At 41.7% G+C, this 114,464-nt stretch overlaps 9 protein-coding genes across 16 annotated transcripts; 5 read left to right on the plus strand and 4 right to left on the minus strand.

Moving 5' to 3' along the window:
- The first annotated feature begins 788 nt into the window (after positions 1 to 788).
- Positions 789 to 17,440, plus strand: tbc1d31 (TBC1 domain family, member 31). Of its 3 annotated transcripts, XR_013790176.1 has the most exons (24): positions 789 to 1,165; positions 1,732 to 1,872; positions 3,923 to 4,038; positions 5,023 to 5,201; positions 6,010 to 6,158; positions 6,493 to 6,652; positions 7,025 to 7,225; positions 8,206 to 8,367; positions 8,747 to 8,826; positions 9,246 to 9,392; positions 9,474 to 9,607; positions 9,992 to 10,125; positions 10,663 to 10,842; positions 11,244 to 11,476; positions 12,240 to 12,312; positions 13,104 to 13,183; positions 13,288 to 13,423; positions 13,683 to 13,775; positions 14,056 to 14,184; positions 14,542 to 14,736; positions 15,565 to 15,634; positions 15,789 to 15,974; positions 16,628 to 17,290; positions 17,324 to 17,440. XR_013790176.1 is itself a non-coding variant. In XM_079503090.1 (23 exons), the coding sequence occupies exons 1-23, from the start codon at positions 1,095 to 1,097 to the stop codon at positions 16,765 to 16,767; spliced, it is 3,189 nt and encodes a 1,062-aa protein (XP_079359216.1). In that variant the 5' UTR covers positions 789 to 1,094; the 3' UTR covers positions 16,768 to 17,440. The 3 variants fall into 3 exon arrangements, 2 of the variants coding, with proteins under 2 accessions (XP_079359216.1, XP_079359217.1); XM_079503090.1 differs by having other exon boundaries at positions 16,628 to 17,440; XM_079503091.1 differs by having other exon boundaries at positions 8,206 to 8,362; positions 8,745 to 8,826; positions 16,628 to 17,440.
- A 1,218-nt stretch (positions 17,441 to 18,658) lies between these two features.
- Positions 18,659 to 24,232, plus strand: cUnh8orf76 (chromosome Un C8orf76 homolog). 2 transcript variants are annotated; one of them, XM_079502670.1, is made up of 8 exons: positions 18,659 to 18,808; positions 19,246 to 19,347; positions 20,427 to 20,570; positions 20,816 to 20,866; positions 21,375 to 21,519; positions 21,786 to 21,939; positions 22,413 to 22,545; positions 22,760 to 24,232. In XM_079502670.1, exons 1-8 carry the CDS (start codon positions 18,701 to 18,703, stop codon positions 22,952 to 22,954), a joined length of 1,032 nt encoding a protein of 343 aa, XP_079358796.1. In that variant the 5' UTR covers positions 18,659 to 18,700; the 3' UTR covers positions 22,955 to 24,232. The 2 variants fall into 2 exon arrangements, with proteins under 2 accessions (XP_079358796.1, XP_079358797.1); XM_079502671.1 differs by having other exon boundaries at positions 19,246 to 19,315.
- Positions 24,233 to 40,991: 16,759 nt separating this feature from the next.
- On the minus strand, positions 40,992 to 50,457 carry zhx1 (zinc fingers and homeoboxes 1). The gene is made up of 8 exons (XM_079502721.1): positions 49,995 to 50,457; positions 47,877 to 48,194; positions 46,610 to 47,079; positions 45,175 to 45,384; positions 44,752 to 44,967; positions 44,348 to 44,512; positions 42,860 to 44,089; positions 40,992 to 42,513 (listed from the first exon to the last, which is right to left on the minus strand). The coding sequence occupies exons 2-8, from the start codon at positions 48,079 to 48,081 to the stop codon at positions 42,217 to 42,219; spliced, it is 2,793 nt and encodes a 930-aa protein (XP_079358847.1). The 5' UTR covers positions 48,082 to 48,194; positions 49,995 to 50,457; the 3' UTR covers positions 40,992 to 42,216.
- A 1,984-nt stretch (positions 50,458 to 52,441) lies between these two features.
- Positions 52,442 to 78,997, minus strand: atad2 (ATPase family AAA domain containing 2). Of its 3 annotated transcripts, none has more exons than XM_079503264.1 (30): positions 78,586 to 78,997; positions 77,896 to 78,053; positions 77,095 to 77,150; positions 75,348 to 75,546; positions 73,953 to 74,040; positions 73,572 to 73,659; positions 71,688 to 71,924; positions 70,740 to 70,860; positions 70,079 to 70,093; positions 69,305 to 69,415; positions 65,956 to 66,064; positions 65,692 to 65,807; positions 65,030 to 65,204; positions 64,764 to 64,852; positions 63,441 to 63,600; positions 62,573 to 62,663; positions 62,012 to 62,189; positions 61,683 to 61,822; positions 61,465 to 61,591; positions 61,057 to 61,240; positions 60,521 to 60,706; positions 59,702 to 59,837; positions 58,261 to 58,457; positions 57,734 to 57,893; positions 57,445 to 57,567; positions 56,906 to 57,073; positions 55,845 to 56,480; positions 54,174 to 54,307; positions 53,862 to 53,990; positions 52,442 to 53,764 (listed from the first exon to the last, which is right to left on the minus strand). In XM_079503264.1, exons 1-30 carry the CDS (start codon positions 78,781 to 78,783, stop codon positions 53,732 to 53,734), a joined length of 4,542 nt encoding a protein of 1,513 aa, XP_079359390.1. In that variant the 5' UTR covers positions 78,784 to 78,997; the 3' UTR covers positions 52,442 to 53,731. The 3 variants fall into 3 exon arrangements, with proteins under 3 accessions (XP_079359390.1, XP_079359389.1, XP_079359391.1); XM_079503263.1 differs by having other exon boundaries at positions 61,057 to 61,243; positions 78,586 to 78,995; XM_079503265.1 differs by lacking the exon at positions 70,079 to 70,093 and having other exon boundaries at positions 61,057 to 61,243; positions 78,586 to 78,995.
- A 396-nt stretch (positions 78,998 to 79,393) lies between these two features.
- On the minus strand, positions 79,394 to 85,780 carry LOC306924693 (proteasome subunit alpha type-2). Its single transcript, XM_079503295.1, has 8 exons — positions 85,578 to 85,780; positions 84,768 to 84,844; positions 81,864 to 81,996; positions 81,569 to 81,691; positions 81,219 to 81,300; positions 80,772 to 80,845; positions 80,496 to 80,553; positions 79,394 to 80,352 (listed from the first exon to the last, which is right to left on the minus strand). Exons 1-8 carry the CDS (start codon positions 85,616 to 85,618, stop codon positions 80,236 to 80,238), a joined length of 705 nt encoding a protein of 234 aa, XP_079359421.1. The 5' UTR covers positions 85,619 to 85,780; the 3' UTR covers positions 79,394 to 80,235.
- Positions 85,781 to 85,875: 95 nt separating this feature from the next.
- On the plus strand, positions 85,876 to 88,586 carry mrpl32 (mitochondrial ribosomal protein L32). Its single transcript, XM_079503296.1, has 3 exons — positions 85,876 to 86,089; positions 86,251 to 86,459; positions 87,850 to 88,586. Exons 1-3 carry the CDS (start codon positions 85,975 to 85,977, stop codon positions 88,096 to 88,098), a joined length of 573 nt encoding a protein of 190 aa, XP_079359422.1. The 5' UTR covers positions 85,876 to 85,974; the 3' UTR covers positions 88,099 to 88,586.
- Positions 88,587 to 92,450: 3,864 nt separating this feature from the next.
- LOC306924755 (telethonin) lies at positions 92,451 to 94,463 on the plus strand. Of its 2 annotated transcripts, XM_079503388.1 has the most exons (3): positions 92,451 to 92,890; positions 93,218 to 93,640; positions 93,757 to 94,463. In XM_079503388.1, exons 1-2 carry the CDS (start codon positions 92,757 to 92,759, stop codon positions 93,621 to 93,623), a joined length of 540 nt encoding a protein of 179 aa, XP_079359514.1. In that variant the 5' UTR covers positions 92,451 to 92,756; the 3' UTR covers positions 93,624 to 93,640; positions 93,757 to 94,463. The 2 variants fall into 2 exon arrangements, with proteins under 2 accessions (XP_079359514.1, XP_079359513.1); XM_079503387.1 differs by having other exon boundaries at positions 93,218 to 93,760.
- A 206-nt stretch (positions 94,464 to 94,669) lies between these two features.
- Positions 94,670 to 100,334, minus strand: ccdc127a (coiled-coil domain containing 127a). 2 transcript variants are annotated; one of them, XM_079502967.1, is made up of 4 exons: positions 100,190 to 100,334; positions 98,227 to 98,342; positions 97,421 to 97,665; positions 94,670 to 96,211 (listed from the first exon to the last, which is right to left on the minus strand). In XM_079502967.1, exons 2-4 carry the CDS (start codon positions 98,330 to 98,332, stop codon positions 95,882 to 95,884), a joined length of 681 nt encoding a protein of 226 aa, XP_079359093.1. In that variant the 5' UTR covers positions 98,333 to 98,342; positions 100,190 to 100,334; the 3' UTR covers positions 94,670 to 95,881. The 2 variants fall into 2 exon arrangements, with proteins under 2 accessions (XP_079359093.1, XP_079359092.1); XM_079502966.1 differs by having other exon boundaries at positions 100,109 to 100,295.
- A 92-nt stretch (positions 100,335 to 100,426) lies between these two features.
- LOC306924456 (succinate dehydrogenase [ubiquinone] flavoprotein subunit, mitochondrial) lies at positions 100,427 to 110,030 on the plus strand. Its single transcript, XM_079502965.1, has 15 exons — positions 100,427 to 100,551; positions 101,206 to 101,286; positions 101,670 to 101,831; positions 102,906 to 103,049; positions 103,147 to 103,311; positions 104,224 to 104,372; positions 104,467 to 104,591; positions 105,847 to 106,015; positions 106,411 to 106,606; positions 106,809 to 106,980; positions 107,227 to 107,345; positions 107,465 to 107,576; positions 107,694 to 107,824; positions 108,218 to 108,331; positions 109,053 to 110,030. Exons 1-15 carry the CDS (start codon positions 100,486 to 100,488, stop codon positions 109,137 to 109,139), a joined length of 1,992 nt encoding a protein of 663 aa, XP_079359091.1. The 5' UTR covers positions 100,427 to 100,485; the 3' UTR covers positions 109,140 to 110,030.
- Positions 110,031 to 114,464: the final 4,434 nt, after the last annotated feature.

The raw sequence follows: 114,464 nt of genomic DNA on the forward strand, positions 1-114,464 counted from the left end.
GAGACATACAAATGTACACTTCTATATAGCCAAAAAACAGGAAATCATCATCATAAAGGAGGTAAAAAGGGAAAAGAAAACATATACAGTGAGGGGAAAAAGGGGTGGGTGGGGGATTCAGATTTTACGGGGGGCAGTTTCGAATTGGTGCACTTTGAGAGCGGTTTTGAAGGAGTCAAGGGATTTCCATGTCTTAATGACAATGATGTTGGTAGGGCGTTCCACATTTTGGTGGCATAGGAGCGAAATTAATTTAGTCCCTTGTTTGTGCCAAATCTGAGTTGCACATGGTTTGTTGAGCTCCCTCTGGTGTTGTGGGTGTGGACTTCGTTTTAAGGAAGGTACATGCGGGTATATTGGTGGTATATCGAATCTTGTGGACCAGTCACCAGACCCATTGCAAGATTTGGATTGGATGGATCCATCCATCAATCCATTAAATAAATCAAAATTGTGTGAGTTTGGCATTCTTGTTAAATACGACTGTCACCGTGGTCTTTTATTTTGACAAACTAAAGTGAAATCGACTGTGGTTTGTGTTCGACAACTTGACAGCATTTCTAGATTTCTGCTTTGCTTACTTCCTGTAAAATTTGCACCACGTATTAATTATTTTATTATATTATATTTCAAATTATTGTCATGAGCATTTGGACATATAACAATAATAGCATTCAGTGATGCAACATGTCATTAAACTAATTTAGTCTAACTGGAATTAACACTGAATCATGTATTATGGACTACAGCTCCCACAATGCACACTTCTGTTTACATGCGTGCATGACATCTAATTTAGGCGACACGTATCTGTCGTGAAAACAATTATTACAAAACAATTCTCCCGAGTCCCGACGATTACACCAAGGGGAGGTGTAATCGTAGTCAAATTACATTGTATAGGCGATAAAACGGTGTTTAGCTCATGTTATCAGTGAATTCGTGGAGAAATTTAAATGTAATGTTCTTTCAAATTTCGCGCTGATCAACCCGCCGCACGATAGGCTGTGTTTATGGCTATGGCTAATGAAGACTAGCTAAGTGTTCATCCTAACCTCTCTTTCTGTGACCTGTAGCTCATTTCTAATTTAAACATGCAAGTGACAGACATAGGAAACAAAGAGGAGGGGAAAATATGGCACCGAAAGCCAGCACCAGGCAATGGGTGAGGTTTAAATAACCACTTGTTGATTTGATTAAGTGTTCATTTATTCTTGCTATTTTTTGATACCTTATCGTCCCATGGGGAAAATATTATTCACCCATGCTGATGGCTGCTCAGATGGTTACGATAATGCTCAGATGTGAGCAGTTCAGGGTTAAGTGTCTTGCTCAGGAACACTAAGACAACACATAGTTTGGGGGAACTGTAGCCCCATATGTGCCCTCTCTACGCTCATTCTGTAGCTCGGAGCTACAGAATGAGCGTAGGGAGAGGGCACATATGGGGCTAGGGGAACTGGTGACCTTGTCCTGGTGACGAGACAGCCGCTCTATCCACCGTCAGGGTGAAAATGAGGGACCCACTGATCTAGAAACAAACATAGCTGCTGTTAAAATAAAATCCTTGGACATGTTGGGGAAATGTGTCAAATGTTGCCCATGTTGTGCAACAGTGCAGTTTCAGAGTTTGCCAAAAGGATGAATTAGCTAGGGTTATTGTTGTCGTAGATAGAAGAAAATAGCAGTGGTGAAGTGCTGTTTATGTAAAACATGTTATTTGCCTCTCAGAATCTTAGTGACAGTGATGCGCAGTGCGCAACAAGCCAAGACTGTGCGTTTCCTCCATGTGGCCTTTGACACCACCGGAGATTGCTTCCTGGCTGGAGATCATCATGGCAACATCTATGTCTTTGACATCAGCAGAAACAGGTTAGCTCTATTCCACTGCCTGCCACAGAGAACCAAATCACCATTCAACTGCATTCCCTTTATTGCTCATGGTTGCTGCCAGCATCCAATTCAAAACACTGGTGATGACCTACAGGACAATCAAGGGCTTGGCACCCTTTTTTAGAATCTTTTTTCCTTTTTTGCAGATGTATTTTGGTTACTTGTTCACATAGTGATATTCGGTATACATTAGAAATTCCAGATGTAGAAATGGCACTAGAGGTAATAAAGGTTTAATAAAACCTTTATTACCATTATTGATAAGCATGCCCCGTGGAAGTAAAAGATGGCTCTTCACCCTGGTTTACACCAGAGTGGTCTTCTCTTCTCAAACAGAAGAACAGAACCTGGTTGCTAGCCAGAAAATCTAGAGATCCATCACATTGGGCCTCATTCAGACAAATTAGAATTAATGCACTTCTGCAGTGGAAAGTGCTAAGTCAAATTATTATTTGGATCTGGTCACTAGCTCATACTCTGACCCATCAAAGTTCTGGAAGGCTGTGAACTCTGACAAAAGCAAAGCAACTACAACATTACCAACACAAGTAAAATATAATGATTTCTTATTAACTGAACAATAGGAGACCCACCAAGCCTTTAACAAGCATTTTGTAAATACAGGCAACTTATTTGACACCAACTATTCCCCCTATTGATGGAAATCATCAGGTGCAGGCAGAAAGACATGATTTTAACTTTCACTTTCAACCCTTGTCCTGTAATGATGTTCTTGACACCAGGAAATCGACTGGAGAGGACGGACTCGATCCTATTTTTCTTAAACTTGCTGCACCCTTAATATTTGAACAAATAACGCATATATTTAATCTCTCTCTATTATCAGGCACATTCCCCATCTCCTGGAAAACAGCACATGTAACCCCCCTGCATAAAGGAGGAGATAGAGGCGATTTAAATTACTACAGACCGATCTCTAAGCTATCCTGTTTAGCTAAAGTTATGGAATCCCTGGTAAACAACCAGGTTAAAATATTTCTCTCAGAACACTCTGTCCTAAACCCGCATCAATCCGGCTTTAGAGAGAAACACAGCACTATCTCAGCCACCACCTTAGTTGTAAATGACTTAGCATCAGCCCTAGATCCAGGATGCTCTTATTCGTCTCAGATTGATGTTGAACATCAGCAAAACTCATTCATGTTGTTCTCCAGAGCCAAAAATATCTCCTATAATGACATTCGCATAACTTCTATGAATGGAGTTGATATCGAAAGAGTCGCAGAGTATACATATTTTGGTATTTGGATTGATGAGAGACTTACTTTTAAACATCATGTAGAGGTCCTTGCTGGTAAATGGCGACAGAAAATTGGCTTTTTGTATAGTAATAAAGCCAGTTTTCCTGTCATTAGCAGAAAGAGGGTAGTTGAGGCAGTGTTCCTGTCTGTCTTGGATTATGGGGACATAATCTATAGACATGCAGCAGCATTCACTCTTAAATCCCTAGACTCTGTTTATCACTCATCGATTCGATGTAATCCACATGTATATGTACATGTATTTTCTTTACCTGATCTTGTGATGTTTTTTTTCTACAGTATGTGATTGTATTACTCGACGACACTGCAAATTAGTTTGATTACTCAGTTTAATTTCGAGAATAAATAAAACTTGAATGAATGAATACACGACAACGTACGTAGATAAATATATACTGTTACAAATGCTGTTGTTTAAACTGATGTTGGTTTGGTGTTTACCTGGTATCCTAGTTACCCTGGCGGCTGGCCTGAATAAAAGCGTATGGTATTGTAAATGCCTAAATTGTAAATTAACTATTGTATAATAATATTTATAATAGTCTGTCCACCGATGGTTGAATGTCAGTCACACTAGTTATTGTCCATTCACTGCCAATGCTACACCTAGTGCTGTGTAAGTGTATTCCAGTCTGGTAGAATTTCTATTCATCTGATTCTGATTGCATTTCATGGAATGTACTGTTCTGATCACTTTCAGTGTCTGTGAAGTTAGATTTTTTTTATCTTACTTTGACCTGTGACAGGTTCCGATTGGTGCAGAAAACAGGTCTGGCCTGTACTGCCCTGGCATTCAACCTCCGTAGGACCACAGAGTTCCTGGTGGCACTGGCTGACTACTCCATAAAATGTTTTGACAAAGGTATGGTAATATGGTACTAGTTATTTCTACATGAACAATCAGCCACTCTCTTTCAAAATTACATTACATCAGTACTTGTATACTTTAATGGTGGCATGCAGTCACCAAGGGATGTGCTGTGGACTAGTGGGGCTATGTCGCGTGCATGTGCTCGCAAGTGATCACCGATTGAAATTGCCTCTTAAATGTAGACCTAATATTAACCCACAGTTTATCAAATGTTATTCTATTTACTTGCATAATGGGCAAACGTTAGTGTTGTCATAATTATGCATTTACCTTGCAAATGTCATCTGTAATTTAATTAGTTCATCATGAATCCATCAGCCACTGTTATGCAACTCGTTTGACGTCTTCAGACAGAACATCTGACTCACACCTACAGTAGGCTAGGCCAGAGGTTCCCAATCACTGGTACGTGTACCTGTGCACTGCTGGTACGCGAGAAGGGAATCCCAAGTTTTCCCGACTGTGAATCTATAACCGTGCGTCACCAGGATCAATGATATGGTCAATGACAATGATATAACATTATGTTGTGATATAATAATATAGCAGCAGGCTACTTGAGGCCAGTCAACTGTCTTCTGTGTTTTGGTATGATGATGCGTGACCGCAACGCACCCGAACTGTCAGCCAGTCCGTGGTAATAGAAAGGTTGGGAGCCAAGAAACATTCTCGGGGGCGAATTTGATATATTTTGCTATATTAACTCATTTCTGTTGGAGACGCCCTAGAAAAAAGTCCTTTTGCACATCTACTAAAATGGACAGGTGAGTAGGAGTAATGAACTTGATTTTTTTAAAATTCAGATACAATGTTTCCGAAGGGGATGCCTTTCAAGCCCCTCAAGGACACCTGGGGGTCCCCGGACCCCACATTGAGAACCACTGCCTTAATTTCCTAATTTCTACTCCAGTCCTGAGCTCCTGGATCGTCTGTGGTTTTTTGACTCTTTATTCTGTTCTACTCTTTTATTACCAGATACAAAACAGCTGGTCAGCTGGATGCGGGGTCATGAGGGAGCAGTTTCTTCCATCTCCGTCCACAGTTCAGGCCGCTACGCCATCACCACCTCCTCAGACACTGCCCAGCTATGGGACCTGGACACCTTCGAGAGGAAGAGAAAGCTCAACATCAAACAGTCTGTTGGCATACAGAGAGTAAGGGAGCACACACAATATGGACCGCTTAGGCACTATATATATATATATATAGGAATCAATTAACCACTTAAAGCTGCTATAAGCAATAATATGTCATTTTAATGACCTTTTTTAATTAATTTATTTTTGGTATTCAGACAGCCAGCAATGGGTAAAATGCTCCCACAAAATGTAGTCTCTGTGACACATCTAGGGGCCGCAATCTGCATTCAAAGATCTTCCTATAAGCTTTGTCATTGGTCGATTTGCCTGTCTACTTCCTGATTGGTTAGTCATTTCGACTTTTTTTTTAACCAATGTCAAAGCTTCTAGGAAAATCTTTGAATGCAGATTGTGCCCCCTAGATGTGTCACATAGACTACATTCTTTTGGGAGTGTTTTACTCAATACTGGCTGTCTGAATACCAAATAATAAAAAAAATTCATTCAAACTTTGAGAAATATTGCTAAGTAAAGTAAGTGTCATGGTATGTCGCATAACGGTGTTGTGCAAAAACAGTGGGGGAAAATACAACTTGGTGCACTACTTTCACTATTAATGTAATGTTTTATAACTTTTAATCTATATTAGCATGGCCAAAATAGCTATAGATTATTGGTTTATTATTTTATTAAGTTATTGATTACCTGTTATTTCTTAGGATGGATTACATTGATTAGTTGTTGCACCACTACATCTTTGGGTCCCTTTCTGTTTGCTGCACTAATGTTGCATTCTCAGAGGTGTATCGTGCCTCAACAACATCATGGAATGTTTCCTGTTATTGATGTTGTCATGATTGTAATACAGTTGTTTGTGTTGTAGGTATTTTTCCTGCCTCTGAGTAACACCATCCTCAGCTGTTTCAGTGATGACTCCATCTTTGCGTGGGAAAGTGAGACGCTGTCCTGCAAATACCAACTACCAGTCCCAGAAGGGCCGCGGATCTGCTACAAGGCCTTCGCTGTCACACGGTGGGTTTTCTATGGCAGTATCAATTAGGGCTGGGCAGTATATTGATATATTGTCATTGTGAATCATGATATGAAATATCGTCTTGATATGGCATAGGTTTAGTATTTTCCTGGTTTTGATCACTTAAACCCTATTTTATACTTTTAAAAGCTTTTTTTGCAAAATTGTGAAAATAGCCAAACCCACATTTCAAATAAGGTATGGCATGTGGTTCACCACAAGGGACTTTTGAGAAACAATGAATGACTGAATCATTGAACATAAATGTGACATCCGTTCGTATTGATATTCTTGTTAGTATGCAGTAAACAGTGAGTGTCTTTGTGTTGACAGTGATGGTAAGACGCTTGCAGCAGGAGGACGCTCCAACCTATTTCACCTGTGGTGTCTGGACAACAAACAGCTGATCAGAGTGGTTCAAATGCCTGTCAAGGTCAGAACCATCCGACAGCTGCAGTTCCTGCCTGACAGCTTTGATGCAGGAGCCAGCCAGGTACCCAGAGAGCCTCTTCTCTTCTCCTCTTCTCTCTTCTCAAAGTCAATGCACAGTGTATCTGTGTGTAGACAAGCAGTGCTTCACTGCTTGTCTGTGTTTTTGTAATTTGTTCTAATCAGTCGTGGAGGAAGAACTCAAATGTTTTACTTAATACCACAATTGTTGTGAAGTATGAAAGAGGCCTTAATTATTGATTAATTGATGTTTTTTAATAATACCCTAAATCTGCAAAGTTATAATTGTTAAAAAGTTAAAAAGAGTTAAAAAGTTCCCCAGAGTTGTACTTTGTACAGTAAAGAAAAGGACAAGGTACCTGGCTTCGTTCCACCACTGGTTCTTATGTGTATTATACTATTTCTGTCTTATCAGACACTTGGCGTATTGAGTCAAGACGGTGTAATGCGCTTCATCAACATCCACACCTGCAAGCTACTCTTCCACATTGGATCCCATGACGATGCCATCACCACAGCAACAGTCAGTCCTAATGGACGTCATGTTGTGGCCATTATGGATAATGGCAGTATCAATGTTTACAGTGTCCAGAGTCTGACCCAGAAGATTAACAGGGTAAGAGTGTGTGTGGATAATATCTGTCTCTATTATCTTAAAACCACGTTAATGTATCTTATTCTCTACTTCATAATTTTGTACTCCATTGTAGATCTAAAAATTCACAACGTGTTGCATCTCAATGCATTGGGACTTTGGGAGCTTGTAGATCTACATTTTGGCCTGTGACACAAACGTACGACAAAGTATAGATCAGGCTTTTATTAGGTTTAATCAGCCACTTAGGGAGATCCTGCCTCCCAGGTCTCCTCTAGGCAAGACCTACGCTGTAGAGGCTATCATTTGTTTGGGCGGAAGTTGTGGGATTTTAGCGCAAGTATCGCCCAAGGAAATGACGTTGATGCTTTACAAATCAGTTTACATTCTCCGCGAATGAAACAAGTGTTGTGATTGGTCGGGAAAATATCGTATCCGGGGGAAATACATCTGACGGATGTTCCGGAGGATACATCCGCCGATAGCTTCTCTGCCTTACGTTGTGACCAGGCTTTTCTTTTCGCAGATAAGTAAGCCTGGGGCCGAGGCTAGACTCTAATAGGGGATTCACACTATGGTCCCGGATGCGCTCTCGGGATCACTTGGCAGATGTTGTGGTAGTGTGAATGCTGCGTACCGTTCCCGGGAGCGGATCACCCAACCGTTCCAGGGACCACATGGAGGTAGTCTCGGGACCGATTAAGTGTACTCGGATATGGATCGATGCAATGTGAAAGCATTGAATACAGTTGAATGAAGTGTACTCTGGTACGGAAGAATCAAGGCCAATGTGAATCATGGCCAGCGGGGACCAAGCAACCGTATTCGGGAACAGTTTGAATTAAACGGACTCAGTGTGAATCCCCTATTAGCCTCCTCACCAGCTTGCTCCTTTGTTTTCAATGTACCACCATGAACCAAATGGAACTATGCGGTGGATACAGTATGTCAATGGACTGCTCTGTTCAAACCTCAGTGTGTCCCTCTCTGCTCCCCCCCAGCCCCCTCCTCCCCAGGTGGCAGTAGTGTCAGGTGGTGAGGTTGATGGTGGCTCTTCTAACCTAAAAGTAAAGGTTGGGTCAGAGGTCATTCAGAGACCAGCCAAGACCTCTGGAAGGCGGACTCAGAGCAATGTCTTTGGCTCCATGACAGATGACAAAGAGGTAGGACTGGCACATGTATGATGTGAATGCAGGACAGGGATAGTAATGTTTCTTTATCTTTATGGCTTCATGCACACATGCTAAAGTTTACTCACACGAACAGCAAGGTCCTCAGACCGCTGGTGTCAAAGCATGTGACATTAAACTCATAAAGGTTGGCAAACCTCTTGATATACGTCATAGGTTACAAACACTTTATTTTGGCAGAAGTGACATTATAATTCAAATGTATACTGTGTTTCCCAACATGTTTTATACACACATAACAAGAAGTGACATGTCTTGTGTTTTGGAAAGGGAACGTTTAACAGTCTTAAACTTTACTTACATTTTTGTTTTGCTCTCCCCTTGGGGTTTGTTTGTTTGTCTGTCTGAATAGAATGAGCTTCCAGCTGGTCTGAATAAGAAGAGACTGGTGGGTTTACTCAAGGCCTTTGGAGAATACCCTGCTAAATACAGGTAAAAACAGGCAAGGCTTTTAGAATAATTTGTATTTCCTGTGTACTGTTTGGTCCTTGATTATGAACACAACACGTACTTTTCTTTTTTCATTTCAGGTTTTATAATTAAAGATAATTAGTCAAATAAGTAGTGGGAGCTAGCTGCGTGTTGTGATTATTAATTCATGTTCCTGCCTTTAATTTAGAAACGGAAAATATGCAAGGGTATGTTATTATCAACTACACATGTTTGGCATCACAATTTGGGAATTAATATGCTGAATATCTGTTGGAAAATTTGGTCATTGGTCATTTGGAAGTTTTTTTCATTACATAAAGGCTTTACGTACACATTTGTTAGCACATTAGCAATCTTGATTTTTAGTATTTTTATTGCGTGTCTATTCTTATGTTTTTCTAACTATGCGTGTCTTCCAGGATGTTTGTATGGCGCACATTGTTGCGTCTCCCAGAGAATCATGCAGCCTACAGCAGTCTAACCGATAAAGGTCTTCATTTAGCCTACCTTAGCCTACATGAGAAATACCCTATCAAGAGCTACAAGCTACAGAGGGGTTTGCAAAGGTACATCACTAATTCAAATCATATCATTCAAATATTCAGCAGCAGCAGACATGATTCATTTCTATCCCCTCTTCTCTACAGGGTGTTGTCTTCATTAGCCCACTGGGCGGCCATCTTTGGAGAAACGGAGTACCTTCCCCTGGTGGCATTTCCCTTCGTCAAGCTGTTTGAGAACAACCCACTGATCTGCTTCGAGGTGGTGGCTACTGTTATAGGTACAGCTTTGTTGGTTACTATAGGGTTGGGTGTTTTGTTTCAGAAGCGATTGTTTTCACCACAGATTATTTGAAGTCTCCTGTGATTCAGTTTTCTGGAACCCAATTTAAGTATTGCACAGCATCCACCAGATATTGTGCTTGAGGTTATATGAACAACCAAATAAAATGTATAATGTATGGTTTAATGCGTGCGTGCGTGCGTGCGTGCGTCATATATAATTGATAAATACACTACTTTAGTTGCAATAATTAGTACATTAATGCAACTTAAGTTTAACAATGTGTTTAAGCTGAAATAGCACAAATTAATTGTGTTCTGAAACAAATAAGTAAATACAATAACATCAACTATTTTATTTTGTTCATGAATCTTTTCTGCAGTGAACTGGTGCCAGCATTGGTTTGAGTACTTCCCCAACCCTCCACTGAACATCTTAAGCATGGTAGAGAACGTGACAGCTCATCACGATAAGGAGCTGCTCCAACACCTGGTGGATTGTGGAATTACTTCACAGGTAACAGCATTACAATACAAATCACCTGAAAGGCGAGGGCGTGAGAGGAGCCATTCTATCATTGGACAATACCATTGCCACGGGCACCGCTCTGTGACTGACCATGCCCTCTGGGGATCTATTCCCCCTAAGGGAGCCTAACTTCACAGTGAAGTATCCTAAGCCATTAATTAAGACGCAAGGCAGATTCTACAAATGCCTTTTCTCAAACCTTTTCAAGATTTTTCAAAATTGTTCACAAATAGCAGATGTACACGACTACACGTATATCTGCTATTTTTTAATATACAATGCTAGTAAAATCTAAAATGACACAGATGTTTTCCTGGTTTGAAAGGGTTAACAGGATATCAGTCTGTATTCTACATGTTGTGGTACTCTGTTGAAAGGACATGTCTTTAGACCTGCAAATGAAATTCCATGTTTGGATTTTCTTTCCCCCAGAAAATGTTTACACTGTATTTTGGTGGTACTCTTGAGCCAGGTGGAGTAGTTGAAATACAATGTGATACCAGTCAGTGTGTGTCTCTGTTCCAGCTTTACGTGTGGCCCCTCCTGGAGACGTTGTTCTCTGAGGTGCTGACACGTGAGGAGTGGCTCCGCCTCTTTGACAATGTATTCTCCAACCACCCGTCCTTCTTGCTCATCGTCTGTGTGGCCTACATCACGTGCTGCCGCGCGCCGCTGCTTCTCTGCTCTCAGAAGCAGGACTTTGAGGTAGAGTAGATGGTTCTTGCTGTCCGGAATAGGTTCTTTATCTTTACCTTGTTGTCTCTGCTCTTCTCCTCTCTTCATATTTTTATTCTGTTTTCAGTAGTGAAATTCAATAAAACTACCGTATAGACCACGTCAAGTGATGGTATACAGATGGTATTCCAGAATTCAAATTCAAGTGAGATCAATGAAAATGAATCATCATCTTCTCCTCAAATCACTTAGTTTTCTAGGGTACAGGATACAGGCTGTTATTCATAAAACTTAGCAGGTGCAGCCATAGTGACCATGAGAAAGAAAACAAATTAAAACCGTATACACCACAAACACATATATCGCTGCTACTTGTTTTCTCTTAAGTTAAACTATCAGTCTGTCTCTACTTGTTTCTTCCTCGTCCTCAGTATTTCTTTCACCATCGTAACAACCTCGACGTGGGAGCAATGATCAAAGAGGCCTATCGTCTGATGAGCAGCACACCAGCAGACATCCACCCCAGGGCCATGTTGTCTGACTTCACACCTCTGACCAAGGGCCAGTACCCCGTCTTCAACCACTACCCAGAGTCCATAGTAGAATACCAGAGTAGGGAGAGGGAGAAGATACGACAGCAGGAGATGGAGTACCTCAAAGAGAGGTGAGCATCTATATACTGTATATATATATAGCTCCCTGGCCTATAGAAGACTTTGGTAATATACATAATTCTATGATATAATCCTGTTTATAATGGTGCAACATAAAGTCAGTGACTTTATTTGCAAAGTAGAGGATTTTGCACCATGGCACCTTGGCTTAAATGATAACAATACCTTTACTCTTGTACGGTATTTTGCGGGCGGTATCATTCATATTTACTGGCAGTGGCAGTACAATACAGGCAGTATCATAGAAAGTGTTTGGATCTGAACAGACAGGGTACAGAAATACGTCAAGATTGCTTTGTTGTGGGGGGGCACGGTGGCACAGTCTGTACTGCTGTCGCCTCACAGCTAGAAGGTCCTGGTCTCTAAACTACCTCCCCCTGGCCAGCCGAGGCACCTGATGGAGGGGAAAGGAACTGGTCGGAATAACGTGTTCTTTCCATGCTTTACATCCGCTTGGACTCCTCATGTATAGAAGGAAGCATGAGGTCAGTCCGCCCCCCCCCCAGGTTAGCAGAGGAAGTGTAGCACCCAGGATTACATTCGATAATTGACATGGGTGAAAAATGGGTTGCAAAATCGTGGGATAAAAATTAGGTTAAAAAAAAAAAGATTGCTCTCTTGTCTTTGTCTCCTCAAGCAAGTGTGCTGAAAGAGAGAATTTCGGTCACTGTCCAGGTGAATGCTGTTAGAACTTCTTTTACCTGTCTGTGTGATCTCTTCAGTATTTGTTCTGCTGTGTTTTCCTGTTATCAGACAGACACTATCAGATCTGCGTACAGATTTTGTGCGCCGCAAAGCTGAAGAGGAGGCTTATTATGCGCAACAGGTAAACTCAAAACCAACATCTTGCACTTGTAAATATGTATCTTTTTATAAAGAGAGAACATTGTTGTGTCACTTTTGTGAGCATGCTGATCTCTCATTTGCAGCCATACAATTCACCATTCACAGCACTGATCTGTTCACAAGACTAAATTAGTCTAAAGACCATGGGTTCATCAAGATCAAAATGATAACTTGCAATCTGCATATTAGACGAAATCTTAACAATCTGATTATTATGCGATAACTTCTGTGCAAAGTTGACATTTGTGGTTGTGCTAGTGGAAAGGACTTGGAGTCACCTTCTGTAATGGATGGTTCATCCTCTGGGAAGCATGAATGCATTTAGAAAGTTTCATGGCAATATGGCTATTAGATTTTGCAATATGTTGTGTGCAAGTTAACATTCTGACTCTCATGATTGGGACCAAAGCGGTGGTTGAACAGACCAACCAAAAACGAATAGAATACGCACATCACTTAGTAGAGGTGCTGGGTTCGAAAGTGACATCAGAAAAAGAAGAAAGAACCCGCACACTCATCTGCTCCAACATGTTACTTTATTGACAGCGTTTCGAGCCAAGGAGGTCAAGGAGTTTGACCAGATGAAGAGCCTTGGCTCGAAACGTCATCAATAAAGTAACATGTTGGAACAGATTAGTGTGCGGGTTCTTTTTCAGAACAGACCAACCAACATACAGTACTAACAGTAGCCATCATCCAGAAATGATGTTTGATTCACCTTTTTTGAATTGAATGGATATGACTTGGACTGAGTGTAACTGTTTTGAGCAGGAGCTACTACAACAGGCAGAGGATCAACGTCGACACATCCTGTCACAAGAGGAGGAAAAACTAACACAACAGAGGACTAAGTAAACACATACACAACATAACGTTTTTTACTTCAAAAAGTTTGTGAATTGTTGCATGTCATTATCGTGTTTTTCCCTAATGAGGCAAATCTGTCCTCGTCCAGGCTGACAGCCATGAAGAGGGAGATGAAGGTGAAGGAGTTACAGCTGCTGGATGCCTCTAGAAGACGCTTCCTCAAACATCAGCAAGACCTCAGAGCCTCCCAGATAGAAAGATTAGAGCAGGAGATTAGCAGGAAGGTACGTAGGGTTCCCAGTAACCATGTCATGAGCTTTGTGTCATAATATATAGCATGAAACACGCTTTATAGATTAATGAACCATGTGCTACGGTTCATTTTGTCAATGTTCTTGCCTAGTTGAAGATGTGAAAGGTTCTTAGCATTTAACATCTTATGACCCAATCTTTCCATTTCATGTTCTGTTTCTGCTGTTCTTGTAATTGGATTATTGTGATGTTATAACATTCATAACATAGTCTGGTCATGCCTTGCTATAGATTGATCTCCGTGAGCATGAAACGGCAGCAGCAGTTGAGGATGTGGAAATAAGACAGATGGAAATGGAGGCTCAAAGGAAACAGTTGGAACAGGTGCAATTCACCTCCTCACATTAGATATGGGCTTTTGTGTGTGTAAATGTGTACATTTACTAGGGCTTTAAGCAACTAGTCGACTAGTAAACTAGGCAACTAGTCAACTAGTAAAAATCACTAGAAGTGAAAGCCCTAACATTTACATAAACATTTATGTGGCAGTCACCTGTTGTGTGTGATGACATTGGGCCAGCATGCTACGCAGCATTGGCTAATTTAGTTGACAGCAGAATTATCTGGTTGTGAACTTTACATCTCTGCTTCTGTTTCCTTTTAGGAACTGTTGAAGGAGCAGGAGCGTGTTGGCCAAGAGGTTCAGCAGGAGGTGGAGATGAGAATGAGGAAGGCAGACAAAGAGGAGGAGAGCTACAGAGAACTCGTTGTCAATGCAGATGCAAACCTCAGGGTTTGTGTTACAAATTACAATCTCACACACGCACGCATGCAAGTCTACAACCGATTACACAAAACCAGGACTGACTGAAGCACATCCACACCAATGGTTCTGGCTCACAGTACTTGGGAATCCCTGCACTAACAGGAGATTCAAATAATGACTGAATAGAACTCGAGAAAACACTGCACTGGGTTGGTATCAAAAGAGGTGTATTACACTCAAACTAGAGGTCTGAGTGTTTTACACACACATGGTGAATTCCCAGTATCAATATCAGCACAATACAATGACAAATAATTAGCTAATTATGCATGTATTATGTATGATTGTCTTCTATTCATGCCATGAGCACATGTTTTCACATAGGCCCTGGAGGAGTCAATGGCCGAGGCTTGCCAGTTGGGCATAGAGTCAGACTGGGAGAGAGAGGTGGCACAGTGCCTTGAGAGGGTCGATGCAGAACAGGAGAGGAAAACACACAGGCTGGCAGGGCTGCACAGAGAAACCCTGGAACAGCAAGACAGGCTGGTGAACACACTGAGAGAAATGGAGGGGAGGAAGGTAAGAGTGTGTGCGTGCGTGATGCACATACATTTCATCCGGTGGCTAGTAAAAATGCTGAGCGGGCCGAGCGGCATTGACAAAGTTTAGATTTTTTCTACTTTAAGGCGTGACAAAGTGGCAGTCAACCAGAACATAAAGCATGTTGTGGTCTGAACTAGACGTGAGTGTTTCAGACAATTTGTACACACCCATTTAACGAAAAATGGCAGTGGTAGAAATAACTACCGCTGCTGGTGTGAATTTGGCCTTAAAGTAGAAAGTCACTGTTTTTAATACGAACATTGACTGACCTTTACATCAACATTTAAATTGACTAGTAAAAAATCACACCTGTGTGAAGTGAGGGGCGCTCTTATCATCATACATAATCTCATTCCGGCCAATCAGAATTTGCGTCCTCACCTTCGTCTTCAATGTTTGTGTTACGCAATGTTTGTGTTTACATTTACACAAACACTCAAAATTGTCCATTCATTGTCGATGGCATTTAATGTTTATGTTGGGACAAAGTTTGTGTTTACACACACACCAAAAGCTGGACAGGGCTATTGCCCGTCAAAAAGTTGAGCAATAGATGACATTAGTAGTGCATTGCATTATATTATAATTAAAAAATTTGACACCAATGCATGCGTCTGTGTGGACACGAGTACAAGCTTTGAGGATTGCAAGGCTTGTGTCATCTCAATATAGTGTACAAATACTCAACACAGACAGGGGAAATGGTCATGTCATCTGTTCATCACAGCCTGATGGTGATCAAATGATTCAAATATCTGTGTGTTCTTTCAAAACCTTTACTGTGCCTCTACCTGTGTGCTTCAGTGGGATGAGGTCATGAGTGCCAGAGCCCAGTTACAAGAGCCACACCCATCATTGTCTTCAGCAGACACAGGTAATTACACACACGCACACACATGTGCGTTGGCTGCTTATTAGCTGTGTTTCAACTGGTTCAGTTGAAACAGACCCCCAGATACTGTACTTCAGGCCACCTCTGGCTGTGCTTTGATCGCAACAGTCGTCCCTAACTCCCTATTTCCTACTAGGTCATAGACAGATGAGGATAAGATCACCATGTTCTACCAGAGGTCTGCTCCATAAACAAAGCGCCATCCCTGCTGCTGCTGCTACTACTGATGGTAATGTTGTCACCATCGACAATCCAAGGCAGGAAGGAACCAACATGGTGTGTCTCAACAACCACTCACCTTCAGAGAGCACCTCCACCAACTGTGAGCACATTCTCTGTTTTATTCAATCAATACTACAGTCCATTTTCATGCATGTAAAGGCCGGGGAGTCAGGGACTGAGATTATGGTTTCGCCCATCTGTGTTTCTGTCTGTGAGTGTGCATCTTGAAAACCACCCGATGTAACTGCCGGTAGGCCAAGGAAGACACTCCCAGAATATTTTCACTATATTCAACGACAACTTTTTTTAATATTTTTCTGAATGCATTGCATATTAGACCCACTGTTATTCCAGGCTGAAGTATGCATGTCATTGCTATGGAGTAGAGCTAGCCAATTTAGCGCAGCTAAGCTATCCAAAACAGTGCAGCTATCAGAAACAGAGATCACTGTTGCTTGCGATCTCTATGTAATGTTTCTCTGGGTTTTTCTGGGTCGCTGTGTGTGAAACATATCGAATGGCACAAACTCTGAAGTAGAGCCTGTATGCTGGATGGATAGCTGCGCTAGATTGACTAGCTCTACTCCGTAGATCAGCTGTTTCTGGGGAAGAGATTTGATGCAGAGTCCGGAGTCCAGGGTTTAAGTAGTTATGTATCGTGACAACATGCCTATAGGCCACCCAGCCTGCCAGAGATCTGGGCTCTGCATAGAGACCTTTCTCGTTGAGCATGTTTTATGACTTGTCTTTCAGTTTCACTGGACAGAGGCCGGGCCCAGTTGGACAGCAAAGAGAGAGAACTGATGAGGGACGTCAGAGAGCTGAGACAGAAGCTAGCAGCCAGGGCCAGAGAAGGCAGCTCCTTTGCTTCACAGTCCCCTGTCTCCCAGTGAATGCCACAGGTGTCCTAATTGTCCCACCAGTCACCCAGCTCCAGCTCAACCCCTGTCTTCTCTGACTTAAATGGTGAACAACATTTCTACCAAGACTAGAGGCCAGGAACGAAGCAGACCTGCTCACCATGTTCCAACAATATAAAAACTACCATCAAGAGTACAACAGTCTCAGTGCACCCTGTCTTAAGTTCTCATACTAAATTACCAGTTTGGTTCACTAATGCACCATATGGACAGAGCAGAGACCAGGATACACTGTAGTAGCTGTTGGTAATATGCCTGACAAACATAACCAGACTATATAGACATGCGTCCATGCAGGTTTGTGGCATAGACATGTTGACACAATCCTGCTCCATGGGCATGTGATTCTAATATGCCAACCGTTTTTTCACACCACAGCAATGTTGTGACAATCTGCCTTATCTCTTTATCAGGGGCAAAGAGAAACAAAAGACCATGCTACGTCATTATATATTACACATACAGCAATACCAATAATGTGCATTACTCATGGCCTGTATGTACTCAGAGACTCACTCATAAGGAATAGTTCCATTCACGTTTTATTTTTACTTTTTTTTAGCTGCTGTGTGGATTTGTATTTTACGTTTTATATGATTTGACTTATTTAAAAAATATATTTTAATAAAAGAAAATTTCAACAAAATATCCTGCTGTTCAGAATTCATTGTGCAGTCTCAGATGCACATACTACATACCTGTCAATCTCAGACGGTCCGATAAAAGGAGATTTGTTCGGACAAAGTGTAACAATCACATTTTATTTTAGGCTATTATTGTCTGTAGATTCGGGAGGTGGGGAGGGGCTCCACATTTCCCTGTGTAGGCATCTTTGTGACTGGCTTTTGGCAGACGGGAGGGGTGTGAGGCGCAGTCAATCCAGGCCGCCCAAACTCGACAGTGACGTTACAGCAGGCGCCATGGCTGCCTACTTCAATCAACTCTGTGGTTCTAAATAACATTTTCATGCCAAGGACCCCCAAATTGACTTGTCTTTTATTCATGCTAATGTGAATTTATTAAGCTGATCACAATAGCTTGGGATAGACTGATAAAGGGGAAAGTGAGGAACAGTAAAAAATAAATGGGGAAAGATTGTTCTTTTTATTTTCACGCCGTCGCCTACCATTGCTTTTTTTTCTTTTTTTTTTTAAAAGTCTTGCTAAAGTGTCACTGGCTCTCATTTTTGACAATGTTTAGATATTACCTTTATTATTTAATTAACTATGCAACTGCATATTGTCCAGCCAAAGAAACAACAGGGGACTATTATTAATATGCTTGGCAAATGAACACCCTACTTTGACGTACAAGAGTGTCACTTGAAAGTAGCAAAAATATGTGATGTGAGTTTGTAGATCTGCTATTGTCAATATACCAGTAAGACGCCTGAGGGCGAGAAGACCTAAAGGGCGAGGTCGCGTGCACTCATCCACAGCGTGACAGCAAAATGCGGGGCGAGTGCTGGCGCTTTAGCATGGGGGGTCAGATCAACGGCAGCGGGGACAGTATCTACTCTGCACTAATAACTTTGGGGCGGGCCCGTCTAGAGTTTAAATGGACAGGTATCGGTCAAAAAGGAGACATCGAAAAGAAAGATGGATGTAATGGGGAAGGATCAACATATGGAATGTCAGAACAGGTCAGCTCCATATATGGAGATCTAAGGGTTTGAGGTCAGATGTAAAGTTGCTGGCCAATATTGATGACATCTTTTTCTTGTTTTTTTTTTCTCCAGAGTTTTAGACTATCATTAATTTTTCTTTTTCTTTTTTTCCCTTTTTTACGCACCATTAGTGTATTGTATTAATGATTTATTTCGTCAACGAGCGTCCTGACGTAGTTCGCCTTGCGTACACAGCGACGCAAAACGTGTGGACAGTGGCTCCGCCCCCCTCGTGTCAAAATGGAGATATTTGGAAGTGGGTTTGATGATTCTATGTTTGGGGAGACAAGAGACAAAGTTTCCACCACCACACTACTGAATTACAATGCGAAATTCTGTGAACCAGAGGTAGGAATTCGTGGCATTTGATTTGACCAAAAAAAGCGATAGAGATGGTCCAGAGCGTTAGGGACCAGAGCTAGTTATAGGATAGCCCCTCTTGGAACCCTCGTAAAAGGTTTCTGACATTTGGATGTTTACCTTTTAACATCCAAATGTCAGAAACCTTTTACGAGGGTTCCGAGAGGGGCTAGTTATAGGATAACTTGAGTAAACATGATAGCTCTAGTGAGTCTAGTCTAAAGGCATTAGAGCTTTGGACCAGAGCTAACAGTAGTAGTAAAAGGGGCCAAGAAGCGAAAATCGGAATTGATTTGTCTTTTTGCATTGCTGGTTGTTTCCATTTCTAGCTATAAATGGCAACTGTGATTCATTGAAAACGACTTGAAGTTGAAACCCAACTCAAGTGGTAAACTATGCAATGAAGTTTGCTCTTTCTTTCCCAGTGGTTTTGTGATGCCTCTGCTCTTGACACAGACGATTCTTTGGAGAAGCAGAAAATCTTCAAATTCCGAGGTGATTTGGCCTTCAGACAGGGGTGCTATCAGGTATTTGGAAAAACATATTAATTCAAGTCTTTAAAATGTGAAGTTGCAGTGTCAATTATAAAGAGAGCAATTTTGCTAATGCTTAGTTTACCAAATTGATACCTTTTTATTCTTTATTCGGATCCCCATTAGCTTCCACAAAGTGTCTTTATGATGAATTCCTGTACTGTTCTTTGTCTATATAGAAGTGTCTATTTGTACGTCTCTAAATGTTTTGATGAATTGAACATGGTGGACCCTGTTGTAAACAAGTGTAATGCTTAATTGGGTCGTCCACTCACAGTTAACAGCCTTTGTATTGAGTTTGTGCTTGAAATGTACTGTAATTCTGCAAACTGTTAAGAACATTTTCAATCAATCAAAAGTCGCTCTTGCGGGGAGGAAACTTCAGTGAACCCTCGCTATGAGGCTGGCCAAGCCAGGCTACATACCTGCTTCCACCTCATTATGTTATGGTACCTTGTAAGCATTAACCCTTCAAGAACTACCCAGCTAATAGGCTAGGCTAGGCTAGGCTAGGCTATGTTTAATCTGTGTTGTGTAGCACAACTCTGCCATCAGCCTAAAAATAAATGCCTGGCAACCAAATAGAGATTCCAGTCTAACACATTGTGAAATATTTGTTCATAAAATAATAGGAGTGCCTCTAAAGTCACATTTTAAAGTAGAACACTAAATATGTACACAAAATGCATAGTTAACATCTTACTTAATCATAGGTAGAAGAAACAAAGAACAGTTAAAGTAACGTATCCTTTACAGTCTATTTACAACCAACCTGTGATGTTCCAAAATGTCTGGATGTTCACTGTAGCCCTCTGAGATGGACCCTGACCACCCCACCATTATGCTCTTATGACATCCAAATCCATAATCCCCAGTCCTCTGGGCAAGCCCCCAGAACGGCTGGCCATACCATCCTACAAGTACGTTCATTGCACTCACCTGGTGTCCTGGTGGTAATAATCAGGGACTAGTGTTAGAACTTGTAGGATAGAACACCAGGGGTCCCAACTAAGGACCTGAGTTGACAACCTCTGCACTAGAACTCCCAGTTTCTCAACCAGCATGTGTTTCAGAAATCTCTGGATGCATATAGCGGCTGTCTGGAATGGCTTCCTGACAATAACCTGACCATCAGAAGAGACATTCTAGAGGGAATGGCCAGGTGCTACACCCACCTAGGACACAAAGACAAAGCCCTGGAGATGACTGACTTACTGGTACCACACCATAATACATCACTGACTGTAGTTATTATACAGTTCCACTTCCTTTTACTGTACATGAAGGCATTCTGTGTGAGTTGTTTTACAGAACTGTAATCAATATTATGACTTGAGTTGCTACATGAAAGTAGGACACGGTAGTTGAATCAATGCATCTGCATGTCACCTACATGAGCCAGAATGTTAACTACAAACTGTATGTAAAATCAAATGCCGATTTGTTTATCTCCTGCCTCCAGAGCAAAGATGCCTCTAACACATGTCATCTGACCTGCCTACTGCTGCTTAAGGTGGGTGTGCGTGTGTGGGAAGTGGGAACATGCAGAGGGTGGGGCTAGGGGGGCTTGAGCCCCTGCCCTTTTGCCTCAAAGTTAAAAAAAAACAACAATCCACATAATGGCATGTGTGTGTGTGTGGGGGGGGGGGGATGTGTGGCCAACAAGGGCTTATGTGGGGGCCAATAAGTGCCATTGGCCCTTCAAGATGAACATTTGACAAGTTATGATAATTCCACTATCATAATTAATTATACTTTTAATGTGCTGGCTGCCATCAGTTTTTGTTTTAGACTAATGAGAACGTATTGCTTATTTTACTGTCCAATGACATGAAATTGCACAAGGGATGGACCCCACAAAAAGACCACCCCCAAAAATCGGCATGCGCTACGCGCGCTCACACATGTGCCCTTTTCTGGGGTTTGAGCCCCTGCCCCCTCAGTGCTCTCTGCACAGCTGTGTGTGTGTGTGTGTGTGTGCGTGCATAAAAATACATAGTTGTTTTCTTTATCTCTAAAAGGTCAGCATCCACCAGCACTTTGGGGCATTAGGATCCAAGATATCGTCTCTGCAGGATCTGTGCAGTCTGCTACATTTCAACCCGTGGTACTGGTATGACCTGGGACTGACCTGCCTGGACCTGCTGGAGGCTGACAAACTACAGGGTACATTTTGTATACTCGTATGATATACTATGATTACTATCTCATATAGAGCGTCGCAGTCCCGCCCCCTTTCAGAACGACATAGGCGTTTCAAAAAGTATTTTGGAATTATTTTCTGGTGCCCTCGTTGTTCTGAAAGGGGGCGGGACTGCGACGCTCTATAGTATGGTGGGGAGCTCAAGCAGTTCTAGGTTTTTTTTTAGCCAAAGTGTGTACGGGGCCTCACCGTGATAACGTTTTGTTTGTGCTGTTGTCTTTGACAACAGCACCAGGATTTTGCTCCCTGCAGTGTGACTCCACAGGACTGCAGCCTGGTAGACGTAGAGAAGCGGAAAAGGATGCGGACCTGGAAGACAGCAGCGAGGAAGAGGAGTCAGACAGAGTCTGGCTCAAGGCCTGCATGTGTTTAATCAGAACAAGGTATATTACTATAGAAGACAGACAGTCAAGACCCCCAGTCATTCAGCCTGCTCTGGTTTTCCGTTCTGTGTTCATGTTATCATCTGTCTGGAGGCTTGAGAGTCGTTCTCTAACGCTCCATACCCTTTGTATTTGTCTTCCTCCATGAAGTAGATTTCATTAGAGAAATTAATTTGAGAAATAATCACCCTCATTTGTTTTTTATAGAGAAAGCAGGTGGATTCAGATATTTTTTATTTTTATTTTTTTTTCATAATTTGCATCCTCCCAGAACTCAATTGCTATTTAAAACTTTAAATAGTATAATTTAAGGCAATCATCACAGGTTCCAAGTGCAGAATGGGCTAAACTGTTGTGTGTGTGATGCATCAGTTATGGAAAAACTACATGAATTTTTACTACATGAAGGCAAAATGTAGAGCCGTATTTATTCAATGTTTATCTTCCTCTCTCTTGTCCTCTGTTCTTTGCAGACTCTTGTTGAGAATCCTAAGGCAGCAGCAGTCCTCCTTTGTGCTACAGCGCAGCGAGATCACCTTCCAGAGGACAGAGGAACTGTTGCAGCAACTAAATCCAAAAGAGGGCACAAGGCAGACACTCGCTGAGGTCAGACTTCATGTCCATGATCTTCCCAAAATTTGGTAAAATTCTACCCCCCACCCCTATGCATTTAATGCATAGAGGTGGGGGGTAGAATTTTGCTTATGCCATGTAGTTGCAAAGATTATGGCTTGAGTTTTATAGCAGAATTAATTAGGTTTTTACGTGTGTGTGTATTTATTTTTAAATTCGTATAAATTTTTCTTTCGTTGATTATTAGGTTATGTCAGAGGACCTGATCCCGGAGAAGATGAGAGAAGAAAACCAGGATGGTGAAAGTCTAGCAGGTCTATGTATGCAGAGCTTCAAAGATCGCTGGTGGAACAAGATCCTATTAACTGGCGTACTGCAAACCGATGGACCTAGTCATTATAGAAAGATACAGACAAACACTCAACAAAATGTAACTGACTGAAATGATTGATCACCCTTTTGAAGACTCTACTTCCACTATTTACATAGACTATTTACATGCACTGTCAGCTCACATACTAGAAGCATGGGGCACGTTTGGAACGCTGGAACTATGCGTTTGGAACTACACTGAGAATCTGCTCAGTTTTCAGAGCACTCTGGCAGTGATGTCACTGAGTTCAATTGATTTACGAACGGCCAATCAAAACAACATGCCTTGTCTGTGGAGAATGTAGTGGTTCTCAAACCTTTTCATGTCATGGACCTCCAAATTGTAATGTATTTTGCAACGGACACCCATTTGAAAATGTTTTGTCCCAGGGACCCCCAGAAAAGAAGATTTGTGTCAAAATGTTCCAAACTTTTTGGAGATCTTTAAAAAATATGTACAAGCTCGATGCCATGCTGTGATCATCTGCTATTTTTGGATAGCCAGTGCATAAAGTGTTTAAAATGATTGATACTGTATTAACACATTTTGCTGGGGAACCCCTGACAGAACCCACTGAGGATCACTAATGTATTGTTGCTTTGCTTTTTATTTTGAGCCCCTGTGCCTGCTGTCTGTATTTTCCCTCAATGTATTGTTGCTTTGCTTTTTATTTACAGCAGATGCTGCCCACAACGGTGTGATTTCCATGTACAGGTCATGAGTTTGTTTATCAGTCCATTCAAAAGTCAGTAGCATATTAACCAGCAATCCAAAACCAGCAAGTAAACCGAGTATGCCGGCAGTAGACTTGGCTCGTCTCGCTTGTCTCATTTAGCAATGACTTCCTCCTCCATTGTTGTTTTCACTGGTGTTCCAAGTCAAACACACTGGACAACCCGGCATCTGACTAGGGTCGGCCAGTACGCACACTGAGTGTTCTGACTTCATGTCTATTCAAACAGTACACTGTGAGCGCTTTGTGCATATTTCCGACTGCACCCATTGGATAAAACGTGCTGAAAAAGGCTTTCACTGATGAAATCTTGGTACAGTTTGAAAAAACACATTATTGAAAGCATTTGCTTCCTTAAATATTGCACCGTCTTCATTGAAAGAACAAGTGACAGACGCTAGATCTAGATGTACACACACAGTTCATTTGGACACTGGATCAAGATGGCAAATGGCTTACCTGGAAATGTAGCCTATTTATGGATGTCTATAATTTACCTTGCACAATTGTATTGTGCTACTTGCTATGTTTCCATTCTATGAACACTTGGCAATTTTCTCCAGCCACATTTCTTCAAATCAAATTGTTTTCCAATAAATGTAAGCCTTGATTTTTATTTTACGTTTTCTTTTCACAGCAGTTGAATCAAAATTAAGCCCAGGTTTTCAGGACATGGCCATGGCAAGGGCTCTTCAATTATAATGTAAAATCTGTCCTTTTATACGGTTCAGAGACTTGACAAAATCAAGAATGAAGAACTGAAAGATGGGAACCAGTAGAGAAGCAGATCCTGAGACAAGTGGGGATTGATGGGCCACACTTTGAGGAAACCAGCAACCAACACTACATGGAAGGCCCTGACTTGGAATCCCCAGAGGAAGCAGAAGAGAGGTTGGCCTAAGAACACCTGGAGACGGACGAGACGGAACTAGCTGGGGAGAGGCATAAAGAACAGTCCATAGCTGTGTTTTTTAACACTGATAGTGCTGTCAAACAAGTATATAAAGCTATCTCTGAAATCTGCAAGTTGAATCTGCAACACAGTTTTAAACTAGAAAAAGTGCCCTTCTGGGCACAGGTCTCCACCAGGAGGATAGGAGTGTGTGTGTGATGCTTGGCAAAATGTTTAGGAGCAATATAAACGTGCGTGTGTGTGTGTGTGACGCGGCTTGGCCTGTTGTAGCGCCACCATGAGGCTGATTTGAAAACTGTCAAGTGGCATTTCTTCCAAAGCCTAGTGGGAATATGCATGCACAGTTTCACCACAATCGGACGCTGCGTTTAGTAGTTGTGGCGATTTGTACAAAACAGGTACAAGGCGGGCTACTCCTGAAAAGTTTAGAAGCCAATTATAGCCAATGAGGGTGGATTATGAGAAATCAAACAAACCCGTCTTGATCACATGACTATGGAGAGCATGTGTACCGATTTGCGTGAAATTTGGATAAAATCTGAAGGAGTAATATTAGAAAATGTGTTTAACATATGTCGGCCTCCTGGTGGCGCTATAAAGAGCAGATGTGAAAAATTCCAGGCAAAGGTTTTTCCTTGGCTTCTAGGGAGTTGGCATACAAAGTTATCCACAGATCCGTGCAGTTAGAGGTAAAAACACTTTTTGGCCAGGTATAGCGCCACCATGAGGCTGAGTTGAAAATGTTCATGTGGCATTTCTTCCTCGGCCTAGTGGGAATGTGCGTGCACAATTTCACGGATATCACACAATGTGTTCATGATTTGCAGCATTTTGTTTGAAACTGAGCACTCCTGTGAACTTTGGAAGCCAATCTTAGCCAATCAGGATGGAGTCTGAGAAATCTGAAACACCGTTTCGTTGAATGGCTCTAGAGAGACTGTGTACCAATTTGCGTGATGTTTGGACCAAATCTGTAGGTGTACTGTCCAAAAACTTGTTTTGCACAAAGCGGCCTCCTGGTGGTGCTATAACAGGCCGTTCTGGAAATTTTGGGGCAGAGGTTCATGTTGGCATCCAGGGAGTGTGTGTGCAAAATGTGGCATCGACCGGGTTAACGGTGCCGGAGATTAGCTGTTCACAGACGGATGGACGGACGGACACACACACACACACGGACACACGGTCGGACGGACGGAGTGCAAAACATACTCTCTCCCCATGCCTTCGGCCTGGTGGAGACAATGACTAGAATAAGCTACTTCAGACAATTTAATTGCTAAATGATTCACATTGTTCTATCCATTGGCAAATCATCAACGTGTATGATATTACATTTTAGACCTAGGTACATTTTGCTTTGTTTAACATGATGTGTCGAAATTTTACTTTGACAAAAACAGTTTTTTGTGTAAAATAAGGTTTTCTACTTTCCCCATGTGCTTCCCAACTTCACAGCCAGGTGTAAATGATGGATGCTTACTAGATTTAAGCTCCCCTACAGTACCAGTGCATTCTGGTATTGTGAATCAATGCACCAACTTCAGTGTTTACTGACTGACCTAGCTGACCTATAATCACAATATATAATAGCACAGTGAGTCCCCCAGGGGTCAGATTTCGTGTTTTGTTTTTTAATATAGCATCAACATCAGCTGTAGACACTATAAACCCTATACACATCGGCTATTTGAAACTATCCGATCTACGAGCTTGTTGATCAAATCAGCAAATCAGACCTTTAAACTCAGTCAAATACATTTCAAATCATATGAAATAAAATATTGGGTCTTTAGTAGGGTCAAGGAGTAAACAGTGATGAAGAAGAACAGCAGAGGAAAAAACACAAAAGTCAGTTGGCAGTGAAAATCAGAACAGCGACAGAATGTTCCATTTGTACACCCTCAGAGTTAAATTAACCTTGATTTTACAATATAAATTGGGGGTCCCAGAGATAGAAATGCCATTAAATGGGGGTCCGTGGATGGACCGTGGACTAATTAATGAGAAACTAGCCCTAACCGTAACCTCACAAAAACAAGTAATCCGTGTTTGTTGGAAAAACATCAGAGGGGTTTGAAGTAAGGCCCATTTTAACCATCAATGGCTTCCTTTCTGAAAAATAACGTCATTGTAAAAAGATTCACGCGTTGCTAGTATTTACAATGAGAAGCGGATGGGATCTGGTGCCTAGTACTAGTACCCGGATGTAACGTAGTAGGTAGGACTACAAACGACTACAACAAACTCGAGGGAAAAACTCAAACTCGCGGGGAAAACTCGTGGGCGGAGCCTCACACCGGAAGGAAGTGACCCCCCCTCAAATACGACGCAGACGCAGTGATGCGGGTTTGATGATCACAGTTTGTTGAAAGTGCCACGTCACGTCACCCATCGTGCTCTTCGTCTGCAGGTAAATAATTTGTTACTTTAATATTTAACGCTGTTTTTGTTGTTGTTACTTGTTATGTTGTTTATATATACTATGTATCTACACCAATGTTCAACCGTGTTCCTGTAGTGGATTCGTTAGTGTCGTCGCTTTGTAAACACGAGGGTCCGAGTTCTAGTCCCGGTCGAGGCATTAGTCTTTTTCCTTTTTACCAACACTCTTTGGATTTGGTGGGAATCGAACCCGGGTACCCATGTTAACAAAGCAAAGTCTGTAACCACTCGGCTACTGTAATATATATATACAAACAAATGACCAGAAGTAGCAGTCTTCTACTTTCTCCAATTCTGTAGTTTTTTGGAGATTAAGTAATGCAGATGCTTAACGACAATTAAACTATTGAGAGTGTAAAGATCTACTATTGGGGTCCATTTGGTTACCTAAATTAAATTGCTCTGTATTGTGACAGTAATCATTGCTATAGTGTGTGTTCAGTAACAGTGTTAAATAGCTCTATAGTGTGACAGTAATCATTGCTATAGTGTTTGTTCAGTAACAGAGGTCTCCCGGTCTCTCCAGCTTTTTGTTGAACAGAAAAGGCATTTTCTGAAACTGGAATTTTATCCAATCAGGAACGCAGTCAGGATACAGATTAAACAAGTGGAATTGTAATGTAACAGACACAATTAGAACTGGAACATTAGGCTCATAAATAGCTACTTTCTCCTGATTGGCTGAACATTTGTCACCTACCTGAAATGTCTTTTTTTAAACCCTTTTCTATTTATTAAAGAGCTGGAGAGACATGAATATTCCTGTTACTGAACACACTCTATAGCAATGATTACTGTCACAATATAGAGCTATTTAACACTGTTACTGAACACACTCTATAGCAATGATTACTGTCACAATATAGAGCTATTTAACACTGTTACTGAACACACTCTATAGCAATCATTACTGCACAATATAGAGCTATTTAACACTGTTACTGAACACACTCTATAGCAATCATTACTGCACAATATAGAGCTATTTAACACTGTTACTGAACACACTCTATAGCAATGATTACTGTCACAATATAGAGCTATTTAACACTGTTACTGAACACACTCTATAGCAATGATTACTGTCACAATATAGAACTATTTAACACTGTTACTGAACACACTCTATAGCAATCATTACTGCACAATATAGAACTATTTAACACTATTACTGAACACACTCTATAGCAATCATTACTGCACAATATAGAACTATTTAACACTGTTACTGAACACACACTATAGCAATTATTACTGTCACAATAACTTTGTAATGCTACTGATGTTTGTGTGCAACATTTGAGCAGACAGGCCTTTTTTATGTCAATCAATCAAGTCACCTTAATTCAAGTGATAGATTATATACAGGGGCATGCCATGTGGTCTACCTGCACAGCCTTTGTGATCTACTGGTAGATCACGATGTACCTTTTTGGGCACCCCTGCAATACAGGATTCCTGTCCAGAATTGTTTTATTAAATATAGAGGGTTTAAGTCGTTCTGAATTTATGTGCGTTTCTTTTTCTGTCTTTCTTTCTTAGGACGGAGATCAAGGTAGACACCGTTGGAAGGCTTTAGCCAGCCAGCCCCGCCAGTCAGCCAGTGTAGAAAGTCAGGCTGCCAAGCCAGCGCACTTCAGCCATTGCAGCCAAGGGTTAGGGTTAGTCAGCTCAGCCAGGCCTCTCTCGAGGCCTGGCTCTCTGTCTGCCTGGCCCGGTCTGCCCCGCCCTGCCTTGCAGCAACAGAACCAGCCGGCCTGGCAAGCCATCCAGCTCAGAATGCGAGCTCAGCAAGCCAGCGCAGCGAAAATCTTTACAAGCCCAGACTCAGGATGTCCAGCAGACAGCCAGGGTCTCCTACCTGACAGCCAACAGTCAGCCAGACCAGACCCGCATTTGCAGCAAGCCAGGCTCTCAGCCCTAACAGTGCAGTGCCTTTGATTAGTCATCCAAGCCAAAGGGTAGGGTTTGACTGCCCAGGCCTGTAGTGCCCTTGATTAGTCATCCAAGCCAAAGGGTAGGGTTTGACTGCCCGGGCCCAGTGCAGTGCCCTTGATTAGTCATCCAAGCCAAAGGGTAGGGTTTGACTGCCCGGGCCGCCTGCCAACTGCCAATGCTTTCCTGCGACCCTTCCTGCTTGCCAAGGTCTGCCACAAACTTTCTGTCCTGTCCTGGCCTGAAACTGGTTATTTCTGAGTCTGGGCTTGTAAAGATTTTCGCTGCACTGGCTTGCTGAGCTCGCATTCTGAGCTGGCTGGCTTGCCAGGCCGGCTGGTTCTGTTGCTGCAGGGCGGGGCAGACCGGGCCAGGCAGACAGAGCCAGGCCTCGAGAGAGGCCTGCCTGCCTGCCTGCCTGCCTGCCTGCCTGCAACTTGAATGAGGTGTGTAAACATTTATTTCACGGGTGTGGGTGTTGACCGTGGCTTTTGTGTTCTCCAGGTGTTTTTTGAAGGAGAGTGTCCTGTCCAGTGTAACTCCAAGTTTCATGGGGTGGGTATGGTTGGAGAGTTTGTGACCATCCCAAGTGACGCTCAGTTCTTTTTTCACGTCTCGGTTCCTCAGGTGGAAGCTGCATAGTTGGGTTGTTGATGGGTTGGGTTTCAGGTGCTTGTATTGTAGTAGCTTGACATTTCTTGGAGGGCACTTTCAAGGACAGATGCAATCTTCTGGAAGTCTGCTTGTTGGGTGGTAATGCAGAGGTCGTCGGCGTAGATGAAACGCTGGCATTCTGTGGGTAGTGGCTGGTCGTTTGTGTAGATATTGAAAAGGAGGGGGGCGAGCACGCTACCTTGTGGGAGGCCGTTCTTTTGGGCTTTCCATTTACTCCTCTGGTCATTTAACTGGACATAGAAGCGCCTGTTGTTGAGGAGGCTTTTCCTGACCATTGTGCTGTGTTGGACAGTGTCGTAGGCAGCAGAGAGATCTCTGAATGCTGCTCCAGTTATTTGTTTTCCCTCAAACCCATCCTCAATGTGTTGGGTGAGGTTGAGCTCTGTCCAGCACAGGAGCGGCCGGGACGGAAACCAGCTTGGTCTTTAGTCAGCTTGGTGTCTATGAGTGGCATGAGGCGTTGGAGTAGCAGCCTCTCATAGAGCTTGTAGGTGATGCAGAGGAGGGAAATGGGTCGGTAGCTCTTTGGGGATAATGGGTCTTTGCCAGGTTTGGGGATTGCAACCACTTTGGCCTTTCTCCAGACAGAAGGGATGGTTTTCTGTGCCATGCATGTGTTCAGCATCCCCACAAGCCAGGTCTTTGCGTTAGGTCCCAGGTGCTGTATCATTTCTGCCAGTAAGTCATCAATCCCTGCTGCTTTTCCAGGTTTCAACTTTCCCATTGCAGTTTCGAGTTCTTCTAAGTCGAAGGGTTTGGTTTGAGGGCTGGCTGATTGTGGTTGGTCTGATACCACTGTGCGATGGTATTCTCCTGTGGGATGGAGGCGGTGTTGGTTACGACTGTTGGCCACCAGTTGTGATGCAACAGAGGTTTGCTGTGACCGTTGTGAATTATGGGTGGTGTGGTCTTCGCCAAGACGGCGGATTGTGGCCCATACCTTCCTGCTGTTATTTGTCATGTTGGTGTTCTCTATATCTGTTCGTCCTGGGCATGACGTTAAACTGTTCCGCTCGAGAGGACCGGCGACCCTCGAATGTAAACAGCCACGAAAGGAAACTATGTGTGTGTGTTAGGTGTTCATTATCATTTCATTCCAGACTTTCCTTCGTTCATCCCCAACTTCACTGTCTATCTCCTGTGTTCTCCATTCATCTTGAGCGATACACAGTCGTCTGATGTGTGGGGGGAGGTGCCGGCTAGCGCATAAAGGCACGGGACAGGTGTTGTCTTGACGCATCCTGTGATGATGCGACAGGTGTCATTTAGGGCTGTGTCGACCAATTTGGTGTGACGTGATCGGCTCCAGCTTGAGCAGGCATACTCTGCTGTAGAGAAAGACAGGGCCATGACAGTTGCACGGATTGTTTGTGGGTCTGCGCCCCACTTGGAGTTCACTAGTTTTCGCAGGATGTTATTGCGGGTGTTGACCGTGGCTTTTGTGTTCTCGAGGTGTTTTTTGAAGGAGAGTGTCCTGTCCAGTGTAACTCCAAGATACATGGGGTGGGTATGGTTGCAGAGTTTGTGACCATCCCAAGTGACGCTCAGTTCTTTTTTCGCGTCACGGTTCCTCAGGTGGAAGCTGCATAGTTGGGTTTGTGTGTGTCTTTCTTTTTCTGTCTTTCTTTCTTAGGACGCAGATCAAGGTAGACGCCGTTGGAAGGCTCAACACAAGCCGAGGCCCCTAGAGATCCATCCCAAAGCTTCCCTCAGGGAGCCCAGCTAGCCAGAAAGCCCGCCCAGTCAGCCAACGCAGCCAGCCAGCCCCGCCAGTCAGCCAGTGTAGAAATTCAGGATGCCAAGCCAGCGCACATCAGCCCTTGCAGCCAGCCATTGCAGCCAGCCTTGCTCAGTCAGCTCAGCCAGGCCTCTCTCGCGGCCTGGCTCTCTGTCAGCCTGGCCCGGTCTGCCCCGCCTTGCCTTGCAGCAACAGAACCAGCCGGCCTGGCAAGCCAACCAGCTCAGAATGCGAGCCCAGCAAGCCAGCGCAGCAAAAAAATTTACAAGCCCAGACTCGGGTGCCCAGACAGCCTGTGCAGCCAACAGCCAGCCAGCCCAGACCAGCATTTGCAGCAAGCCAGGATCCAACCCTTGCAGCGCAGCCTTAGGCCGGATAGTCCCCCTGCCTGCACTTTGTTGCTTAACTGTGCCTTGCCTGCTTGCCTCGGTCTGCCACAAACTGTCTGTCCTGGCCTGCCTGTCTGAAACTGGCTCGCCTGACTGCATGCTTGCCTGCCTGCGTTCTCTGGGCTCGCATTCTGAGCTGGCTGGCTTGCTAGGCCGACTGGTTCTGTTGCTGCAAGGCAAGGCGGGGCAGAACGGGCCAGGCAGACATGGGTCGGCGGTTCGAATCCCGGCTCCTCCTGTCTACATGTCGAAGTGTCCTTGGGCAAGACACTGAACCCCAAATTGCTCCCGATGTGCTGGTTGGTACCTTGCATGGCTTCCGCTGCAATCGGTGTATGAATGTGTGTGTGAATGGGTGAATGTAATGCACAATCTATGTAAAGCGCCTTGGATAAAGGCGCTATATAAATGCACCATTTACCATTTACCATTTTAGAGAGATCTCTGAATGCTGCTCCAGTTATTTGTTTTCCCTCCCTTTGCCAGGTTTGGGGATTGCAACCACTTTGGCCTTTCTCCAGACAGAAGGGATGGTTTTCTGTGCCATGCATGTGTTCAGCATCCCCACAAGCCAGGTCTTTGCGTTAGGTCCCAGGATCTGTATCATTTCTGCCAGTATGTCATCAATCCAACACTGTTTTTTGTTAATCATCGAATGAAATGTGGGAGGTCGGCAAGAGAAAGTTTAAAAAATCATAGCAAAACTTGAAAAAGTGCCACTCGGGGCTATTATAGGCCAATGTGAAAAGGGTGCCATTTCTTCTTACGCCTTGGATGGCAATTGGATGATTTGAGGCATTTTCTTCCAAAAATGTGTTTTGCAAAAATCCACCTGTTGGTGGCGCTATAACAGGCCAATGTGAAAAGGGTGGGATATATTCCTCAGCCTTGTAGGAAAGACTGTGAAAGATTTCACGTAAATTGCACGCTGCGTTCATGATTTGAGGCTTTTTGTTCAAAATGGGCAAATCCTGCAAACTTTAAAAGCCAATGTTAGCCAATTAGGATAGAATAAGAAATATGGGACAGATCTGTCTTGAACACATGAATATAGAGATGGTGTGTAGCGATTTGCGGGATTTTGACACAATCTGGAGGAGTAATATCAAAAAAATGGTTTTTCAAAAGTCGGCCTCCTGGTGGCGCTATAACAGGCCGTTCTGGAAAATTGGGGGCAGAGGTTCATCGTTGGCATCCAGGGAGTGTGTGTGCAAAATTTGGCATCGACCGGGTTAATGGTGCCGGAGATTAGCTGTTAACAAACTGACGGACACACTCACACACAGACGGAGTGCAAAACATACTCTCCCCCCATGCCTTTGGCCTGGTGGAGACAATAATTCAAAAATGTTTTTCTTCTTTATATACCGTTATTAATTATTGCCTACAATGTAAATTGTGAAATTACTTTACCGTTGAAATGTAATTTTTTACATTTCAACGGTAAAGTAATTGACCTGTACAACAAAACAAAAACTAAGGCACTGGTGTGGTACTTCTGGTTTACCGGAATGGGGTTCAACTCCCTGCAGTGCTCTGCTCAATTTGTTGTATTTACATAGATAGCCCCCATGGTTCTTTAATGTGTTTGTACTCCCTACACTTATGTTACCAAGTCTATTTATGTATTACTTATGTTCACTAGAACTAGACCCATTGATGATATGCACACGGCTGCCATCTTGCCAGCAAGGTGCTACCTAGGTGCAACTTCCCATAGACAGCCCATTCATCCAAACAGAAGTCCTATTTAATTCACCAACATGTACGAAAAGCTTGAATTATCATCTTACTATCTGCAAAGTGTTTGTTTCATAAAAATCCACTGATACTGGTGAAGGTCATTTACTAGTCTCATGAAGGTCATCTATTCTGGTCAAGGTAATTTATACTGGTCAAGGTAATTTATACTGGTCAAGGTAATTTATACTGGTGAAGGTCATTTATACTGGTCATGGTCATTTATACTGGTGAAGGTCATGTACGAGTCTTATGAAGGTCATTTCTACTGGTCAAGGTCATTTCTACTGGTCAATGTCATTTACTAGTCTTATGAAGGTCATTTATACTGGTCAAGGTCATTTATACTGGTCACGGTCATTTTTACTTGTCATGGTCATTTATACTGGTCAAGGTCATTTACTAGTCTTATGAAGGTCATTAGTGTCGGAGGGCATACTAGTATGTCATTTTTTACGATTTCGGAGGATTTGAAAAAAGGTGAAAATCACGGAAAAGCGAAAGGCTATAGTCCATGGTGTCGGAGGGCATACTCTAGGGGGCCATTTTTCACGATTTCGGAGGATTTGAAAAAAGGTGAAAATCACAGAAAAGCGACAGGCTATAGTCCATGGTGTCGGAGGGCATACTATAGTATGTCGTTTTTTACGATTTCGGAGGATTTGAAAAAAAGGTGAAAATCGTGGAAAAGCAAAAGGTTATAGTCCATGGTCACGGACCACATACTGGTCAAGGTCATTTATACTGGTCAAGGTCATTTAGGGCATACTATAGTATGTTGTTTTTCACGATTTCGGAGGATTTGAAAAAAGGTGAAAATCAGGGAAAAGCGAAAGGCTATAGTCCATGGTGTCGGAGGGCACTATCAAGTGGCATTTCTTCCAAAGCCTAGTGGGAATATGCATGCACAGTTTCACCACAATCGGACGCTGCGTTTAGTAGTTGTGGCGATTTGTACAAAACAGGTACAAGGCGGGCTACTCCTGAAAAGTTTAGAAGCCAATTGTAGCCAATGAGGGTGGATTATGAGAAATCAAACAAACCCGTCTTGATCACATGACTATGGAGAGCATGTGTACCGATTTGCGTGAAATTTTTATAAAATCTGAAGGAGTAATATTAGAAAATGTGTTTAACATATGTCGGCCTCCTGGTGGCGCTATAAAGAGCAGATGTGAAAAACTTGTTTTGCACAAAGCGGCCTCCTGGTGGTGCTATAACAGGCCGTTCTGGAAACGGTGCCGTAGATTAGCTGTTCACAGACGGAAGGACGGATGGACAGACGGACACACACACACACACACACGGACACACGGACGGAAGGACGGACGGACGGACGGACGGACGGACGGACGGACGGACGGACGGACGGACGGACGGACGGACGGACGGACGGACGGAGTGCAAAACATACTCTCTCCCCATGCCTTCGGCCTGGTGGAGACAACAATATAGAACATGGGGTCCCAGCTTTATCTGTCAGCTAAGGGGTCCTTGGCCTGAAAATTGTAGTGTCATGGTCAGTCAGTTTAACTGCTCATTATTCACTGAATACATTACAACATGCAACATTCATAAACACAAAAACATCTTTTCATCAAAATTTATTGAATTTTGTCCTCAAACAAGTATAAAATATATATGTATTTTTCTAAATCAAGCCACAGCCTCAACATCAGTTGGGATTTAAATGAATAGCATTGCACAAATTGTTTGCCTCTGTTCCACATCTAAAGCTAACAAAAATTACAGGGGCCTAGATAAAGTTAAGAACTCTTAAGCAATCCTTTGAGTGATTACAGGCTTGTTTTAGAATTTACAGTAGTCACTCTCTTATCTTTGATAAGATTTTGGATACAGGCATTGGGTGGTATATTTTTAAAGGTGTGAAAGTCAGTTCCAAAGACACAGAATAGGCCAAATCCTACTTATGTTACCAACCAAAATATCTCCTCTGGTTAGTAAGGCTCTCACTTTTTTGTCGGTTTCATACCATGAACCCTTCTGCCAATTTAAGGGACTAGACTGGATAGGGTGCATGGTGTGTGTATAATAGTCAATTGTTTATTTCCCAGGAAACCTGAGGTCAAGATTGAATCTGGAGAATTCTCATTGAAAACTGCTTTGTCTCAGATTAGGCAATATGTGATCATATGAATAAATGTATAGCACTGACATTGCTTTTGAAGCAATGCTGTGCTTCTATATTAAACAGTAATCATTCCATGGGGCGTCTGTGCTCAATATGAAGATGTTTTGGTTATGTATCCAATATCCATAGCAATAAGTGTCATGGGTTCACCCAGACAAAGTAGGGAGCTTACAACACCTGTAAACTTTGATATATGGTTGAGATACTGAAGAATATAAATTCATTGTTTTGCAGTATCCAGGGAACCAACTTTAACTGTCACTATAACTGGAAATGAAATTTGAGCTGTGTTAAATTAAGATTAAAATCAGAGAAGAACATTTTGAAGTTTGTAGGCTAGTGAAAGGTCTGTAAAAAAAATAGAAATAGAAAACAGAAGAATAAAACCTTAATAAGGACTGGTCTCCTAAGCACTGAGCAAATAAATGTCAATGGGTAGGGGATTACAAAACCCCATATGTCAAAAAGTAGTAGAGTCGAAGTTCCCATCACAAATCCATAAATGTTTAGGGGATAAACAAAATTCAAGTACTGATAAGGCTTGATATGTGCCAGAGAAACCAGTCCTTATTAAAGAGTTAAGTTTGAAACACTGCGTTATTATCAGTAACATTCAACAGCTACAAACAGGGATTGTTATCCTAGATACAGAAAACAAGTGAGGACTAGTGAGAAATAGCGGAAGTATAGCAAAGGATACAGAATTACAGATATGAAGTGTGCATGATAAGACAGCAGATAACTACTCAGTTCACAAGTATAACTGGGATATATGATGGATGTGGGATAGAATCAGAACTCACAAGCACTAGGACATCAGCAGACCAAGTAAAATATACAGAACAGAGGAACGCTTCAATTTATGCCATACAGGTTTAACTATATAATTACAGCTAATGGGGTTAAAATGAAACTGAGACCAATGGTTTCCTTTACAACCAATATGCTTTTTCTGCATATCTTTGGATACAATCAATATAGAATATTTTGACTAGTCTGATTGTGGTAATTTGTGTCTCAGTATTTCTAGTTTCCTGATAATAAACCATAATTTACACTGTGTTAAGTGTTTATCTGCATCATAAGTCTGCAAATAAGGGAGATGCAATTTAAAGGGTTACAGGGTTTGAAGACACTGAACGTCCTTTCAATAAAGGACATGATTCTTCAGTAATTTAACATGTACCTGTATTTATCAAGCACTGCTCGTTTGTTCATGTGTTCCTGTATCCAAATACAGGAACACCAAAAAAGGAGTGAAAGTTCACCCCACTCTCTACATACATAGTTCAACTTTTCACATGTTCTGACTCCATGCTGCATTGCACAGGCAGAAGGCAACCAAAGTAGCAAAAAGCCCCATTGGGCTACAATGACTAATGATATCTAAAATTCTAAATCTGACTGAATCTATTTCAAAAACACTATTCTATTGTATATATTGTATCTATCATCTGAACCAGCAATCCATTGGTATCTTGACAAGGGGGTTGCAGTGACATGATTTTCATAAATAGAAACATATAAAACCATTTAAAACAGACTGTTTAGTAATACATGAGTGAATATTGTAAAATACATTGGGCTGGATACTAGGGAAGAGATTAAACCTGTCTTTAACATAGCACCTACAGGACATGGAATTAACACATTTATTACCGGCCTAATGGTCTGGACATGAATTTAACCTTCAGCAGTTTATAACTTCCATCATCCATCTATCTATCTATCTATCTGTCTATCTATCTATCTATCGGAATAGTTGCAATTTGTGGCCAGAGCATCAAGTGAAATCAAAATATCCCTGGAATGAAATGACCCTCCTGAAGCAGAATCTTTACAGTGTAATGTCTATAAGATCACATCTATGGGTTACAGAGTATTATTATTATTTAAACAAATGTATCCATATTATAGTGTAAAATGTACATTTTAGTCCCCACCACCACCTCCAAATTACATGAATCTTATAAAGAGAAAGGTGGTGTTGTTTTTCACTAAGACTAGGCCTCCCCTGTGCCTAGTAAACCAGCCCAAATACGTACGCAGTATGTACAAAATGAGCAGTTGATCATTTCTGTTATTGCATGCAGTACTGGACTAGAAGAATACCATAACATTTTGAATTTGTATAGCCTTTTATCTTAAGGTTTTTCATGACCAGGCAGTTGTCACAATGTGGTGTTCTCAACATCTGTTTCTCAGTTACAAAAACAGCTATTTAGCTTCCTCATTTAAACCATGGTTTCAACAATTGCAATTGTTACTTTGCTGCAACTCGCTGGTTAGCTTGAGGGTAAAGTCAGTCATTGGATTGTATTTACTCTACAATGTGACAAGTGCATAGATGAAAAATGATAACAGTACAATACATTCCAGGTATCTCTTTCAAGACGCAGAAGTCTCAGATGCCAACTTCAGAGATTAGGCATATTTTGTCATTAGCAGAAGCAGTTTGGTCATGCATCAAAACCTAATTACATTTTCAACACATGCCTTCGATGAAGATACTTCCTAACATTGAATGATGTCCAAAACATTCAGGATCTTCCCCTTCTTGTCCATTTGGTGAAATTTTACCCAAACAAGCAAAACAGCCATGTAGGCACAGAGGTTTATCTTTTCAAAGCTTCATTTCTGTCTGTCTGTGAAAAATTGTAGATGAGATGAGACAACTTTTGAACTGTACAGTTTGAGAATGGAACAGTATTTGGTGATTATCCCTTCCACAATAAGGTCAGGGAAAGCTGTGCTGTTTCTTCAGGCATCATTTTGAACATTTCCTTCCATACAGCAGATGCTGCCCAAAACGGTGTGATTTCCATGTACAGGTCATGAGTTTGTTTATCAGTCCATTCAAAAGTCAGTAGCACTATGTCTTTCTGTCTCTGTACCCAGTGCTTATGGTAGGACAGAGAGAACACAACATTGCTTATACTGTACAGAATGTCTCTGGAAGTGCACATCAAGAATCTTGGCATAAATATTACAATAGTGGAGTAGGGGAGAAATAAAGTGAGTGGAAGAGAAATAGACAGAGAAAGACAGTACTTTACAAGTTAGAAAATCTAAAAGCTGAACAGAACAAATTAATTAACATGCAGCATCTTGGGACATAAATTAGAATAACAAATTAAACCATATCATTCTATTTCCCTAAACATTACATAAAGAATACCTCTGTATCCAAACATAACAAAATGCCCTGTAACTAAAACACAAAGCACAGTTTCAAAACAAGCAACATTTTAAACTGAAAGTTACATTGTGCAAGTTATTGAAAAGAAAGTGGAGGGTGATTGCTCTAGACTAGAGGGGTCTTTTATAAATATCTTAAACAATACAGCATATATTAATATAAAAGCAGGGCAACTGGTAAGATTCCTCAAGTTGAGGAGATTAAAAAAAGGCAAAACACTGGTTTAGTTCATAATCATACAAAATGGGTTTGGTCTCTCAGAGCCATTTCATGGTATAATAAGAGATTAAGGTGCCTCATCAGTTTATTCCACTATATGCACAAGTGGACAAAGTGCACTGTTATTTTAATTTAGGTGCTTCACTCTTTTATTTCAACTGCAGAACTGAGTCAAAAAACAAGTTGAAATGCTACAAATGCTGTTTCTCAAAATCTGGGTCCACGTCACCACATAAGTTCTATGTTCTACAGAGCCTTGGTCTGAGATCAATCTGAAGTCTCTTATCCCACAGAGAGGTGTGTAAGAGGCTCAATGGAGTTGTTGTGGCCTTTATAAGTGCTCTCCCCATACTGTATGACTGTAATGTCAGTACAGTAGCTTGTCATGTCGTCTACCCCATACAGGTAGATGATATACTTAGATAGTCATCACACAAAACTGTCCTTTGCCTTGCCTTATACATTTTCATGTTGCTTTTATAAAGGGCATGAGTATTATATGTATGCAACAGGTAGGTGGATACACATCACAACCTGAATTGGAGTCTCAGAGAAGCATGCTCTATGCACCCTAAACTCACTTTGCAATCAGCAAGAAAGTAAGTAGTTCAGGTCTCAGTCTGAAATCATCCAAGAACCCCTGGGCCTAAGTCATTTGGGCCGTACTGGTTGAAGTGGTAGCACTTTTATCAGAGTGGCTCCAGTAGTGTGCCCATCCCCCAAACACTGCAATTCCCATCCTTTTTATGAGCCAGTCCTGACAGACTTTAACCATTTAAACCCTACATACTTCATTGACTGGGGTCCCCCAAAGGTCTGGACTTGTAACTTGACCCCTCCTTTCTTCCCTCTACACCAAAGCTCTTTGCTGAATATAGCAGATATACAAGCTCTCAACAGGATGCATTGTGAATATATCAGATATACAAGCTCTCAACAGGATGCATTGTGAACTTGTGTATATGCCCATTATGATAAACTATATGGTAAAGGCATGGATTGGTTTGGTGAAATGGTGGTGGAGGTCCATTCACTATCAAATAATTCTCATGCCAAAGTGATGAATTGTGGATCAACAAAGGCCAAATGCCAAATGCCATTTCAGAGACATTTTGAGGAAAACACCATTCTTGAGTATTTCTATAATCACTTGACTCAGGTCTGCCTCACAGTGGCCATTATAAAGTTCATAAAAATTACCTATAGTATGTGGTATACTTTGTCATTCCTCAAAGTGTAGATTAGTACAACACATTCACTAGTTTAACTTTGGCACCGCATTGGTCTCCATCATCTGAATCCACTCTTTAAAAAGTTGTGTTAATATTAGCACAGAGTATTCCAAAACTTCACATGACATGACATAATACAGTGCATCTTAAGGATATTTTGCATAAATAGCCAGAATATCTGAATGTAAAATAAACAATAATATCACTGTTCTCTTGCAGAGATATAAAGTAGCCAAAGATAGAAACATACCAAACATATTAAAGGACCACTTCACCACTTTTCAACATCTCTTCATATAACTGGTCCTCACTAATGTTCATGATAAAACACCACCAGTTTCCCTACTCAGTCTGTGTCTCATAGGAGGGCTTTGGGCAGTTCGGACACCCGTCCACCAGTGACATCATCATTAGGCAGAATTATTTTAAACAAGATTTGTTTTAAAATACATTTAGATTTGTATTATCGTGAGAACGATGGCTTCAACTTTTGCATTGCAACTTTTCAGGAAAAGAAAGCCTGCCGTTTCTATTAGCTTGGATTCACCATCGATGATGTCACTGGTGGACGGGTTTCTGAACTGCCCACAGCCTTCCTATGAGACACAGACTGAGTAGGAAAAAATGGTGGTATTTTATCATGAACATTAGTTAGGACCAATTATAGGAAGAGAAGTTGAAAAGTGGTGAAGTGGTCCTTTAACAATTAAGCTATAAGAAACGGGAGGTTGATATATTCTGCATTATTTAAGAACATCCTTTTAAAGAGTGCATTCTTTCTTGGCATTCGTTCTCAAGATAAGTTGTCTCATTGTTAGGCCTGTATCTCTGAGAAATATGAAAATGTTGAATGACTGATCTCATGTAAATATGCTGTATAATGGTTAAAGTATCAACATTATCAATTATAGTCATTTCAGCCAACTGCTCTTGGTAGGCTGATATTATTCTCAGCATTGATTAAGGTATAGCCATTGTAGTGCACAACCAAAGTTACACACATGTAACTAAATGTGTGACTGACAACAACACTTAAAAAGAATGTCAAACCACTCCACAAATAGATGTTGAAAAGGGCTAGGTGTGCACTGTGCATATTCCGTTTTATGTAGTTGTTTGCTGTGGGGACGTCATGAAATTGTCACCTCCTGGTTTTATATAAGCACAAAACATACCACATATGCTTTCAGTCTACGCATGCTGTTTGCCTGCAACAACGGTTAAACCTTCACAAAGTCAAAATGTGGGCTACAAACAACACTGATATAGGCCTTTTTCTAAACTAGGACATGACAAATACTTCTACCCAGAACTACACTTGTTACAGGAAAGATCAGCATCACCGAGGATCGTTTTGCCTTGTTAGTAGCCCTTACTAGCAGGCAGTATGTCCACATTTAACAAGGGACAGGGTGAAAATTGCAGGTTTCCTTTAGAGTGTCCATAAAAAGATTCCATTGTCCATTAAATCCATGGTGCCACTCCACGTGCAATTTATTTCTGTTTGACTAATTCAGCTACCAGCCAATGAAAGCCTTTGGTTATTCTCATAGGAGGGAACTATCCACCCTCAGACATATGTTTGTATTAATAAGGCTCCGATGATGAAAAATAGTGTGATCCGAGTAGCTTACTCTTTTGTTATTTGGTGTGCCATCAATGGTTTGCAAGTAAATATAACTTATATCTTTACAGTGATTCTGCTCTCACCTTTTGTGCCTCATTTTACAGTCAACAGTACAATATTGGGACAGTGACAGGTTTTTCTGTTGTACTTTTCAACATGATTTACCATGGAGGACAATGTGAGACCATTATCATGACACGACGAATACAAAGCATTCATAGCACACAGTAAATAAAAGATGAACGTCAGCCTATACTGTCTCAATATTTACATGACTGACTTTTTTTGAACATTGGTAACATTCTGTAATCTTTCAGACCACAGATTCCTACCACCACTAATCTTCAGAACCTGACAGGGACTTCCTAACACTGCGAGATGGTTCCCAGACCTCACTTTCATCGGACTCGTCGCCCTCCTCATCCTCCTCCTCTTCCTCCTCTTCCTCCTCATCCTCCTCTCCCACTGGTGTGGCTCTCGGATCCTCAGTGGCCATCGCTGTCTCGCCCTGTGCCCCCTCTTCCTCCTCCTCGCCTCCTTCCTCTCCTCCATCACTCCTCCCTACAGTCGGCTCTTGGAAGGGATCTGCCCCCACGTCCAACCGTCTCTGGACTTCAGCGAACCACTCCCTAACCTGGCATCCAGAGAGAGATTACATGTTGGACATAGGGCTGCAACTATCCATTCATTTCTTAGCGATTATTCTATCGATAACTTTTTTGATTAATCAAATAAATGAAATCATTTATACTTTGTCACACAAAGGTGTCATGCAAAAATAGTTTATTTTTTATTTTTATATAAACGTATTGCCTATAACAGCATGTCCAAAATAGTAGTTGAGTATTATTATTATTATTATTATTATTATTATTATGAAATGATTGATCAGTGATTATTTTTTGTATTCGGTTAAATTGATTAGTTGTATTAGTTGGACATCAATAGTATTAAATTAATTCCATTCACAACTCCATCACCTGCTCATAGCTCATGTTGCTCTTGGCGACAAGCTCGTCCAGGTCCTGCTCGTTGAGGAAGCGGTGCTTCAGGTAGTATTCTTTTAGGATGTCCCGCCCACTCTTGAATTTTATCGCCCTAGGGGGCCTGTCGCCATCCGTACTGAAGGAGGCAGACCTTTTTGGCTGCTTTCTGGTTCGGGAGCGCCCCCAGCCACGGTTCCTGGCGCGTCTCTTTCGGTTGTTGCCCGGGCTTCCTGTCTTGCTGCTTCCTGCTCCTCCTCCGCCATTTAATCCCTCTACACTGCCACTCTGGTACTGGAAGAACCACTTGAGATTGCCGTTCTTCCAGGAGTAGCGCGAGTCCCCGAACCAGTTGACGATGTAGGACCTGGGGAGGCCGCTCTCTGCCGACAGCTGCTCGTACTCCTCCGCTGTGGGCCACTGTGTCCTCACAAAGGCACTCTTCAGGGCGTGGAGCTGCTCAGGAGTCTTCTTACTCTTATCTCTGATGTCTTTGCCGCCACTGCTGGCCACAAGCCGCTGCTTTCCGCGTCCGCCGGGAGGTGTCTGGCTCCCCTTTCGAGATGACAAGGAGGACGACGACGATGAAGGGGAGGTCACACCGCCTCCTGCTCGGCCTCCTTCACCTCCCTTTCCGCCATCCACCTCCATGTGTCCTCTCTCTGGTGATTCGGAGGACGACAGGGCGGTGGGCGGTGGTGCCTTCCGTCTCTCTGTGAACCAAGCATCAATCTCCCTCCTTGTAAGTTTAGTCTCTGCCCTCAGACGGGTCAGCTCTTCATCTGACGGAGTGCTGCCCTTCTCAAAGCTCTCCTCCAGTACCACCAGCTGCTCCGGGGTCTTCTCCTTGAACTTCTGCAGGGTGAAGTCAGGGAAAGGGCTCCATGTTTTGGGCCGCGTCTCCTTCTCCTTCACAGGGGGTGTGCGGGGGGGAGGGGGAGACACCGGGGTCTCGTCGCTCGAGTCGATGACAATGGTGGTGCTGCTGCGAACTGGTCCGTCGTGGAAGACAATGACGTTGCTGTTCTTAGAGTTCCGCTGGTTGTACCTGGTGTCGCTAAACCACTTCTTGATCTCTCCCTTGGTCAGGTTGGTGAGCTTCATTATCCGTGCAATCTCGGCATCACTGGCGAAGTGATTCTTCAGGTAGCTAGTTTTGAGCTCAGCCAGTTGCTCTTTAGACTTTTTAGGTCGCAGGCTGAATGTGTCATTGAGGGCTGAGTTTTCCTGGGAGGGGTAAAATGGAGTGTCGAGGTTGGACAATTTGAAGGATTTTGTTTTTCTCCACACAATTTGCAAGCAGAATAGCTTAGCTAACAAAACTAGGACTGAAGTCAAATAGTTGGAGATGGGAGCTGAAATACAAGTATATACAGTTTTTGCTTGGATAGCCAAATATTATTGTACAATAATAACACAGTAACAAGCCAACCCATGATAAAATAATTGCAATATCTGTAACTTTAATATGATATATTTGTATACCTGTGGAGAAAGGGAGGGTGGTTGGACAGTGGTGGCCCGTTTCAACTCACTGTTCCCTGGGCTCGGCTGGCAGTATACTCCCTTGGAGCTCTGGGATTGGCTTGGTAGCCCAGCCACAGTCAGTGTGATGGGGCTGGTTACTGGAAGGTGGCCACCTGGACCCAACTACAGTGAGACACAGAAAACAAATGAGGATTAATAGATACAGATTTAGGAGAAACAATTAAGGATAGGTACCAAGAAAAGGTTGTTAGTCTATTTCTGGTGGGTCCCCAAACTAATGAAAATGAGTCTGTAAAGAAAGGGAGTCTACTGGCGTGCCTCAGACAAAATAAACAAACAAACAAACAAACATTAAAAGCTCTGATAGTAGCATACAGACCACATATTCTTGCTTCATCTACCTGTGTGAACACCAGCCCATGCTGGCCCACTATCTGGCAGGTCTGGAGGATGGACTGGAGGCCATTGGCAGCCGCTGACAGGTGGTGAGCTGGTATGACAGTGATGGTCTGGGGCACTGTGTGCACAGTGCCATTAAACTGCTTCCTCCTGGCCTCCTCCACCTCCTCTGGTGTCCAGCTGACACCGTGCTTCAACCGCTGAGCCGAGAACCACACCTGTAACACAGATGAAGATGAAGTGGATTTAAAGTGTCTTTTAAGGTAATACAGAACAATAGAAAAATGGAAGTGCAGTGGAAGTCTGTAGCAGTGTAACTTTTGCTATGAGCCTTAAAAAGCATGTGTTCTAAATCCCACTAAAGTAATGCAATTATGGACATATACAGTGTATATGGTCCCAGTTTCATCTACTGTATTAAATACCTTGATCTGTTCCTCTGTGAATTGGGTCTGTGCACCTAAGCTGGCGATCTCAGCCATGGAAGGATATGGAAACTTCTTGTAGGTGTTTCCCAGCAGAGGGTTTGTGTCCATAGCCGCGCTGTATGATGGTATACTACTGATGGGTATGAGGAGCTGTGGCTGCACCGCTGCTGCAGCTGCACTCTGCTGGGCCTGGAGAGCTGACAGCACCTAGAAGAGAGGCCAGGCAGGAGGTCAAGATTACTAGGTAACTTTACCAACGGAACTGAATGTAAAAGCAAATAATAATGGGAAATAAAATGTTAAAACATATCGTCACTGTCGGATGGAAACCGGACACAAGGAAGGAGCAGACAAAACTGGAACACTATCAAATTGTACTCACTCTCCTGATTGGCTAAATTTGGCAATCCATCTGATTTTTTCCCTATTTATTAAAGAGCAGGAGACACTCTATAGCAACGGTTACCATGTCTTACAATAAACTTTTTGTTTTACCCTACCTGGATTTAATTAAAAGGAAGGGGGTGGGGGGCAGGGAATACATAAATGCATTCAAGATTAACCAGCCAGATCAAGATAGAAGTCAAGAGTACAATTCAATTCAACACAGCTCGTCTTTAAGGTCATTAGCCTCCACTTCCCAACATCCTGTTAAGTTATCTGTTGATGCCCAGCAAGGAAAATTCAATTTAATTTTAAAGTAATTTAATAAGCTCTCCACAATACATGTTCAAAAGCAAGAGCATTCCATTCTTCAGATATGGAATTTCGACTCTCCCTCCTCACAATGTCTGCTGAGGGTATATTGACCTCTGTATTTTCTAAACTTAGTCAAAAGTGGTGCGTGTCGATGACGTCATATTAAGTCAGCCGCAGTGATCACCACATTTGGGCACGGTTTCAGCCTGATCTGACATCCATTATGAAACTAAAGTTAAATATTTCAGAAAATATAAAACACATGCTAAGTAAACTGTACTAAGTAATAGACATACTGGCAGTGTGAAATTTGTCACTTATCAGAGGCAAATAGAAAAAAATCTGCACAAGCACACATATTGTGTATAGGTTCACACTTACTTATACATAGAAACATAGGCCTACATTCGATTTTGTTTTGCCAAAATTGCATCTCTGATACACAAGCTAAATGTACATTTGATTGGACCTAGTAGCAACCCCAGGAAGTGCCAGGAAGTGGAGGACATAATTGAGACAGTATTCTGCACCTTGAAAAGGTACCTTGACATTGGTGTGATGACCATCTGATAACTCTGAGTCTATTGATGTGGTGTGTTGTTCTTGCTTACTGTAAATTGCTCTGGATTAAGTGAGATGAGAATTAATTAATTGTGAACATATAGATCAACATTTCTTTTCCCTCTGACATCCCATCATGCATGATTGAGTGTGTCTTGTATAAACGTCCTACCTGTGCCAGACCAGCTGGCAGAATAGTAGGATTAAAAAAAGACGACTTCTTGTGATGCTCTGAGGGGGGAAGGTTGATCAGTAAACCAGCTCCTCCTAACTTCATGGAGTCCTGGAGCAGCATCTCCATGGGGGTCATGGGAGCTTCGATGGGCCCCAGGGGAGCTTCAATGGGCTCCTGCTCTCCTCCCTCCTCCCCTTCTCCGCCTCCTATGAAGGCCTCAAGCCCTTCGTCTGCAGACTTCATGGACACAGCTATCCTCTTGGGTTCCGGCTTGCTCTTCATCCTCATGATGGGGGTCTTGCTTAGTGATATGGCAGCAGCGTCTTGCTCTCCCTCCTCTGGTGCGTTGCAGTGCTGCTCCAGGGCTGGCTGGTCACTGCTCGTCTCCTCCAGCAGGCTGGCAGTGCCATGTTTCAATGTGGTACGAAGGACACGAGTGTCCTCTGCAGTTGGTAGGCTGGGCTCATCTAAAACAACAAAGATTTTTTTATTTCATTGTATGCATATTTCCCATCCAGTCCTTGCACATGGTAATACATATTGTACGACCTATAACTGATTCACTCATATAGTTTATTTTAACCCTCTAACACTAAACGTAACTTTTGTCAAACACGGGTATATTTTACCCAATGTAATATATTCCATAAAGAAATATTTCTCATCAAAATATATTGAAGTACAGCAATACATGGCAACTTGAGGTACTCTTCTTTAATATTTCATCATGACTTTTCACAAAAAAGACTAAAAATAGCCCTATCATAGGGGGGCAAAATCTGTGAAAAATGTGGGTATAATTTTAAAGATATTCCAAAAAGAAATAATGGAGCTGGGAACTTCTCCTTTGGTCCACCCATTCCTGGGACATGTGAGAATGGTCCAGTGGAAGAAAAACATTTGAAGGAAAAAAATAATAACAAAAAATAATAATAATAATAATAATAATAATAATAAGGGTAATAATAATAATAAAATAAAAAGCCCATTGTGGGTTTTCTCAATCATCATAAAAATAGAGTAATAGAGAAATTCACCCAAACACCTGCCTGTAGATAAAAATAGGGATGTGGGAATGGAAACAAACCTCTTTAGTGTTCTAGGGTTAAAACATATATTTATATATACTGTATCTGCAGCACCCTATACCCCGAAGACAGAGCTAATCTATAATCCAGATAGAATATTCAGTAATAAAATGGATTAGCATTGCGATTTTCATTTGTAGGCAGGTATTATGATGAAAATGAGACTTGACTATCACCTGTGTCTGGTGGAGTAGGGACAACAACCACCGCCTGACCAATCTCCTCCGCAGTCAAGACCTCTTCTGCTAATTCCTTCCTCTTTTCCTCCTCTTCCTCCATCCCATCCTCCCCTGTTCCCTCCATACCATCTTCCATGTCATGCTCCACCACATCAGATGGCAGTACCATGCATGGCGTGGTTGACTTGCGGCGGCTCGACATCCTAATAAACTCCAGATACTTGGATAAATGTTTGACTTGATGTAGAAATCTACAACAGAACTGCTGCCAAGGCTCACGAGTCTGGGGCGGGTTTGGGTTCACATGCTCATGTCCTTCATTGGTGTATTTGTAGATAGAGAAACAGAGGAAGACAAATTAAGTCAGGAAAAAGTTACGTAAAGATGTATAATACTGTATGTACTGTATGTTCGATTAACCGTCAGTCCATGTAAGCCAATGTGGTAAATCAGGTAAAGGGGTATTCCACAAACGGGTAGGCATGTATTCCCAACTTGCCACTTGCGTGGTGCACTGGCGCCCGTAGGTCAAGTAGTAGGCCTAGTAGTAAAAATCACACCCGTGTGAACTGAGTGGTGTAAGGTATTATATAGCCTGATCAGCTGTGGTCTGACGTAATGTCTGACGTAATGAAATCACACCCGTGTGAACTGAGTGACCATAGCAACCATGCTCATTTTTTTGGTACGAAGTACGAACAAACACGTGGACACGTGGACACGTAAACTAACAAAGCCAGTTGTTGGAGTGGTTTACACCACTCAAAAATAACACCCCGTGTGAAGTGACATCATCATACATAATCTCATTCTGGCCAATTACAATTTGCGTCCTCACTTTTGTCTTCAATGTTTGTGTTTGCACAAACAATCAAAACTGGCCGTTCATTGTCAATGGCATTCAATGTATGTGTTAGGACAATGTTTGTGTTTACACAAACCCTCAAAGCTGGACATAGGAGGGGCTAGCGCCCCTCAATACCATCAAATCTCTGTTCGCAAAACCTCCCCCCTGGCTACAGCTTGTTCTCCACGGCTAGGCGCCACAGTTACCTCCAGATTAGGGATGCTAGGGTTAAAGTGGTTCATGTTAAAACAAACACACTCTGTCAAATGTAGATCGGCTGGCAGCGCTAAAAAGAGAAAACGTGTCTTGAAGGTGCTGTATAAGGTTCTTACTCCTATGTTATAAACATCTATTATAAACATCTGTGCATGTCAAATCTGTAATGTGACCAGTGGCGTTGTCCTTAGCAGTGTTCCACACACAGGCTGCCTCTGATCCCAGACAGGCAGTGCATGTAAAAGATGTAAAGTGACCTGTGCCAGTGTGCTTGACATGTTGCATAAAACATGTTGCAATAAAACATGTTGGGAGAGTTTAATGAATCTCCAACTCCATTAGGCATTATCGATGATCAGAGAAACATGACCCACAGATCAAATAACTTGGCTTCACTCATAGTCTATTTACTTTTCAAACACAAACATTAAGTATAGCCTATTATTTTATTTTTTCTCATAATGCATTAATATTAACACTGTAATATATATGCACAATTGCACATATGCAGTATTGCAATACATACATTTGGATTTTACATGACACTGTAAACCCAGGTTTGTAAACCCTAAATTGTTAGAAATTAATATTCATACACACCAAAAATAATTGACTATTTCACAAAGTTCTTTGACATGGGCTATTGCACATTGACATTCAACAGAAAAATATATTAGGGCCATTGCAGTCAAATTAGATTGGATTAGACCGCTGCAATCACTTTGCAATCAACTTTTCATTAAAACAATTCATAAATGTCTTAGTCTTAACAATATAGTGTTATAAATGAGTATTGGGGTTATAAATTATTTAATATATTAAGTGGATTCAGTAAACTCAACTGTTGTGCCAGTATAGGAGACCATTGATCTGCATTAAATCAAATTTGAGATGTGATCCAATTCATTCCAACTGGCAACTGTGCATAATAATAATAGAACATACAAAGAAAGACAGCTAGCTGTTCTAGCATGTAGCCTGCATGTGAGGTGGGCTAAACTAGCCAGTTAGCAGGGCCAGTCATTACTGATCATGTCTACTGGTAAACTTACTGTAACTACTGTACTGCACAGTGTTGCTATCAGTCTGAGACGATGAGCAGCGTCGCGGGTCTGCGCAGTAGAAACGACAGCTTTTGTCTGCAGATCACGGTCTGTCACTCTGGGCAGATCTCCGGGCAGATCGCTCAATCCCAAACCGACCTGGACTGCAGTGTTTCGGGCTTTCGGCTTGCAGGTCTCCCAAAATCCGCGCAGGGAGGCAGACAGTCGGACCGACGAGACTCGAGTCTACCGCTTGTCTGCAGATGCTGAAAACATTAGACATATCTCTCTCCTTTTGCAACAGTTATTTTCCCCAAGACCTCGCCTTTGTAAAGTTATTCGAACCGTGAAACAGCCACCACGGTCACATCGCGGCCCCGCAGACACCGTGATGGTTTGTTGACCTAATTTTCAGATATTTTTTAATGGCAGAATTTTTTTTTAATGATCAAACGGCGTCATCATTCAATGTGATACGCCCTGACGTCATTCCTCGGCGACTAAAATGCCCAAACTTAATGATATTGCTCACTATATTTACATTAGTTTCTCCATCAGGTGTACATTCATGATTCGTGTCATGATCTAATGAGAAGGCTTTAATTATCCGGTGTAAATCGCGCCATGAATGAACATGGTGGTTTCTGGTTTGTGATACTGGCTGGCTGCCACAACGTCCTTACATGACCTGTCAATTCAGGCTGCGTTCAGTAGACAGGCAGTAACCTATGCATCAGCCGCTAGAGGCCAACATCATACTACAAACTCTTTTAGAGCGTAGGTTTTTCTTCTATTTAGCAAGAGCAGTCGAGCAGAGATATTTATACAGGTCCATCTCAATGAATTAGATAGAATATTGTGTAAAAGTTAATTTTCTTCCGTAATATAATTCAAAAAGTGAAACTTTCATATATTCTCAATTCATTGGGCATACAGTGAAGTATATAAAACCTTTTTTTGTTTTAAAAGTAGGCCTACAGCTCATGAAAATCAAAAAGTCCCATCTCAATGAATTAGAATATTTTACGAGACCACTAAAAATATATTTTTAAACGAGGAATGGACCAACTGAAAAGTATATATTAATGCATGCAGTCAATACTTAGACTGTGCTACCTTTTTTTTTAACTAATTATTTCATCAATGGGGTGTGGCATGGAGGTGATCAGCCTGTGGCACTGTTGAGGTGTTACTTATGGAAGCCCAGGTTTGCTTTGATAACAGCCGTAAATGAATTTGTATTGTTCAGTCTTATGTCTCACACCTTCCTCTTGACAATACAACCTAGATTCTCTGTGGGGTTCAGGTCAGGCCAGTTGGCTGGTCAGTTAAGCACAATCATCAAGATTAAAACAAAAAAAGGTTTTAAATACTTCACTTTATGCACAATGAATTGAGAATGTATGAAAGTTTCACTTTTTTAATTATATTGCGGAAGAAAATTAACTTTTATACAATATTCTAATTCATTGAGATGGACCTGTATGTGTGTGTGTATATATATATAATACACACATTTTATTCCCAGTTTATTTTTTTAATAGAAATGTATTATATACTTACATATACTTTGCTTATACTTGTAGTTAGGTAATAAAGGTTGCAGAGTAGCCCCAATTACCTTCTTAAAAACAATACAATTAAGCTGTCCAGTTACATCAAAGTATTACATGTTTTATATATTGTCAATTATGTATGCTAGGTTGATGAATTGATTGAATTGAATACATAGGACCACAATGGAAACAATTAGTCCCCAATCACATATTGCTATATTATTTTTGCTTGTCTTACTGTATCACTTGCAGTTTACATTATTTGACAAATAAAGTATTCAATCTAATTAAAGCAAAGCATCTGAGAATGACTCAATATCAAGATGAGTTTTACAAGATGCCTTACCATTACCAATGGACCCTTTCATAGGATTTTCAAAAGGATTTCCTGCACCCCCCCAAAAGAAAAGCCTGCCTCCAACTTGGATGCTGCTACTGCACCCTGCTGGGCAGCACAGGGCTGGGTACAGGGTTGGATGCTGCTACTGAACCCTGCTGGGCAGCACAGGGCTGGGTACAGGGTTGGATGCTGCTACTGAACCCTGCTGGGCAGCACAGGGCTGGGTACAGGGTTGGATGCTGCTACTGCACCCTGTTGGGCAGCACAGGGCTGGGTACAGGGTTGGATGCTGCTACTGAACCCTGCTGGGCAGCACAGGGCTGGGTACAGGGTTGGCTGCTGCTACTGCACCCTGCTGGGCAGCACAGGGCTGGATGCTGCTACTGCACCCTGCTGGGCAGCACAGGGCTGGGTACAGGGTTGGATGCTGCTACTGCACCCTGCTGGGCAGCACAGGGCTGGGTACAGGGTTGGATGCTGCTACTGCACCCTGCTGGGCAGCACAGGGCTGGGTACAGGGCATTTGAGCATTTATTGGCTCAAAACAATAACAGGTCACGAAATGGGAAATCATTTTTATTTAAATAATAGCGAACATGTATACAAATGACTAATAACCACAAAAAAAACAGTGGAGGAAGGGATTCCAAACAGGCCCCAAAATAAAGTATGAAGTTTGAAGCTCCTCAAATGCAGTAAAAATATGTATTACTATTGAGGAAAACTGGCAGAAAGACTCGCTTGCCACATAACTATGCTCATTTTAACCTCACTTTCAGCACAGAGCACTTTATGAGCATTAAAAAATAAAAATAAATTCAATTTTAAGTCTGTCTATGGAGTCTTTTTGGAGTCAGTTTATGCAGGGAGCAAGTATTTTTCTGGCGTTTTTCCATTACGTTTTTGAGATCAAGGCAGTAAGGCACCTGCAGTCAACCCGGAAACAAAAGACAAAGGGTGCAACAGTTTGCCCTGTACTTTAGAACTATTGAGGTTATGCACAGAGTTTAAGCAGCATACTGTGCTGTTTTCATCAAGACAGCCTACTGTGTGTAGGCCGTCGAGTGGCAAATCTGCCTGAGGAATAACACATGTTGCTTGTGCTGTTTCACACCTACACACAGTAGGCCGTCATGATGAAAACAGCCCAAGCAACATGCGTTATTCCTCAGGCAGATTTGCTACTCATCTCGAATGTTCCACCACAAGGCTTTCCACCACCGTTACACTGGCTTATTAGCGCTATCAAAGCACACTCCTATTACTGTATTGGGATTATTTATTTATTTTTAAAACAAAAAGGTTTAACCATGACACAATACAGAATATTTAAGCATTTTAAGCTTCGACTGCGAGTTTACAGGTCCTTCTTCCGCTGCTTCCTGGTTAGTTGCTGGCCTCTAAGATCTCTCGCCTTGATGTTTGACGCTGCCCTGTTGGAAAGCTACTGTATATCCTTTTAACATGAACAAACATGTACATTGAGTTTACCCACTAAGCACTAACCTTATACAGTATTATGAGTATTATGACCCCCCATCAACTCAGCTCCAGTTATACCGTCGAGGACATGATGTGTTCCTGGATTTTAAAATTACAATTGAACTCTGTGGACTACCTCAATAACACCAATATTTTGCTGCCTCAATAACACAATTTGCTGCATTCAAAGAGCTTCCTATACCATTATTTTCTTCTCTTGTTTTAGTTTTCTTTTACAAAGAACTAATTTAAATACACAAATAGTACAATCTGTATATTTCTATGAAAATATAACTGATAGTTTATTTTTACTCCATTGACATGTTGGCAAGTAACCCTTAAAACTGGTCACGCTGTTCCTAAACTCTTCAGGAGAAGTCTTCAATCTCTTGCTCCATCTCCTGTTAAAAATAAATTAAGAGAATAAGTTCAGGTAAAAACATAATGATTCAGGTTAATTCTACCAAATACCTTCTCATTTCACCACCCATTCCTGACCTGTAATAGTGCGGTCTTGTTGTAGTCTCGTCTGTGTCTATATATGCTCTGACAGAGCAGTGCATACAGTTTCTCCAACTGATAGACCTCATAGCCTTCAGTCTTAGTCACCGATTTCTCCAACAGTTCCTGTAAATGAGAGAACAAATTTTTAGCCTGCAAAATAACCATCTGTCCAACAGGCTTCAGAGAAGAATTGAATCAGATGAGTATGTTTGACTGTGCCCGTCTTTGCCAAGATGATCAGGTTACAAGTATCCTAGCTTAGCATGGGCTTACACACACACACACACACACACACATGTCCCATACCTTTAGTTTGTCTCTGTCTAGTACCAGTGGGGGAGTTTTTTGGTCCAGAATCTGTAGAGCTTGGTCCACATCGATCATTTGCTGCTGTAGCACAGCATTTTTCAGAGCGGTCATTCGCGGCCTCACGCCGTGCTCTGAAATAGGATACAAAAGCGCATTATAATATACGTATATATATCATGATTATATACCATCAAAGGACACTCCTTTAAGATCCATTTAGCAAGAAGATCTCATATTGAAAACAGTCATTACTTAATTTATTGCCTGGAATGTCAAGGCTTTTTGACAGCTAGGGCTGTCAAAATTGGCCAACAATAATATGTTTGAATATTCCTTATAGGAGCATTCAGTGATTTGGGAAAAAAAACCCAGTCCGCCCCGGTAACAAGATCTGCACATGCACACCCTCTACAGTGGGGGGGGACACGCAGCGTGTATATCTATTCTACGTCCGAGCATAGACATGGTAACGCCCCGCCTGCCTCCGATTGGCCTACCGACACTGCCGGCCTTACCAGACTTTCCTTCGAGGTGCTATATGCTGGATAGTCTGCCAAGAGGTTACTCCGTGGTGGGAAATAAATAAATAATACAAGTACGATATAATACAAGAACAAGAACGACAGTAACTTTTAAGTTTTGTAGATATATTGTTTACGCCGTTTATTTTACATGTGTACAGTGTAAACTTGAAACATTATTGTACAGTAAAAAGGTCTCTTTTCCCTTGATCTTTATATTTTTTGTATAATAGTATTAGTTCACTATAATTAGATTAATACACGATAAACCAACACTAGTAACACTTTAATTTAGAACACACCCAAATCAAACCATACAAATAAGTGTTCAATCAATCAAAGCAAACAGCATAAACAATATTAGTTTACCTCTTCTACAAAAATAAAAGTTACAAGTTACTGTCGTGCGTGTCAAGCTGTCACTCTCTTGTACTTGTATTATTTCCATTTTCCCACCTCGGACAGAGGACAGTCTGGTGAGACCTGTGGGTGAGACCAGCGGTATTCTGTAGTGTCGGTAGGCCAATCAGAGGCAGGCGGGGCGTGACCATGTCTATGCTTGGACGTAGAATAGATATACGCACGCGCAACAGGCCAATAGCACACACACCAAGGCGCGCCTCCGCTCTATCATGATTGGAGGAAGGCCCCTCTCTATCCTGATTGGATTAAGGATGGGCCCTCTAGCCAAAAACGAAACCTAAGCTTTTTTTGACCACGGGGGTGAACTGGGGACAGGTAGGAACTCCTTATATGGTCAGCACACTCTATAGTAGGGAGGATTATTACAACAAAAAGAAAAGTGATATTTGAATTAAGTGAAATCACTGATGATACCTTTAAAAGCACACATGATTATAAATTATTTTTAATATAAAATATAGAATTCAGACATATCTTTTCTTTCTGCAACTTTCTTGGTTGTTGCTAAGAAATTCACTCGTCAGACCCAATGAATGACTCATACATACTCTTATTCTGAGTTTGATAAGCTTATGTAACATTGGTTTATACTGGATAGGATATACTGCACACTTTTTTGTTACACCACAATTAAATGTATCAACCAGGAATCAACAGACAATAAATCACTACTTTTACTTTTTGAACATATGCATTTACTGCTTTCATCTTGTGTGACACTAACCTGCCCCGGTGTCCTCATCCATTTGTTCAGCTTCATGGGGGTCTGTGTTGCAGGTCTGTCCAGACTCCTTGCTCTTAGCCCGAGGTAAATCGCTGCGCTCAGCTCCGTCCACCTCCATAACCTCCTCCTGACTGTTCTGCTCCGACACTTCGACACTGGTTTCAGTGCCTCTGCAACTCCCAGAACATTCTCCGTAATCTTGTGCCCCTCCTTCTGCTGGGGGCTTGCCGTTTAGGTTTGACTCCTCTGGTGGGTTTGAGCTGTAGTCTGCCTGTTCTGTAGCGGTATTCACCTGGTCATCCTTTTTGGATCTGGTGTCGTCGTTCTGTTCAATGACCTCCTCACCAACTTGCCTCATCTCCTTTCCTGCAGGTTCTTCCTTGTTGCCCTGTTCTTCCTGAACACTTCCACAAACGTCCTGAGCTGTGTCAAGTCCTGACTGCTCCTCATCTCCTCCAGTCCCCTCCTCAGTGTCTACTCCTCCCTTCCCACCCTCCTCCTCATATTCAGTCTCCTCCTCTTTGTCGTCAGACTCGACTAAGTGCGATTCGTCTTTGGAGGCGTGAGGAGACTTTTTCTTGCAGCTGCCGGTGAAGCCGGTGGCCCAGCGACTCTTCCGTCTCCTCTTCTTCTGGCCTGGATGAAAAAAGAGGAAAGGAAAAGATAGGAAATAGGTTTCATGGGACCCTTTCCAAATCGCGATTTGATATGGTCTGTGAATTTCAGACTGTGCCTAGAAGGAGCATTGTTGTCAGCTACCAACAGTCAATGACATGTACAATGCCAGGGCGAAGGAGAGAGCTGTTATGGTGACCCAATATACCTAAACACATTTAGTCAGGAAAGAGGCAAGAAAATACAAAACCCAAGACCTCAATTAAGCACTTTTAACCTGTTTCACCTGTCCCCCCCCACAAAACATTTCAAGAATAGCAACCTCACAACACGTTGCATCGCACTGCATTGTGATGTTATAGATTGTGTATTTTCACTGCGCAAGAGTTGTACAACAAAGTAAATTTAGGCTTAAGTGGTTAAATAGGACATAATATAATACAAACCTGAATGTTTGGGTGTATGCACAGCAGGCGCAGCAGGTAGAGCTGTAGTAGTGGCTCCAGTGGACTCTTTTGCTGGGGCAACATTGCTGGTTTTACCCTCAGCCGTGGGTTTTGGTTGCTTGGGAAGCACATGGTAGAAGGAAGGAGCATAGCGCAAGGTGGAGCAACCTGACAAAGACAGACAGACAGACAAACTTAACCGTGTGAACTCACAACTGTAGGTGTGAGTTTCTTTGCCTGCCTGAAGATACCTTGTATACTCAGAAATTGCAATACTGATGCAGGGACCACTTTGTCTTATATTGGACAGAATCACATTTAAATTTGTAATTTTTGTAAAGATGTAATTAGAAGGAGAATCATGTAGACAACCTTTTATTATAAATAATGGTATCAAGGGAAGGGAGCAGAGCTTATGTTGAATATAGTGTTTGCAAACAGTCGTCCTCAACAGTATAGACACAAGTTGAATTTCACCACTGTCTCCATACATGATTTTCTTTAGTTACACACGTTTTGTTTAAAAGACACAAACATACCTCTTTTGCTGCGTGACTCCTTAATTTCTACACAGATCTTCTCAAAATCTTCATCCAGTTCATCTCTGATGATAGCGTGGACTGTGTCCTTTAAAGCACACGCCCTGTGGCGGATCTGACGATCTAGAGAGAACACAAACACACAGGGATAAGGTTACCTTGTGTTAAAACACATGGTTATTTTATGTCCAATATTTATCTCACCATCCAGAAATGAACTAAAACAACACCTGACCTATAAGTTCTAACTGTTGGTGATCAGATTGTGTGTGTGTGTGTGTGCGCGCACCTGAGGGGTCTCTGTCAGGGTTGTACTCCAGGGCATTCTGCCAGATTAGATCAACATCATAGCGGAACTCCATAGCCATCCCATACTGATGGAGGTCTATCTTGGCCATAACAGTTGACAGGTCCATAGGCTGCTTAATCACCTCAGCATAGTCTGGGACCTAAAGTAAGACAGATATAAGCCTGGTCACTTAATAAAATAAAACGTTTTTCAGATGGACAAAATCAAATATCAATAATTATAAGAGAATATCGATATAGTGGCGATAACTATTGGTTCTTAGACTTTTTACCCTAAATATCTATGAATTGAGAATCTTTTAAATAATCAGCAGCAATGTCTACTCTATATAATAACTAAGTGGGTATGGGCAAATAATACCAGGTACATGTAGAAAATTACATTACTCTACTTAAGACACTTATACCATATCACGATAATATGTTATCCCAGTCTTATATCACAATATTGATAAAATATCAATATATCGCCCAGCCCTACAGCGAAGACTTTGAACAGAATGCTACCTCTTCCAGATCTACAGGTTTCGTAAAGGCCTTGAAGCGCTTGTCCTGGGACAGGCGGTTGGTAACGTCACGCAGAAAGAGGCGGAGCTCCCTGAGAGTGTCTTCCTCCTGCTCTTCCAGTCGCTGTACCTCCGTCTCCGTCAGTTGGCGAGGAGGCGCTGGTGGGGCCACAGGGAGCACCTCTAATGCCTGAATCACTAGGGTAGGAGAAGAGTATAGTTAACAATAGAGCCGTTCATTGTGCATTCGTGAAAAATAAATCTGCTTGTAAATCGGTACATGTGTTCAGTAGTTAGAGCCCATTGAAAATGAAATGGTGGTCGAGGCTGTAACATTTTGTAATCAGAGACTGCTATTACAGTCTATCATCACAGTCTATCACCACAAGATGGCCCCTTTCCCTATTGTAATGCATTGTCATGTTTCGCCTTTTGCCCATGTGGGCTTCTGTAGCCATTGTCTACTTTAGAATCAAGACTGTCCCTCTGTGCCTGCACATAAACACACTAAAGTCTGATATGCTTGTGATTCTCAGTGATTTACACATTACATAAGTATCATACACGGTGTCAGAAACAAGTCAAGAACAAATCTAAAATGAATGCATGCATAAACAATGAACAACACTTTATTACCGAGAAGGGCAAGGTCGCGCTGAAACAACAGGTCTGGGAATGCCCATATATGGACCTTTTTTTAAGGCCAGGCCTTAATTTTCGGGTATGTTGAGAACATAGTTTTTGCCGGCTGACAGGCGCGGCTGCGCTAATAACTTTGGGGCGGGCCCGTCTAGAGTTTGAATGGACAGGTATCAGTCAAAAGGGAGACATCGAAGAGGAAGGATGGGTGGGGAAGGACCAACATATGGAATGGTTTGAAGTCGATGTAGAGTTGCTGGCCGGCTCCATATATGCAGATCTAGGTGATGATCCAGTCTTATCCATGTATGGCTGTCCAGGGTTTGATGAGGTAAGTGTTGTGATCTTCATATATGGAGACGGCCATATATGGAGCGTGTCACGAGGCGTGACGGACTGGCGGCCATATATGGAGGTGTGACGGACGGACGGACGGGACTGACTGACAAGTTTTGCAGGTTTTCATAGTAATCTGCGACCTACTGTCGCAACAAGAGCATGGCAGCAGAAAGACTACATTTTATGACTAGCCACGGCCAACCTGGCACTACACATCGTTGTAGGACGTGTCGCATTACTTATTTGAGGCCAGTCTCCGGCTGTTATTTGACACTGCCAGTCTCTCTACTGCTTCCGTAAACAATAATCACGGGCACCCAAAGCACATGTCACGTGACACGGTCTGGCCGACGAGACAGTCAAGATTTCATAATACCGTATTAAACCATAAAACCGCACAACACTACTACAAGAAACATTCATCCATCCACACCAATTTCACATAGTAGTAGTTTAATTCTAACCAGCTTTCTTCTTGGAGACGGGGGCCTTGGCAGCCTGGTTTAGGATCAGGTCTTCAAAAAAGTTCCTCCTCTCTCTGCTGGTAGGAACCTGGACATGAAACACCTCCCCGTACTCCACACGGAACAGCTCCTGCACCTGGGGACAGCAAGTGATATTTGTTTGGTTAAAACAAAAAGGATTTTGTTACAAAGGTTTAAAGCTCTATATTCGGATAGTAATCATTTTGAAGGTGGCGCTCAGTTTTATTTTAATATAGCAGAAAAACATTCCTTTTCCTTCTCATGGATGTTGACTTTTATATACACAATGTTGTCTGTAGTACATTTTATGCCCAGTGTCCACCATGACAGGAGGTGGGGCCCATGAACTACAGTTAATGTAGCAGCCCCTTGGCCAGTGACGCCCACTGTAACGGACCCAGGCTGCTAAGCACCACGACTGCAACTGGTCAGTCCAGACCGCTGCAATTTCTTGCAACTGGTTGCAAGTTGCAACTAGTGTGTGTGTGTGTGTGTGTGTGTGTGTGTGTGTGTGTGTGTGTGTGAGAGAGAGTGAATGAATGATTTTATTTTCCTGTCTGGCTGCCTTTCACAGTCCATCCTTTACGGGATTATTCAGACAATTTACAATACATTATATTTTCTGTTCCAACACGCAGACACCAAAATAGTAAACAAAAATAAACAAATATCACATACTGTAAATCTGATCAAGAGTACATTCAAGTAGTCCATTTGTCAAGCTAGAGACTAAAGTGGAGGAGTGTGTGTGTGTGTGTGTGTGTGTGTGTGTGTGTGTGTGTGTGTGCGCGCACGTACCTCTACACTGAGTTGGTCATAAGGCAGGTTACAGGTAGCCAGGAGTAGTATGGGGGAGAAGGATGGGATTGAGTTGAGCAAGCTGAGAAAGGTGGCTCTCAGTGTAGAACCCACCGTCTCCCACCACTGTCCAACATGAGGTATATATAGGATACTGGGAGAGGTACGCCTGGCTTCAACAAACACCTATGATGGGACACATGACCAAGATTTTGTATGAGGCTGTTACATTTTTTTTTTTATATCCCAGAAAAACAGCATATTACTTTTCCTTCTCATGGATCGTCTTTTTTTTTTTACACAATGTTGTCTGTAGAACATTTTATCCCCAGTGTCCACCATGGCAGGAGGTGGGGCCCATGAACTACAGTTAATGTAGCAGCCCCTTGGCCAGTGACGCCCACTGTAACGGACACACTGAATTTGACAGGCTGCTAAGCACCACTTTTCAGCACCCCAGCCAGTGTATTCTGGCCCTATATAGGGATAGTTAATAGATTGTTTCGCCTTATGTTATACAGAGAACAGTCTTTTACCTGAGCACAAGTCTCCTCTGGTGCAGTGGCGCTGGCTCCAAACAGCACAGCCATGTCCAGAGTGTAAACAGTGAATTTCTCCAGGGTGTGCAACAGAGCAGGGGCCAGGTGGGAGCTCTGCCCAGAGCCTGGTCTGCCCTCCAATAGCAAGCGGGGACGGTAGGAGGTGGGCTGACTCAACACACTTCTGAAGGAGGGAGTACATACAGAGAGTGAGACAGGTTTAGGAGGAGTAAGTAGGAACCTGCTGGTCAGGACAGTACCGGGGCAAAGGTAAATGAAGGGATGGAGAGGGGAAAGAACTGAGGTGAAAGATCAAGATGGAGATCTTGAAGACAGACAGAAACTGCCCAAACTATAAAAATGTTTGGTTAATATATCCTTTTATATGAAGCCATATGAACCAACCTGTTGAAATTGAAGAGTCCTCCTGAACCAGCCGCTTTGGGCAGAGAAGTGAGGCCATTGGTGCAAACCACTGAATCGTCATCGTCACTGAACATCAGATCATCTTCAAATACACCACGAGGCAAATCTGGAAGCACATACACAACTTTCAACACCTGCACCAAACTAAGTATAACTCAAGCTAAAGTGACATAGGGAAAGGAATAGAATGACCCTACCTGGGTCCCTCTTAGACTTCTTTAACCCCTGCTCAGCATGTGGGAACAGTCTGGTCACTGTGTCTAGAAGGTTCTGCAGAGCTGTGCTGAGCAGAGGACGAATGGCAGGTATGAGGGCCTTGGCTGGTGACACCACAGCTCTACGAATCAAAAGAAACAATATTATGTTAATTAGGATTACTTACAGAATCCTTTGCTATGAACACACCTGCAGCAGGGGTTCAGGACCTACTTGGACATTAGACGGAATTTAAAAAAACAACTCCCACAATGAAAGAAGTGAGAGGCAAAAATAGTCAGATAAACTCATTCATAGTTGTTGGTCATACCTCTGGGCTGCAGGCACCATCTTGGCCATAGCACACATGAAGTCTCTGCTGCCGATGGCAATGGAGCTGACGTCGAGCACTAATTTCTCTGAGGTGGAATAGATCTGGGGGTATCGACGTCGCAGGGCACACAGAGCAGCCTCGGAACACACTGCCTTGATGTCAGCACCGCAATAACCTTACAAGAGAGGATTGACACAGGCTACTGTTACCAGGTACACACACACACACACACACACACACACACACACACACACACACACACACACACACACACACACACACACACACACACACACACACACACACACACACACACACACACACACACACACACACACACACACACACACACACACACACACACACACACACACACACACACACACACACACACACACACACACACACACACACACACACACACACACACACACACACACACACACACACACACACACACACACACACACACACACACACACACACACACACGAGTATAAGAAGTGTCTTTAACATGAAATATTGTTTGTATGCGTCTTCGGGTGCAGCTGTGCCTACCAACACACTTGTCTGCCAATTCCTCTAAGAAAGCATCAGAGGGTTGAGGAGTCCACTGTCTCGTGTGGATTATCAGAATGTCCTTCCTTGCCTAAAAAGACAGTGTTTCCATTGGTTAAATAATGTAATAATATTTAATGAATTGCATTTTTATAGCACTTTTCCAAGTTCTCAAAGCGCTTTACAATGGTTCATTGCGAACAGTCGACGCCAGCGTCCTCACTTCACACACCAATGGTGGCAAGCTCACATCGACCAACTCATTGGAGGCAATGTAGGGTTCAGTGTCTTGCCCAAGGACACTTTGACAGGAGGAGACAGGATTCGAACCGCCGACCCAGGGATCATTGGACAACCTGCTCTACCTCCTGAGCCACAGCCGCCCACAATGTATTATCATAGTCATGATATTAGCTACTTGAATCTTGAGCTGATCATTAATGTCAACGAAATGTACAATGTTGCTGTCACTTCTCTAAGCTACTAAAAGGTGCTGAATATAAATACTATGCAATACTGCCCTTCATGAGACACCTCTGCTTTGCAAAGGAATTCAGCTGATCATAGCTGCCTGAAATATGTCATCCTGGCTGAACTTTGCTATACACTATAATAGTGTCAAACAACATTTGCTTGGAATTAGGAATGTTACGCCAATAGTTTAATCCTTTATACATACTCCCAGAGTAAAATACATTCACAAATCACACCTGGGAGCTTTCCAGTACAACTATAGTAATATGTCCATAGTTATACTGTTGGCCACTGAGCAGCTTCACTGGAGCAGTTTTGGGGCTAGGTTTGATAAGATTAACAACAATCATTTAATGTAATTCCTTAAATTTGCATTCCTAGCTTGGAATCTGACCTCTCTGTCAGGCAGGCCAAAGAGGAACTCTCTGTCAAAGCGCCCTGGTCGTCGAAGAGCTGGATCGATGGAATCGAGTCGGTTAGTGGCTCCTATCACCACAACCTCTCCTCTACTGTCTAGACCATCCATAAGAGCCAGGAGAGTGGATACGATAGAGCTAAATAGACAAACAGAGAATAACATTCATGAATACAATCAGCACATTCTCATCTTGACAGCAGCAATCATGTTACACCGAGAGACAGATTAATGTCATCTGGTCAGATTTCAAAGTTAGTTAATTAAGTCCAATGGATATGAACAAAGCCTGGACGGGGCTTTCTAAGATTATTATTTTTGGCATCCAACCACAATATTAGCCCTTAATAATGGACTCTCTGGTATATACCCTCACCAAGTTTACCCGCAGCATAGTCAACTATTTCCATCATCAAGGAACATGGATTTTATCGTCACAAACGTCTACAGAGGCAGCCCAAATACAAATATTTATAACTTTAACTCTTAATGGCACAACATCAACTGCCCCCGACACCCTGAAGAAAACCAATCACACCTGTGTGAAGTGAGGGGCACTCTTATGATATATCATCTCATTCCGGCCAAACACAATGTGCGTCCTCACTTTTCCGTCTTCACTTTTCTACCCTTACCTTTAACTTCTTCAATATCTACATTGCTCAGCCAATCGCTATGGGGTAGGCATGTAACGATTCACTCAACTCACGATACGATTCGTATCACGATATGAGGTTCACGATACGATTTTTCACGATACTAAAAAATATATTATATATTATATAAATATATAGAAAAATTACCGTTTATATAATTTATCTTCCCCCCTGAGATTTTTTATTTAACTACATTGCAAAAAAGTAGCATTACTTTTGACAGTGCAGAAACATAATTGCCTTCCTTGATGAGTATCAACGACCATCATCACCTGGGCACAGTCACACACAGCTCCCCTCTACAGTGCTCTACTACTGAAAGTGACCATCATTTCTCTCCAAAAGCACTTGAATATGATGGAATATGACTAAAGCTCACTTTTTTTTTTTGAAAATTGATTTTTTTAATTTCAATTAATCGATTCATATCTTCGGGATTAATATCGATATATATCGATATACGATAATCGTTACATGCCTACTATGGGGTGATTAGCCAATCACAAGCCAATGTCTGTGTTCACACAAACCCGGAAAGCTGGGCATAGGAGGGGCTAGCGCCCTCAAAAATGGTTCGAACATTTGTTTGAAAACGCCACAGAACGTCCAAATCCTAATAAATGTCTTTGGGGCCAGCCCTGCTCACCTGTGTATCTGGTCCTGTCGACTGGACCTGACTGGAGCCAAACCATCAATCTCATCAAAGAAGATAATGGATGGACGCATCTGGTATGCCTGAGAGGAATTAAACACAAATTAAGCCAAATCAAATGTCTTATTGCTTATATGTTCTAAATGGCAACCTAAAATAAGGCAGTAGGAAGTAGTGGGTATTAAGCAGAAAAGAAAAACATGAATGTGTCAGGGGTCTCCATTGTTAGCATGGTGTACGTTTCAGGAATGTTGATTTACCTGGTCAAACAATAGGCGCAACTGTCTCTCCGACTCCCCAACCCATTTACTGAGGCAGTCAGCTCCTTTCCGCATGAAGAAAGACACCTTCCTCTGTCCCTGGCTGCACTCATTAGCCAGGGCTCTGGCCACCAGGGTCTTCCCTGTCCCCGGAGGACCGTAGAATAGACAGCCCCTGGAGGCGAGGACAAATTGGACTTATCTTAGTTAGATAATCATATAATAGCTACTGTATTATGCAGCCCACAAACTAGATGGCTGGCTTCAGGACTGAAGAACAAGACAACATAGAGGTGTGCGTGCATAGTTGAACTTGAGCCACATGTTTGTTGGCCTTTTCCAACACCCTCTCTGGTGAACTAGTACAGTGACATGCTTATTGCTTATACAGACACCCATTACAATAGTTTCAGACATTCTTTGCATGGCTCAACTAATACATGGAGAAGAAGATAGTAGATGAGACAGAAGGTAAATGTAGAACTCTTGATAAAACAGATCCTTGTGAAAGAGGGTGATAGAGGACAGACCCATATGGAATCATGACATACAAACAGACCCATACACACACCAGAATTACTTTGTGTGTTTGCATAATGATCAACATTATGCACTTGTTCTTTCAAACACCCACTTGATGCACACAAGTTATTTTCATTTACCTGGGTGGTTGTATCCTGAACCTCTCAAAGACTTCCGGGTAGAGGAGAGGAAAGACCACCATCTCCTTCAATGCTGAGATGTGTCTGCTCAGACCGCCGATGCTGTCAAAACACACCTAAAACCACAAATACACCATCACTTCTACTCACAGCCTCAACATGGCCATTTATCCCTGGTCCAATGCATCCATCGATCAGTAACATGTCTATCATGTTATGGGTTCCATGATTAGCTCAATTCTCCGATATGTTAATGGTACCTACCGTCTTGTCTATCTGCATGGGGTCAACATCAGCAAGGCTGGCTCCTATTTTCATCCTGTCCTTGTGGATGCCAAGTAGGTCCTCTTTCACCAGATTCATAGGTAGACATCTGGGGGAAACATCAATCCAAGTTATAAGGATTTTAAAGGCAAACTGGATTTTTGATACAGCTTTTGTCCCCACACGTCTCAAGATTTGCCATTGACAGTGAACGGGGAATTCAGGTCAAATGTCCACTAAATCTTTTCCCCTCACGTCTCAAGATTTGAACAATGAACATTGTCAATGGCAAATTAGGTCAAAATTCTGCTAAATATGACGTAAATTAAACATCAAAACATTAAACGCCATTGAATGGAAAATGTATGTCCTATGTAAACGAGAAAATCAGTTAACCAATCACAGGCAACAGGCATTCTGATTGGCCAGTATGAGATGATGCATGATGATAAGAGTGCCCCTCCTTCACACGGGTGTGACTTATTTTTGTAACTGACAAGATATTCAGAATAGAGCTCATTTTGGACTAATCACTAGTTGCTAACTGGCATAGCATGTATGGGAATAGTCAAGGTGGTGGTGTAAATCTGCTGTGAATCCTGTGGTGCAGGTCATTTCTTTCATTTAATTTGTGCTGGCTAATGCAGTCAAATGTAGCCCAACTTTAATCCAAGGCAAAATACTACTCAATTAGGACTTGTTGTCCGAGTTAGGACCCACCGCAGTGGTGTCTGGTGAGACCTTAACCGGGATGTCGAAATCTCGAATCTGGGTTTTAACACTCCCAACGCGGATCGCGTATCAATACGTTATCAATTAATCAAACGTCGGGTGCGGATCACGTATCAATACGTTTCAATCACTTTTTTATAGCATACTTTCATTCATCTTTTTACCCACCCGGACAATGAAGAACCATCGCCCTATCATTGTTGCTTAGTCCCGCTCACGTGATCAGAAAAAAAACCAAAAAACCCCCCCCCCCCTCCCATCCTGAAAACAGGAGGGCGGGCCGCTTTACGTGTAGAAGCCACTATGCCAGTCTAAAATGGACGCGCCCATGGAATGATCCAGTCGGTGTATGAAAAGAATCAAATTTAACCTAACCTCGCCTCACCAGGCTTTCCTCCAGCTATTGGCTTTCACACAACACTATACTACTCGATTCCCCCCTCCCCTCCTGTTTCTCCTGCAGGAGGAGCCTGCGAGATGGGGGCTCTGTCCTGGCTGGCTCTGTCTCTCGGAAAAAAACAACCGATCGGCATTGCATTGCGTCTGCAACACACATGGACAGATGCATGTTTCCTTCTTCATACTGTAGCGACCAAACGATCCCCGAGCCTACAATACTACGAACTAACCACAGTATCGACGGGCCGCCACGACAAGACAGTGTGCCGTTGGTGGATCACGTATCGCCATGCAGAACCGTCATAATCGGAGATCGCTCGGACGTGTGATTGTAACGCTTTTTTATTCATTATAATTGTAGTGATAAGACCGCAATGAACGCATCGGGGACGTAATCGACCCGGGTGTAATGTATAACGAACTTTTCCGCGTCCTAAACCGTGGTGTTGTGATCCGTTGTCGTTGACATCACAGCCGGGGGAATCTTTTTTTTTCCTCCATCGCCTCCAACCTGCATGCCCAGGCATGTTCTCTTGTTAGTAAATATACTTCACTAGCTTGAAAAACAAAATCAGCTGATGATGACAACGCGTCTCACCGTTATACTATAGTTCTGAACCGAACGGTGAAATGGGACTTTTTATAGCCGTACGGATCAAGACTTTTGCTGCCCAATGTGCCCATGACCCCCCCCCCCCCCAATGTTACTGCGATCAAAACAATGAAAGCAGTGAGATAGATTAGGCGAGGCGGCAATCATCATCAAAAAGAAAGCATAGTTATGAAGGTTTATAGTCAGACATTGACAGGCAGATATAACAATAAACACAATAAATATGCTATACATCCTATACATCGAATGAAAGCCCTGAATGTGTACTTTTACGAGGAAAAGAGTAAACATTGATCCCATGTACAGTTTGTCATAAATTGGATACTGGGTAGATGCACATTGCGCCCACCAGATATAACTGCAGAGAAGACATGGACCTGAACTCAATATTCACAAAATAAGGCCTATAGCGACATATAAATACTATATACCGTATGAAACAGAAGACTCTCTGCTTTCATAAGAAAAAAACTTCTACTGTAGTAATAATAAAAATCACACCCATGTGAAGTGAGTGGTGCAATATGGGACAGAGTTGCACCGCTCACTTCACAGGGGTGTGATATTTATTATTACTACAGTAGAAGTTTTTTTCTTATGAAAGCAGAGAGTCTTCTGTTTCATACGGTATATAGTATTTATATGTCGCTATAGGCCTTATTTTGTGAATATTGAGGAGTTCACGTCCATGTCTTCTCTGAAGTTATCTGGTGGGCACAAGCTGCATTCAATAACCAATTACTGTCTAACTGTAGATGGGATCAATGTTTACTGTTTTCCTCGTAAAAGTACACATTCAGGGCTTTCATTCGGTGTATAGGATGTATAGGATATTTATTGGGTTCAATTTTATATCTGCCTGTCAATGTCTCTGACTTTAAACCATCCATAACTCTGCTCGCTGTTCAAGATAACCACTTCCAGGCAAATGCAGGTGTTGCAAAAAGGTCAATATCTCCAGAATGGAACATGGTAAAATCAAAATGTATTTTTTTAATTGAAGTGGACAAGTTCAGCTTTCTTTTGATGTAGGCGTGTGATTCTCGCTATAAGAGAACATTTTACTGTGGGCCCCCGAACAAGGCCTTTGTGCAATGTTAAATGGCAGCAACATCCAAATAGGCCTGTTGAGATCTTCCAGCAATCAAAGTGTTAAGGTCAAATACCTGTCTCGTACGGAAATCGATGGAGTCTCTTGCGAGGAGCATAGCAAATGCTGCTTGCCTACATCTCCCTCAAGGGCAACAACCACTCTTTATATACTGTAGGGTCAGCTGAATGCCCGTCATGATGATGACGCCATTCGGCTGAATGCGCGTCAGGATGACGATGCCAGTCGTCCATATATGGATTTCTACATTGACCTGATGTCAGCACTAGATGTCTTTTGTCGTCTCCAACTCTCCATATATGGAACCCTCGTGAGAGCCTTTGTTACAGCAGCCTACTAACTATTTCAGATGCATATTAATAATACTTTACACATTTGGATACAAATATACCAAGCAGAATAAAGAGCTTAATCTCCAAGCCACCAAACCTTGACACCTGCTTGTGTGTGTGTGTGTGTGTGTGTGTGTGTGTTAGTTATAGAACAGTCCTAACCTGTTGACAGGTCTACTCCTGTTTTTACTCCTCCGTCTCTGGAACTTCTCATCGTCTGAGGATGATGAGGAAGAGGAAGTGGAGTCACTGCTGTGGATGGCATGCCTCCTTCTGAAAGCATAAAACACAGAAAATATAATGCCATAATTTCTGAAAAGCATTCTGTTGGCTCATCTGTCTATATCAACAAATCTTGTATAAAATTAAATAAAACAGGTGAACTGACTAAAAGAGGGCAAGAACAAAACAAGTACCAATACATTTAAATCTAGACTCGTACCCCTACAGAATTGTATTCACAGTACACTATGCAGAGGGAATCAGTCATCACCATCAGAGGAGTGATCCCCCCCCCAAAAAAAAAGAAAAACACAGACATCACGAATGAGATCTCTGCAAAATGGCAACTATGACCTGATCGCATCTCCCACTGTAGGTGTCGGTGATGTGATACCAATCAAACACACTTAAGTATAATAATAATAAATACAAATTAAAAAGGCACCCCAGTTCTCCAGGCATTATTACTTAGGAGGAAAATTTCAAAACATATGCAGAAAAATGTATTACTAGAAGGTAGTTTACTGCACTCATCTAGAGCATAATGTGGATTTTACATTAGGAGAAATGCATGACTCACAGTTGTAACATAAAATGCCATAACTGTACGCCACTGCAAGTAGTGTGAGACTGAGTAGACAGACAGCACCCAAACGAGGTACACAGTGATCCCAATAGAGCAACTTAAAACAGCAGTAGGGACTGTGGTCTTACCTATCGGAGCTACTCCTGAGGATGCAGGGAGAGGAAGAGAATCAGAAAAAAGACAGAATAAAGAAATGTAGGAATGGACATGCAATGATGTCTAGCAGTAGACATACAGCCTATGATTTATTGTATGGGGGGGGGGGGGGGGGGGGCTGTGGTTCACTAGATGGTTAGTTATATTAATAAATGTCTGAACTTGAGATGGACTACTTATGTTGATTTCTGTGTACTGTGTTCGTTATTTGTTGTTGTTTTTGGGTCTGTTAATTCCTTTATTGACAGGACAGTAGACTGACATGAAATGGGAAGAGTAGGGGAGTGACACACAGCAAAGGACGTCGGGATCGGGATTCAGACCCGCGACACAGTGTCATGCTGGCATTGCAGCCTAGGGTGCCCGGACCGCTATGCTAGCTGCCCAGGCCTGTTCCAGTCAATTTGTAGCATATCGGTTTGTTAAATTTTCATAAACAGTGAAGTTTTCCTTTGCATACAGATACAATTTTCATAAACAGTGAAGTTTTCCTTTGCATACAGATTTCATTTTGATATAAACACCTTTTTTAACCAAAGAATGAACCATTTAATATTGTAGTGCTTCGTTGTGGTACAGGCTGGGTAGGCTACTAGGCATTGTTGATGACATAGGGTGGGTTATGATACTAACCGGCTGCTTCTCCTTCTGTTGTAGGGGCTCCTAGGGGCAGTGGAGCTGAAACTAAATCTCCGTCTGGTTGGGGACGGGTGGCCCTTGAGGTACATGCGGCTCTTCCTCGGTTCTCTGGGCTCTGAGAGGGGAGACATACATTAACGACCCTTTGCAACCAATATGAACCACGGACGGTTCAAACGACATCAAATCTAAGCAGTACAAGGGATGGTTTAAACATCAAATCAAAGCCATACAAGGGATTCAGGTTTTTTTTACACTTAATAAAATAAAACCTTTAAAACGATTTGGAAAAGATTTTAATGTGATTCTCTATTCCCCAAGTAGGATAGAGAAGGAATAGTTAAATTGAGAGCTTCTATAAAACAGGACATTCAACTTAGCTTGTGCTGAGGCCGAGGCATATGGCTCGTAGTGCCTTATGCCTTATCCCTAATCTTCTTATGCATTTTTGAGAGGCGCCTCCTATATCCAGCTTTTAGTGTATGTTCACAAACTTTGTCCTACACAAATTCATTGGCAATTCCCATTGATAATGAATGGAGAATTTTACGTCAGTGTCTGAGCAAAAGATGATGTACGATGCTAAGAGCGCCCCTCACTTCACACGGGTGTGATTTTTAACACTAGCATTTACTATTAAAAAATGTTTTTCAAAATCGTAAATAAATGCTTACAAAGTTTAGGCATAAGGGGCAAGATATGGCCCTCAATGTAAAATGTAAAAATGACAACTTGTTCTAACAATGGGGTCCAAACGCCTTTCCGACCAGTCATTGGTCCGACATGCGGAAAACGACCGGATTAATGTTGGCGAACATGCGCTGCTCCGTGCTTGCGGTTATGGTTAGCTTAGGGTTTGAGGTAGGTTGTCGTTGTCGGACCAATGACTGGTCGGAACTTAGTACTACAGGAAACCAAAGAGGCAGAACCAGACAGTCATACCTTCCTGAGGGGCCTGGTAGCGCACCACAGCCTTCCTCTGTCTGAAGTCATAGCGTTTCTGGTGGTCTTCTTCTTCATCCTCTCCATCTTCGTCTTCTTCATCATCATCATCTTCTTCATCTTCTTCCTCCTCCTCCTCCTCCTCCTCCTCCCCCTCCACTTCCTGCTCCCCCCCCTCCTCCTTCTGCTTATGTTCTCCTTCCTCCTGGACCTTATCTTCAACATGTTCATCCCCACCTTTTGGGAGAAAAAAAACATCCAATACCAAAATAAGGAGTGATGCCAGTACAAGTTAAGAATTTGCAAAATGGTGCTATTGACTGAACATCACTCTCCAACAACAAATACTTTTAGATTGATGCTCGTGGATTACGTTTCATGAAAAGTAGTATATTAATTATTCTGTTTGCCTAGGCACATCTGAGCAAACAATTTATTACCAAGGGTAAATAAACTAGTATGATAAAAATGCTATCTCATGATTCTCATCAAATATTTGCAAAAAGTAAAGATTGGACCAAGTAGCAATGGCATACGAATGGTCAAACCAAACATTACATGCCATTCGTGTACATATACAGTAAAGGCCATGGGGCCACCATAAACAGTAGGTTTATTCTCAGGGGAGCATGCATGAATGCACTCGGCAAGTTACAAGCTTATATGATCTTGTATGAAAACTACAGTGATTTTTTTGGCCCAAGGGTAGAGCTAGAGCGCTAGGCTATGGTCTCACAAAAAGCAGTTGAGGCCATCCTCCTGGAAGCTAAATGTACTCAGCAAGTTTTATTGCAATGCACTTGTTACATTTTGAGATGTGTTTGTTATATGCAAATGAGAATTATTGGTGCAATAGTGGCATTATAATTAGATGAAAGGCCATTAGGTCACCAAAAGTGCCATCCACTGAGGAGCATGAAGATGCTTAGCAAAGTTCAGTCAGACAACTCACGAATAGATTTAACTAATATTTATTGTAGAATGAGAATACAGTGTGCATATGATATTTGACTTGGTGTTCAGCTCTGCTGCATTTTCTCCCTGCTCTGCACAATCAAACACCATTATTAAACATTAAGAGCAGGGAGATAGATATACAATAACCCCCCCCCCATGGGGAACATAATAACAGAGTCATCCGGTGATGCTGGGGTGGTTTGTGACCAAAGTGATGGACGGCCGGCTGGATGGACTAACCAAACGCCATAGCCATCCTAAAGCCCAAACCACACAAACGGGTCAAGACGCAATGCGATGTGGTCCTGTTGCACATCGGCACATGGTGGCACATGTCAACCCAAGTGATTCAATGGTTGCTTGCAACGACATGCATCTATTCTACTCGCAACTGTTTGGTTGCAAGGAGTTGCATGGCGACCCATTGGTGTAGTTTGGGCTTTAGAGCCCCCACTGGAGGGGACAAACATGAGACTGAAAGGAAGCATCTTATATGCTTCTCTCTCCCTAATCCATTCCATTAGTGAACATTATGCTAAACTGGCTGATGATATTCTAATGAGTCCATCAGATATTAACTAATCAATAGCAACCGGTTCCGACCATGAGTTTTGCCTCCAAACAACATGAGTATTTCAATTAACTTTCTATGGATCATTCATTGACACAGCGGCCATTTGACCCTACCCTGTTTCCACTGTGTGACTATGATCAGCTGGAGTTATTCCACTGTGTGACTATGATCAGCTGGAGTTATTCCACTGTGTGACTATGATCAGCTGGAGTTATTCCACTGTGTGACTATGATCAGCTGGAGTTATTCCACTGTGTGACTATGATCCGCTGGAGTTATTCCACTGTGTGACTATGAACAGCTGGAGTTATTCCACTGTGTGACTATGATCAGCTGGAGTTATTCAATCTCACCTTTGTTCTCCTTCTCCTGGGTGGTCTCTTCACTCTCCTCATCGGTCGTCGCTGATCTAAGCCTCCTGCCTCTGGTGTACATCCCCAACTTCAGGAAGAACATTATTGGTCGTTTTACTGCATTGATGTGATTATTCCTATGAATACACTATACATACTGTACAACAGCAACAGCATGAAAACAGGCCCTGGAATAGAATGAACTGACTAATGTAACTTGATAGCACAACTGGGAAATTAATACTGATCTGTAGCAACACGTATCTATAAGTTGGGATCAAACTGATTGATAGAGCCTGTAGTGTACTGTACCTCCATATAATAAACGTTTCTATGAGGTTGAAGAATTTTATGAACCACAGACAACTGATTTGATCTTACTTCCTCTTTAGTGTCCCTGTCTCTGCTCCTCAGTCTGCGTCTCATCTTCTGCATGTCATCCATCTTCTGGAGAACAGCCTCAGCCGTGCTGAGAGAGAGGCAGAGAACCAGATTGATAAACCATCATCCATATGTTTGGAATGTCTGCGATACAGACGGGAGCCGTAACACAGGAGGATAATAGCATTCCACATTTGTGTCAGTGACCCCTCCTCTCGGATAAAGATTTAAAGTTGGGGTCAATGCAATACAATACTATTTATTACTATAGCCTATGAAATGTACAGTATCTGGTACAATAAAGGTGAACTATCTTAAAGGACAAGTTCACCACTTTTCAACCCATCTTCATATAATTAGCCCTTCGCCAAGTCTCTCCAATAGGCACGTTAGCAGCGAAGAGACAGGTCAAGCTGTCTCTCTCACCAATTGAGATGCATGTTAAATAACGGGATTTCTCCATATAAATAATGGAGCAAAACCAGTAGCAGTAGGCTTAGGCTATGCACTGGGCAAATGTGCATGACATTATTTAAATGAACTAGAAATACGAGGAAATGACAGTGGGAGAAATCAATTTAACGACCGCCCGACAGGAGTTTATGTTGCACAGTAAGACTACGGAATTATTGCCATCATAAATTATTGCCATCATCTGAGTTAGTCATGTAACTTTCCCGACATTAAGCCGTGTAAATGTTCAACAACACAGCCATGCAAAACAACATTGACAGCTATGAGGTGGCAAAAGCTTGACCTGCATAGCAACAGTTGCTAAACTATTTGGATTGGCATTGGACAATCACTTTTTGGGGTGGGATTTAATCTAATGTTCATTATAAAATACCACACATTTCTTTCTACTAAGTATGTGTCTCATAGGAGGGCTGTGGGCAGTTCAGAAACCTGTCTTCCAGTGACATCATCAATGGGGAATCCAAGCTAATAGAAACGGCAGGCTTTCTATTACTGAAAAGTTGAAATGCAATAATGGAAGCCATCGATCGTTCTCATGAAAATAAAAATCTAAATATATATTTTTTTAAATCTTGTTTTAAAAGAAATCTGCCTAACGATGATGGAAGATGGGTTTCTGAACTGCCCACAGCCCTGACTATGAGACATAGACATGTTGAAAAGTGGTGAAGTGTTCCTTTAAGACAATTGGACATATTCACTGCATCAAAAACACCAACACTGAAATGACTAAAACAGTGAGAGTATATCCAATATCACATTATATTTCACATTAGACATGTCATATTTAATTTCTTGACCTTTAAAAACACTTCTTCTTGCTTGTGAGGTGATGCTTGTCATTGTATGAAAGATTTCATTTAAAAGACTCAAAATGAACAAAACTGAGCAAAGTGGAATCATCTTTACTGGACTTACTTGGTAATGAGTCTGTCATACAGAACTGACTGGTTGCGGCGGCCGCGGGAGTTCACATTATATCTAGTGTTTCTGGAGCTACGTCGCACTGAGTGGTCATCTTCTTCTTCTTCCTCTTCATCCACTTCCATCGCTCTGCTTTTCATACTGAGTCGACTCCTCTTGTGAGTGGATGTGCCTTCCACTGCATCCAATACATCTGTGAAGTAAAATATTTGTTATGGTACCTTTATTTAACACTCCAAGCTGCAAAAACGGAGGTCTCCGTCCTATTAAATAATCCCGCTCCGTGCCCAGGACGGAGATTAATCAAAAGTTCCGTCTTTAATCATATCATAACGGAGTGCACCAGTCTACCGGCTGGTAGTGTCGATTGAGCAACATTTGATGTAATTCCCGTTTGGGACGTCATCCAAAGTGGTCCCCATTTATTTTAGTGGATGGGAGGAAAAATCTTAAAAACTCTTGATCTAAATCAATGCTTCCAAATTCCAATTCTAACCAAAGATTGTTTTTGACAGCCCATTGCGGTCCCGTCGCTTGTCGCGTTAGAAGTAATCATACTTCCCGTTGTTGTTGATCCCCTCGGGGGTGTTTTGGCTACATCTAGCTACTTCCAAAATGGAGTGGAGCAACCTTGAAATAGGCTCTCAAGCTGCAAATCGCTGGGCGCTGGACTTTTCTATTACTGTAGCCTAGTTATTTACAGCTCAACAAAAAAAATCTATACTATACCAGGTATTAATTAGCTCGAACCAGCTAGTAGCGGTTAGGACCCGCTACAGTGGTGTTCGATACGAACTTAACCGGGATGTAGAAACCTCTACTTCAATGCTCTACAAGTTTTTTAGCCATTAGCCAGATATTCTGTCTCATCTAGACGACTCGTGCCAAAGGTAATAGAAGCTATTCAGGGTATCTGGGTAGTAAAGACAGACACCTTGGTTCGTATGTGTTGACATGTTCTTGATCTTGTGTCTTGCTTGAGTGCTGTAGATTCTGAGGATTTGGGATGGTTGGAGATACCGCGTGCGTTGCTTGGTATCTGGGTTGTAGAAGCTGGGAGCCGCCTTTTATGCTATGCGAATCTAGTGTCACGAGGATGTCACCACTGTGTATAATCCATTTTTGGGGTTTCTACACTAATCCGATGTCAGCGCTGGATATCGCCGCCGTCTCCATATATGGGCTATAGGTTATCCCCATAATGGAGCTCTAAGTAAAAGCCTTCGCAACACCAGGGCTGGGGAAATGCTTTGGCCATGTCTCTCGTAACCCCCGCCCCCTCCCCAATACAAATTGAGTTAATTGACCGCTACAATAACCTTAATAAAAGAGAAAATACATCATAAATAAATACTGAAACAAGATATAATCATTAAGGAAAGTTTATGCATGTACTATGTGTTCTATGAAAACTCTTATTTATTTAGGGTTTTAAATAATCTGGGGACCCCCCAAAATAATTTGGCGATCCCTTATTGGCCTGTGAAGTACACCGGCGACATACACACATACCCAGCCGATCGCAAATAGGGTTTCATGGTCTCTTATTTCGCGATACATTATGACGTTACAACGTCATGTTTCAATATCGCTGCAGTGCACAATAAATGGTGACACCCGGAATCCTACTAGTTTAGGGTATACTCTTGCCGACAAGAACTGATTTGCAAGTTAACAGCGCGTAGCAGAGTATAAATCTAACCACTCCTTGAGAAAAGAAAAGAGCCCATCATCTATCTACCTGCTTGCTGCTTGCCACGGGATGCTTTCCCCTCTCCCTGCAGCCTGGGGGATTTCCTGTAGAAAAACAAAGATGAAACTTTAATGTGAGTTTGTTATGATGTAGTTAGTTAAGCCTCAATTATTTGAGATAATTACAATTATGTCATAACGTTGAAAAATGTCAAACAAAATAGTGGAAATAGAACATCTACAGTGGCTATTTACACTATTTTCAATATAGTAAATAAAAGTATTATTAGTATCCCTGTGCTCGCATGAAATGCAGACCAGCCTTGTCTGTAGTGAAAATAAAAATAATGTTTTCGCTACTCACCAATGTAACGGTGGCTTGTGTTATTAGAAAGCCTACTTTCCTTAGTGGACGCACTCTGAGCCCCCACCACACTTATAAAATGCACGAAAAGGATTTTCTTTTATCAGAAGAAAAATACGTTTAGTTACTCCACTGCAGCTTCTACCGATGTTGCCAAGAGAAAACCCCATAGACAAGAAAAACCTACCTGAGAAGGACAGTTGGGAAACAAAAGTGCACCCATATTTTAATACATTTGTACCCTCTGTATTAAAATAACACTGAGGATTTCACAGTGTACCGATTGGGATCCCAGAGATGAAAATCATATAAAATATAAATGGCAGTCTGTGACTTAAAGAATATAAAACTGGGGGCACGTGAAAGGTTGACAATGACTGATGTGGTGCATGTGTGCATGTAGCAACATTTTGCCATTTTTGTAGGGTCTACTCTAGTCTACTGTAATGTTACAGCATGGGAAAAGCAACAACAGGCCATTGTTACCTAGTGCAACATCCTTCAGGCTCATCTTCAGTCTTGGGGGAGCTGGTCGTGCCATTCATGTCAGAGAAGGAGACCTCCAGCCGCACTCTCCGCACTCTGTTCCTCAAAGAATGACGAACACCACTGTCGTCGTCCTCCTTCATATCAGCACCATGGTCCTGAAGCAGACCGTGTGTAACAAATGAATAATTTAATTGGGAGAACTGTCCATGTGTCAGGATTTTGAACTAGCTCGGTTTATAGTTCAATCCAGGTTCATCATCTCACTTCTTTAATGATCATTCATTACGCTTCCAAGGCACAATACTCGAGTCACTAATCAATGTAACGTTACAATGCAAGTTCAACGTTGCATTCATTGCTATGCTCTTAGTCTACACTAGACTGAGAATAAAATTAAAAAAAAACATTTGGAATGCAGCATACAACTTACTCTGATGGGGTAAATGTCCAACAGATTAGATCATAGTGCAGATTTCAGATCAGTAGACAATAATGTCAAGATTCAGTGTTATAAGATCTGTCCGGCGTTCAGTCTGACTCTGAGTCTGGTAAGTTTGCCATACCCGTGGGGATTTGGCCAGCTAATAAGGCTAGTTAGCTTAGCAAGTTAGCAAGGAAATAGCACTATAAAGTTGTTCTAATCAGTCAATCATTATGTTAGATTGCAACAGCCCGTTTTATACTCACGTTCTCAGTGTTATTTTCGAGGCTACTGAAACTGTCGTCCTGGCCCCGGGAAGAGCGGGTAAGCCGGGAGGATCTTTTCTGCGACGCGGGAAGCAGTGACAGAAACTCGGAGCTAGAATCCAAATCTACCGCCCTCCTTTTAGGAGTCGCAGCTGGTTCAGCCTCGGCACTGCCAGTGCTGCTGCGTAGTATCACCATCTTGACTCCGACAACCTGGTCCGTGCAAGCAATCAAAAAGATCTAACGGCCAGCTGCGTGTACAGTACAGAACTAGCTTTACAATAGCGCTACCATAACCGACAATAACAGTAAACACCAAGCAGCTGTCTATTACACCCTTATTCCGCCAGCCCCTTGATTTCTGGCGCCACAAACGTCATCACAAGTTGAGTGGCAGAATAGTGAGCTTCCGACTGGAAACCTAGATCGGAAAGAAACACTGTATATATAGGGTCAAATTGTAGTAATTATAATATTAACTGGTGCGAAGCAACTTGGAATGTTGAAATCCCTTCAGTAGTTTGGAAAGAACGGGAAATGAGCAGCTCTGCCGCGGCGGCATTTCTTAACATCCGACAAGCGGAGCGATATAGGGATATGCCAGGAAGAGGTTCCGGATATTTTTATGGCGCGCTCAAACTGCAGTTCTGCGCGGTCTAATTATGTAAACAGGTCATGTCCACATTTATGGTCCACACACATGCACCAAGACAATGTACATTTTATGTTCAACAGAAATGCATTAAAAAGTGGTCTTCTCTACAAGCATGCAGAGGTCACCATTTACCCAAAAAGACATACAAGACAATAAGGGTCTATCAACATATTTATTAAGAACACAGATAGCCAAGGAGAAAATACAAAGTATAGAAATGTTGGAAAACTGAAAAAGAAACTGGTACATTTTGTAAAACTAGGTGAAATCTCAAGTGTTCCAATTGATCCCACTCAAGCAAGCTGCATCTTGATAAGTGTTAAGTGTATTCTGAGCAGCTCTAATTTAAGTACAATTGGGGCAACTTGATGTAGATGTATGAATGGGTTATGATGGAATCTGTCTGAATTTTCAGCCAACACTGCCATATTCAAGGTTTGGGAATGGTAAAATCAAGTATTCAAAAAAAGCATTCGATCAGAATCCATATTCCAATTTAAAGCTGCCAGATTTCACCAGTACCAGGACAAACATTTGATACAAAACCCAATTAAATATATGACACATCATTTTATGATACTAGAGCGGTGGGAGTTTACCATTGCCATTCAACGTCAAAGACGTAGATCATTGACATTGGGTGGCTGTTATCTTGACATGCATGACAGAAGGGAAACATGCAGTGATCAAACACTGAGTTTAGCTGGTTTGGTATTTAACCTGTCACAGGCTGACTCCCAGTCCATAACCTAGTACTTTATGTGGATATCAAAACTGATGTATTGTTGGTCATTGCAAAATTATAGAGGGCATTATCTGTTATTTGCTTGAAGTCTTAGCAACATGGTGCCCACACAGTAAAACGTGGTCAAACTATTACCAACAACTCTGTGCCTTCCAAATAATGTGTCATACATCATATTGGCTGCTGCTCCATTATGTCTTTAACTTGACTTGGAACGAAACCAGAGACGCTTGCACCAGGCGTGGTGCATTTAGGCAATGGCAGCCAGGTAGTCTTTCACCTCAGCTGGGCTTAATCGTCTGAAGCCGGCCTCATTACAGATTCCCACCTCTATGTTCTCCTCTGTCATCTGGCCTTCGAAACTCTCCTAAAAACACAGGGAAACATGTATTGTATGTGCAAGACTGATAATAGATGATATGAATTATTGATACTGCTGAGAGCTGGTCTACGGTCGGAGTCATCAAGTGGGAAAATCAATTTGAAACAACTTTAAAACAAAAGGCAAACCTTCAAAGTCAGGATGGCTGTATGGATGGCATCTTCCAGTTCCAGATCATTGTTATACCTAGAGAGAATGGATGAGATGGTCAGTCATTACTCTGTATTTCAGTCAATCTAAATTATTAATCATCTAATACATGGTTGTTATACTGGTGGAGAATCAAACTTATCTTACTATGCACATGTACATATTAATAATTCTAAATATGTTCTAGTTCAAAATGTTGGTCATCTGACAAGACAAATGTATATATTCTAATGATCATCCCAAAGCAAAAATACCTTTTTTCAAGGAATGTTTTTCCATTGACATAATTCTTTCCCATGGCTGTAGCTTTCCATGCAAAGTAAGCACCCTGTGAATATCAGAAAGGGGAAAAAAAGTATTAATAGATCATACTGTGAGTAACAACTGTACTTATAATAGATGGCATTTATTGATATTAATGCCATTAGGGTATGATAATAAAAAGTATGTAATAAAAAATATTGAAATAAGTATTATTTCAATGTGACAGCAGAGTAAAGGAATAGAGAAATTGATAACTTTAGCATTATTATCAGATTAATTCCCTGCCAAATTCATAACAGTATTATTGATGATCTGCTGAATTTCCTGTTCTTTGCATTCGTCTTTAACAAACTATTAACTTCCTACTTCCTTCCCAACTTCCATTGAGGCTTTTGCAATTAAATTATTAAATGAAAGTATGAGTAACAAAATCTTACAGATGGGTCTGACTGGAACAAATATGGGTGGTCTTCATCCCATCCTGCGATGAGCAGCGATACCCCAAAGGGACGTACTCCACTGAAGGGGAAATAACACAAACCGAGTCAGATTTCATTGGCAAATGGTGCATTTATACAAAACACTTTTCATCCAAACCGCTTCACATAGATTGTGCATTACATTCACACACCGTGTAATACACGATGGTGGAGGAAACCATGCAAGGCACCAACCTGCACATCGGGAGCAATTAGGGGTTCAGCGTCTCGCTCAGTGTGCGTCCGTGTGTGTGTGTATATTTGCGCGTGCATGTGAGCATGCGTGTGTGGTGCGAGCGTGTACCCACCCAGACTGTGTGTACTCTTGCATAACAGACGCCACTCTCTGGACCAGCTGGCCAGTAGGAATTGGCTCCTGGTAAACCAAGAAATACTGCTGGGCCAACTTCCTGGCTCGACGCACTAACACCCTGGAAGAAGAGCACAACTCATCAAAAAGGTGTGTGATAGCATCAGCATGTATACATCATCCATCCGAGTTATCTTCCAGCACTTTCCACAACTTGTACATTTACAATTCATAATCCTGTATGTTTTGTAAGCGGGTTGACTTAGAATGAGAGATGAGAGACCAGTTATTACCTGTAGTCAGGTCCCATGCCACTGTAAACCATGCCTATGTGTTTGGTGATAGGCTCCACCTTGTGAACACTTTGCTCATCATACAGGATGGACTTCTGTTTCTTCTCTGTTGCTAGGACAACGCCATTTGAGGCTGGAAGAAATACAATAAATAAATACATCAATTATCTTAAAATAAAAAAATTAAATAAACCCCTCACTTATTTGTTTTAACTTATTATTTAACCATCCATGCTGAAGCAGAGAGAATAGAATCAAGAAAAGCATAATTGATTTAGCACTTAACAAATTCAGACAAACCCATTCGTATATCATAAGCTTGATATATACCAAAGGGAAGGTTTGTGAACTAAGAATGGTACATCTTATAGAAATAAATGCACCAAATCTCTGTATGCATGCATGTAGGACTGTAATCCACGTAACTCGAGAACCGTTCACCCCACCGACTTCAAATTTGACACACGCCTCGCAGATGACACGGAGTGCAGTGCCCGGCGTCAGTCGGATAGGCGGTTGTCCAGAACGACCAGAAAAGGCTCTGACCGTGGTCCAAATTAGTCAATTTATTGCCCTGGCAAGTGGCAACCCCAGCATTAGCTTTATTTGGAAAATTCCCCACACCTGCAATTTGATCAGTTTGTACTCTTCAGACGTTTACCACTGCACAAGGACTTTGCCAGTCCCATATATGCCCATATACTGATAACATCAGTATGGATAAGGACACACAGACATAGATATCTCCATATATGGCCATAAAAGGGATACAGGCAGACAGATATATCCATATATGGGCACAAAAGGGACACAGGCGCTTAAAATGGGTGTTATGACGACGGCTACAACGGGTATTGCATAACAGGGTGGGGTATACTATGCATTCCCCATTGGGCCATTTTCATTGTTCCAATCTTGCATCATTGCCAATGCCAAGTAGGCCAGTGCCCGACGGGCACAGGTCTAGATAATGAAACGGACAAAACATAAAGATCCAATTTGTAAGGCACTCAGGTGGCGCAGTGGTGAAGTCCTTGCCCGGCTTTGTCGGGCATCATGATCTAAGGCAGCGGTTCCCAAACCTTTTTGGCCATGCACCCCCTGTTACCTCCAGACCTAGCCGCAATTTGCAACTCTAGATTTTTGAGTGGTGCAAACCACTCCAACAACTGGCTTTGTACCCGTGTACCCGTGTTTGTTCGTACCAAAAAAACGAGCATGGTTGCTATGGTTAGCAACCAAAAAAACGAGCATGGTTGCTATGGTTAGTATGTGACGTCACTGACATCACAGATATCACATCAGAGAGTAAATGTGTAGTTGCACCACTCAGTTCACACGGGTGTGATTTTTTTTATAATGGGATGAATCTAGAGTTGCAATACCCTCCATTGACTACTCCCTACTCATCCAAATTGCGTTTGCGATCTGCTTGTATTAAACAACGTTAAACTCACCATCATTGCAGCTCTAGGCCAAGCTTGAAATATCCTCTTTCAATCTGCCGAGCTTTTGTTTCATAAAAATCCACCGTAGACATGTTATTAGCTACTTTGTCAAGAAATTCTGTGTAAGTGATTCTTTTTCTAAGTGCTAGAGTTTAGAAGCACTCGTCGTAAGTCACTGAACGGCCCTGTGTACCACCTGCACCTTTGCACATAACGCAGGAGGCTTCCAAACTGCAACATTTAGAAAAATAATCACATGCAGAGTTTGTCAGAAAGTAGCTCATAACATGTCATTATGAAAAAAGATCTCAGCAGATTGAAAGAGGATAATTCAAGCTTGGCCTAGAGCTGCGATGATTAGTTTAACGTTGTTTAATACAAGCAGACCGCAAATTGGATGATTTTAAAATAAAACCATAGCACCACCATTAGCCTTTTCATGTCACGTACCCCCTAGAAGGCACTCGCGCAGCACAAGGGGTGCACGCACCACAGTTTGGGAACCCCTGATCTAAGGGAACACAAATGATTCGGGCAGGGAGGGGGCAGCACCCATAGACATATATACATAGACGCCTCATTTGCCGCTGCAGTTCATTGGAGCGACGTGTATCCCAATGAAGGCGGAAGTGCAGTGCTGAAGGCTTTTTTTTTTTTTAACAAATCTTTATAACAGTCATGACAATATACATTACAAAACAAGACAAACAAACACAAACAACAAAGTTATTAACAATACAACATCAGAGCCAGGGGGGATTAGATTACTAACAGAAAACATTAAAAGAGTGAACACAAAGCAACAGTTCTCCGCAGCTTTCTTATTTAGAAGTGCTGAAGGCATTTGCTGAAGGCGACTGCGTCGCTGCCCGAGTGACGTCACTCATGTGAATCCTCCATGTCTCTCGCTGTCACTCAAGTGACTACTGGCCAATCACAGCGCGTCTTTTCCGGGACTTATGTTACGCACGCGGAAGCTTGACAAGCTTCCGCTTTGCTTCCGCTATTCTTCGCAAGGAATGTCGGGAAAATAGTGCCTTCAATTTTGACACACGCCTCAGAGCCGGAAGGGGCGTCTATGTATATATGTCTATGGCAGCACCTGTCAGCAGGGAGTGTTGGGAGGGAGGAGTAGAACAAAGGCCCTACGCCCTCCCAGTGGCTCCTCACTGGCAGGTGTGTCAGTAAGATGCAAAAGCAGTGACAACACAGAAATGTGTGTGGGGAGGAATTAATTGGAATAACGAAATTGGGGTGAAAAGGGGAGTAAAAAAAAATAACTGGTGTCTACTAAAATAAATAAATAATCCAATTTACTTTTGAAGACTACCACCCGCCTTATCAAAAACAAGTTTAATTGAATTAAAAGCTTTGCTAACAATTTAAGATAGAATGTCTTTCCACAATTCTTCATTTTTCACCCACTTGATGTGACAATAATGCTTATCTAATTTACCTTTGATTCCCACTGATGGTGCTCCAGCTGCTACTGCTGCCAGGGCATATTCAATCTGGACCAGTTTACCTGAAGGACTGGAGAGGGAATAGGACTTAATTTACAGTGAGATGATGTGCATAATATAGATAAGATGAATGCACTGATATCCAATTAAAACTAAGATTTTGGGGCATTTGAGGGCATTCAAACGGGGAGGACAGATACATCAACAGTATTCAGTTATAAATATTTGAGATTATATTGACAATTAATTAGGATGTACAGTTAATGTGACTTTGTATCATGTGTTTTTCTTAATAGCCAATACAATATAATAAAAATGATAGTCCCACTCTTTTATTAAAAGTAAACTTGTTGTGTGACTCTGAGAGTGACAATAAGCCTGAAGTTGATCAAAAGCTTTAACGTAACAAGGCAAGACTGAAACCAAAAGTTGAACCGATTGTCGTCTAGAAGGCTAACATCTGGTAAGCTGCATAATTGGCCATGGCCAAAGAGACTTTATGTATTAATTGCTACTACGTACATATGGTATATTAGTGTTTATCGGTCTTTATTCATGATTAAATTACGTCAAAGAGTGTCTACCTCTGCAGAGCATTAGAAGCACACACTAGCCGACATGCTAACAGCTAGCTCATTGAATGGCAATGACAGTGCATCGTTAACAACCGCGCTCGAAGCCTTCGTTTCTAACCACAGAAACAATATGTTCTTATGTAAAGGACTCTCTCAATCCCCTGCTTTAAATGCCACAAGTCCGCAGCTGAGTGCGGTCATTTGGGATGATTTTTAACAAAGTTTTACCTGAATGTGGTGAGAGAAAAACTGTATCCCCGTTCCGCCATCTTTGCTTTGCTAGTGAAGTGGATGTGATGTCACGCAGTATCGACACGTATGATTGGTTACAAGCTCGGGCAGTAACGATAGATATGATTGGTAGAATTTACGCTCAGGTCAAATATATTTCTGTTTCTTTACGTTTTAATAAATTAACAAACCACCAGTTTGTCTTCTCTCGTTGTATATAATTATGTTATATAAAATGTCATGTAAAATAAACGTGTTTCGTCGATTCAGAAATCATTCGTGCTCCTGTCGCGGATCGATGACGTAAAACGTCATTGACCGTCGCAGGCTTTTCTCTTCTATATATTTCTGTGTGTTGTCTTTACTTGCATCACAGAACTGTTTGGGAAACATCATGCAGCGATCAAATAATATGCTGAGTTTGGCTGGTCTAGTATTGAACCTCAGACAATCATTGTTAAGGATAGAAAGCAGACTTCTACAAGCAGCAGGGCTTGATAGACATTTGAGTGAGTTAAGTTTTAAACGCTTTAAACACGTGCTGATCAATTTCTCTCTCTGGTTCAATGTATCTTTCTATTTGTTATTGAATTGATGTCTACTTCCTGACTGTCACATACCTTTAAAATTGCACTCATGATTTGCCATTTGTTGTTTCTCTACTCTCTAGCTCCAGCGCTGGTAGTAAATGGATCCCATGTCCTACCTCAGCTGGTGCCCCAGCTCGAGGAGGAGATGCCCGAGGGGGACCAGCAAAGAGCAGATCAGCCCCCCGATCTGCTGGACAGCATCTTTTGGATGGCAGCACCCAAGAAGAGGCGCACCATAGAGGTCAATCGTACCAGGAGGCGATCCGACAGCAAACTCCTAAAAGTCAAGGTACATGGTGGGATCTTGCACTGTGATCTTGCTCATCATTACTCTTTGTCACAATCACATGTACTGTGACTGTTCTCAGATTAGTGTTTGTAAGACCATTTGAGAATGTGGCACAATATAACATTTGTGGCACTGTCTACTAAAGGTCAAATACTTTTAATGTGTTTTGCCTTTTTAAGATAGTTTTATTTAATTGTAGGTGGAATCCTAGAAGAAGGAATATTTTAAAGGGAAAACTGCAGATTGAGAACAGTAGCTATGGTTTATTATACTAATGGTATACAGCATTCAAGATATACTTGATTTTTCACCTTTTTTGTCACATTGCCCTGTATTATGTCAGTGTTTATAAGGTAGAGAAAAGCAGCAAGAGAGAGAGAGAGAGAGAGAGATTCTTAAGTTGCATACATTGCAAGGAGAGGCAAAAATCCTGAAGGTGCCAGTGGCCTCTACCTAAATGAATAAAGCATACCGTAGCAACAAAATAACTTCAAATGATCAAATAACATCAAACTAGAGGTCCCTCACACCAGAGCTTTACGACAACTCTGTGCACTTCGATGGCGGCTCTTCTACATAGACATAGGCTTGGCGAATAGGAAGTTTACGAAATGCATTGATTGATTTATTTATTAACAGTTTGCAGAATTACAGTACATTTCAAGCACAACTCAATACAAAAACTGTTAACTGTGTGTGGACTACACCATAAAGCATTACACTTCCAAAGCATTGGAGTCTATAGGCTTTACAGTGACAAATGAGTTGTTACATGAACCATGTGACCGGGCTGTTTTCTGCCCCCTCAATGTCATAACTCTGTCTTACTCTATGGCTCTGCCTCACACCTACTTTTCATGACCGATATGCCCATCTTGTCAGTCCTTGTCCCTTTTATGCCCGTATATGGAGATCCCTGATGTCATCAGTATATGCCCAGATATGGACATGCCCCTTTTTGTGCTCATATGGAGCTGATTGATCTGTTTGTGCCTGATGTCATGAAGACACATTGAGGTTAGACATCATACTCCATATTATATACTAGCTGTATATTGGGAACTCCTTATATGCTTATGGTTGAGTCATAGTGACATGATCGTGATGACGTTGTCCGCCGGCCGTCCCATTAGCCAATTTAGCCAATAGAATTACGATAAAGGTCTTATCTTATTACAAAAAGATCAAAGGATTGAGGGGAAATGGTTAAAAGTTTACCATAAACTGTGTTGCCATTGTTGTTCACACCTGTTAAGGTGTGTATCACACTTCACACCTCGATACTGAATTGATAGTAAGAATAATATGTTTTACCATTACGTTTATCTAATGTTTCTTATGCTCTTTCTCACCATCACCATCTCATTAATACCTCCCCTTGCCTTCCCAGACCAACATAGAACCTTGTCTAGAATGTGGCCACCTGAAGCAGAAGCATACTTTGTGCTCATTCTGCTATGAGAAGGTGCGTAAGGAGACGGGAAAGATCCGTGCACAGATTAACGCCATGGAAGGTGGTCCACTGAGAGCCCCCGCCACCGACACTGTGGTCTTATATGAGGGTGAGGTGCCACAGGAGCAGGACAAAGGCAAGAGGATTGTGGAGCTGACCAGGAAACGGCCTGCTTGGTTCAGCTAATCCAGAATAGAACTAACACTGTTACTAATATAACAGTAACACTTTTACTGTTATTCGATTTGCTGTTTATTTGACAATAAAAAAAAACTAATTTGATAATAATTGATTCATCTACAGTGCTGGTATATTACCTATTTTATATCTGTGATTTATTTTTGAGCGGTGCGGCCGCTCCAATGCACAGCTTTGTGTGTATGTCCGTTTAAGCACGATATGTGCTCAGCTGATTGGATGAGCAATATGATCACGTTCTCATTATCATACATCATCATCATGATAACAGGCACCGCTCACTTCACAAGTTCACAAGAGTGTGACTTACAGAGTAAAAAGTCCATTCTGTGTTCTGGCTCTCATCTACTCCATGTCTTTGGAGTAGAAGAGATTAATGTGGCAAAGTTTTCATTTTTGAATTAAGGCTAAGGCTAATCAAAAAGTAGGGCAGCAAAACTAGTAAATGTATTTACATATTCAGTCAAGAGTCAACCCGTCAATATATCGTGGTCAATGTAAGTGATTACTCACAGCAGAGTTTGATTGATTGAAATATTTATTAACAACACTGAAAGAATTAGTCAAATATTTCACTCTTTCAGGTTTCTTCTTCTGGAAACCTCTGGAAAACATTGCCAATGAGTTGTATATTCCAATATACTATACAAGGGGACTAGCTTTAAATAGTTTTTTTTCCTCCTTTTTTAATCTACATTATTTCATGTCACCATATGAAATCTGATTTAGTAAGTGCAAAATGAGACAAATCCTAGATATAAATAACTCTGGAGTGTGGGACAATTAATGTGGTTATGATAAGTTTAAAGGAGATACTTTAGTGATGACTACTATTTTGTACATGGTGGAAAAGAATTTTGCTCTTCTAAACTTGGATGAATGGCTATTCCTCTGTATTTGTAAATTCAACTTACTGCTATATGGCAACTATTAATATAGATGTAGTTTCTAAGCACATATTAAGTAGTTGCCATGTCACAAACCTATGAAGTATCGGTCTGTGTATCCCCTAGCTGTGTCCTGGATCAGTTACATCATCTTGTCCATTTTACTCAGTTTCACTCTTACAGATTAGATGAAGCTGGGTACTGCCCAATAAAAACACAGTAGACCGCAATCAAAGTTACATTTCATTATGGTAGAATTACCTAATATGTGGTCTGTCACAATGATGCAAAAAATATGTTAGTATTGGGATCTTTAATACAATGTTTTGGAAAATCATCTTTTGAAATTATGATTTTCAGTATTTTATGTGCCTATAGGTTAGGATGGCTTAAATACATAGGACAAATTCTATGTACTGTGTGTGAAAATGTAGATGGCAATAATACAAGACATTGATAGACATGACGAAAATATCAGATCTACAACCTGTGCCTGCATATTGTGAGCTTGTAGATCAGCTAATTTCATCAGAGATTTTGTATAAAGGGTGGGTACATCATTAAGACATGCGAATCCCTTGACGGACGGCTGCAATTCGAAACTGGCCCCCGTAAAATCTGAATCCCCCACCCACCCCTGTTTCCCCTCACTATATATTTCTTTTCCCTTTTTACCTCCTATGATGATTTCTTTTTGACTATATAGTTGTGTATATTCGTACGTCTCTAAATGTTTTGATGAATTGAAAATGGTGGGCCCTATTGTAAACAAGTGTAATGCTTTATGGTGTCGTCCACTCACTGTTAACAGTTTTTGTATTGAGTTGTACTTGAAATGTACTGTAATTCTGCAAACTGTTAATAAATCAATCAATCAAATCAAATGTGGTTAGTGGGTATATTTTATTAAAAGTCTCGTGAATTCTGTAATCACTTTACATAAAAATAAAACAATACTGAATAAAATAAAAATGGCCGCTTCCCGGCATTTATCAATGTTCTTTGTGTGTATTGTGTGAGTGAGACTGCCTTTGTGGAGGAGAAAGTCTGGACCCACAGTAGATGCTCCTGTGCAAATAATTTAAGATCGGTATCAAGGGTGAAAATGATGAAAGGATTTACGTGTGGGATAGATTTCTGGTGATACTGTATGACCCTTGTTGACTGACTGCATGCAACAGCTGAACTTAATTAGTTGGAGCCTGGAGGTATGGTAACGGAAAAAATCAGCCTGCTCCAGTTCCCCAGTTTGAGAACTCTTTACAAAATGTTGTGAGATAGATATCAGTCACAGCTGTGTATAAGTGTAATGATTTGGCTGCAATAGTGAAACCTGACTGACCTATGATGAACACTTAATTCTTAAAGAGATCCCATTAATTTACGCCTGATACTATGATTTTTTTCCAAACATATAGTTACAAAGTGCTTTACAGACAGGTTATAAAACAGGAATCATAAAAACATCAAAACATCAGAAACAATGAAATATGAAGAAATAACAGGTCAATAAAACAATTAAAAACAATATTAGGAAAAACACTTGGCATATAGATGTGTTTTTAAAAGCGTTTTAAAAGACTACTAATTCATGGTCTAATGGGTTTGTGTAGTGTACCGTAAGTTACTGGTATATAGGCTAACTGCTTTTCACTAATACAGTGTACTACTATTGTGATATTAATAGTTATATTTTCATGTATGACAAATGTAGGAAAACAGCTGTGTAATGCTCAACAGATGTTGAGTATGGTACTGTAGCTCCCTTAGTCCCTTAGCAATTGGAGGAATAATTTTGTTTTAGTTTTACTGTCTTGTGATGATTAAAAACAAGCCAGACAGACACCACCAGCGGTTCCCAACCGCCGGTCTGCGGGACATGTACCACCGGTACGTGAGAAGCCGGCCAGGAAAGTTTATGGATATCCTGCATGCATCAATGCCATGCCTACAGTATAGTTCAACTAAGGCCATGAAGTCATATTTTGGTCCATGCAGAGCATTATAATTTCTGTGCTCATGGCTGTGGTTTATACTATACTGTGGTTTATACCTGATGAACAGTACAATTTAACCACAAGAATGAACCTCACTAGCCTCCCTATTTTGGGAGAACGTTCTACAAGCTTACAACACTAGATCGGCTATTTTCGGTGAAGAGGATTTAGTACAGTATTGGGGAAAAAGGAGGGAACTTAGTCTAGACACCTGGGGGACTTGGGTCAGCAACGTATATAGCCAGGCTAGGGTAGTTAACAAATGCAATACATACACAGCATAGCACAGTATCATCAGTCAAGTTTAATTTGCACACAGGCAGGTGACAAAGTATATTTTTAGGTAAAAATTGACTGTGAGTTGTGATCAAATTGCTTTCACCTATATTCATCCTCAACAAGTGATCATTCTGATCAATGTGAGAGAAATCTGAGGAGTGTGAAAAGATTTATTCTGATCTAGTGGTCTTAGCAGTAGATTATTTCTGAATGAAATAGCAGATTAATGTAATATTAGACACTAAAGCTGGGAACACACACACACACACACACACACACACACACACACACACACACACACACACACACACACACACACACACACACACACACACACACACACACACACACACACTTCTACTGAAACTAACCTTCAGGATGGATGAAGTGGGGACATTCACAGAGTTCATTACAGTGTGATGCAAAAGATTAAGAATAGAAACCAGAACTTTATATTGAAGTGGTTGCACAACACACACAAAATATCAGACCCTTAGGCACAACAGACTCAAACGCACACAATCATAACTTAGATCAGTCTCTCTCACACATACCGTAGATCAGTAAATCTGTGATTTAGGAAAACAAAACACGCATCCTGATTTTCTTTTAACGATATCTTAATGATGTAGGACATCTGCTATCTTATCTTCCTGTGGCCGTGGATACTTAATTCTGAACAAGAATAAGGAATCAGACCATTTTTTTTTACACACGGCTTACTCACGAACAACTCACCATATTGACTGTGAGTTGTGATCAAATTGCTTTCACCTATATTCATCCTCAACAAGTGATCATTCTGATCAATGTGAGAGAAATCTGAGGAGTGTGAAAAGATTTATTCTGATCTAGTGGTCTTAGCAGTAGATTCTTTCTGAATGAAATAGCAGATTAATGTAGTCATATTAGACACCAAAGCTGGGAACGCACGCACGCACGCACGCACGCACGCACGCACGCACGCACGCACGCACACACACACACACACACACACACACACACACACACACACACACACTTCTACTGAAACTAACCTTCAGGATGGATGAAGTGGGGACATTCACAGAGTTCATTACAGTGTGATGCAGAAGACTAAGAATAGAAACCAGAACTTTATATTTAAGTGGTTGTGCAACACAGTGAACACACACAAAATATCAGACCCTTAGGCACAACAGACTCAAACGCACACAATCATAACTTAGATCAGTCTCTCTCACACATACCGTAGATCAGTAAATCTGTGACTTAGGAAAACAAAACACGCATCCTGATTTATTTTTTTATCGATATCTTAATGATGTAGGACATCTGCATAATACAAAGTATTCATTTCTTACAAAGAGGAGATATACTGTATAGTCACAGCAACTAGATTGATTCACTATCTTCCTGTGGCCGTGGACACTTAATTCTGAACAAGAATAAGGAATCAGACCATTTTTCTTTTTACACACAGCTTACTCACAAACAACTCACCATGCATTGTGTTAGCAGAGGAGGCAGCTACCTGGTGAACTCCCATTCCGATGTTCAAGAAGATGACCAGCTTAAGAGAGAAAGATACCAAGAAAATTGGCTAGATCTGGTAATGGAGACAAGACCACAGCACCAGTAGGTGGATGCATCATTTTGTATTATTATTATTCTATTATCCTGTGGAGTGGTATCTTGTATTATTACTGTCTATTGTCTTCCATTTAATACACACCAACTTAATGTGTAATGTATGGTTACAGTGGTTTCAGTAAAATAGCAGCTTTCATGTATCCTTCCATAAGCATTTGGATTAGTTTTTGTTTCTTCAGTCACAGTTTAACACTGAGAAAGTTGAGACGGTAAAACTGGTATGCGTATGCCTAATATCTATGCTATGCTCTATATCACATGTATTATCAAAAATAAATTGTGTGTGTGTGTGTGTGTGTGCGCACGTGTCAGGCTGACACTGTCTGAGAAAGATGTCTCTCGCAGAGAGAGCTATGAGCAGCAACAGGTCATCCACTTCTTGGTTCAGAGATGTCCCAGCCAAATACTGAGGCTTGGCATCCAGGGAGGAGTCATGAAAGACCACCAGCACCTGCCACTGGAAACGTCCCTACTTACCCCGGTCTTCAAGCTCCAAAGGGCAGAATCCCCCTGGAACACACTGCGAGCCATCTCCTCCTGCTGGTCCATGGAGGGACAGGACCATGTGACTAATGGTGTGTGTGTGGATAAACAGGAGGTCTCAACAATCACTAAAGACCTTCCAAAACTCACCAAGCCAATCAGAGTGAATTTCAGAGCCTCCAGCCTCATGTCATCTCCAAGGGAGACTTCTCATCGGGTTCCAAAGCGGGAGTGAGGGGGTTCCATGGGATGGTGATTGTGTGTGTGTGTGTGTGTGTGTGTGTGTGTGTGTGTGTGTGTGTGTGTGAGTGTGTGAGTGTGTGCACTGTGCAGGAAAGGAGGTATGTGGTGGGAGGATGGTATCAGAGATGGGAAGATATTAAGATGTTTCGATATCAATATGAAGACCGTTTAAACTGACGCAAATAAAATGAAAGTGATTTGACAATGTATGAGCAAGTGGAAGTTAATATGACTGAGGTATGATGTTCTTTAATAGGGAATAAGTTAAGTATTTGGTGAGAAAACAAATACAACAGTAGCAATTGATAGTGAATGTCTCACCTGGACTTACATTGTAATAATCATGTTTGGTGACACTGTATTGATGAATATGAAACTTATTTATGCATATTGCAAATCTTACAAAGACATTTTGAATTTTAAATGTTAAACCATAAAGTCCAGTGACTATAAGGACAATAAATACTTGTTTACTCACATTGTCAACTGCAGTTGAAGTTTGGAAGTAGAATTTCCTACATTAACCACACATTTTCAGATAATGTAATGATTGTAATAGTAGTAGTATGGAGTTCCAGTGTGTTTATTTGGATACTGTATAGCACATTTCAACAGAAAGGCAATTCAATGTGCCTTACATAAAACTTTAAGTACTGTATGTATACTGAATATGTTATGTGCAGTGCAGCATGCTTGTTCACCAAATTGAACAGGCTGCTTTGTTTGCTAACAAAAGTTATGTTATGGGCCATAACATAACTTTTGTTAGCAAACAACCAACAATCACCCTGAAGAAGGCAACTCGTTTGCCGAAACGTTGGTAAATAAAAGGTTTTTTGGCATCAGGACTACAGTTGTGCGACCTCTCCTTTCCATTTTAAAGCAAACAACCAACAAACCATAACTTATTGGCAACAGCATTGCTATGGCAAATAAATCAAGTGTTGTATCCTTATTCCTTCACATGCACAAAACATCAATAAAGTTGACTTAATTATGAGTGGAATCTTTTACCGTCACAATAAAAACACCAACATAATCTTTTGAAACAATAATTTATTAACCAATTGGTTTCTGTCTATATCATTTCAATGTAGTTCTTAATCCATTATTTTCTGTATGTATGACATTGTGGTCAAGGCAAGACCCAATATGTTACATAGAGATGTAGAGACCAGGTGTGCATCCAAATAGATACAATATAAAGTAGGAGTAATTAGACATGAGACATCACGCTGACTGATGGTTCTCGGTAGCTGTGATACATATGGCAAGACAGTGACTTGGGCAACCCAAATCATGGTATACTGTACATCATGTAGAACAAAAGGAAGGGGGAAACAAAATATAACATAGCATGGGAAGTGCAGGAATGGGCATGAGAAAATCAAGACCATGATAACAGTATGTGTCTATTTGACTGTTGTTTCTTTTCTGTAATTCCACTCTTATCAAAGTCAAAGTCACAGTTCACGGTTAAGTTAAATTACTGTTGACCTCACACCACTTATGACGCATGCATACAGTGCTGCGCACATGCATTAGTTGATTAGTAGCTACAGCCAATAACAATTCACTTGTGTGTGAACAGTGTCAGACACCATTCAATTGGCTGTTTGACATTGTCATCTGGAGTGCAGTGCAATGCAGGCAACACGAGAGTTCTAATTGGACAGACAGACAAAATCATAAAAGTAGAACTGGGGGGAAATTAACAATATAAATTATAACAATATAATCCACATGGCCCATACAGCTACACAATTCACTGATGTCAGGTCAAGTGTTGATATTTTAATGCAGTGTAAAAACAGCATATTGTAAAAAATAAATACAAAATAAACAGACATTGAAAAAGAACATCATAATCATTTAATAACAAATATACACTTCAAATAATGTAGGTACTTGGTAGTGCAATATTCATCATAGCAAGGGGCATGAGGTGCTATATGATTGATGAAAACCTGCACACTAAAGTGCTCAATGGAAAAACAAAATATGGATCTGGTTGAAATTTCCCTTTAATTATTGTTTTAAATCAGACATACACTAAACGGCCCATTACATTTTTCTGTAAGAATGAAAATATTGTATTCCATCTTGCCAAGGATGAAAAACACGATTTCCATGTAGATTGGGAATGGTGAGTGCGGTGATGCACATTTTTCCATTAACTCTTGTCTTCATTATCGCTAATACCAGCTTTTTTCTATGGTCACTTAGAGATTGACCTCCATATGATATGACCTACTTTGCAGTATAATGTTTCTGAACATTGACCTGCTCCTGCCAGTATTTGAGATATACCCACATGAGGTTACCATTCTTCCTCTGGTCCACATTTCTATTTTTTGCACAATGCTTGTCGTTTTCAAAAATATTCTTCAGATCTGCCTCCAGATCCGGGACTCCCTCGATGGGCTCCCTGGTGGCCTTAAGCAGCATTTTCTTCTCTATTTCCAGCCGGATCGTTCGAGGAAGGAAGGGGGAGCAATAGGCATCCTGTCGTTGCATAAGCTGATCCTCCAGCTCCTTCAACGAGGCTGTGCCCCGCTGTTGCCACTCCTTTTCTCGTTCCTTACAGTGAAGAACAATTTACAAGCATTACTCATACTCTTATCCAGAGCAACTTGCCATAACCTGACTCCGCCAGATGGGGCAGAGGAGAGTACTCTGGGTTCCCCCCCTCCTGCTCCCATCTAGGAACTATGCTCCGGCCACCAAACGGCCTGGCCAATCAGTGGCAGCTAGAGGCGGGATCAAGGCATATACAGTGCTGCCTTGATCCCGCCTCTAGCTGCCGCTGATTGGCCAGGCCGTTTGGTGGCCGGAGCATCAAGTCTGCCTGACAGTAGCCTCTGAAACCCAGACGTTTTATTTCCTGGAAGCCTGACAGTGTTTCCACACCTAAGCGGAAAACGGCCGACAGCCGCGGACAGAAGAAGCTGTCTGCAGCTTCTTTTCTGAGTTTTTAGACAGCTGGACAGCTGGTGGATGGAAATTAAGCTCCACCTCCGCGGCTGACTGCCGCGGAGGAGAGCGTTTCCGGGAATCTGTCCGTCCACCAGCTGTCTAAAAACCCGGGAAAAGAAGCTGCGGACAGCCGAGAACGTCCGCAGCTCTTTAGTAAGTGTGGCAGCACCTAGAGAGTTCCCAGATGAGAGCAGGAGAGGGGGAACCCAGTGTACTTGCTGCTGCCCCATCTGGCGGAGTTAGGTTAACTTGCCATGCAATGTCACCAAATGGACCCATACATCTTAATACTAAGGATTTTACAATTTACAGAGAGAAAGGACAGAGTAAAGGTGGCCTTACACTAGCCGATTTTTTTTCAATCTGAAATCTGATAGCACCACACACTACAGGATAATCGGAGCGGGGCAGAGCAAATATCAAACATTCTTGATGTTGATCGGGCCGATCCCGATCGCGCTTTGAGCGGTCGGGCACCCCCCGAGCGTCAAGAATGCCCGATTATCGGCTAGTGTAAGGCCACCTTAAGTGTCCTGAATCTTTGTAAAGCAACAATAGGGCAAGAGGTAAAGGAATCAGAGCGCTAATAAAATAAATTACACTGGACAGACAGTCTCTGGGATATTTGTATATATTTTTGGAGAATCTATCAGGAAAGGAAAAGCTTGTTTTGCTTCTCTCAATTTCCTGCATATGTGTAATTTATAAATAGGAACCCCCAACTATCATGCATGTCTGCTATGCAGAGCGCAAGAAACTACCAGGCTTTCCCTCTTAATCACTCTCTTTCTGACAAATACAAACACTTTTCACCTGCTGTAATTGTTTCCTTTCTTCTATGATCTTTTGGCTCTGGGAGACTAGTGCCTTCTTGTAGCCTTCAACTCTTTGCCTCTCCTTCTCCAGCTCCAGTTCCAGCTTGGCCATGTGCTTACGCTCCGCTGTCAGGGTCTCCGTGTACCGCACCTCCATTCCACTGATCTCTGTCAGCATTTCTTTACTGTACTGTTCTTTAAAGTTACGGATCTCTTTTTGAGACTCCCTGCTCCAGATCCAACCTGAAGGGTTTTGGACAAATGTATTAGCAGAAAATCAATGGACAGTCTTGTAAATTGTAGAATTGTATGATGTAAAATGTGTGTGAGACTGGTATATGAGTAATCAACTTTTCCATCATATTTGGCTTAAATAGTATGTGGTTGACACATATCTTGTCTATCCGACCACATTGGAATTGATACTGCTCCAAACAGTTGCTAGATCTCAACTCACTCACTCTCACACTCCTTGAGTAGCCGAAAGAAACTCTTAGATGCTATTTTTAATTAAATAAAAAAGGTTGTGCATCAACAATGGGTTTTCTCAGTGGAGTGCTAGACCCAAAGTCCAGTATACATCAAAAGTAGGAATTTAAAAAAATCCCAAAAAGGAAGCACATCCAAATCAATGGAGGACAAAGTACTCACATTTTATTGGCACACAGCAATAAACGAACGCGTACGCGTTTCATCTATGGATGTGCTACCTTTTGGGGGATTTTTTTAATTCCTAATTTTTAGTTGATATTTTTAATATCTGGCATCTAGGTTGCAATGATTTATTGTGAGTGAGTAACTTACGGAATGCAGCCAGTCCCAGCATGGGAACCAGTAGGGCATAGTTCCATTGGTTTCCTCCTCTTGGTTCTGGCTCATTATTCCCAAAGGGTATATTCAAGTTGTTCATGAAGTCTAGGCTATTGTCAAAAAAGTAACAATTGCAGTTTTTATTATTGGACTCAAGTGTGGCTCCTTAAGGCCTATTCATACTCCAGTTTTAGGTTATAAGGTAAAAACTACAACATGATGTCACGCTGCGGTGGTAAACAACTACAACATGATGTCACGCTGCGGTGGTAAACAACTCACAGTCATAACTACAACATGATGTCACGCTGCGGTGGTAAACAACTCACAGTCATAACTACAACATGATGTCACGCTGCGGTGGTAAACAACTCACAGTCATAACTACAACATGATGTCACGCTGCGGTGGTAAACAACTCACAGTCATAACTACAACATGATGTCACGCTGCGGTGGTAAACAACTCACAGTCATAACTACAACATGATGTCACGCTGCGGTGGTAAACAACTCACAGTCATTGCTCACCCAAACACATGTCTCTGTTTTTACTAACCAACGTTTCGGTGGTTTGTAAAAAACTGAATAGGCCTTTACCCTCCTACAAAACTGCTCTAAAAGAGCACCTACAGGCAGCTTCAAATTATAACTGGACCTGTAACAAGTAAAAAGTTCCTAACCACACCCACACACACACACACACACACAGTCTCACACACACACACACACACACACACACACACACACACCAACTGTTTACTGTATAGATCTTTCTTTCGTAGTTATTTCTACTTGTACATACAGTATGATGTTTTCGCATTGTTGCATTATTGTTTCCATTTAAACGTCTCAATGAATTGAATACACAGACAGGACCCTAATGGAAACAAGTACTGAGAGCTTATCTGGGTTATCCTTTAGTTTTATCCTAGTATTCTTTTGTATAAATCTGTGCGACACCGTTTTCAACTGTATTCAATCAATAATAATAATACAAAAAAAAACTTTAACATGTTGGCTGGCTTATAAGTTGTTGCTAATGTTCTGTTTAACTTTAACATGTTGGCTACTGCTTATAAGTTGTTACAAATTTTTTCATGAAACTGGTGGTCTGTCTGTGTGTCGATACAGCCTCTCTCTCTCACGCACAGACAGAAAATCAATAACTATAGTACATAATCTTTATTTTAATACTATAAGTTACTATAGTACTTTAAATTAATACAAATATTATGAATTACTAACAGTAGCTTAACCTTTCAGCTAGCTGTCTCCTGTCTGATAAAAAAAAAACCCAAATGAAATGAAGCATTTGTTTTAGTGCCGCCATGGTCATTCATCATAATGGCTAGAACAGGTTTCAGGATACAAAGTGAAATTGCCTTGAAATGCCTTCTATGAGTTCTCAAGATATGACATTGATTGATTGATTGATTGATTGGTTGGTTGATTAATTGATTGATTGAATACTTTTAACTGTGCAAAAAAAGCACAGAACACAGTTCAATACAAAATATACAGGATTGAACCCAAGAAAGCTTGTTTCCATTGGGATCCTGAGTTTTCAATTAATTGGCCTAATGTTAAATAACAGGCCCAGGCTGTGCGTAACATGTTGACTGGTTCAAAGGCAGCAGGTATGCTCGAGAACTATATATTTATCAAGCAACCAATAAATGTAAGGTGTCCCCAGACCGTCAGGCCAGCCTACTATTAGTACTGTATCACGCAAGCCCCCAAACAAGACTAGCATTCGTGGATGCTAGGTTAGTTACGTGAGCCCAGAAGCTTGCGTAGACATTTTCTGAGCACAGCAGCTTATTAGCACAACCACATAGTTTTATGGTACATCAACGTATCGATTTGTATCTCACCTTGAGTGAAAGCCCAGGTCACTTTATGCGTTTCCTAATATTTTACGCAATATTATTGTTAGACAACCGAAAACGGCATACCTGTAGTGTATTTCTTCAGGGGGTGAGAGGGAATGTGAAGTTGGGGTCTCCTCTTTAAATCCCAATGTTATGAAGTACGTGTGTACTTATTGTATTATAAAAAGATATATTATATGTACGTTTTACTATATAAAAGATGTGGCGTGTGTTTAAAACAACTCGCATGATTGTCATTATATTTCGTTCTCCCCCCGGATGTAAAAAAATGGTTCGCTCCATGCTGTGTTACAGAAATACGCTCCCCTTGCTGTTTGAGTTCAGGGTCAAGTTAGTCAACCCTCCTCAGCTTCGACGCCATGGCTAGTGTTCGTGTAGCATCCCGGGTCCTCTCCAAAAGGATACTATACTCAAAAACACAATCTGTGAGTGACATTATTTATATTAGTTCTCACTACTTCGACTGATGTCTTGTATTTGTAGAAACACTGTCTGTTGGGATTAACATGGGCGACGTCACATACTGGCATGTGTTTGAATGTGGCTGTGACATAATGGAAACGCGACTTAAAGAGCCTCGCTAGTTATTGCTGTGACATTGTATCATGCATAAACTAAACTCATTTGAATATAACCTTGCATGTCATACATCACATTACGTTGACGATTGTTAATAAAGTAGTCGTAAACAATATTTACATTCACAACGAACCCATTGGAACCTTAGAGGGGAAGAACTGCAACTGCAACCACTGCTTAATTGTTCCGTGCTAGTTCATTAATAACATGGCCCTATCAATGGCCCGGCTTTATGTCTCAATCAATGATCCCTGTCCCCTATACTCGGTTATGAATAATAGAAAACAAATTATTGAGTGAAGGAGCTATAGTGCTGCCAGGTTGAGCCAAGCGCAGCAATGCCTTATTACCATATTTGAGGAAAAATAATATAACGTTGTAGTCTTTAACAGTTTTAAATACAATGAAGCTGCTTGAACTGCAATTTTCATTTTGTCAATAAATTAAATAAATCTCATATCACCTCATCAGTGAGTATTGTAATATCTCCTTTATCACAGGTACCTGTTGCTGCTTCTCAGAGTTCCAAGAACTTTCATTTCTCCATCTACGGCAAGAAGAATGCAAAAGTGTCCAATGAGGTGAGCGACAACAATAGCTTTCAGTTAAACACTAATGTGTGAATATATTATTTATAAATGGTGCATTTATATAGCGCTATTAAGACACTTTACGATGTGCATTACCCATTCACACACACATTCATACACTGATGGCGGATGAAACCATGCAAGACACCAACCTACTCATCAGGAGCAATAAGAGGTTCAGTGTTTTGCTCAAGGACACTCTGTGAGAGCCTGGGTTCCCAAGCAGCTGCTCTACCTCCTCAGCCACTGTCGCTCCAATATAAACCTACTGTGTCTTGGTCTTGACTTCCTATATTTTTCTTCTGTGGCTATTCTCCTCACCAATTCTCTCACTCTCTCTCTCTGCCTTGCTTTTCATGCAAATTCATCTTTAGATATCGACCCAGTACCCAGTTGTGGACCATGAATTTGATGCTGTTGTGGTGGGTGCTGGAGGTGCAGGACTTAGGGCTGCTTTTGGCTTATCAGAGGCTGGGTTCAACACAGCCTGTATCACCAAGCTGTTCCCCACCAGATCTCATACGGTTGCTGCACAGGTACAGTTACAATATAGACTCTTTTATCCACTGTGACTTTCTAAAAGCTTAATTAATGCTCTGTAGTAGGATACAAGACATTGTTAGACAGACAGTAGACAGAATAAATAGTACCATAGTACCAGTATTAGTGAGGTTTAATATAAAAGCATGTCTGGGGTGCTTGGAGCAAAACATGCATGACATTAAGATACCCAATGAGTTGTGCACTTTGTCTCATCAAGACCTTTTATGAAGGGATTATGGCGCCTACAATTGTAGGTGAAGTTGTCGGCGATTGTTATGTATTTCACACTACAGGAGTCTTTTTTTTAAATCGGCTGTCATTATATCTTTGTGGTTTTCACACAGGCGATTGATCGCACACTGAAAGACGATGCGATCCAGACCCGATACATAATAGGCTACATTTGTTTTTCGTATTTCAATTCATTTTGACGTCTCACGTATGGGTGCAGGATCCTGTGAAACATGCATGAGACCGACAGGACGTATGCTGCGTCTCTCTCTCTCTCTGCACACGCACACACACGGGAACATACAGGGCGAAATAGAGTGAGACAGGAGTCAGGATGCTAAAATCTTGATTTTCATTAAATAATTCTGTCTCTGCGTCTCGCGCACACGCGGTGGTCCAAATGTTTGCCCTGCGTTTTAATATCAACATTATTCAAGTGAGATGCGATATTTAATATCAATATTAGGCTAATATAGCTACCTATGACACCTGGATTTACCTAGAGGTTATACTGTATATTATCTATCATCACACTGGCTGTAATACAGGCCTTCTCGGTTCATACTGTATGATGTCCAGTCGGCGAGACAACCAAATATCAAACCTGCTAGATATTCAGAAACGCTCGGTAAGGCGTCAGCGAGCTCTTTTATCGGTGCTGGATGATCTTCTCGCAGCTCCTTTCACACACAGCGAGCAAAACCTTGCTGATCAAAGCCCGATCTTGTGTCAGATCGGGGGTTTGGTCGGCGAGCGCCAAAAATGCTTCCTGACAGCATAATCTGGGTAAATATTGTGCCGTGTGTACGAGCCCTTAATGTTTGCTGGGTGTCTAGGGTGGGATCAATGCAGCTCTGGGGAACATGGAGGGAGATGACTGGAGGTGGCACTTCTATGACACAGTGAAGGGATCTGATTGGTTGGGAGACCAGGATGCGATCCACTACATGACTGAGCAGGCCCCGGCAGCAGTGGTGGAGGTGAGAACACACACTAACATTTGAATCTTCTCTTTCTCTACTGTCTTTCTTCTCATTTCTGAATTTGTTGAATATCTGAATTCCTCTTCATTCCCAGCTCGAGAACTTTGGAATGCCATTCAGTCGTACAGAAGATGGGAAGATCTACCAGAGGGCATTTGGAGGTCAGAGTTTGAAGTTCGGAAAGGGGGGGCAGGCACATCGCTGCTGCTGTGTGGCAGACAGGACAGGACACTCCCTGCTGCACACACTGTATGGACGGGTAGGGGCACACACGCACACACACACACACACACACACACACACACTGTATGGACGGGTAGGGGCGCACACACACGTTTGAGGGAAAGACAGTCGAAGGCAGTAACTTTGAGTGGGTGTGTGTGTGCCAGGCTGCCAGCATGGATAGCTCCAGTACAGGTGACTTCATGCTGGCACACAAAAAACATAAATGAAACACCCACCGTTATTGCCAACTGTATTTTCACATTAGAATGTCTGTTATGAAAGAGAGTGGTAGTGTGTGCAAGTGGAAAGCCAGAGAGGGATCATATCCTAGTTGCAGAATTAGTGATTCCTGCTGCCTGTTCAGCAGGGAGGGGAACTGGGGTAGAAAGCATGAACTGATCCGGCAGGTGACCAGTGTCGCCATGTCTGCTTATTTATAAGTGACTTTGGGCTTCTTTTTCTGTAAAGGTCCTTGTAAATATTGATGGTTGCGGTTTTACTAAAGTGTAGTTGCTCATTTGTGCTTGTTTCCAATAAACTAGTGGTTCTCAAATATTTTTCATGGACCCCCAAATTAATGTATTTGTCCCTAATCCCCATCTGAAAATGTTTTGAGCCAGGGAGCCCATTACCAGATTTGTGTTAGAATGTCTAGTTACAAATATTCCATATTTAATTTCAGGATTTAAAAAAGAAATTCACATCTACAAGCTCACAACGTGACACGTGAGCTTGTAGATCGGCTATTTGAAAATGGCATATGTTGTATAAGGTCATGTGGCCTAGTTGCTTCTTTTGGGCTTGTTTTCATAGACATGGTTGCTTATCTCTCTTGTAAAATCTGTTGAATTGGCATTGAAAAAAAATGGGAGAAAAATGCGGCAAATACAGCACACACAAAAATCTTACATAAATCACACATTCATCATCCATGTCTTCTATCCAGTCACTTCGTTATGACACCAGCTACTTTGTGGAGTATTTTGCCCTTGATCTGCTCATGGAAGATGGGGAGTGTAAAGGAGTGATTGCTCTCTGCATGGAGGACGGTTCTATCCACCGCTTCAGAGCCAAGAACACGGTTATTGCTACTGGGTAGGCAACACACACACACTTACTTAGGTTTTCAATTAAACTTTACCTTACAGTGTACAATAAAAGTTCATTAACTTTTTCACTTTGTGTCCAGGGGTTATGGGCGCGCGTTCTTCAGCTGTACATCTGCCCATACGAGTACAGGAGATGGTAATGCTATGGTGACGAGAGCTGGTCTGCCCTGCCAGGATCTGGAGTTTGTACAGTTCCACCCTACTGGTGAGGGGATAGTATTGCTTTTAAAAGTATATGGTCTACAGATAGTGTCCCTATAGAGTAGGAACCAAAGGACAAGTGAATATTGCTCAGAAAAGTCAACTTTTTGCTATTTCTGCCTATTTAAGGCCTTATAGAAAAGGCTGCTTATTCACAATAGAACCAAATATTGGCATTCTGAATGTTCTGGTATGTAGGGACACTAGACCATCTGTGCAAGTAATTGTGATGTAAAATGACAGGATTTACTTGGAACTCCCTTTCAGGATGGGCGTTTTTTGTGATGAGTCACTTCATGGATCAATTCATTTCATGAAGGGGACATTCTAAAGATATATATATATATAATCTTGTTTTGTTCTACCACGGATAGTAGGGGTATCTCAAACAATAAGGCTAATTTTTGAAGGTTTGTTCCTGCACTATAATCCTGCACTATAATTGTAGATAATGTTTCAAACGCTGCGGCGAAGAGCATAGCACAAAAGGAAAAAAAAATATATAGTGAGTTTTACCTTTTACTTTTTAACATTGCACATGATTCTGGATTTTCAAAATAAGGCAAATCTTTGAGTCTAGTCATAATAGGTTGTGGGTTGTTATTACTGCTCTTTGCCGCTGTTGGACATCTGACACCGTAACTCCTTAGTTATGTATGGACTGCTCTTGAGGTAATTCTGGCAGAGAGGTCAAAGGAGTTCTATCACAGTTCAACAATGTAAGGCTAAAACACTGAGCACTTGATTAGTCTCATATCGGTGTGTCGTCCTATGACGCTTGAAACTGTACAGTAAATTCCTGAGTGGTGATTTAACACTGACAGTGTGACATTGTAAATATGAACCTGTAAAGGTCACTTTCAGGCCTCTATATTTTGAAGGTGGAAACATTAAAAAAAAAAAACATTTTCAGTTTTGTCTTGCTTTAAGCCCTGCATGCGGCAGCAGGAAGTCGAGATTAACATACCCTTAAAGGGACATTTCACCGCTGGAAGAAACTGCAGTCACTCAATGTTAATAGTATTTGTAGTAGATAACAGTAGCACAATTTGAAATTTGCACCCTATGGCCAGAAAAATAATGAAGTCTGTGTGTTTGACTGGATTGCTGAATTCCTACAATGCCCATAATGCTTTAGTGCACTTCCCCTCCTCGTGGAGAGGTGACAGGCTGCATGGAGGTGTGACTTTGTAGTCCAGGCAATGATATGCAAGTGTAATAATATTTGTATTGTCCCTTTAACATGTCAATTTGTGTAGGTATCTATGGTGCTGGCTGCCTGATTACAGAGGGGTGCCGTGGTGAGGGTGGAATCCTGATCAACAGTGAGGGAGAGCGCTTCATGGAGCGATACGCCCCCAACGCTAAAGACCTGGCCTCCAGAGATGTTGTGTCCCGATCCATGACCATCGAGATCAGAGAGGGAAGGTAGGGTGGGTGCATATTTGCACACATGTCTGTGGATAGTATACATATTGCATCTAATTTAGGATTTGTCTTTTAAAATATTGATCGTCATGATTGTTGAGATAAAGTTGAGAACATTCCATTACCATGACGTGAGTGAGCTTTCCCACCCACAGCATTTGGCCACCTTGTGACCAGAATATGACAAATTACTTGTGTTCAAAACAAACTGTAATTTGTTCAGAAACGTATAAAATGCATTTAAATATACAAATGTTGTAATATTTAAATAGAAGTTCTTTTTGGGGGGTTGTGCTGGTCCAAAGAAGGTATCTTGGTTATTGCCCAACGAGATGAAACAATTGAACAGAAGTATTTGTCTCTCTCTCTCTCTCTGTCTTGTTCCTGTCTCTCAGGGGTGTTGGTCCAGAAAAGGACCATGTGTACCTCCAACTGCACCACTTGCCTCCTCAGCTGTTAGCCACCAGACTACCTGGCATCTCGGAGACGGCCATGACCTTTGCTGGGGTGGATGTTACAAAGGAGCCCATCCCTGTACTGCCTACTGTCCATTATAACATGGGAGGGATACCTACCAACTATAAGGGACAGGTGTGTACAATTCATGACAAGATGCACAAACCCATACAATTTTGTAAAAAAAAAAGGGTATTATAAGTTCTTATAAGTCATACAACAATCTACAAGATTCCTACACCTGAGCTTGTAGATGTGCTATTCATGCTATTTTTTAAAATTTGAAGTTCCTTTGAAAGATGTTGCCTATAATGAGTACAACCTGTCACTTGCACAGGCCATCATCCATGCCAACGGAGAAGACAAGTTAGTGCCAGGCCTGTATGCCTGTGGAGAGGCCGCGTCTGCCAGTGTCCACGGGGCCAACCGGTTGGGTGCCAACTCCCTGCTGGACCTGGTGGTGTTCGGCAGAGCCTGCGCCCTCACCATCGCCGAGCAGAACACACCAGGTGAGGAACTATAGTAGCCTAATCAGTCTGCTAGCAGGAATATCGGCATGGATATTTGGTCTGAACCAGACCCGACCAATTATTATTAGATATATCTGGCATTTTCTTTGCACTGCACATGCATGCAATGCACATTTTAAGAAAATGGTGATTAAAGGTTTGTTACCGTTATCAGACAACAATATACCATGTACTATACAAACAATATCACTGCTGACCATATCACTGTCCGATTATTTCTTTCAGGAGAGAAGCTGTCCCCTCTGAAGCCCAGTGCAGGAGAGGAGTCTGTGGCCAACTTGGATAAACTGAGGTTCGCCAACGGAAGCCTGAGAACCTCAGAGATTAGACTCAACATGCAAAAGGTATACACTATACACCAACATGCACACAAACACACTGATTATCTCCAGCATAGTCTGTCCACAAAATTGACTTTTTAAGCTAACACACAAGTCATATCGCCCTGTGTCCTTCTGTACAGACCATGCAAAACCATGCTGCGGTGTTCCGTACTGGCGAAGTTCTGAAGGAGGGATGTGAGAAGATGGATGGTATCTACCAGACCTTGAACGACATCAAGACCTTTGACAGAGGTATGGTACAGTTCCACATTCTGCCTCGTGTCCCTCAGAGATTAACATTATTCCCTAGTAGGCAGTAACATTGTTGTTTGCTACATCACAAAATATTGAAATCTCTTCTCCTCTCAGGCATTGTGTGGAACACGGATCTGGTGGAAACATTAGAACTTCAGAACCTCATGTTGAATGCTGTTCAGACTATCCACGGAGCAGAGCAGCGAAAGGAGAGTAGAGGAGCCCATGCCAGAGAGGACTATAAGGTGTGGTTTACTGTACTATTCTCTATTTGACAGTGTAACTCCCTCTGTGTCAAGGTGTACTGTATGTGTCTGTCTTTTTCACTTCTTTAAGTGTCTCTGTTCTATCCTTTTGTACCTTTTCCTGTTATTGTCTGTTTTCTTCTCAGTTTTATCTTTTCCCCCTCTGCTATAGATGACCGTATCAATGATTATGGCTTCTGTTGGAACCATAATCCTCTCCAATTTTGACCATCATTATATATCATTCATTATTTTATTCAATTACCATGTACTTGGAGTTGTTACTCAGCATAGAGACATGCAGTACCACATGTTATTTTAGGAATTTCACCAGCCTACGTGTCTTTATCTGTCACTCACTCCAACTGTATTTTTCAACACGCTGTCTCCCAGGACCGCATTGATGAGTTTGATTACGCGAAACCTCTGCAAGGCCAGGAGGAGGTGCCTTATGAGAAGCACTGGAGGAAGCACACATTGTCCACTGTTGACCCCAAGACTGGCAAGGTATGCTATAGCTGTGTGTTGAAAGTGTATTGTAAGAACGTATAAAACGTAGAACGAATGTCTTAATTTATTGAGAGGTTAGCCCCTTGAGATGCAGTATCTCATTTTAGAGGGGGACCTATACACATAAGTAAAACATTACACACACACACACACACACACACACACACACACACTGTTAGCTTGCTCACCCTCTCCCAGCCACACCCACAGCCCTCGACTCATTTTAAACAGACATAGAAATGGAGAATACTCTGTGACCTGTATAAACGTTGGTACAAGCAGTATTAAAAGCATGAACAGGTTGTTTCTCGATGTGAATACAAGGAAGTCCTGAAGCGGACATGATTTTGATAAAAAAAATATTTTTCCTCCCTCATTCACACTACAAATACTCAAGCCGTGCACAATAGACAATCTTAAATTATAGCTGGTCAAACAAAACTACTGTATGTACATGTATTTATAAAGTCACTTATTTCCATATTCGCAAAGCAATTTAGTTCCAAGCTACATAGTACAGTAATTGTTAGGATTTTGTATGTACAGTACTTTGTATGTAAGACATTTTGCTCTAGGCTAACGAGTATAAAGTATTAAATCATCCGCTTTCCATTCCAGATCCATTTTCTAAATTATGAGCCGAGCTGCTACTTGAGCACATAGATTTAAGCACACTCAAAGACATACCTTTAATTGCTGACGTCTTGTCCAATTTCAGGTGACCTTGGCGTACCGCCCTGTGATTGACGGCTCTCTTGACGAACAGGATTGTGCTCACATCCCTCCTGCCATCCGCTCTTACTAAGAAAACAACCTCATCTCCTCCCCTCTCATCGACCATGCTCAGCTTATGAAACACTTTATATCGCAGATAGGTCTGTGTTTTTCTTCCAAGATAAACACATGATCTCTGAATACAGCTTTATATTTGGTCTTACTCTTTCCAATCCTCTCCTTCATATATTTATTGGCTTGATTATCATTGGCTAAAATGCCAGCACAACTGAGCACAACATACTCGCTCTGACCTATACAGAGCGAGTATGTACATGCTGTAGTGCAGTGGTTCTCAAAGTGAGGTCCAGGGACCCTCTGGGTTCTCTGAGGGGGTTCCAAATGGACCTTTACATGTCTGTAACTCTGAGAGTGTAAAAATGGAACCATTGGAACCCATTAGGGTCATGGGATTTATGGAGGTCCTTCAAATTGAAAAGTTTGAGAACCACAGCTGTATAGTGCATTCAAGACATTTCGGAAAAGGGACTTTTTTTCTACTTACTAGCCGAAAATAAAGATGGCATGTTGTCACTTGATCTTCACTCCATGGTGTTAAACTTGATAACTTGATAGCACTGACATCTTGAACACAATTGACACCTACCTTTGGATGTCATGTCTGTGTAAAAATACATTGGGTGATGGAACAGGAATATGTGTGCTCTTTAATTATACCCACCACTGCTGTCAAGCTTTGCCTTAGGAGGAGGAATTATTTAAATCTGTAAATATTGAATTAATGTACAATAAACATGTCTAATGTATGAGGCTCAATCATTTCACCATGGCCTTCATTCAATTACTGCCATAATTCATCAATAGAAAAATAGCTATGAAGCACTAGTGTAACAATATACAGCTTAATGTATTACTTACTTGTAAAATGAGTTTGCACATGTAACATGTTTCTTCATATTTTGTCAGTTGTATGTATTTTAGAGTATTGAATAAAGTATACATTGAAACCAATGGTCATCTTGCTTGAACTGATTGTCATCAAGCCTGGAATCTGGACTGATTCGCTTAGTTCAGTGCATTATAAAAATCACACCTGTGTGAAGTGAGGGGTGCTTTGATTGATTGATTTATTAACAGTTTGCAGAATTACAGTACATTTCAAGTACAACTCAATACAAAAACTTAACAGTGAGTGGACGACACCATAAAGCATTACACTTGTTTACGCTAATATATTAAAGTCTAACTCATGTTGATTAGGTGATGTAAAACAAACGGTGCCAACACAAACATTAAATGCCATTAACAATAAAGAGACAATATGACGTACATTGTCCGTTCATTGTCAATGGTGTTTTTAAAACAAACATTGAACTAAAAACATTAAACCTGTATATCAAAACATTGCTGGTGAAAATCAGTAGATTTCAGGCTAGTAAAAAACCCACTGATGAGAGCAGGTAGAGCTGGAGAGCGCTTCTGTGAACTCAGAGACGGTCACGGCCACACAGCCAACTCAAGGTACGGCCACGGAGCCGACTTGGGGACCCAACGCAGCTCCTCCAAGGAAAACAAACAAATGAACGGAGCTGAACGTGAATCCCCCCCACCGCCCACCCCTTTTTTCCCCTGTATATGTTTCTTTCCCCTTTTTACCTCCTTTATGATGAATTCCTGTTCTGTCTATAGAAGTGTCTATTTGTACGTCTCTAAATGTTTTGATGATTTGAACATGGTGGACCCTATTGGAAACAAGTGTAATGCTTAATTGGGTCGTCCACTCACAGTTAACAGCCTTTGTATTGAGTTTGTGCTTGAAATGTACTGTAATTCTGCAAACTGTTAATAAATTCTTCAATCAATCAATCAAGCAGGGGATGCTTAAGCTGTAAATTAGAGCTAAAAAGGTAGGTGGATCTTGGTGTCCAAAAGCAACCAGCAGTAGTAAACGTGGTTTTCACAAATACCACATAATGACCAGCAGGGGGTAGCAAAGGCTCACTGCCATCAGTAGCATTCCACTAGTTGTTCCACTAGCCCCGGCCCCCTAGTGGCGGAAAATAAAACTTCTGGGAACTCGGATTAACGTTCCACTAACGAAATTTGTAACTTTATTGACAGCTGGTCAGGTGACAGGTCACAAAAAAGGCCTATATTTTTCACATTAATCTTCTCTTCTGGGGGGTCTGGCACAAATCATTTTCAAATGCGGGTCGACATCCAGACATATCATTTTGGGTGTCCTTTAATAGCACTACTAACATTTTACAACTACAGAAGGCATTGGTAGAATCGGCTACTCGGCTAGGTCTTAATGGGTTAAGGACGGACAGCACAATTAGACAACCGTCACACCTGCCAATGAATGACTTAACCCTGGCACTGCTCTGAAACACTCCCCACAGCAATCTTGAGTGAGAGTTTACAAAACATCCTAATAAATAGATTTCATTTGGGCAAAGTGAAAATATATATTTCGTACCGAAACCTGGCGAGCCGACCCGGAACTCTGAACATCCCTTCCCCCCACAAATGTGGTAATCTGGTTCTCCAAATTGGAGTTCCCTTTAGAACTGAATAGGAACTGAACTGGGACTTTTCAAGTCAACAACTTAAAGTGGCCTAAACTTTGTTGTTTTTCATGAATGTTCAAAGCTGTTTATTTTCTGTGAAGTTTAATAATAATTTTTCAGTTAACCTTTAGATCCCTGTTTCCGACTCTCATTTCATTGGTTTTCACTCATTGAGCTATACGCAGTCAATTCATTTATCTTTATACCCACCATTATCATTAGTTATTCTTGCGCAACTTGCTACAAAAACACTGAATGATTTTGCTGTTAACAATGAAAGAACTGATTGTGTCCAGTTAGCTCGGTAGGTAGAGCTCTTGCCTTTGCAACATAAGGTCATGGGTTCAAATCCAGGCACTGCCAACTCAGTACAGTCTTCAAGAATCCTCAAACTGACTTTCCACTCTAAGGAGGAAGCCTAAAAAGTTGACTCCCCAGAGTCGAGATCTCCAGATCCAATCTGTCCCCCACTATAAAAAAGATCTGGAGATCTCGACTCTGGGGAGTCAACTTTTTAGGCTTCCTCCTTAGAGAGTGGAAAGTCAGTTTGAGGATTTTGAACCTCAGCAGGTACATTCTCAATTAGGAGCCATAGGGGCCTTTGCAACTGTCAGTCACTGTATGCCACCATTGACAGCTCCTTTACAGTTAACGTAATGTAGGCATACAGAAACACCTAAATATTACACACCAATTAACGTTGTCATGTTCAGAAGCATGCATTTACTGTCAAAATGGCTGCTGTGAAAAGGGTCCATTAATCAATATAGTGAATGTATAGCACAAAATGTCAACATTGGTAATGGTTTCTTATAAGATTGGAACAGCTTGGTACTCGGGTCCATGAGGCCAGGAGACAGCCATATATATTTTGTGTATCCTGTCTGTGTCACCTTCTGGTTTTAGAAGCTAGATCAAGAAAACATGTATAATCCATGAATGTACTCCTTACTATACAGTGCAGGTAAGCAGGCAGGATACCAGAAATACAAGGTTTGCTGTCTGATCTCTGGTAAAGACTGTCAAAGACTGCTGAACATTGGCCTGACCTCTGCTCTGTGTGTTCTGTATGTGTACCATCTAATGAGCTAACAATTCCAGGCTAATATTTAGTATTCATTCATTCATTCATTCATTCATTCATTCATGCATTCATTCATTCATTCATTCAATATATATTTGATAAGCAGAGTCTGTATTGGAACTGAATTCAGTTTAATTCATAAACAAGATTCCCAACAGTTAAATGAAGGAATTTACGATTAATCAGCTATACATTCAGGAACAAAGATCTACAATATCTACCAGCTTATTTACCTTGCTACAGCTACATAACAAACAAGAAATAGAAAACATTAAAAAGATATATATATATATAATATAAATGAAAAGTGGGCACATCACTGATAGGATATTTCCACTGTTCTGCATAAACCTTCGACAGAATCCTAAACATTAAACAAAAAATCACACCCGTGTGAACTGAGTGGTGTAAGGTCTTATATAGACTGATCAGCTGTGGTCTGACGTAATTAAATCACACCCGTGTGAACTGGGTGACCATAGAGCACGGACAGACAGACAGACAGACACGTAAACTAACAAAGCCAGTCGTAGGAGTGGTTTACACCACTCAAAAACAAAGTTTATTTCTGTTTTGTGGGATGAGGAATGGATGAATCATGCTTAGAGATGCCAGAAAAGTGTGAAGGAGAAGCGGATGAAACAAATGATGACGATGATCCCAATGCCAAGGGAAGCGTGGCCTAAGCGCCGAGCCGTGGTGCTGTTCCGACAAGCAGTCTCCAGGTCTCCACGTTTTACTGCTTTTCTGGTCTGCGAGAGAGAGAGAGAGAGAGAGAGAGAGAGAGAGAGAGAGAGAGAGCAATAGTTGAGATGGGAGAGAAAATGGGAGATAAAAAGGGGATTAGGGTTGAAGAGATGTGGGAGAGAAGGGAAAGGAGGAGCTAAGAAGGTTGTCATTGACAATGGAGAGGGGCCAGGAAGGGGAGAGATTGAGAATAGAGGAAAATAAGAGAGTAAGGAGGGAGACACAAGCCAGATGGGAAATAGAAGAAAAGAGAAATGGCAAATGTTTTTTTTTTAAGTGGAAAGAGAGAGAGGCAGACAGGCGGGAACAGATGAGATAAACATGGCAGAGTTAAGCAATATGTAAGGGAATGTACAGAGGGAAAGAGAGCAGAAAAAAGAGAAAAGTTAGTGAGGGAGAGTATGGGGAAGGGAAACGAAGGAGGGACTGGGGTAGGTTAATTGAAGGGAGAGGGAAATGGGAGAGGGAATGAAGATAAGTTTATAAGTAGGCATAAAGGAATGAGAGTAGTGGAAGAAATGACAAGAGCAGGAAGTATAAGATCAAACAGGAAGCATGAAAAAAAGAGATTGGAGAGGGTGAGGATGGAAGAGTGTGGACAGGGAGAGACTGTGAGAGGGGAAGGTTGACTCTCACCTATTTGAAGACCTCAAGGACAGGACAGTGACATCACAATCTGATTCTGTGTGTGTCTAGTTTCATGGGGCCCTGACAATGGTTTTGTGGGTCAAGCATTTCTGCATGACACTACCGTAGCATTCTACTTCAAAAGGAATGATTCTCTCTTATTATTGCCCCTGTCTTTTTGAAAAACGGTGGGGATATATCTCCGACTATAATTATGTTCTCGACGATTACTGGCAGTGACAAGCATAGTAGCCTATATACAACACCAGAGGGAGTACAACAAACCATGTGCAACCCAGATTCGGCACAAACAAGGGACTAAATTAATTTCACACCTATGCCACCAAAATGTGGAAAGCCCTAC

The sequence above is a fragment of the Electrona antarctica genome (assembly GCF_951216825.1).
Source record: "Electrona antarctica genome assembly, chromosome: 6".
Lineage (NCBI taxonomy): Eukaryota > Metazoa > Chordata > Actinopteri > Myctophiformes > Myctophidae > Electrona > Electrona antarctica.

Excerpts from the sequence above, each read along its gene's own strand:
- tbc1d31 (XM_079503090.1), top strand. The coding sequence starts at position 1,095 with ATGCAAGTGACAGACATAGGAAACAAAGAGGAGGGGAAAATATGGCAC. Across the intron at positions 1,166-1,731 it reads AAGCCAGCACCAGGCAATGG|AATCTTAGTGACAGTGATGC; the intron begins GTGAGGTTTAAA and ends TTTGCCTCTCAG. Across the intron at positions 4,039-5,022 it reads CATAAAATGTTTTGACAAAG|ATACAAAACAGCTGGTCAGC; the intron begins GTATGGTAATAT and ends TTTTATTACCAG.
- cUnh8orf76 (XM_079502670.1), top strand. The coding sequence starts at position 18,701 with ATGGAGATATTTGGAAGTGGGTTTGATGATTCTATGTTTGGGGAGACA. Across the intron at positions 18,809-19,245 it reads CGAAATTCTGTGAACCAGAG|TGGTTTTGTGATGCCTCTGC; the intron begins GTAGGAATTCGT and ends TTTCTTTCCCAG. Across the intron at positions 21,520-21,785 it reads GGAGGCTGACAAACTACAGG|CACCAGGATTTTGCTCCCTG; the intron begins GTACATTTTGTA and ends CTTTGACAACAG.
- zhx1 (XM_079502721.1), bottom strand. The coding sequence starts at position 48,081 with ATGTCGAGCCGCCGCAAGTCAACCACGCCATGCATGGTACTGCCATCT. Across the intron at positions 45,385-46,609 it reads TGCCAGCTGGTCTGGCACAG|GTGCTGTCAGCTCTCCAGGC; the intron begins GTAGGACGTTTA and ends CCTCTCTTCTAG. Across the intron at positions 42,514-42,859 it reads GCAACATGAGCTATGAGCAG|GTTAGGGAGTGGTTCGCTGA; the intron begins GTGATGGAGTTG and ends TCTGGATGCCAG.
- atad2 (XM_079503263.1), bottom strand. The coding sequence starts at position 78,783 with ATGGTGATACTACGCAGCAGCACTGGCAGTGCCGAGGCTGAACCAGCT. Across the intron at positions 73,660-73,952 it reads ACAGGGACACTAAAGAGGAA|TTGGGGATGTACACCAGAGG; the intron begins GTAAGATCAAAT and ends TTCTTCCTGAAG. Across the intron at positions 71,925-73,571 it reads CCAGGAGAAGGAGAACAAAG|GTGGGGATGAACATGTTGAA; the intron begins GTGAGATTGAAT and ends TTCTCCCAAAAG.
- LOC306924693 (XM_079503295.1), bottom strand. The coding sequence starts at position 85,618 with ATGGCGGAACGGGGATACAGTTTTTCTCTCACCACATTCAG. Across the intron at positions 81,692-81,863 it reads GGCATGGGACCTGACTACAG|GGTGTTAGTGCGTCGAGCCA; the intron begins GTAATAACTGGT and ends CTCTTCTTCCAG. Across the intron at positions 81,301-81,568 it reads CAAGAGTACACACAGTCTGG|TGGAGTACGTCCCTTTGGGG; the intron begins GTGGGTACACGC and ends TTTCCCCTTCAG.
- mrpl32 (XM_079503296.1), top strand. The coding sequence starts at position 85,975 with ATGCAGCGATCAAATAATATGCTGAGTTTGGCTGGTCTAGTATTGAAC. Across the intron at positions 86,090-86,250 it reads AGGGCTTGATAGACATTTGA|CTCCAGCGCTGGTAGTAAAT; the intron begins GTGAGTTAAGTT and ends TCTACTCTCTAG. Across the intron at positions 86,460-87,849 it reads GCAAACTCCTAAAAGTCAAG|ACCAACATAGAACCTTGTCT; the intron begins GTACATGGTGGG and ends TTGCCTTCCCAG.
- LOC306924755 (XM_079503388.1), top strand. The coding sequence starts at position 92,757 with ATGCATTGTGTTAGCAGAGGAGGCAGCTACCTGGTGAACTCCCATTCC. Across the intron at positions 92,891-93,217 it reads GAGACAAGACCACAGCACCA|GCTGACACTGTCTGAGAAAG; the intron begins GTAGGTGGATGC and ends CGCACGTGTCAG.
- ccdc127a (XM_079502967.1), bottom strand. The coding sequence starts at position 98,332 with ATGAACAACTTGAATATACCCTTTGGGAATAATGAGCCAGAACCAAGA. Across the intron at positions 97,666-98,226 it reads GCTGGGACTGGCTGCATTCC|GTTGGATCTGGAGCAGGGAG; the intron begins GTAAGTTACTCA and ends AAAACCCTTCAG. Across the intron at positions 96,212-97,420 it reads AAAGGAAACAATTACAGCAG|GAACGAGAAAAGGAGTGGCA; the intron begins GTGAAAAGTGTT and ends CTTCACTGTAAG.
- LOC306924456 (XM_079502965.1), top strand. The coding sequence starts at position 100,486 with ATGGCTAGTGTTCGTGTAGCATCCCGGGTCCTCTCCAAAAGGATACTA. Across the intron at positions 107,577-107,693 it reads CATCAAGACCTTTGACAGAG|GCATTGTGTGGAACACGGAT; the intron begins GTATGGTACAGT and ends TTCTCCTCTCAG. Across the intron at positions 108,332-109,052 it reads TTGACCCCAAGACTGGCAAG|GTGACCTTGGCGTACCGCCC; the intron begins GTATGCTATAGC and ends GTCCAATTTCAG.